The sequence below is a fragment of the Microchirus variegatus genome (genome assembly GCF_963457635.1).
Source record: "Microchirus variegatus genome assembly, chromosome: 4".
NCBI classification, from domain to species: domain Eukaryota; kingdom Metazoa; phylum Chordata; class Actinopteri; order Pleuronectiformes; family Soleidae; genus Microchirus; species Microchirus variegatus.
In genome coordinates this window covers 3,289,279-3,433,457 of record NC_139805.1, presented here as the reverse complement: position 1 = coordinate 3,433,457, position 144,179 = coordinate 3,289,279, and the positions used below count along the sequence as shown (strand labels likewise).

Below are 144,179 nucleotides of genomic sequence, written 5' to 3'. Positions count from 1 at the left end.
CTGCGATAAGTGTCAGGATTAACTTAGGAGGTGGACCCGGAAGCAGACGGAGACGGTAAGTATGTTTCAAAACAAAAAGTAATATTTATTTACAAAAAGGATAACAAAAAGCGACTTCCAAAACTAGTGGAAGTGAGCGAGTGAACAATAGACAGACAGAGAGAAATGAGAGTGCAGCTGCTACAGCAGAATGGCGGCGGCGTTCCAGCACGGAACAAACTCACTGGTTTGGAGTTTACGGAGGAGACTCCCAGGAGCGTAGTGAAACAGGAAAACAACCAGTAGTTTCTCGGAGGTGCAGGAGACGTGGCGACCTGGAGCGAGGAGAGGCGAGTGAGTATCCACAGCAGGTAAGTTCAAGCGACAGAAGAACAGCATTATCTTTACCAACTGAAGGTGAAAAAACGATCTGACGCCGGTGAAGAGCAACGGCTCCGCTTATAAGTCCTCCTGATTGAAGATCAGGAGCAGGTGAGGCGGAGGCGCGCAGGTGTAGGCAATCACCGTCGTCTGAGGGAATGTAGGTCAGCCACGCCCCCTGCAGAGTGAGAAGGAAGGAAGGAAGGAAAGGCAGCAGCAGTACACAAACACAAATAACAATAAAAATATGAGGAAGGTGCAGGTGGGATCGTGACAATAAGCATGTTATTTAAAAAAAAAGATCCATTGAACCAGAAGCACATTTTCATAACTTGAAATAATGTAGCAGCTGAGCATAATAGGCTACAAAATGGGGACTCAATTTACAAATGTGGCATCATGTTTTATAGAAGAGGACTTAAAGGTACAATATGTAGTATTTATGGGTTTATATAACCCAAAATCCACTTTTTTATACATATTATGTGCTCCTGCATTGTCTAGTCGCTGTATAATAGTTTTTGTTTCATTTTCGTAGTGTTTCAAAAAGTCATGTTAAATAACATGACCGCGGACCACGGTTGCATAGCCACTGTTAGCAGCGAGACGCCATGTTTCTACCGGAGCCTGTAAGGACAAACGCGAGAGAACAAATCAAGCGTCTCTTTACTTGTAGCTGAAGTCCCGCCTCCTCTCTCTCCGCTTCGTCTGCTACGGCCGCGGTAGCTCCGCCCTCTCCCTCGCCTCACGAACCTCATCTGCTGACACGGAGAAAGACGACGAGGACGACATTTGACCAGCTGAGGATACCGTAGCGCTCAGGGAAGGGAGGGGGTGAGCAGAGGAGCAGGTCTTTGTTGTAAATTTCAGCCTCTCCTCTAGATGGCACTATAAACTACTTATTTCCCCTTTAAAACAATTTTTTTCTTTAACATATATGGTTGAATCAAAAGCGATCAGACCAAAAAAAAAAAGGTTATACACTCAAATATTTTGTTGGACCACCTTTTAGCTTTGACTGTGACATGCATTTGCTGCATTGACAAGAAGACTTACTGTACATCTGGGTGTGAGAATCGTGTCCTTTCTTGGGTGTAATCTCTGGAAACGTTTGTCTGCTCGTAGCAGTAGCAGCATCAGAGCGGGGGGGGAATTATCTAATGATGAGAAACATTATATCTGTTAACTGTGTGAAAGAGAGAGTTTGTGTGTTTGCTGACCTGCGCTGAAGTTTTCTGTTTTGTTTCCCTTTCCAGGAGATAATTATCCATACCAGCATAATATGTCTTCAAATGTTCAGGATTGCTGACCAATAGCTGCAGCACACTGTTTTAGACCAGTTTGGTGAAGTACTAGTATCTGTGTTATTGGGTGGTGGCAACAGACCGATATAGCAAAACAAAACATCAGAGTCTGTCGCCCTCAGTGAAGCCAGTATTCTAATTTAGTTTCCTTCTCTCCTTCTCTCTAACTCTCAAGACACATCATGACTTAAGCCCAATTTATACTCCTGCGTAAAGTGTTCTGCGTAGGCTACGCAGAGTCCTCTGCGTCGACGCAGAACCTGTCGAAGAGCATCTGCGTCATCTCCGGCTGCACGGAATATTTTTTAAGTGTCCGTCACTCCATCAAGGGACAACAGAGACGGCAAGAGCTGCGATTGGTCCTCAGGACAGGCCGAGCGAAGCTGCTCTGTGCCGGCTCACAGTGAGCAGCGAGCGTCCACCGCCTTCTTCGTCGCTGCCAAACTATAAATACGTCATATCTTAACACACACAGCACATGTTTAGACTCTAAATGGCCAATTTCTCGCCTCAAATTATCTTAAAACTGCGTTCCGGGACACAGAAAAGTGACAAACGGCCACTGTTTCAACAACAACAGTCTTTCTCCCTCGGACGCCATTGCTCACTGTAGCCAAAAGCACAATAACCTTGCGCAGCGACCCCTACTGATCGGGCGGGAAATTGCAGCGCCTATCCGTCACCACGACGCAGAAGTATAAAGGCTCGAGTGGTCTACGTGGTGACGCAGACGTCTTACATATAGCCCCTTTATGTGCATTGTCATAAACAGAAAGGGTGACTGTAGCTCAGTGGTAGAGTGATTCATCTTTCAACTTGTGTGGATTCGACTCCTGGCTCCTCCACTCTACATGCCGATGTGTCTTGGGCAAGACACTTAACCCCATGTTGCTCCTGATGGCTGTGCTGGCAGCGTGTGAACAGGTATGAAATATGTGTGATATGTGTGAAAATGTGCTGGCAGATAGAAGTGCTGTGTGAATGTGTGAATGAATGGGTGTGAATGGCAAATCTGGAGTGTAAAGAAGCTGTTATTGGTCATCAAGACATATTTAAACGCTCAATAAATACAAGCCGTTTAGCATTTGCATATCACAGAACATGAATGTCTTGTTTCCTCTGCATATTCGGCAGCAATAATTGAGAGGATGACCTCATCCTTTATCCTTATCATCATGATCGGCACCATCTCTATGGATGACTCTTGTGCGATCATGCTGGCCAAATCTGCCCTGCAACATCCCTGCTCACATTGAGCTGCTCAATGGAAAGTACCTTCACTCCCCTCTCCTCTGTTTCATTTTACAGACTTTTTACAGAGTTTTTATAGAGTTACAGTCTGGTTTGTGGCTGATTCCACATGACCAAGCTTCCACTAAAAGGTCTTTTGTTAAAAGTAATGAGTTAAAAATAGGTGGAAGAGAGGAGAGAAAAAACATAATGCTTTTTTTTTCTTTGTGAAGATGCACAAGGTTGTCCTTGTTGTTTGAGCACTGATTGATTTAACTTTCCCATTAAATTGTATTTGCCTTTTCGGTCGATGAAATATCCGATTGGATTTCTGATTGGATTTCATTTAGGGTACTCAAAAGGTCCAAGATCAACTTTACTGTGACATCATAATGCACTGAGAAAAAAAATTGAATTATTGAACACCGTTTTGGCAGGGAGTCGAGGTTTCTTCGTAGCAAGGTAAGTGTGCGACTATACCTGAAACTACGAACTGACGCTGGTGAGCAGGCGGCTCCGCCTTAAGAACCCTCCCGATTGATGATCAGAAACAGGTGGGGGTGGAGGCGCGCAGGTGGAGGCCATCACCAGCGTCATCTCGGGAAGTAGGTCAACCACGCCCCCTGCAGAGAGAGAGAGAGAAGACACGGAGCAGCAGGGAAAACACAGAATACTGCAGGATTGTGTAGTGAGAGTGTGGAATCGTGACAGCCATAAGAATAACTTTCACACTTAGTAAGGCAAGGCAAGGCAAGGCAAGTTTATTTGTATCGCACCATTCTTACACAAGGCAATTCATAGTGCTTTACAGGCAGGAAATACATTTGAAATTAAAACACAATCAATTAAAAAATCAAGTAAAGAAATTAAAACCATTTAAAACATCAAACAATTTAAAATCAAGCAGAAATGAGTGTACCATAAAATCATTTGAAATTTAAGCACAATAAATTAAAAAATCAATTATGAAATTAAAACAATTTAAAACATTAAACAATTTAAGATCAACAATTTAAAACATTTAACAACTTAAAATCATGCACAAAAAAATGCAATTTAAAATCATTATTTTAAAATTATTAAAATCATTAAAAAGGAAAGTTAAAGTGGTTAAAATTGGTAATATTAGAAAGCTGCAGTAAACAATAATGTTTTTAACCCTGATTTAAACAAGCTGACAGTTTGTGCACACCTCAGGTGTTCAGGGAGCTTGTTCCACAGGTGAGGACCATAGAAGCTAAATGCAGCTTCGCCCTGCTTGGTTCTGACCCTGGGGAGTAAACCTGTCCCTGATGACCTGAGGGGTCTGGACGCTTCATAATCAATGAGCAGCTCTGACATGTATTTAGGCCCAAGACCATTCAGCGACTTGTAGACTAGTAGCAGGATTTTAAACTCGATCCTTTGACTCACAGGGAGCCAGTGCAATGATTTAAGGACAGATGTGATATGGTCCATTTTCTTACTGTTGGTCAGGACTCTGGCAGCAGCATTCTGGATGAGCTGCAGCTGCTTGATTGATTTTTTACTAAGACCTGTGAAGACACCATTACAATAATCTAACCTACTAAGAATAAATGCATGAACAAGTTTTTCCATGTCTTGTTGAGACAGAAATCCTTTGATTCGTGCAATGTTTTTGAGATGATAATAGGCTGATTTAGTGATGGTCTTTATGTGGCTGTTAAAGTTCAGGTCTGAGTCCATAACTAAACCAAGATTTCTGGCTTTGTCAGTGGTTTTTAGTGTCATTGAGTCAAGTTGGTCGCTGACCTCAAGCCTCGCATTTTTGGGACCAAAAACAATAACTTCTGTCTTTTCTGCATTGAGTAGTAGTGCAATCTCTGTGCTGTGGTGGGTTCTGATCCCAGATCGGAACTTTTCAAATAAATTAATGTTATGCAGGTGATCACACAACTGGGTGGCTACAGCTTTTTCTAAAATCTTTGAAATAAAAGAGAGGTTTGAGATCGTTCTATTAGTCAGAGTGCTAGCGTCGAGGGGGGGGGGGGGGGGGGGGGTCCTTTTTAAGTAATGGTTTAATTACTCCAATTTTAAAGGCCTTTGGGACACAGCCACTCAGTAAAGACATATTTATTTGAGCTAGTAAGATATTGCCAGTTTTGTCTGAGTTTAAAAGTAGAAAGTTACAGTCATCCAGGACTTAATGTCCTTGAGACATTCCTGGAGTTGGACAACCTTATTGATTTAATCCGACTCAACTGATAAATATAAATGTGTGTCATCTGCATAACAATGAAAGTGTATGTTGTGCTTTCTAATAATGTTCCCTAAAGAAAACCTATATAAAGGAAAACGTTATAGGCCCAAGCACGGAGCCCTCTGGAACTCCGCAATTAACTTTTGTTTGTGATGAGTCATTAACGTGAACAAACAAGAACCTATCAGATAAGTATAATTTAAACCAGCAGAGGGCAGCATCTGTGATCCCAAGGGTCTGTTCAGGTCTCATGGTGTCAAATGCAGCACTAAGATCTAACAGGACAAGTAGAGAGACTTGACCGTTATCTAAGGCCAAGAGAAGGTTGTTACTAACTTTAACTAGTGCTGTTTCTGGGCTATGATGTAATGTAAATCTAAAATCTTCCAAAAGGCCATTAATGCGCAAATATTCACATAACTGATTGGCAACTGCCTTTTCTAAGATTTTCGAAACAATGGGAAGATTTGATATAGGTCTGTAATTAGCTAAAGCATAAGGGTCGCTTTTTTAAGGAGGGGTTTAATCACTGCTACTTTAAAAGTTTGGGGGCACATATCCAGTTAATAAGGAAAGATTAATTTGATTTAATATAGAGCTATTAATTAAAGGGAAAATATCTTTAAACAGTTTTGTGGGGATGGGATCTAACTGACAGGTTGATGGTTTAGATGATGAAACTAATGATGTTAACTCAGGGAGATCTATAGGGGAGACACTGTCTTACTGTACATCTGATGCTTCTAAAGCTCTTGTGCTAAAAGTTCACAATGTAGTCACTGCTCAGTGTTGAAGGAATAGATGGTTCAGTAGAGCTGTGGCTCTGTGTCAGCCTGACTACAGTGCTGAAAAGAAACCTGTGATTGTTCTTATTTTTCTTCAATTAAAGAATAATAATAAGCAGCTCCAGCTTTATGTATGCCACAAAACCATCTTTCCAGGCTATATAAAATCCATCTAGGTTACTGGAACACCATTTTCTTTCTAATCTGCGTAAAGTCTATTAAGAGTGCGAGTATCGGAATTAAACCACGGTGCTGGTCTCATCTGATTCACTTGTTTCTTTTTCAGGGGGGCAACAGAATCAAATGTAGTATGCAGTGAGGCCACTGTACTATCAACAAGGTTATCTATGAGGGCGGGAGTAAAATCGCAATAGGTATTTCAGATGTACTGACATATGGCACTGAGTTAGAGGTTGCACTGTCTCTTTGCATGTTTTAATATTAATATCAGACAGGCACCAGCTGTAGCTGTATTTATTTGTTATGTTAAAGGGGAAATAAGTAGTTTATAGTGCCATCTAGAGGAGAGGCTGAAATTTACAACAAAGACCTGCTGCTCTGCTCACCCCCTCCCTTCCCTGAGCGCTACGGTATCCTCAGCCGGTCAAATGTCGTCCTCGTCGTCTTTCTCCGTGTCAGCAGATGAGGTTCGTGAGGCGAGGGAGAGGGCGGAGCTACCGCGGCCGTAGCAGACGAAGCGGAGAGAGAGGAGGCGGGACTTCCTGCTACAAGTAAAGAGACGCTTGATTTGTTCTCTCGCGTTTGTCCTTACAGGCTCCGGTAGAAACATGGCGTCTCGCTGCTAACAGTGGCTCTGCAACCGCGGTCCGCGGTCATGTTATTTAACATGACTTTTTGAAACACTGCGAAAATGAAACAAAAACTATTATACAGCGACTAGACAATGCAGGAGCACATAATATGTATAAAAAAGTGGATTTTGGGTTATATAAACCCATAAATACTACATATTGTACCTTTAATGTAATAATGATGAATGTGTCGGGTTCACACTTTTAAAATCACACTGAAGCATTTGAAGATGTTAAAGTCATTGTAAGATTACATTTAAATTAAATAACACCACATATATACGAGATAAAAAAAAAAAAAAAGAGCAATATTCTCTTACAGCTCATTTTCGTTTTTCATTCAAACCATTTCCATTCATTTACGGCTTTGACCCTCCAGTGGATCATGTTTCAACAAAGTGCTCTCTAATACAGTCAAGGGCCTTCGCCCTCCCTCTGATCTGACTCAAGTGATTAACTAACCAATGAATTCCCGCGTCTGCTCGTGTGACTGACAGGTGTGGTCAGCTCACAGTCACACTGTGATCGCTGGCAGACCTCAGATCTGTGTAATTTGTTGTAATTTATAGTCGAGCAGAGTAGTAGGGGGCAAAGGAAGTGTTTCATTGAAATTATCAGTGAGACCTATTAAACTGTGAACCACATGAAAGGCTGCCAGTGAGCTCTGGAGTGCGTCAGCGGCTGGACAGCAGAGGTGAGAGAGAAAGCAGAGCTGCAAACACACACTCTCTCTCACACACACACACACACACACACTGCAATTTACTTCTTGTGCAGGCTCCTTTTGATAGTACACCTCCGTAACTGTGCAGTCCTGAGATGTCAGCCTTTGATCACTGTGAGCCTCGCTCGTGTACAAACATACGCAAACACACAATTGAGGAGCTTTAGATGCTTCAGAGGCACCGATGCCTAATTCACTGTGAGGTTATTAGCGTGGCCACATTTCCAGTGGAATATATTTGAAACGCTCCCAAAACTGTTTTTCGTGTCATGAGCTCAGCTGATTAGTCATAATTAACTAATGTTGCAGCCTAATTGCAAAGTTGGATGCTGAGTCAGGATGCCAGCTGCTGATAGTCCAATTTGAAGCAGCCTTTTCAGAATACATGTACAGTTGTGCTCATAAGTTTACATACCCTGACACAATTTATGATTTCTTGAATATGAATATATACACTGTAAAAACTATCCGTAGATTTTACAGTTAAAAACTGTCGAACCATGACAGAAAAAGACCGTAAAACTTAAAAAGACTATAATACAGTTTTTGTAACAGTGAATTACCGTAAATATATGTATTTCCCAAAACAGTAATTTTTGCATATTTTTTCCTTATATAACAGTATTATCCTACTGTTAAATAATCTTGCACTGTAGTAATTATGGAAATATCCCGTAATATTTTTAAGAGCCAGAACTGTATCTTTTGCAGGTTTTTTTTTTTGTAAAAAATACATTTTATTAGTGTTAAACTTATTAACCATTGTGTTAATTATGCAAAACCTTTACATATGCAGTACTTTTACGTTAAATATATGGCAAGGCATAGTTATTTATATGGTAGAATATTGAAAAAATCAACAACCTTTACCGTAACATCAGCAGTAGTTCTATCCTTTTACCGTAATGTAAGAAAAGGTTCTACCGTATTTATTGCGGTAGAATTCTGGCAACCACAGCTGCCAGTTTTTTACCGTAAAAACAACCGGGTTTTTTTTACAGTGTATGAATGAAAACACAAAAACTTTTCTTTCACTCATGGTTAGTAGTTGGCTGAAGCCATTTGTTGTCAAACAACTGTGTTTACTCTTTTTAATTCATAATGACACAGAAACAGCCCAAATGACCCTGATCAAAAGTTGATCAGATAAAATTTATCTGGATTTGGTAATCCTTTTTTTTTTTTGCTATCCATGATCACGTAATCCATGTTACTTTTTAGCCGGTTTTTCAAAGCAACATCAGACTGGATCAATCTGATCTGGATAGGAACTTTTCAGGATCACCAAATCTGGATAATCAGAGTTCAAATAGGATAGGAAATCAACAACGTAGAACTATAGCTATGTAAAGAGCAACATGTTGAATAGCAATGCAATTGAGCGTTGAAATGGAGTTCTTAAGAGGTGCTTTGCATGCCTTAACTACCTGAGAGTGGAACCACAGAAAGCATGGAACATAACCATTGCCTGTATTGTCCTGCACAACATCACTACCAAGTGCAATGATGCACCTGAGCCCCTTGTAGACCCTGACCAACCTCCTACATTCTGCCCAGACGAGTATACAGGACATGCAACAAGGGACGCAATAGTTCCAGATCCAATCCGTTATCCAGGTTTATTTTATTAAACTGATCCCATCAGAAGGGTGGATTCAGCGTGGATTTCAGGCCCAAAATGTAATGAAACTTTAAAATTGTATCAAATAATACTATATTTGGATCATGCAGTATAGCCTACAAGATATTTGACTTGTTCATCCCTCAGGCTACAGTGATTAGGTAGGTTATAACATATTCAGCCTTTCAGTATAAGCCTACTCTCTTTGCCTGGCAAAGTCGAAAGAGTTTGCCCTCATAAAATAATCCGACAAACAGCTGTCAGTATTGACCATGAATAATATATTTCATTTTGTCACTAATTAATGTGTGTTCATCACAATCAAAATTATTTAGTGATGCATGCAAAGATGAAAACACAATAACAAAGCAATGGCACTAGCATCACTGGTTTTTTGAAATCCAAAACAAATCCAAATCAGAAATAGTGTCTAACTATTGTTGCATTTGTTGCATTGTCCTGTTTGCTTGGTTGCTCAGGGTCTGCAAGGGGCTCAGGTTCATCATTGTCAGCACAGAGCTCTGGTTATCCAGATTTGGTGATCCTGAAAAGTATCTATCTGAATCAGATTGATCCAATCCCTTTGAAAAACCGTCTCAAAAATAAGATGAATTATGTGATCATGGATAGCAAAAGAAAGGATTTCCAAATCAATCAATCAATTTTCAACCCGGATTAAACCTTTTGAAAAACCGGGTCCTGGTGATTTGGCCTGATAACATGTACACAACTGGACACAAACAGGTGTGAATGGCTATTAAAGGTAACCATCTTCAGGAAAGGGATATAAGGAAATATCAAAGGAATTGAGAAAGCCAATCAGGAGTGTTCAAACTCTCGCTCACAATATGTGGCCCGCCATGGCCCAGTGCAAAACGAGTAAAACATGAAAAAAGTTTTTTTTTTTTTTTCAAAATGAGGGATTTTTTTTTTTTTTTCAAAAGTGTTCAAGTTGAAGTCTCAAAAAAGCCACTACATGCTTTTGTTGTTTTTTCAGCCAATCAGCTGCTCCACACAGAGAAAGCACAGGCAAGGCTGCTGCAGTGTGTGTGTGTGTGTGTGTGTGTTTGTGTTCAGCGTTGAATGAAGATGGACAAGGAAAAACCGCATAAACTGAGGCTGTACTTCTCATTCATTTGGGTAGTTTGTGTTGTGATTATGATTTAAAAAGAGTAAACAGTTGTTTGACAATAAATGGATTCAGCCAACCACTAACCATGTGTGAAAGAAAAGCTTTTGTGTTATCATTCATATCCTCTGAAAAAGGGTTTAGAAATCGTAAATTCTGCCATGGAAACTATTTGCAACGGTGACTGCGGCACGTCTGTCCAGTGGAAATCCGGGGTTAGTCCGACTAAAATTTACTTGAATTGAATTCAATTGAATTGTCATAGTTCAAGGGGCTTTCCTCTTGAAACTCACATTTGTAACTCAGAAATGCAACCTGCGTACCCTGACTTAGGATTCCAATAGGGTGGCCACCATACACTATATTCATAGCACTTCTATCTTATTTGTTTCATAGTATATCAATTTTACACATTGATCTGTGGCCATGTTGGTTGTGGGCACAAAAAAGTGTTGAACATGAACTGGATTTGCTAACAATCACTAGTCCGGGACAAGTTTGCATCCATGTTTTTTTTTCAGTTGGAACATGGTGAACTCCATTGTAGTCAATGGTAATGGTAATGGTAAGAATGAATATTTACAACTAGCCCCCGACTAATTGATTGATTGATTGAATTTTATTTGAAAGGGACCATGTGCAATTAAAACATAAATGTCGCCATTTGATGCATTGCACCAAGTTAGTTAGCCTTAGGCTAATTTACATCTGCAATCCCGACCTTAAAATAAATACAAATACAACACAGCAATGTTGTTACTTGTATTGTAAGTATAGTTTTTAGTGGCTGCGTGTGTATGATTATTTGTGCTTCCACACTTGCACTTGCCAATATCACCAACAGAGGCCGCCAGAGGCTTGTTGTGTGAATGGGGTGAAGTCTGCCATCTCTGATTGCCTTGTTTTGGTCTATGACGTAATAAGTCTACCAGAAAAATGCTTAATACTAACAAGCAGAAAGGAGGTATATAGCCACATAGTGTAGAGGGGACAGGTACACTGTATGCAATATTTTCCACTAATGCTTGTATATTGGGACATTACATTACATATCATTTAATAGACACTTTTATCCATAGGAACTTACATGAGAATTGAGTATAAGCAGGGGTGGAGTTGAACTTGTGACCATGATGTCTCTATGTCTTTGCACACAGGGTACCAGTTTTAACCACTGAGCTACCCCAAGGCCTAGGACAGTAGACCAACTAAATGGTTTGACTGTTCATGGAGACTGACTGCCACATTCCAGTCAGGAAGGCAATAGAGGGTAGAGGTGTCTGTGTGATGATGGTCAATAGGCCTGTTTGAGTCCAGGGCCTTGGGTGGTTGTCAGAGTCCATGGGCCTCTGCTTTGCATCGAAATGATTAATCTCTCAGGCCAGGGCGTCTCAGGTCTCAAAGGCCACCTTTATCACTCCCCCTTCAGCCCCCATGGTGAAAAGAAAAACAGCCTTGTGTAGCAGCAGCTGATGCAGCATGGCCTGCCGTGAAGAGTATGGAGACAACTCACAGCCATGCACTCATGTACATTGGACCATAAATACAGACCGTTTTTTATTATGGTTGATTTGTCATATTAATGTTATTGAAGGTTCTACTGTGTTGAATAATAAAACAATATTTATATACAACTGAATTAACGTATAATAAGACTTGTATGTATGTAATGTGGTAGGTTTAGTGTCTGTCTGTCTTGTTACTTGTTTAAAATATTATATGTCTTGTGAGACGTGTAACGCTGACCACTTGAATTTCCCCCAGGGGATAATAAAGTTTACCTTGACCTTGACTTGAGCAGCCAGTGTGTCTCGAACATCATTTCCTGGTCTTTCATTGAGTCCCATTTGTTCTTGAGGGGGGTGAGGGTCAAGGTCATCCCTGGCGATGTCCTCATCAGTATCCAGTGTGTCCCCATTATCCAAACAAACATTATGCAAGAATGCACAGGAAGCAATGACCTGGGGGGGCAAAGGTAGGCTTCACTTCAAGGGACCCGGAAAAGGGTTTAGCTCCACCTCGTCTTCATCATGCCAAAGGCTCGCTCTATAACACTGCGTGCCCTGAACTGGTGGTAATTGAAGCTCTGCTGCACCCGCCCAATCACCGGCTCTTTATATTGAGTTAACAGACAAATCGGGGTCTGGAGGCAGGGGTACCCACCATCACCTAGAACGGCGGATACCTGGCAGTCACATAAAACTATAAAAAGGTACTGTTCTTCATTACCCATGTGTCATGCACAGACCCTGGATAGCCCACATAAATGTCTAAAAATGTCCCGTTCGAATCACATATAGCCTGCATGTTGATTGAATAAAAGTTCTGGTAATTTAGGTAATCTAGGCTATGTAGTTGCGGTGGTTTAATACGGATATGGCTGCCATCTTTTGCCCCGACGACATTAGCAAAAGTAGGGGTCCCTGCTAGATCTGCAAACCCTTGATCTACTGCTTGCAGCTCCTCATTGGCATGTGGGAGATCACCCTGCTTATGTTGTTCCAGATGCTCTGTGCCACCCGGTGTATGCTTCTGTGCACAGTTGCCTTGGGCACACCGAATACACTTGATACCACCCGATATGACAGTCCGTGGGCGAGCCAATATGTGTAGATCAGGACTTCTATGTCATTCCCCCCAACCATGATCTTGCCCCCGGTCCAGGAGCCTCTGCAGGCTGTTCATGGCACGTCTGGACAGGCGAAAGTCACAGTTCAGCCTCCTCATCGCACCATATGCGCAGGATGGGCACAGTCGCATCCACCCTGCAGTACATGGGTGGACGATCCGCCTGGAAACACAAAGACAAACATTCAGACCACTTGGATAACAATTCTAAACTTACCTATACATGTGCAAATATCATATATGTGTCCAGCCATGGCAAAACCGGTCACAAGTCTACTTAGGGACATTTGGAGTTATTTACATATTCTGGAAGTGTGATTTCTAAGCTTTCCAACAATGTCCAACACATGCAGATTGGATAATATTTGAAGAAGATATGGCCATTTGAATGTAGGCACTCCTCAAACTGCTTTAGAGATAATTTTAGCCTTAAAGATTTACACATTCTGAGAGCAAAGAGACAGAATCATCAGTTATCACCTTACTAGTACTACTAGTGGACACTTTGGCCCTTACTAATACTACTAGTAAGTGCCAAATTGTCTACTAGTATCACTAGTAAGAACCGGAGCAACCACTAGTTGGGATATTTTGGACCATACTAGGACCCTGGTCGAAGGTCTAAGGACAGAGGATGTTACTAACCCTGTGAAGTCCCGTGAGACAAACTATGTTTTGTAAACTGTGGGCTATACAAATAAAGATTGATTGATTGATTGATGTGATGGCTGAAGTGGATCAATAAACAATTAAATTCAACTTTGATATAAAAGAAAACACTGTGTCACTTCCTGTTTTCCACTGGTGTTAAGCTGTGTGTTTCTTATGTTCTCTCTGACTCTCTTGTTACGATTATCTATCTACTGTTACAATCGATTAACTGAACAAGCACTCTTTGGTCAAATTGGTTAAAACTTTCACCCTCTACTTTTGCTTAAACTCTACCTTTCACGTAGATTCACATACAGTGGTTTTGTTAGCGCAACAAGTTAGCTTAGTAGCTATGGTATCGCAGCTAATCATTTGTTTACAGTTATGTATAGGGTTACCCCGGATTTCGACTGGACGCGGAACGGCAGCGGGGCAGTTCTGCTTCGTCCTCTGCCCAGCGTCAATCCCCACCGGGCGCGTTACGGCAGCGGCGCAGAGCCTTGGGAGCCGGCGGTATTCACGGAAGATCGCGCGATAATCTCGAACGGACGCGAGTTGGCGAGATCCAGCGATAGACTGTGTGTATAAAGTAAACAACAACAACGCAGCTTCTTTTCATTCAATCAGTCTCTCGTCGTACATTATGACTCTCTGAGACGCTCTGATTAATTGACTGTTGACCTGGCAGCACCGGCCATGACGTAATGTTGATGTGAAGTTGTGACAGGCTATATGACCTGCGTATTGTGTTTTATTTTGAAGGGGGGGCGGAAATGTTTTACTTTGATTCTGTGTCGCTTTTCCTGTCTGGTGCGATCTGCTTCGTTGAAATTTACGAGGTTCAGCAGCGGCAACGGAAAAAATAGAACTGATTCCTATCGATAGCGCTGCGGCGCGGCGAGCCGCTTCTGGGACGCTGCTGAGACGCGCCGCAGCGCGGCCGGTGGGAATGCTCTCATTGATTAGAATGGAAGCGATTTGCAACGGCGACCGCGCCACTGCCGTTCCGCGGCCGTTCCGTGTCCAGTGGAAATCCAGGGTTACATGAATTTGGTTTATGTCCATGGCTCATTGAAATGCACACAAAGAAATGCTGGTTGTTAGGCATTTTGTGCTGCAGTACCTGCAAATTAAGCAGGGGGCTACTTTTTGTGCAACTGACAAAACACAAAACACGTACCTGATTGATTATTTTAGGAAGTTAATTAATAAATAAGAAGCCTGAGATGGCATGACATGTTTTTCTGACAGGTGAGGGTCTACTTAAACCAAGTAAGTCCTTAAATACAATCAAAATAATTATTATTTTCAGAATGCAAAATGTCCACGTTTTCATAGAATGACCCGACTAAAACTCTGAGTTTCTGAGTGGGAAATCTGACTTCAGGGGACTTTGGAAATTAAAAGTTCCGACTAAAAAGAGCATTCACCACAAATAAAGTGATCTGGGAGACTGACTGACAGACAGACGTTGTGTGAGTGAAGGATTGTGAACCTGCAGTGCACCAACATGAGAATCAATGAGTGCTTTGAGAGGCTGTCAGGAAGTGACAGCTCGCCAGAAAGTGAAGCAGAGCTAAAGTAAAGGAGAAGAAAGTTACAAAACGGTCACAATCAGGTGAGACGTGGAGATACTCACAGAAGGAGGCGCTGCAGAGGTGAGACCAGGTTCTTTGGCGGGGGGGCCAGAGCGTTGCATAGCTGTAACCTGAGTAGTGACAGCAGGCGGAGATCAAAGCAGGGCTTGGGCGAGGCCCTGGAAGATGCAGGCGCAGGGGGATGAAGGGTCACCCCGAAAGAGGAAAAAGTCCTGATTCCGTTTCCTGTTCCCTGCCGAGGAATGTTCTCTGCGGTATGGGACGCAGCTCCTTTGGGACTAAACTGGCATTTGTAGGAACACTGGGCCCCTTTGTCTTAATGACCCCCTGTCTCCCCCCCACCTGAGTACCTCCTCATTTATTCAGTGTGTCACAACTTACACTGACAAACATGAAATTAATAATTAGCATGTTTCCATAATGAGAAATGTCACGGCTGACAGCTGCCTGTGCTTGACTATCATTTCTGGTCATCAGAGCTGCCGGGCACCAAACAGAATTTAAAACACGTCCTAAAAAAAAGGTTCAAAAGTTACCTGGAAGTCCCTAGAAAACTGAGCAAGAACATGAACGGAAACATAACGACAAGTTTCTTATTCCTTCTCTGGACAAAATGAGACGCATCTACAAACCTTTTCAGAACACAGCAACACCCTAGTTTCTAGGGCCACGGTTCGTAGTGGCCACTGTAACGCCTGAGGTTTGATTGTGGTGCCAGAAGTACCAAAACATATTAATTAAGTGTAGGATTCGATGAGGACGTGATCAAAGAGCAAGTTAATAAGATTATGGTTCTGACCAAATATAGTATGTGATGACAGCTTTCAGTACCAGTAGATTGTTTTTTCAGCGTGGTGAAGAAGATTACGGAGATTGCGAGCCAAAGTGTCTCAGCATTTCCCAGGAATAACTGAAAGAATTTATAACTTGTTCAGTCCATCCACTCTGCTTCTGAGTCTGGATCTGTTTTTGATTTGTTTCAAATCATTGGGTTATATGTTGGCTGTAGTCAAGTGTCATCGATTGTAGTCATTTGAGATCACACCAGTGAAGACCCCAAAAACAACACAGCTTAAAGGTGAAGTAAGTAGTTTATAGTGCCATCTAGAGGAGAGGCTGAAATTTACAACAAAGAACTGCTCCTCTGCTCACCCCCTCCCTTCCCTGAGCGCTACGGTGTCCTCAGCTGGTCAAATGTCGTCCTCGTCGTCTTTCTCCGTGTCAGCAGATGAGGTTCGTGAGGCGAGGGAGAGGGCGGAGCTACCGCTGCCGTAGCAGACGAATCGGAGAGAGAGGAGGCGGGACTTCCGCTACAAGTTAAGAGACGCTTGATTTGTTCTCTCGCGTTTGTCCTTACAGGCTCCCGTAGAAACATGGCGTCTCGCTGCTAACAGTGGCTATGCAACCGCGGCCCGCGACCATGTTATTTTACATGACTTTTTGAAACACTACGAAAATGAAACAAAAACTATTATACAGCAACTAGACAATGCAGGAGCACATAATATGTATAAAAAAGTGGATTTTGGGTTATATAAACCCATAAATACTACACATTGTCCCTTTAAGAAATCATTTTCATAATAAAGTAGTCTGTTGATTATTCTCAAATAATTTTTTAGTCTAAAAAATGTCAGAAAATGCTAAGAAATGTTGATCAGTGTTCCCCAAAATACAAATGATGATGAAGTTCCTAAATGGCTTGCTTTGCTGACAGAGCAAAATAATTTTAGTTTTTAAGGTTTTTTCGTTAAATGAACAAAATGTGTTCATGTCGAGTAAGCAGTAGAGCAATACAAGTAGAGTATTTAATAATCTACTTGTCATGAAAACAAATACTCAATATACATGGAGGTTGAGACATGCTAACCGTGACAAAAGCTCTCCCAATGAAATCAATTTATGTCTATAATATCTTAAAAATGTGTTCACGGCTTTATCTCACTGTTACACTGTCCAAAATTAAACTGAAGTGTGTGTTGCTTTGTAAAACTTAAAGCTTCAGTTTTCTGTTATAAAAGCTGTCTAACCCTGACATAAAGTTGCCAATATAAGATAACATTATAGACTTATACTAGCATGGATTTTCTTTCGTAAACCCATTGTTCAAATCTGCTTTTCCTTGTTTACCCTCTAACTGCCATGTATCCACCGAGTGACTGTGCCGGTCCTGTCTTAATAAAAATCTTTTTACCATTATTATTTTAAACTTGCATTTTAAACCTGCACCATGCTTATATATATCACAGATTTCCTCCAGATCAACACTGGGGTGTAACCAGCGGGCCACAGGAATAGGCAGACGGATGGTGTGACTCAGAGTTCCACTGTTCCTCCGGCCTCCTTTAGCCCGGCTCTCAAATCGCCTCTGACAGGCATAGCGTGCGGAGAGGGAAAAGACATTTCTTTCTGGCCCAGAGAGGAGAGTGAGCAGATAGTGAGGGAGGGGGGCTGCAAAAGGCAAAACGGGAGAGGGAGGAGATGGAGGTGAGGGAGTTGGACGGGGTTGGAGGGGGGGTTGGGGATATGGTACAAAATGTGTAACTGATCGCTGGAAGTGATTTAGCTAAAAACAACACGTCATTATAGGCGCTTGCAGGGGTAAAGCAAACAGCTCGTATTTTAGAAGGCCCGCGCAGAGACCGACGGGTCAGACGGCAGAGTGCTCCCACTGCCGGTCAGAGAGGAAAAAGACAGGGATATGTGTGAAGATGGTGGATAACACCAATCAGAGCCCAGGTTATCCATCAGCTACTTCGGTGTAAACGAGGTGGCAGAGGCCTGTCGCCGTGACCTCAAAAACCAGACACAGACCGGCAGAACCTGGTCAGAGGATGGAGCGTGAAATCAGACCCCACTGGCCGCGTCCACATGCCCATAGTAACTGATTTACATGCTGTAGCTTCAGGCCACTTTTATCGTCCTCCCTTCAACAGGCCTAGCATGTGGAGCTGAGGGGCAGCCAGGTCCTCCAGGTCTGGCCGTCTGCCTGAGATCTCGTCACTTGGCCGTGTTTAGACATGTCTCTGGTTTTTATGGCTTGGCTGCTCTGCTGTTTACCCCTGCAGCCATGAGCAGCCTGTAACTCACACTCACTGATGATGTCAAACACCTGCATCAGTGCACATGAATATTACATGAACTTGTTAGGAGACTGTTCTCTCTTTTTTTGACCAGTAACATGACTGAGCGATTGGTCTGACTTTCAGGACTGAGGGGGGTTTCCCTGAGACATGTCTGGTGTCAGAGCTCCACCTAGTGGTGTGTTGTCATATAGCTGAGGACTGAACAGCTTACCCTGTGAATAAACTAAATTGATGAAAGTGACATTTTGACACAGCCGCCACTCTTCTAGTTTCAAACCTTCACACTCAGTGATGACAATGTGTTCCTGTGAATAATTGAATTTCAGTGATTGTAAGGATTTTCAGAAAAGTACTTCAGCAACTCCTGTGTGCTGTGATGTAAAATCGCTGATTTCCTCTTTAGACATTGGTGCAGGGTGGGAGTGGTTTACAAAGCAAAACAATGTCTTAATTTTTGCTATAGAGTCTGTTTAACAGTAAGATTAAAAAAAATGTATATCCATATGCCTGTTGTAGACTTACAACATATATATACATATATTTTAATTCAATAATTTGTTTGTAGTGTGGCTAAAATCAGTTCTTCCTGCTGGCAGTCATGTTTTCAGTGAAAGCGAGGTGTCAGTAACTTACACCACTCTTTCTCTATGGGGACTTGCTTTTTAAAGATGCCAAATGATATAAATCATGACAAGCGTAAACCAGTATTTGGTTATCACTGCCTTATCCAACCACATTTCAAACTAACCTCCACTATTATCCTTAATCCAGAGGGCATGGAGTTGCACTAATACTGGTTGTAATGTGATGAGGACCAACTGACAGTGGCTGCGTTTCCCAGATTCGATATTTCTCAAGGAATTAAGAAGGCTCTTAAGAAGGAATTGCTCAGAAGGAGCGCTAAGATACGGGTGTTTCCCAGATGCGTTCTTAACTGCCTTCTTCGAGGAACCGTAAGATCAAGCCAAAGAAGCTTCTTAAGAAGCTCTTGACGAGAGCTGTTCACCACGGTGGTGCTGAAACTGAATCAATCGATGCCAGGCAAATCGATCACCCACCGCTTTATCAGCGCATGAGTCACACACAGCGCCCCCTGGTCCCCCCACACAGGTGCAATTAGGCTCAGCGGCGCCTGCAGGAATTAATGCTATGGTACGCACGCCCATCAACGCTACACAGCCCTATAAAGGCTAAGTTACCTTTAGATTTGTTCTAGCGTGCCGTTAACGTATGGCGTTTTGACAAGCACACCAGTTGTCTACCTTGTTATTGTCCATCTGGAATAACTCCTCTAGCTTTACTGCGTCCATCCTCCATCCTTTCTGTTGTCGTTGTTTATAAGAACTTGCGATATCCATGATGAGTACTGAGTTAGTGGATTAGCTTCACATTATGTGCTGATAACCATATATATAGAAAAGAAAAAGAAAAGAAAATGAAAAGAAAAGAAAAAATAACAAAAAAGAAAACAACAAGTAGCCTAGTTGCGCATCTACGCGCGTCTCTCCCGCACAAACAAAGTGTTTGCACGTGGATATAGCAGTAAGTTCATTTTGATAACGTGTGTGTGTGCCATCAGGTGTATCCAAGTAGTAATCAAGCCCATTAGCGCATATATACCCCCGTGAATATTGGCACACACATGTGAGAATGGAAGAAATCGGCAGCAAAAAAAACCAAGCGGGCACTGTCGTTTACCCCGGAGGAGATGGGCGTGTTGTTGGTGGACGAGGTGTGGCAGCACCGTGAAGTTTTATTTGGTGGAACTAAAGGAAAGAAAAACATCACGGTGAAGAGCCGTGTATGGCAGGCTATAGCGGAGAAGATGTCCCCCGCCAGCCCATGTGGCCTGCGTGACTGGGGTGCTGTGCGAAAGAAGTGGCAGGAATTCGTTGGCGAGCGTTTGGTGTTCAGGCCTGCACCTATTGGGCCCGGCCGGGCACAGCCCGAAGAAGCAACATGGGTACCCCTTCTCATGAGCTCACCACCTATGGGAGGGGCCGTGGAGGTCGGGTGCAATGTGAGTTGGGTGGTAGCCGAAGGCAAGGACCATGGCGGTCCAACCCTCAGCTGCAGAAGCTGGCTCTAGGGACTAGGTTCCGACTAGATAAAGTCGGGCTCACCTTGTCACCTTGACACACGGCTTGGGCTCTGGAACCAGTCTCATCGAGAGGGGTTGGAATCTCTTCCACTCTGGAGTTGCCCCTGGTGAGAGGTGCCGAGCGGGTGTGGGCATACTCATTGTCCCCCCCGCTTGGGGCCTGTACATTGGGGTTCACTCCCTCTCTGGAGTCCCTAAAGGAGGTGCTAGAAAGTGCCTCTGCTGGGGACTCCCTTATTCTGCTGGGGGACTTCAATGCTCATATGGGCAATGACAGTGAGACCTGGAGGGGTGTTATTGGGAGGAACCCCCCCCCCCGATGTGAACCCGAGGGGTGCTTTGTTATTGGACTTCTGTGCTTTTCATGGATTGTCCATAACGAACACCATGTTCAAACATAAGGGTGTCCATATGTGCACTTGGCACAAGATACCCTTGGCCGTAGGTCTATGATCGACTTTGTATTCGTTTCATCAGACCTGCAGACAATCGGTTGAAGAGAGAGTCGGAGCTGTCAACTGATCACCACCTAGTGGTGGGTTGGCTCCGGTGGCAAGGGAAGATGCCGGTCAGGCCTGGCAGAAATAAACGTGTAGTGAGAGTCTGTTGGGAACGTCTGGCGGAGTCCCCTGTCAGAGAGAGTTTCAACTCGCACCTCCGGCAGTACTTCAACCACATCCCAAGGGAGGCGGGAGACATTGAGTCTGAATGGGCCATGTTTCGCGCCTCCATTGTTCAGACGGCTGACTGGAGCTGCCACACTTACGGCCACCGTAAGGTGGTTGGTGCCTGTCATGGCGGCAACCCCCGAACCCTTTGGTGGACTCTGGCGGTAAGGGATGCCGTCAAGCTGAAGAAGGAGTCCTATCGGGCCTTTTTGGCTTATGGGATTCCAGAGGCAGCTGATGGGTACTGGCAGGCCAAGCGCAACACAGCTTCAGTGGTCACTAAGGCAAAAACTCAGGCGTGGGAGTTTGGTGAGGCCATGGAGAACGATTTCCGGACGGCTTGAAGGAGATTCTGGTCGGCGGCGACTCAGGAGGGGGAGGCTGTGCACAAATCAACACTGTGTACAGTGCAGATGGGATGCTGCTGACCTCGACTCAGGACGTTGTGGGTCAGTGGCGGGATTACTTTGAAGACCTCCTCAATCCCACTAACACGCCTTCCAACGAGGAAGCAGAGTCTGGGGACTTGGGCGTGGGCTGTCCTATCTCTGGGGCTGAGGTTGCCGAGGTGGTTAAAAAGCTCCTCGGTGGCAGGGCCCCGGGTGTGGATGAGATCTGCCCAGAGTTCCTTAAAAAATCTGTTTTCCCTGTTACAATTTTGCCCATGCCTTGAACCGACGTGCCCTACTGTGAGCGAATTTGACGCGTTTCACGTCACAGTAGGGCACATCGGCTCAAGGCATGAAACTTCAACACTAGTTCTGCACTTTTTAGACTCACCCATAGGGGGACGAGACTTCCCAGAATGTACGAGACCTCATTCCCAGAATGTAAACACGGTGTCGGCCATCTTTTCTAACAGTTATGACCGGCTCTGGCTCCCTTTAATTTGGCCTTGTAAACTGAGAAGACAATGTAGTTTTCAAACTGATATGGCTATGGATATGGCCGTGCAACATTCCTTCTTAACAACACAACATCTACATTTACATTTAGAATTTATATTTAGCATTTAGATTTAACATTTAGATTTAGCGTTTAGATTGATCATTTGCTATTTAGATTGAACTATTTAATACATTTCATTTAACAAAGTTAAAAGTAAGAAATTTTAACAAGTTTAACAAATATTGTTGTAAAAGTGCTAAAAAAGTGACTTTCAAAAATTCACACGCCACTTTTTCACACATCGTTTGAAACTAAATGTGACAAAATGTTGCAGTTATTTTCAGCATGTGCCGCTTTCCAAACGAGTGTAGATCATCAGTCTCACAGCTGCTCTGTTCAGGAGACTTATTAGAAACCGATTAGAAAAAGTGACAGTTGTTTTCTTGTTTAATCTTTGCTCACACACTGAAAACACAGCAGAACATTGTGCATGAACTCCACCCTCTGGATCAGTCATTTATCTGTATTTATGTGAAGATAATTGAAGTTGAAATATTTAAAGAGCCTTTAATTGCATTATCATGAAAAATGCCTTCTAAGCATAAACAAATGTGGAAGAATCTTTTGTTATTTATTCTTTATCTTGTCCCTGAGCGCCGCGGTCCTACCAGAATATGAAACGCGTCACTGTGGTGCAATATATCAAACGAATGGAAGAAATACTGTAGCGTGTTTAATGTGTCACAGATGCGTGATCACTTGCAGCATTTTAATATCCCTCTGTGTCGTGCGACTGTGACTGATTAAAAACGATTGTGGATCGTAAATAAATAATCAAATCGTCCTGGTCTGTTTGTTTTATTGGCAAATAAAACCGTAACTTTTTTTTGTTCTGCTTTCTCAAACTTCAGATTTGAGACTTCACACACACACACAAGAAGACTTTGAAAATTTCCAGATTTATATTTTATTAATAATATCTCCATAATGTTTCCATTAACTAACATTCGTCCAGTGGACAGTTTGTGGTCATAATGCTGCTCAGCCTGTGTGTAGACGCTGCTCTGTGTAAAGGTGTAAGGCATGGGTGTCAAACTCTGGCCCGCGGGCCACGTGTAATTTCATTTGGCCCTTGAGGCAATATCAAATTAACATTAGAGCTGGCCCGCCGGTATTATACACCGCATTCACCGCTAATACTACAAATCCCATAATGCTCTAATATAAGTGTTGCTTGTTCCATATTCAGTGTTAAAGCAAATCAGTGTAGCAAACTGAGCAATAATTAACGTTTTATTCATGCACTTTCTCTTGCTACTTCAAGGCTTGAATGTTTGATTCATTCATTATTGTTATTTTATTTTCAAATTTATTATTAGCCTGTGGAAAAAGTTTATTTTGATATTTACCTCAGAAGGCTGCAAATAGAAAAGAGGCATTACATTTTTATCCATCCATTATCTACCGCTTATCCTGTATTTAGGGTGCATTCAATTTTTATTTAAATTTTATTTGATATGCCATTGATATTTTTTAATTATTATTATTATTATTAATTGAAACTCGATTTTGCATGTCACTATAAAGTTATATAAGCCTTGCTTGTTCAATATTCAATGCAAAACTTGTTTGGGTCCCTATTAAAAGGTTAATTTGTTCAACCTTGGCCCGCGGCTTTGTTCAGTTTTAAATTTTGGCCCACTCTGTATTTGAGTTTGACACCCCTGGTGTAAGGCACAAGTAGAGCAGCGCAGCGACAGAGGCCGGGTTCCTTCATGACATCTAAGTCACAGACATGGAGGTACTGAAAAGGCACTTTGATACGCTTCTTTTTTTTTGTTAGAATAGTTTTGCAGCTACTCAAGAAAAAAACCAAATATCATTTTAAAGGGATAGTTCAGACAGTCTGGATTTTAGTCACTGAACAAAAACCTTTACTACAACAGGTTAAATCTATGGCTCTATCTCATTGTAAGCCTTTCCAAAAAGAAACTGAGGTTATTAAAACTGCTCAATCTCTTGTGCCAATGTCCATGGAGAAAACCTGTGTTTTTAGCTCATAGGGTCGACGGCAGAAGAAGAAAAGGTAGCAGTAGCTCTTGTTTGGCAAGTCTGCGTCGCGTAAGTCAATTCAGTCAAATGATGATACAAAAACTACATTTGAACAACCTGTGTCCTGTGTGATGTGATATCCTGTAAAATTGCTGATTTTCTCTATGGCATTTGGTGAGGGAGAGCCAACAATTAAAAAAAGTGACACAAGCTTCCGTTTCCAGTCCGAAAAGCCTAACAAAAATACAATGTACTTAAGATCATCGATTGTCACTAGGAGAGCCTGTTGTTAAATTGTTGTTAAAACTGTATTTCATAGCTAGCATCCATGTCTCCAGCTGCTTCTCAGTTCACAGGACGCACATATTTAAATTTCTAAATATAACTCCAGCTCAAACACAAAGAGAACATCAATGCTCACACTTTCCAAAGCACCCGACTATTCATTTAAAATAGATCTGTATTTGACCACAGTGCAATTAAAGTAACACAAATTCATTTACAATCTTCTATCATAAACTAGTTCAACATTTACAACAGTCATGTGATTGTGTTTTAACCGAATTTGTATAAATAATTTGATGCAATTCCATGCATGTGTGTGGTGGAAGTATTTATGAGGGAAAAGGTGTCTAGATTTAAAGCAGATGGGAGATTGTGCTACCATATGTTCTTCTGACAACTCGGTTCTCTTGCTAGAACATCCTGAATGATTTTGTCCTACATTCTGCTGAAAAGACCACTTGAGCCACATACACTCAAACACAGCTGTGATTGTTCATAATGCTTTATTCTTCCTTTGGAATGCCGCTGGGGTATCGCTGCACCGGCTCCTCCACCTCGGTCACCTCCACCACCAGGTCGCGGATGTCCTTGACGCAGTCTGGCGGCTGCGCTCCAGGGCTGGACACAGCCTCGGGGGACACGGTGGTGGTCAAAGCTGCTGCCTCTACATTTGCACTCACTGCCGCTTCGATGTCCTCCTGCACATGGACATCGCTGGCGACCTCTGCGTGGGTCTGAGAAGGCAGCCCGTCGCTCTGATTTGTGTCTTCAGCCGTTTGGTCTGAACTCACAGGCGATTTACCGATGCCGGTGTCGTCCTCCGGGACGTCGGATGTCATGGAGACTTCATCCTCGCTGCTACGCGTGGTTTCGATGTTCTCTGTCGACTCGATGTCCGAGGGCGGGAATTCACTCCCCGCTGACACATTCAGAGAACTTGGGTCTGAGGCTTCATCCGGGCCCACGTCTCCTGGTGTGACTACTGGTGCTTCACCACCAGAGGGCGCCTCTACCTTGATTCCCGAGTCTCCTTCACTGCCGTCTTCTGTCTGAGCACCAGCTTCCACAGCTGATGTGGGCTCTGTCTCGATGGCAGAATCAGGACTCACTGCAGGAGCTTCTGTGTTTGCATCCGTCTGTAAAATGTCTACATTGGTGGGGATTTCTGTCACTTCTTCTAGAACATCTGTGCTCTGTGGTCTCACAGGTTCATCAGGTAGCGTCTCAAACTTCTCCGTCTCAACAGAAATGGCCGCATCTTGGCTCACATTCTCCGCTGCAACGCTGACTTCTTGCGTCTCATTTAAAGAGGCCGCGTTTGCTAAAGCTGCCAACTCGGCATCTGCAGCCGTCTCCTGACTGACAGCGACGGTCTGCGCCAGCTCTTTTTGTTCAACTTCACCCAGAGGCGTCTCAATCACACTCATATCTGTGGAAGCTCTAACCTCCGCAGATTTAAGACCGCTGCTCTCCTTCTCCTTCTGCTCCTCCTTCTGTGGGGAGGAGGCTATATCACAGACCTGGGGCTCAACGGAGGTTTGAGAGGGAGAGGAAAGCGCCATGGCGGGGCTTCCTGGAATAGAGGCAGACGGCGACGAGAGACTGGAGCGGCTGGACTGACTGACCAGGTCCCTGCTGTCTGTGAACAAGTTGTATTTCTTCAAGCTCGCTGCTTCCTTCACCACTACAGAAGCAAAAGAAGACAAAGTTAAGTTAAGGAGAAGTGTTGTTTTTTCCACGTCTGTTGTCACTAATGTGTCAGAATGTACCTTTAGTAACCTCCTTGTCCAGAGTTAGGAAGAGGATGCTCTCAAAAACATTGTCAACATGGATGAAGTTGGAGTAGTCAGCATCGATGAACTGTTCCAGACCCTGAAGCTCCTGCATGGAGAGACAGATACATATGAGTCAAGATGCAGAGTCAAGATGCATGAAACTGAGACTAAGAGATTAAATGACTGTATCGTGTATAAAAAGGTATAACATTTTTATACCTTTTAAAGGGGAAATAAGTAGTTTATAGTGCCATCTAGAGGAGAGGCTGAAATTTACAACAAAGACCTGCTCCTCTGCTCACCCCCTCCCTTCCCTGAGCGCTACGGTATCCGCAGCCGGTCAAATGTCGTCCTCGTCGTCTTTCTCCGTGTCAGCTGATGAGGTTCGTGAGGTGAGGGAGAGGGCGGAGCTACAGCGGCCGTAGCAGACGAAGCGGAGAGAGAGGAGGCGGGACTTCCGCTACAAGTAAAGAGACGCTTGATTTGTTCTCTCGCGTTTGTCCTTACAGGCTCCCGTAGAAACATGGCGTCTCGCTGCTAACAGTGGCTATGCAACCGCGGCCCGCGACCATGTTATTTTACACGACTTTTTGAAACACTACGAAAATGAAACAACAACTATTATACAGCGACTAGACAATGCAGGAGCACATAATATGTATAAAAAAGTGGATTTTGGGTTATATAAACCCATAAATACTAAACAGTGTCCCTTTAAACTACAAAACTGTTAACACTTTTGTGTCATTTTAAGCTATTTAAATACATAATCTTCCAGCAGTGTAACAAATGTTCTTTGATCATGAAGAAGAGATAAACAGCACACAACATGAATCAGCTAAAATGCTGTGGTTGATCTACATGTGCACAATGTACGACAATGTACGACACTCAGAGGGATAGAAGAAGAATTTTTAGTATGAACATGGAGCAACTACGTATACTGTAAAAAATAGCATCATTTCTGGGAAAATGTCCCTATTTGAATTGATTTAATTATTTTAATTTAACATTTTGGCCAGTCTCATCATCAGTTGTTTTTTTATATAGTAACAGTCAAAAGTTTGGGCACACTGCAGAGTCAAGGCTAAAGGGCCAGGGTCAAGTGCTCAGAATCTCTGGGAACTCCTTCAAGACTGTTGAGAAACCTGTCAGGTGATGACCTCATGAAGCTCATCGAGACAATGCCAAGAGTGTGTGAACGGCAATCAAAGCAAAGGGTGGCTACTTTGAGGAATCTAACGTATGAAACATATTGAGATTTATTTCACACTTTTTTTGTTTAATACATAATTCCATATGTGTGCATTCATAGTTGTGATGCTTTCAGTGAGAATCTACAATGTAAATAGTCATGACAATGAAGAAAAAACATTCAAATCATTATTAATATATATATATATATATATATATATATTATATTAATATAATAAGGAAATTTAAATAAATGTAAGAATACTTTGCTTGTTCTTTATGCGGCTGTTTTTGCAGCAGTATGTATGTAGTATGTAAATATGTAGCTGTTTTACACTACAGTTGTGTGTGTGTGTGTGTGTGTGTGTGTGTGTGTGTGTGTGTGTGTGTGTGTGTGTGTGTGTGTGTGTGTGTGTGTGTGTGTGTGTGTGTGTGTGTGTGTGTGTGTCTTACAGTTTTGTAGGTAGGGGCCAGTTTCTTCTTGATGAAAGGCAGTGTGATAGAAACAAGAGCATCCTGGAAAATCCTCTTTCTCACTGTGCTGCTGTCATAGTCATATTGCTGCAGACACACACAGAATATAAGAAGTTACTACACTTCTGTCTTTCTTGCTTTTCTCGCTGAATAAACAATTATCTGATATCTCTCCGATCTCTGAAAACATCTGCCGATGCGTTTAAATTTGCGTAATGCGTAATTTTTTAAAGGTCCCATATTATACCCTATTACCCCAAGTTAAACTAGGTCCCGGTGCCCTAATGAACATGTCTGTCTCATGCTTTAGTCAAAATATCATAAGGATGAAGCACAATAGCAGTTCAATAACTCTGCCAAAACAGCCTTTTTCAAAACGCTCGGTTTTGTTCCTGGTCATTTACATGTGAATGAGACCCAGGTAAACACACACCCACTGCTTCCAGGGGAGTGTCGATCTGACTTACTATCCACAGCCATACTGTCGCACTTATCACCTATTGTCATTGTAAATTCCTATGCTAGAAAAAGACCTTGAATGCACCAGTGTTACTGCGGCTCCAACGGACGTGTGTGGATCAACAACACGAGGAGAGAACGTGGAAACACGACAGAAAGGAAGCCTTTGGTTGAGAGGAAATGTAGGACAACATCTACATCTTTCTGCAGTGCTTTCAAACGCGTGCTCCTCATATCACCGATCCACACACGCCACTCGCTAACCGCAGGTTAGCAAGGTGTCCCTCCAGCATAGGAATTAACACACACGATCAACAACAAAGGGCTTGTGAAACTTGTGAACATTTTTTTCATAAATAAAATATATCCACTGGACACACAAGTCCTCTGAGGCTAGAAGTTTGTGTAAAACACTGTGCTCCGCTGTGCAGCCACTCTTCCTCCCTCGCCTGCAGTCTCGTATTTCACAGGGACAAGGAGGAGCTAAGGTGGAGCTGTGAAGTACTCTGCCTGGCGGGGTGCCAACATTCAAGGTGAAATGTCCGCACTGTCGTCACTTGGTCGGCAGGTGTAAACATTGCATGTTTTATCGCCTATACTTACACAAAGTGGAACCACTAAAACATGACTGAGTCTTGTTTTTTTCACATTTTGGGGACTGGTATGGCCCACTGAGTCCCAAATATAAGTACTAAAAGATTAAAAAGTTGATTTTGCACAATAGGGGACCTTTAATACGTGAGCCGTAAATGTACAGGCAAGTCCACGTCCTCCCCACAGGGGGGACCTGGTTGTACCTGCTGCCACAGTCTAATTTACAACAATAACAGAGCCGCTGAGATCCGCTCCCATGAACGCATACGTTGCTAATGAAGATGCGCTTCCTGGTTTTTAAATGATGCGTTCACGGCCGCAGGTTTTTACACCTTCACACGATACGACGTGCTATAACACACCACGCAAACACGACAAGGGTGAAAAAACACAAATGCTTGATCAAGGTCCGAGGATAGTTGCGGGAAATATCGGCCTGGGGCGGGCTCGGGCAGAGAATCTAATCTCTAGTAGGAACCCTGTGTTAGTTTATCTGAAGCTTCACTCTGTGTTTTAGCTGTTGTAACTTGTTGGCCGTTCATTTATAAACAGACTAAAGAGCAGGGAACCAAGGATCGAACATTGGAGAAATCCATTCTGCTTTTTAGTTTTCTTCATTAACTTCCACACACTGCTCTCTGTTCTGGAGATATGATTGAAACCAAGTGTCATGAATGACAAACTGACCTTGAGCACTCGGTGTTTGGCCTTTTCCAGAGCAGAGCTGGGGTTGTCTGGATTGTTCTGGAGGGCCTTGTGCAGCAGCTGCTCAAATGTGTATGCAGCGTTCTGCATCAGCTGAAACATAGGCACACAAATTCAAAGATGAGAAATTCACAGTACTTCGTTGGGAAAACCCAGCTCCTCCAGCTGCTCAACATGTTTTCCCAACACTGAGTCACTGTTTTGATTCAGCTCTGAGAGGTCAAGTTGGTTTAATAAAGGAAAATTAGAGATAGTGAAGTGTGTTGTACTGTTGACTGATAAATAAATGAGTCAGAAAATACTTCCACCCACTCAGTCTGAGCAGAGACCCGGGAGCTGAGTTGTGTGAGAAGCAAAGCGTGTGTGCGTGTGTGTGTGTGTGTGTGTGTGTGTGTGTGTGTGTGTGTGTGAGTGTTCTTGTACTTGCAGCATACTGAGGACCAGTGAGGGTTTTAAACCAACAAAGTGAGGTAATTTTTACGGAGTGAGGACATTTTGGTCGGTCCTCACTATGTTTTGCATTGAAATCACTTCCTTAGGTTGCTATAACATGCTATACTCAATTTGTCAAAAATTTGAATTTTGGACGACTTTTTCTCAAATTTTGGACCATAATAGTTTTTTCAAATTTTGGACCAAATGTTTTTTTCAAATTTTGGACCAATTTTTTTTTTCAAATTTTGGACCAAATTTTTTTTTCAAATTTTGGACCAAATTTTTTTTCTTCAAATTTTGGACCAAATTTTTTTTGCAACTTTTGGACCAAATTTTTTGGGTACATTTTTTTTTTAATTTTGGACGACATAGTATAGAATGACGTTTTTGTCAAATTTTGGACCAAACATTTTGGGTCAATTTTTTTTTTCAAATTGTGGGTCAAATTTTTTTCTAATTTTGGGTCAAATTTTTTATTAAATTTTGAGTAAATTTTTTTTTCAAATTTTGGGTCAAATTTTTTTTTTTAATCTTGGGTCAAATTTTTTTTTCAAATTTTGGAAGACATAGTATAGTATGACGTTTTTGTAAAATGTTGGACCAAAAATGTAAAAGATAAATTAAAATCGAAAAAGTTTTCCACCCCTTTTTGCTCTGGGGCTCCACCTGCAGACATTTTATGGTACTGCAACCAGTAGTTCTTTGTAGATGTCATTCATGAAGTAGATATTTGTAATTGTGTTGATTTATAAAGTGGAAATGCTGGTCCTCAGTATGCAGCAAGTACAAGAATGTGTGTGTGTGTGTGTGTTATTAAATACCAGCTGCAGGTCTATCTGAGCGCTGTGGATGACCGCTGTGATATTGGAGAAACCAAATCTGTCTCGCAGGTGCTGCAGCTTCTCCTGCAGTGAGCCGATCTTCTGGTAGCAGCTCAGCAGATTCGGTCTCATCATGTCAGCGAGAGCCTGCGAGAGTAAGTAAGTAAATAAGTAAGTAAATCTGTCCATGTCAGGTCTCCAGTGAGAGGTGAACTCTGAGGAGGATGAATAACAAAGAAACGTAGAACCTTTTTCAGTTGCTCTTTGTCTCCTCCCACCACGACGTCCTGACACTTGTCCATCGTGCTCTCGCTCAGATGTTGTCCCTCTTGAAAACCAGAGCTGATCGGCTCCATCAGCTCCTCCAGAACAGGAGCCAGGTACGGCTGCACTGACTCTGAGCACAGCTTCAGAGCCGACTCTGATAATTTAGCTGCAGAGGAACGAAACAAGGCAGTGCTGGTTAAGGAAAGGATGACATACAATTTCATTTGTGAATGGAGAAAAGTGAAAATGTGTAGTTCACCAAAATATGGTCCTATTTTTTTTCTGAATTGAACAGCCAAAAATTATATTTGGGGAAAAAGAGATTTCTTTTTTTTTTTAATGTTTTCAGCAGAAGCTCACTACGCTGACTACACAATAAGTAAAGGGAGGGGGTGAGTGGAGTGGAGTCACTAATTCTTACCCAATAGACAATATGCATAAATGGTCACTGACAACTGCCATTGAAATATAAGCTAGCACCTTAACCTCTTCTTCCTTGACTCTTTTTTGAGTCCATGCTTGGAAATGACATGCCCAAACTAAATAGAGTAACTATCTGCAGTCTTTTCAACATATGAAAAGACTGCTTCAAAATGTACTGTGAAACAAGGACTGATGATTGTCCTACTCTTACTTTTGTCCTGAGCTGCAAAGTATCCAGACTCCCGCTGAATTCAAATTAAATGTCTGGTCTCAAAGTTGTTCATCTTAAGCAAATTGAATTTTTGGCATTGAAGGTGGAAAGAGCCAAGTCCCTCTCTCTGGGGACTTGGCTCCCTGTTGTCGGGTGTTGTAAGCATCCATCTGCCACCAAGGAGACGTTATCATCCTTGAAACATCTCCTGTCCAAACTAAATTATAATGAACTTTTTATGGCCGGAGATCTGAATTTTATGACGCTCTTCAAAAGCGTCATAAAACCATGTCTAACTTTAACAAACACAGACGTGCTGCATACCCACAGAAAGGTCAGAAACTCAGCTAAAATCTCATATAAACCATTCTTACGTTCACGAAACACAGTTAAAACACCGATGGATCAAACAGTAGGGGGCGAAAAAAAACGTTACAGCGCACACATTGAAAAGCGGCACCGGAGCGTCAGCGTGATTGTGTAAACAAATAAAAACTGTGAATAAAATGTGCCGACTGGACAGCGGAGGATCCATAGATTCCAGCGGTACCATTTTAACACTCTACGGCCAAGATTCCCGGATCCAGACCCAAAGTAAGAGCAAAACAACAACTGACTTTCAAGAAATACATGCAGAAATGTTGTCTTACCTTTGCAGTTAAAGCATAGGCTTCTTTGCTTTGGGTTTGTCAGATCATGTAGTTGTATTTGACACTCATGTAGAGTGTCAGGACTCTGTGTATTCAAACTGTCCAGGGTGTGACCCCGCCTATAGCCCCGCCAATGTCAGCTGAGATAGGCACAGCACCCTTCCGGTGGAGGATAAAGCGGTAGATAATGGATGGATGGACTCCGTGTATTAAATATGATGGTCTGTGTTCTGAATTTGTGAGTGTCCACCAGGGGGTGCCACAGAGTTCGATACTAGGACCCCTCCTGTTCATTATGTATATTAATGATTTGGGGAAAAACTGTGTTAGATGCGAACATGCTTTTTTTTTGCCGATGACACAATTATTTACTGTTTTGAAAAAACTCCTGCTAAAGCTGTTGAATCTCTGCAGAAAGCGTTTGATGTGCTCCAGCACAACCTCCAGCAGCTAAAACTAGTCCTCAACGCTGACAAGACTTAGCCCAATTTATACTCCTGCGTAAGTGCTCTGCGTAGGCTACGCAGAACCTGTCGAAGAGCCTCTGCGTCGTCTCCGGGTGCACGGAATATTTTTTAAGTGTCCGTCACTCCGTCAAGGGACAACGGAGACGGCAAGAGCTGCGATTGGTCCTCAGGACAGGCCGAGCGAAGCTGCTCTGTGCCGGCTCACAGTGAGCACCGAGCGTCCACAGAGGGCGGAGCTGATCCCCGCCGACTTCGTCGCTCCCGAACTATAAATACGTCATATCTTAACACACACAGCACCAGTTTAGACTCTAAATGGCCAATTTCTCGCCTCAAATTATCTTAAAACTGCGTTCCGGGACACAGAAAAGTGACAAACGGCCACTGTTTCAACAACAACAGTCTTTCTCCCTCGGACGCCATTGCTCACTGTAGCCAAAAGCACAACAACCTTGCGCAGCGACCCCTACTGATCGGGCGGGAAATTGCAGCGCCTATCCGTCACCACGACGCAGAAGTATAAAGGCTCGAGTGGTCTACGTGGTGACGCAGACGGATAACGCATGACGCAGTCGGAGAAGTATAATGTGGCCTAAGCTGATGTTGTTTTCCAACACTAAGAAAGTACATCAAACTGTCCCCACAGTGTCCACTCTTGAGGGAAATGTCATAGAGGTTGTTCATACATCGTACCTCGGTGTCTTGCTTGATGACTCCCTCACCTTCAAACCCCATATTGACAATCTTGTGAAGAAACTCAAACTTAAATTGGGTTTCTTCTACCAAAAGTAATGTTGTTTTCTTTTAAGGCGAAAAAGCGGCTCGTCACTGCAACTTTCATCATGCTTCTCTGAGGTTTATAGCTAACTCAATCGGCTTATGAGCCAATTATCATCGTTTGCAAGTAAATCCTCGCGTTCCCTAAATACTCGCTCATGTCGGATTGCACCATTTGCAACGTGTTAATTGTTCATAAGTGTGTCTCTGATGTGCACATCACTCTGATGACTGCTTGTTTTCACATTATTAGTTTCACATTAACAGTTTCCCAGCATCACCACTAAGTGTCGCCAAAGGTACAATAGCTGGAGAAACGTGCGTACGCCAGCCATGAAGTTGGCACTGCACATTTCCACGCTCATTTCACGTTTCATACATCTGAACGTGAGCGTGGAAAAGGACGTACGCCACGTTTTTGTGCGTACGCAACCTTTGTACATGAGGCCTCAGGTCTCCAAATGCGTGTGAATCACTTCCTTAGCGAGTCAAAAGGACATAAATGCGTATGCCTTCTCTAATCAGAACGATCTAATGTCGCTCTGTAATATCATTCAGACCGGGATTTGTCCCCAAAGCATGCTGGGAAGTGTAGTTCTTCATTAGAAGCTGTTTTTGTTCCGGTGGAAATAACTTGTTTTGATAAACAGCAAAGATAAGACAACATTTCTGCTTGTATTTCTTGAAAGTCAGTTGTTGTTTTGCTCTTATTTTGGGGCTGGATCCGTGAATCTTGGTCACAGAGTGATAATGGTAGCGTTGGAATCTGTGGATTCTCCCCAGTCCAACCTAAATATTTCTTTTTTGTTTACATAATCACGCTGATGCTCCGATGTCTTTTAACTGTGTTTCGTGAACAGAAGATGTTTATATGTGCTTTTGACCGAGTTTCTGACCGTTCTGTGGGTATGCAGTACGTAATAAAGTTAGATAAAGTTAGATATGGTTATATGACCTTTTTGCCCCCGGTTACCAGGTTAAACAGGGAATAGTCAGGCGGGTTTATTCAAAAACGAGGAAGTGACGTATGCATATAGTCAATTGACCTTAATAATAAAAATCCCACAATGCTTCTCCACTTCCATGTGTCGGCCACTGTTGGACGTTCAGCTACAGTTCACCTCCAGTCACTCAGAGATGGTTTCTTTCACACGTCTCACAGAGCAACTCAGCTCATCCTGAGTCTGACCGTGTTTGCACGGAAACAAACGGCACATTACCTTGCACTTTTTCCTCCAACTCCGTTCTGCAGTTGAGGATCTGGTCAATTTCAGAGTGGATCAACACCTCTTGGTTCCGCACTGACACGCGACACTCTTCTTTCAGCGCCAACATTCCGTCCAGCAGATGCTCCTGAACCAGGATGTACGCCGCCTCCACCGTCTAAATGACATGATAATGTTTACACATGCCATTGATTATGTTTTAATGCCAGGTTGAAAGTCTAGTATTTAATTTGCATCCAAAAGATAACTGCAGTATCATGTGTTACAAAGTCACAGAGTAGATTTAGGAAACTCCGGCTCATTACTGCAGCAGGTGAAGGCATCAGATGACTGTTCTACTCACAGCAAACCAAACTCTCTTCCTCTCCGTCTTCTTAGCCTTGAGACGAGGCAGCATGTCTTTCTCCAGGGTGGGAAGCAGCTGTTCCATCACCATGTTGGCCATCACCTACAGCACAAACACACAAATGTACGTGTACTTCCTTAATAATCAGATGCTTTTATCAAACTAAATAAATGGAAGACAACTCTGAATGTTCCAAGAGCACGAAAGTCCCTGAATTATTATTAAGATTTTTTCTGTAAGTCCTGTGTGCATTTAATGGAGATAATTTAATAAACACATTAACACATCTTACAGCATATTACAGGCATTACATATGTGAGATTGGGGATAAGTTTATAACCTCATAAATGGTGTTAATTGCTTTATTTATTTATTTGTTATAATTAAATTGTGTAACAGAAGGATACACTATCTACTTTACTATAGCATGTGCTGTTATGCCATGTTACATTTAAATGGAACACACTGGGAGTGATGTCATCCCAGAGTTCATCACTTTCCACGAGAGAAATCAGAAAAAAACATGGTCGAAAACATATCTCTTGCCTACCAATTATTAGCCATTGTGATCAATACCATTACTTTTATCGTTAATAGTACTTTTGTCACATAGATCACATAGTGAATGTGTCTAAATACCATGTAGGTGTTTCTAAGAATGACATATCGTTTTCAACACTTTTTGCTTTGTAATTCTGTGAAATATTATCGTGAATATCTTTATCGCGATATCACGGTGGAGTATTGTGTGACAATCTTAAAGGCGACATAGACCGGAAGCTCCAATTAATGCTGCTTTTGGGTGCGTATCTGCGTCATTTCCTCGTTTATGAAGCCCTATAGCAGTTCGGCCACTGCTGAGAAACGCAGGGTTTTATTGTTTTTTCTGAGCTATCGGAAGCGGATCTGAAAAGTGCTTGCTAGTGACGTAACCAGCAGGCCTCACCACTCCTCTGAACAGCAGCTGCGTCAACTGCTCGTTCAAGAGCGTCTTTGAGGAGAGATTTAGAGACTTTTGACCATAAAAAAAAGTTGCAGTGTTTGGAATTAGACCTCCATAGCTCACATACTGTATATGTGAGACAAGACCATTCTATGTCACCTTTAAAGCGGAACTAGACCGGAAGTTCCTATTATCGCTGTTTTTTTTGGTGTGTATCTGCGTCATTACCTTGTTTATGAAGCCCTGACGGTTCTAAACAAACAGTTCAGCCATTGCTGAGAACGTTGTGTTTTATTGTAATCTCGGGGCTCAACGAGATCACTGAAAATCCCGTAATAGTTACGTAAGCAGCGGTTTTCCTGAACAACCGATTGTCCTGCTCCGGGCGGTAGTCCGGGCACATCCGGTTGCGTACATTGAACCACAGAAGAAGAATAACGTCCGTTGTGGAGGTGTTTCACGAGCAACAGTGTCTTCTGACTCTGGGTCTGACTCCGGTTTAAAGTCATAAAAGGGACTGTGGTGGGGAGTCGTGAAGAAGCTATTTTTAAACACTGTTAAAACAATGTTTTGATAATGAGGAGCAGTGCATCCACCGTTCCAGAGGGGGGCGCTGCGCTTCTGACAACGGATGTGCTGGATAGTACTGGCCAATCACAAGACTCTGTCTCCTGGGGGTGAAAGTTCAAATCCAAAAGAGGATTTCTATCGGCTAGTTTACAGCAACTAGGAGGTTTTTGACCATAAAAACAAATAAATATATGTAAGTAGACCTCCATAACTAACATTTATGTGCAACAGGACCACTCTATGTGACCTTTAAGATTTTATTGCCCACCCACTACTGAACAGTAGTTGTTCTTTTCCATCTTTTTTCTTGTGACTCTCTTGACCAGGCTGGACACTCATTGGCCCCTAGGTCATTTGAGTTTTCGAAAAAACCTCAGGAAATGTCTTTCAAATGAACTTCACAAACCCAAACTTCCTTCCACCTCAAGCTTTACTCTGAGCAAACAATTGCACCAATAGGACGAAGCGTCGCTGCTGCTGTTGTGTGGGAGTGTTCCCCCCGTTCTGCTTTAAACCCAGTGATTCAGAAACAGGGACGGAGAACGGAAAAAAATGGGAGAAAAGAAGAGAGGGAAGATGACGGTGTGTGAGGGAGGAAGAGTTCTTCCTCTCTTTCATCATGCTCCACTTTCCTCTGCAAACGGAGATGTGAGCCGACAGCGCGAGAGGAAGCAAATGAGCTGTGGGTCTGATTCCCACACACAGCACTCATTATTCCTAATGCAAATACACTGCAGTGTGTAAACAGGAGAGAGTTGTGTTTCTGAACAGCTGCATATATATATATATATATATATATATATATATATATATATATATATATATATATACATATATATATATATATGTATATATATACATATATATACATATACATATATATACATATACATATACATATATATATATATATATATACATATATATACATATATATACATATATATATATATATATATGTATATATATATATATATATATATATATGTATATATATATACACTACTCACAAACAGTTAGGGATGTTTGGTTTTTGGATTCAATTTCAGAATGCTTCTAAAATACACTATAACCTTTACAGGTGAACTTAAGTTAAACTTGCGTACGTACTTTTCAAATTTTGTGAAAACGCGGTATCTTTCGGTATGAAAGCTGCGCACTCTTTTATACATGAGGCCCCTGGTCTGCATTTTCTGCACCTCTGGTGTAGTTAAAGGTGAAGTAAGTAGTTTATAGTGCCATCTAGAGGAGAGGCTGAAATTTACAACAAAGAACTGCTGCTCTGCTCACCCCCTCCCTTCCCTGAGCGCTACGGTATCCGCAGCCGGTCAAATGTCGTCCTCGTCGTCTTTCTCCGTGTCAGCAGATGAGGTACGTGAGGTGAGGGAGAGGGCGGAGCTACCGCGGCCGGAGCAGACGAAGCGGAGAGAGTGGAGGCGGGACTTCTGCTACAAGTAAAGCGACGCTTGATTTGTTCTCTCGCGTTTGTCCTTACAGGCTCCGGTAGAAACATGGCGTCTCTCTGCTAACAGTGGCTATGCAACCGCGGCCCGCGACCATGTTATTTTACATGACTTTTTGAAACACTACGAAAATGAAACAAAAACTATTATACAGCGACTAGACAATGCAGGAGCACATAATATGTATAAAAAAGTGGATTTTGGGTAATATAAACCCATAAATACTACATATTGTCCCTTTAAGCTTCAAACATAAGATAATCATTTTAGTTTAGACAGAAATGTGACTTTGTAAAGAACATTTTCCAAAATATTGAAATTATTCATTCTTATAATTACAATGTGAATGTTAACAATCATAGCTGTAATAAAGTAAATGATCCAGAAGAAGATATACGTACTCTGACATCACTTCCAATCAGCATGTCCCAGACCTCATATTTGCCCTTGTCCTGTCTGTAAAGCTGGACGGCTTTGACGAAAGCTTGGACTTCACAAGTCTTCTTTTTCAAGAAGTCTGACACAGAGGGATGAGACAGAGCAAAGCGTCATCAGTGAAATTGGTTTAAGTTATACTGCACAACTGGCATTTTTTTTGTGAGGAATCAAACATAAGGCTTCAAATCTGAGATTTTAGTAACCAACAGAGAGCTACAGAAGCCCAGAACAGCCATGGTCGCTACGATATTTATCTCGAGGTCACGGATTGATACATTTTTTATTTTGTGATGAGATAAAATAACACTGTTTCACAGCTGTGTTTTTCAGTTATCATTATCATTTTGATTTTCCCAGCTCACCGTGGGAAATGATAAATGATCTCGTTATCACAAGAAAACAAGTTTCCTTATCTGGTAAAAAACTCATGATAATAAATTATCATAGCCAGTCAATAACGGAACAAAAAAATAAAAATACAGCAGCGAGCATGGCCGTTCTCGGTTTCCATAGCGATATATATTATCTGTTACAACTGAAAATCAACCAGAAATCAACCACTCAATAAGATTTTTGTTTAAGTGAAACGTATTTGATACAAACCTTGGTTCTGGTGTCTGATGCAGTCAGACAGGATGGAGAGGAAGGCGTCCTGTTTGGTCTGCTGTTTGAAACAGAAGTAGGAGTCTCTCCTGTAGGGCAGACGCAAGTAGACTGGAAACTGACCTGGCATCCCAGACAGAGGCGGAGCAAAGTCTTCCTTCATTTCTGAAAAAAGGAAGACATCATGAATCGTGACACAGCAGGTCACATCTTGGTCTCGGCGACCTTGAGTGTTTCGGGCGACCTTGAGTGTCTTGAAAGGTGCCTTCGGTAACACTTTATAATAACTATTCGTTATAACTAGTTAATAAATCATTAATCTGTTGAGTAATGAGTTGCTAATGACTTGTTAAGTGTCTGTTAACAGGTTTGTTAAGGATTTATAACGATGCCTTATAGATAGCCAATAGATATCTTACAAGCTGTTAGTTAAGTGAGTTATAAATTACTTGTTAACTGTATGTTAATGATTTATAACTATACCTTATAAAGTAGTAATAGATCATGAACAAGCTATTAGTAAACTATTTACTAATGACTTGTTCAGTACCAGTTATTAGTTTGTATATGTTATTGGGACGTTATTCTAAAGTTGCAACTATTCCTCATTTATTAACCTTTAGTAAATAAGGAATAGTTGCAACTTTAGAATAACGTTCCAATAACATACATAAGCTAATAACTAATACTTAACTAATATATTTACTCACACATTACAGTTCAGTTGTTAATAGTTTGTTAACCATCTACTAATACCAGTGTAGAACAGCAAATGGGTGGAACAATTCAATCTACAGAAATGTGATATATGCTGCATTACAACATCGGAATTTGGGACTGATGTTACCACAAGTTTAGCCATGTTCCCGTTGAGATGTGAGAAACACAAGCGTACGTCAGGCTCCCCATTGATAGCCATTGTTAATGATAATAACAGTTAATAAAAACACTATACATATACGTATTTTATCAAGCAACACTTATATAGTATAATATAGTATAAAAATATAGTTCAAAGTATTTTACTCACTGGTGTCATCTGGGAAACACTTGTCCACCATGGCCATGTACTTCTCATCTGTGGTCAGAACAGTGCCCCCTGTGGGCAGAAGTTTGTGGTGTGGAGGAACTCCTTTAACGAAACTCTGAGGAGAGCATAAAAATGAAGAGGAGGAAATTGATGATGAACGGTATATATGTTGTTCCTTTATGGCTGTTTAGATAAACATATTCTGTGTATTCTATGTTTTGTGCCGCAGTTGCACCGTCACACTTACATCCAGACCATCGTGACACTCCAGGCAGTAGTTGGCCCTCACCACCACGTACCGCTCTTTCCACTTCCTGGTGTCGTCGAAGTAAAGGACGGCCTCCTCGTACAGAACCTCACCGTCCTGAGACGCCTCCTTCTGGTCACACGGACACACGCATAAAAAACACACAAACACACACACAAATTAACAATGTGCGCAAACAAAACGCAACACACACAAAGTAGAAGTGGGAACAACTAGAGAGTTTATGAGGGAACCTGTTTTAAAAGATGTCAATGTATTTAATAGTGCGAGCAAATTTGCGCACAATTTGACTTTTCTGCATATTTTTTTTTACAGTTTTTTTTTTGTAGGGATGCATGATAATGATTAAAAAATATATATTATATATTTTCTAATAGATACACCAGCTATTAACATACAATATGTTTGATAAAAGAATCACAACTTAATTTTATGCCTAATTGTAAAATATAACCCAAATAAATAAATGCAAATAATCTAAAGGTCCTGACCCAATCTCTGTGAAGCTGTTATTATCCATTCAAAATGGATTGTAATAATAATAATAATAGTAAAATCTAAAGCAAAGTCTGATACATTTCAATTTATATTTGATTCAGGGGCCTTTGATGGATATGTGGAGGGGTTTCAAAAGCATTCAGGGCCCCTGTAAAAGGTACAGTTATCTCGAGAGTTAAATTCATGTTGGCCTCACAAATAGAGAACTAGCAGAGAGGTAAATAGTGATGAATGCATTTCCATCAAAATCAGCTGGAGAAGGCATGGTGGAACCTTTAATTATATGTATATATATATATATTCTATGATTTTGTTTTTCCAGATGTTTTTAAGCACAGTGGTAAATTTGGAGGCATCAGCATGAATGAGGACGAGGACAGAAAAAGACAAAGGTTTTGATTATTTATCAATTCATAAACAACAAGAACTGGAGAGAATTACACCTTTCACGACTAGTGCAGGTTGTGGAAACTAGTCACGTACCTTCTGTTTGAGGAGCTGTGTGATGTTCTCCTTTCGTTGCTCCAGATCATCTTCGACCTGAGAGAACCTCGCCACAGAGAACTGCTTTCTGTAGTATGGACTGAATGCTGTCAGCTCAGCCTCGGCCTGGCCTGCACAGACAGAGACACACACAGTGCATCGTATCAACAGGTGTTTTCCTTTACGAAATGAGTCTAACACATAAAGGAGAGTTGTTGAATCCTGAGTGTCAGTGAATAGAGGTCGGGTTTCAGAGGAGCTGTGAGGAGGAGGCGTGCTGGTGTGGGCATGCTGTCGCAAAGATAAAAACACAAGCTTTTCAAAACACAGAGTCCACATTTATGCGACTCACTTGAGACCAGGTTGTGCAAGTCAGAAAGGAAATGAGAAAACACTAAAAGAGTGTAAGACCTCCGCCAAAGACTTTGTCACCTGCGTTTTACATCACTCAGCAGCACCGGAAACTTTCACATTTGAATCCACTGTAACCTTCTGGATCTGTAAATAGTTTGACCCGTTTATAGCTATTACCATCTGACACAAACATGACAAAATTTAACCCGGATCTGTATCCATCACAGACTTGTAGACGAACAAACATCCACTCTCACAACCCACATCTATGATCAATTTAGTGTCCTATTTACTTCATCTCCAAATCAGTATTGTTAATATCCTACAGGTGAAACTCAATAATCAACTGGTTTTTTTTTCAGTGAGAAAAGCAAGAAAGACAGAAAGAAGTGGAGTAACTTCTTGTGTTCTGTATGTCTGCACTGCAGCCATTTCTTTTACAGTTTTTCCCATTAAAAGCAATAGGGATTTCTTTTTCACAATCATTGGGTAGATTCTTAAAGGTCACATAGAGTGGTCCTGTTGCACATAAATGTTAGTTATGGAGGTCTACTTACATATATTAACTTGTTTTTATGGTCAAAAACCTCCTAGTTGCTGTGAACTAGCCGATAGAAATCCTCTTTTCTGACAGTGTTTTTCTGCTGCGAGATTTCAGAGTGAACTTTCACCCCCAGAAGACAGAGTCTTGTGATTGGCCAGTACTATCCAGCACATCCGTTCTCAGAAGCACAGCGCCCCCCTCTGGAACGGCTGATGCACTGCTCCTCATTATCAAAACATTGTTTTAACAGTGTTTAAAAATAGCTTCTTCACGACTCCCCGCCGCAGTCCCTTTTATGACTTTAAACCGGAGTCAGACCCAGAGTCAGAAGACACTGTTGCTCGTGAAACACCTCCACAACGGACGTTATTCTTCTTCTGCGGTTCAATGTACACAACCGGATGTGCCCGGACTACCGCCCGGAGGAGGACGATCGGTTGTTCAGGAGAAAACGCTGCTTACGTAACTATTACGGGATTTTCAGTGATCTCGTTGAGCCCCGAGATTACAATAAAACACAACGTTCTCAGCAATGGCTGAACTGTTTGTTTAGAACCGTCAGGGCTTCATAAACAAGGTAATGACGCAGATACACACCAAATAAAACAGCGATAATAGGAACTTCCGGTCTAGTTCCGCTTTAACATAATTTAATGGCAACACGTGTTATCATATTGCAAAGAAACTCAGATTGATTTGTCAAAAACAGTTGACAGGACGTTGCTAACAGAAGGACAAGCAGATAAACTCGTGCCTTAAACTGCTTGGTTTAATTCGGCAGCTGTTGAGATCGATTGATTTCATATTTTTACGTGGATAATTCCGAACATGGCTAGAGAATAAATCTGTAAAGCAAAGTACGATCTGCAAAACAAAGAAAGAAAACAAAGTAATGAATGAAGATGCATAATATGTCTCCACCTCCTGTCACTGCACAAACATTAAGCCACAATATCCTGAATACAGCTGCTGCTTGTGCTGGTGATGTGATCTATTGTCAAGACTGATGGGAGGAGCCACATCGTTGTTACACTCACACAACCAAACATGACTCATGAGCAGGTTAAGGCCACATTATACTTCTCCGACTGTGTATGCGTTATCCGTCTGCGTCACCACGTAGACCACTCGAGCCTTTATACTTCTGCGTCGTGGTGACGGATAGGCGCTGCAATTTCCCGCCCGATCAGTAGGGGTCGCTGCGCAAGGTTGTTCTGCTTCAGGCTACAGTGAGCAATGGCGACGAGAGAGAAAGAGAGAGAAAGACTGTTGTTGTTGAAACAGTGGCCGTTTCTCACTTTTCTGTGTCACGGAACGCAGTTTTAAGATAATTTGAGGCGAGAAATTGGCCATTTAGAGTCTAAACATGTGCTGTGTGTGTTAAGATATGACGTATTTATAGTTTGGCAGCGACGTTATCGGCGGGGATCAGCTCCGCCCTCTGTGGACGCTCTGTGCTCACTGTGAGCCGGCACAGAGCAGCTTCGCTCGGCCTGTCCTGAGGACCAATTGCAGCTCTTGCCGTCTCCGTTGTCCCTTGACGGAGTGACGGACACTTAAAAAATATTTCGTGCAGTCGGAGACGACGCAGAGGCTCTGCGCAGAGTCTCCATGGTCGTGTTTGTGACACTTCGACTTTTTTTTTTACTATAAATGTTTTTGTCGGGGTGCGCACGTGTCGATTGTCGATCGATTTGTCGAAAGTCCCATCCCTAGTCCACGGCGACCGCGAGTGTTTCGTGTGGCTGACGGCTGTCAGATGTAGGCTAGAGCAGCCTCAGGAGAGGATGTCACAAAAACAATCACCAGAGCGCTTCCTAAGGCCCGCCCACTCTAAGCCTTGTTTTCTTGACGATCGATTCGCTCGGCGTGCACAAGTCACAAATCCTTTTGCACCACTTAAACCACCTAGCGAGGTGAAAAAGTATCTGTCCGCAAAAAAACAACAGCTGAAACTCGTAGAAGCAGATTCGAGCACTTGTGTCAATTGACCTGTCGTCGTACAAGAAAATGCTCAATGATCATAGCGAGCTATAGAATTTTATTAATGAGAAAATATTTCACAGATGCACCACTTCTGATGCATTAGTTCACATTTGGGTTTGCAAATGCACGAATGTTGTGCATGTTCTCAGATTATGAAACACGGATGTTCCAATGTGTTTTGCACCAACTGCACCGCAACGATTAGAACGGGCCCAACGGGGCAGATGAGCCGCTCAACCCGACTTGTCAAAGGGAGCTGCAGCAATCGTTCTCTTTTTCTTTGGTAGGAATATGTCCAGCTGTGAATAGGACGCTGCTTGTTTCTGGAGCAATCAGACTCCCTGTCTCTGCTCAGGTCTCCTGGGTGGCTCTCACTCGCTGCATAGCATCAGCCAGATTCTGTTCACTTCCTGCTCTCCTCAGACCTCCTCCTGTGGATCATCAGCCTACAACTGCTGGCACTACATCTACAACATTACAGAGCAAAAAAAAAACTTCCTTCCAAACAAGGCCAAAGACTCTCAGATGTGGAGGGAATCAGTTCAGAACTATAGGAAAATACTAAACAAGGCTTAGCAAACAGACACAAAAACACTAAAGCTTGGTTGAAGAATATTTCTTAATATTTCCCTTTTTTTTTCTTGCTCTCTGCACCTTTGATATCGCAGCACAGGAGTGAAAACTAATCCACTAAATTAATATTTATCGACTGTAAATCACAGGTAACTCCCTGTGGTTTCCTTAAATGGATAAACATGCCTAAGCATGAGGCTCCAGTCTAATGTCTCGCTCTCTGACTGTAGTCAGTGTTGATTGCTAAGGTTCAGAGCTGTGTCACTGTCTCTCTCTAGGGTGTTTTATAGACGATGATGATGATGATGATGATGACACATGGCCATGAACACCAGCCTCAGTCATGTCACTATGGAAACAGATCCTGCGGTATCACATCCTCAGCATGATGAAGATGCGTTTGGAAAACTAAAGTCGAAAAAAAACAGCTGCTGGATTTTATGGTTTATTAAGCATAGTCAGTTTTCACTCTCATAAAGTGAGACGCTTTTCTATGCAAGATGTGATAAAAAAGAACTCATCATTTGACTATACAATACTAAGTCATAATGGAATCAGTAGCAATCCATTGTAAAGTGATATTTGTGGATATGTTTTTTTTTTTTTTTTTTTTTAATTTAACCTTCATTTAACCAGATAAAAGACCCATTGAGATCAAGATCTCTTTCACAAGGGTGACCTGGCCAAGAAAGGCAGCAGCACACATCAAACGTTAAATAAGAAGCAGGGAATGCAACATTTACAAAACAAAACATTAAGATATATAAAATTGCAACTAGATAAACATAAAGTGCAGGAGTTGTGATCGCAGTAACAATTTAAGAACCACAAAAGAAACACTTTGTGCATCCTCCTTTTGCAGAAATAACAGCCTCTAAACGCTTCCTATAGCTTCCAATTAGAGTCTGGATTCTGGCTGAAGGTATTTTGGACCATTCTTCTTTACAAAACATCTCCAGTTCAGTCAGGTTTGATGGTTTCCGAGCATGGACAGCCCGCTTTAAATCACACCACAAATGTTCAGTAATATTCAGGTCTGGGGACTGAGATGGTCTTTCCAGAACGTTGCATTTGTTCCTCTGCATGAATGCCTTAGTATATTTTGAGCAGTGTTTAGGGTCATTGTCTTGTTGAAAGATCCAGCCCCGACACAACTTCAACTTTGTCACTGATTCCTGGACATTGTTCTCCAGAATCTGCTGATATTGAGTGGAATCCATGCGACCCCAACATTAACAAGATCCTCAGTCCCTGCACTGGTCCCACAGCCCCACAGCATGATGGAACCACCACCAAATTTGGATTAAATCTGATGAAACACCAAGTGTTTTTCTTGGAATGCTGTGTTCTTTTTCCGCCATGCATAACGCCCCTTGTTTTGCCCAAATAACTCTATTTTAGTTTCATCAGTCCACAGCACCTTGTTCCTAAATGAAGCTGGCTTGTCCAAATGTGCTTTAGCATACCTCAAGCCACTCTGTTTGTGGCGGGTGCAGAGAAAAGGCTTTTTCTGCATTACTCTTCCATACAGCATCTCCTTGTGTAAAGTGCGCTGAATAATTGAACGATGCACAGTGACACCATCTGCAGCATTGTGGTGTCACATCGTGCATCGTTTTTCTTGGTCTGTCACTTCAGGCCTTAACTAGAACTGTGCCTGTGGTCTTCCAATTCCTCACAATGTTCCTCACAGTTGAAACTGAGAGCTTAAATCTCTGAGATAGCTTTCTGTATCCTTCCCCTAAACCATGATGTTGAACAATCATTGTTTTCAGGTCATTAGAGAGTTGTTTTGAGGCTCCCATGTTGTCACTCTTCAGAGAAGATGCAAAGAGGAGAAACATTTACAATTGACCTCCTTAAATACCATTTCTCATGATTGGATTCACCTGTGTGTGGAGGTCAAGGGTCACTGAGGTTACCAAACCAATTTTGAGTTCCAATAATTAGTGCTAAAGGTATTGAAATCAATAAAATAAAAAAGGTGCCTACATTTATGCACTTGCCTAATTTTGTTTAAATAATTCTTGCACACTTTCTGTAAATCATATAAACTTTATTTCACTTCTCAAATATCACTGTGTTTGTCTCATATAATCTGTGATAGACTGGTGACCTGACCGATGGATTATGGACATTTTTCTCAAATTTTTCTCACGTTACATTATCAGTAAATACATGTATAGTTTCATAAAGTGTAGTCATCTTAAGGGTTTGAATATAATATGAAACAACTTTGGATTTGTACAATATTAGATTAGATTAGTTTAGTATAAAAAAAAAATCAGAAGATGCAAATGTATTCTCGGTTCAGTTCATGGTGACCTGAGCTGATTTGAATGGCTCTGTCTCAGGCCCCGCCTCTCATCACCATGCTGCTGTTTATGCAAAACATACCTGCAGCTTTATTTTCTCTTTTCAGGTTCAATGGTTTTTGCAATGACCAAGACACACCCCTCTGATGACCTTTTTAAAGTTAAGATACCAGTTAAATTGGAGTTTTGTGAGGTGAAATATGCAAATAAGTGTGCATTTAATTACAGATTACACAAAAAAATTAATCAGCAGTAAGTGGTAACACTAGGGCCAATTTCTTTCCAAAGCAATTGAATATCTAACGAACACATTGCATATTCTGATTTTTTTATACTAAACTTTTCTTCCCTCTTATTTAAACTATCTATACAAAGATTATGAATTTAGCAAATGTATACTTTAAAATAGTAAATGCCACAGATTGCTGCTAGTGTCTTTAAAGGACAAGAAACCCACATCAGTGAGCTGCCTTAAAATACAAATAGTCGCCTGGTGAGAATGTGGACGTTGTCTTTAATCACTCAACATGTGACTAAGGGTGCTGCTTTCACACATACAGCATTTGGTGCGCACCAAACATGTTTGGTATCTTGATTCAGTTCGTTAGCGTAGGTGTGAATGTAATCTCGGTACTTTGGTGCGCACCAAATGAACCGTTTTATCCGCTCTACTTTGGTACGGTTCCTCTGGTGTGAAAGCAACCAAACCAAACGGGACGAAACGGTCCAGTTTGATGCATTACGGCTATGAGATGAGATACGGGATTACCCCGAATAGACCCTTTTCACAGCGATGTCAGACAACTTCCGTTTTGGAGCGAAGCAGGGTATCGCTACATCCTGTTATTGATTCAGCCCTTTCAATTGAAGATGCGTAACACAGGACAATCGCTCAACAAAATCCAATGTATTTTCTAAAGGTAAGATTGAGTCTAACATATTTCACTTGTCGTAGTATATGTCATCTTCATTTTCCTTGGTATCGTTAGCGATCGTTGCAGTCATGTAGCTGCCTTGACGTGCGAAGTAACGTCAAGACGTTATTCACACTTATTAATGCATGTAAATACCATCCGTATAATATAGTCTCAATCTCAGTTTTGTTGAGTGCTGTCCTGTCTTCCTGCATCTTCTACAGTATCTTCCTCAGCCTTTGTTGTCCTCATCTAACCCAATGCCTTAACAGTTATGTGTGCAGCTGTTTTATTGATTGCGGCTCCTAAAATACTGACATGAGACCGAGAAACACACGACACCCCAACAGCGGAACTTCGTGGGATACTGCAAAGCCTGCAACCGCAGTGCAACACAACAAAAGAGAAAAACGGAACCCTAAAATCCTATTTAAAACACCTGGAGATAATGAGGCTCCTCGTTCATTGACATTTGACAGTGTGCTCTCACTGTGACCGAGTGGTCAACAGCGTTTGACACTGTTCCAAAAAACAATGTTAACGATAGATGAGAGAGGGCTCGGCATTACAACTGAAGGCTAAACGATACTAAACTATATTCGAGGCACGACTCGGTAACAGCTGTGAAATAGAATAGTGGATAAAGCAACCGTTTAATATTTATAAAGCTACCATAGCAACTTAATTGAGGAACAGACAACTAATGGATTATCAAAACACCTGTAGCCTACGTTAAGTTATCATTATCCTAGCATCTACGGCAACGTCAGAGCTTAGAAGACATCTTCTTATCCTTATCCTCTTACCTTCATAATCAAACAGTTACTTTTTCGATAAAGAACTTGAAAACCTTGCCGGGTTTAAAGGCTGGAGACTTTGACAGTTTTTCTGCCAGCCTGTGTACGTCTCCCGGAGTGAACGTGTGAAAATCCATTTAGTAAACACCGCTCAGTGAGATTGCGGAAGTCAGGATACCCTGCTTTGCTCCAAAACGGAAGTTATGTGTCTTTATGTGAAAAGTGTCTATTTCCACTAAGCGCATCAGCTGCCCTACCCTACACGGCGAGTATAAAGGTTACGCAGAGACTCTGCGTCGACGCAGAGCCTGTCGAAGAGCCTCTGCGTTGTCTCCGACTGCACAAAATATTTTTTAAGTGTCCGTCACTCCGTCAAGGGACAACGGAGACGGCAAGAGCTGCGATTGGTCCTCAGGACAGGCCGAGCTAAGCTGCTCTGTGCCGGCTCACAGTGAGCACCAAGCGTCCACAGACACAGAGCTCATCCCCGCCGATAACGTCGCTGCCAAACTATAAATACGTCATATCTTAACACACACAGCACATGTTTAGACTCTAAATGGCCAATTTCTCGCCTCAAATTATCTTAAAACTGTGTTTCGTGACACAGAAAATTGAGAAACGGCCACTGTTTCAACAACAACAGTCTTTCTCTCTCTTTCTTTCTCGGACGCCATTGCTCACTGTAGCCAGAAGCACAACAACCTTGCGCAGCGACCCCTACTGATCGGGCGGGAAATTGCAGCGCCTATCCGTCACCACGACGCAGAAGTGTAAAGGCTTGAGTGGTCTACGTGGTGACGCAGACGGATAACGAATTACGCAGTCGGAGAAGTAACATTAACATTCTCTGACTGGTGCAGACCAAAACAATCAAACTATAGGTGTGAAAGCGCCCAAAGACTCTTTCAAGACAACTGTTAAGTGTTAAGTTGTGAAGTGTAACAGGTAGTTGCTGCTCGGATAAATTCTGCCACAATGAATATTTTTCTAATATTAAATATATGAGGAGAGACGGAAACAGTGCAACATGTCATGACTTAAATAAATATAAACATGTGACTCAATAACAGCCCTGGAGTATTTCATATGAGTACAACTGTGTGCAGTTAACAACTGACACCATTATATTACATATATATTTACAGTATGAGCAGAAAGGAATGGGTGGCTCTAAATTGATGGTAGGTGTGAATCTATATACTGGTATTGACGTGTCCAGCATGTCTGCTGACTATCAGCAAGTGTCAGCTCCCTTCACCACCTTTAAAGGTTAAGCAGTAAAGATAATGGATGGATCTATTAAAAGCTTGAACATCACATGCATGTGCAGGTAAATGTCACAGGATCAGTAAAAAACATGAGGATTCTAAATCAATCTCTGTAATCAGGAGGACCAATTTTTATTAAAAGAAGAGATGTATATCGATATGAACTCACAGATTAGAAAAGTGATGTAGTTGTATGGTTCTCTCAAAGATGCCAATGTGGAAGAAAAGAATACACTGAACAACCACCAGGGGCCTCAATAGAAGAATATGGAGAAATGAGCCTCTGATTCTTACTTCATTTAAAATATAAACATTGTCCTGTGTTGTGAGTTAGTGTCACTAGTTTCAGCTCTTCTTCTTCAGAAGAAGAACATTACAGTGGAGGAAATAAGTATTTGATCCCTCCCTGACTTTGTAAAATCATCCACTAACAAAGAAATGAACGGTCTATAATTTTAATGGTAGGTTTATTTTAACAGGGAGAGACAGCATATCAAAAAGAAAATCCAGAAAATCACATAAAACAAAAGATTTTAAATTATTTTGCAATTCATTGAGTGAAATAAGTAACAGGGAGAAAGAGAGGGGAATAAAAAAGACCTAGCTAAAGGGAACCAGTTCAGTAATGTGAGCTACGCAGCACCCTTTTTAGACATTATTTCACTATGTGACCTCTTCTTTCTACCTATTTCCACTTGGACAACTGCTCATCATCTCAAGCTCAACCTTAGTAAAACTAAACTTCTCTTCATCCCGGGAAAAAACTGCCCTCACATGGACCTGTTGGTCACTGTTGAAGACGTCACTGTATCGCCATCATCAACTGCAAATGATCTGGGTGTAATCCTCGACGACGGGCTTTCCTGCCACCCCCAACATCATCGCGGTAGCCCGATCCTGCAGATTTGCCCTCTACAACATCCGAAGGATCCGGGCCCCTCCTCACAAAGGAAGCAACGCAACTCCTGGTTCAATCCCTGGTCCTCTCCCGCCTCGACTACTGCAACTCGCTATTGGCTGGACTCCCTGCCTCTGTCGACTAAACCGTTGCAACGTATCCAGAACGCTGCAGTGCGCCTCGTTTTCAAAAGTTGCATTTAACTTCCTGTTTCGTGGGCCGTTCCACTTCCTGTAGTGAGGTCACCTTCTGCAGACATGTTCAGGACGGGTCTCTGATCTCACAGATCGAGTTTCAGGTGTCTACGTTAAAGGGACAATATGTAGTATTTATGGGTTTATATAACCCAAAATCCACTTTTTTATACATATTATGTGCTCCTGCATTGTCTAGTCGCTGTATAATAGTTTTTGTTTCATTTTCGTGGTGTTTCAAAAAGTCATGTAAAATAACATGACCACGGACCGCGGTTGCATAGCCACTGTTAGCAGCGAGACGCCATGTTTCTACCGGAGCCTGTAAGGACAAACGCGAGAGAACAAATCAAGCGTCTCTTTACTTGTAGCGGAAGTCCCGCCTCCTCTCTCTCCGCTTCGTCTGCTACAGCCGCGGTAGCTCGCCCTCTCCCTCGCCTCACGAACCTCATCTGCTGACACGGAGAAAGACGACGAGGACGACATTTGACCAGCTGAGGATACCGTAGCGCTCAGGGAAGGGAGGGGGTGAGCAGAGGAGCAGGTCTTTGTTGTAAATTTCAGATCTGGGTGTAATCCTCGACGACGGACTTTCCTGCCACCCCCAACATCATCGCGGTAGCCCGATCCTGCAGATTTGCCCTCTACAACATCCGAAGGATCCGGGCCCCTCCTCACAAAGGAAGCAACGCAACTCCTGGTTCAATCCCTGGTCATCTCCCGCCTCGACTACTGCAACTCGCTATTGGCTGGACTCCCTGCCTCTGTCGACTAAACCGTTGCAACGTATCCAGAACGCTGCAGTGCGCCTCGTTTTCAATCTACCCAAATTCTCCCATGTGACCCCCCCCCCTCCTCCGTGACCTCCACTGGCTTCCTGTTGCGGCCCGCATTAGATTTAAGACCATGGTGCTGGCCTTCAAAGCCATCAACCGAAACTGCACCAGTCTACCTCCAAACACTGATCAGACCACACACCCCAGCTCGATCACGTCTGGTACCGCCATCCCTGAGAGCAAACAAAGGCCGCTCAACGAAGTCCCGACTCTTTTCTGCTCTGGCACCTCAGTGGTGGAAACGAACTTCCGACCAACGTCAGGACGGCAGATTCGCTCGCCATCTTTCGCAAAAGACTCAAGACTCGCTTGTTCAGACTTCACCTCGACCCTACATAGCACTAACCTAAAGTACTAATAGGTTCCTACCTTCAGCACTTGTATCATAGCACTTATGGAAAGTTCCTTTCTTGTGACAAATGCACTTATTGTAAGTCGCTTTGGACAAAAGCGTCTGCCAAATGCCTGTCTCGGTGGTGGCAGACAGAAACACGGGTGACCCTGCAGAACAATGTGGGCGTGACGGTGTTGAGTTACACCTGTTACACCTGTTTCGCGTGAACATAAGGAGCCACACCTGAGTCCATTGCTGTGGGTGGAAGAAAACAGGAATGAACCAACAGTGTGTTTAAAGGATTTCTGCTTCAGCTGAGATACACACTGCTATGGGAATTATTTTTGATTATTATTATTATATTTTAGGAGAAACAACCACAGCCACAGAGAACAATAACAACACCAATATCCTTTGACTAGAGAGAAGTATCTGGCGCTTTAAGAAATAGGTAACACTTTACAATAAGGGTACATTAATTAACATCACTTATAAAAATTATTGTTATAAGCATTTACTAACAGCTGATCAATATTTTAACTAACTATGTATTAACATTAGACAGGTTAGTGTTAAGTTATTCATCTATATCATTCAAGGGCCTATGAAGCTACTGTTTTTTTCAGTAATGACTGTTAACTGACAGTAAAAATGGCTTTAAAGTAACTTTAAAACCCTTTATTTAAAAAAAAGAATGGGTGCTCCAGCAAGAGAGGCACAGTTGAGTGTGTGTGTGTGTGTGTGTGTGTGTGTGTGTGTGTGTGTGTGTGTGTGTGTGTGTGTGTGTGTGTGTGTGTGTGTGTGTGTGTGTTGGTTAACGTAACTGCATGGAGTCTTCAGCTGTGTTTCAAGCCAGTCGCCCTGACGGCTGCATGCTGATGTATGGATGTATGGAAAGCTAGTCCGCTACATGAAGGTTAAAGCACTAAAGCAGATTAAAGGTTCAGAGAGTCACAAAGGAACAGCAGGGAAATGGGTCGGTCATTAATTGAAGGTCATCAGCAGAATAGCTTTATGAATAAATTAATTATAGATATGGTTTGGGTGTATCGGTGTGCAAAAGTAACGGTACATTTTCGAAAAAGGACGAAGTTCAAATGACTAAACAGACTCAACCCAAGTGATTAATTGCCTTATTCTACTTAACCTTATTCTACCTCTATTACAACATGAATTATGATTTTTTCCAAAATGAGGGGTTAATGTGTGCTTAATATTTACTAATAAAGGGCTAGTATGCTTCTTATGTGCACGTTAGTAAGCGTCTAGTTAATGGTGAATATGTGTTCCTTCCTTAATATAAAATGTTACCCAAAATTATTCTCAATATTGCTGCACCTACTACGAACCAAACTGCCTTTCTGTTTAAGAAAGAAAAAAAAAACACAGTGGTCACTGAAATAACTTGAAACTGACAAAAGTAATACATTAAAAAAAGTAGGTGAAATCTAGTAATTGTAATAATAAAACATCCCGCGGTCAAAATTTCGATGGTGCCTGCTGCTTCTGGCATGTGTCGTCGTTTGCAGGACCTTTGCTGGTAAAATTGTACAGCAAAGATAGTGGGCACTTTTTTCTTTAAAATGGCCGACTTCCTCTTGGGTGAAGGGCGTGTCCCTAAAAATGTCCAGGGAAGGTCCCTCGTCTCACATATCGTGTTTCGTGCGGATCGACCAATGTATGGTAAAGTTGCATTTAACTTCCTGTTTCGTGGGCCGTTCCACTTCCTGTAGTGAGGTCACCTTCTGCAGACATGTTCAGGACGGGTCTCTGATCTCACAGATCGAGTTTCAGGTGTCTACGTTAAAGGGACACTATGTAGTATTTATGGGTTTATATAACTCAAAATCCACTTTTTTATACATATTATGTGCTCCTGCATTGTCTAGTCGCTGTATAATAGTTTTTGTTTCATTTTCGTAGTGTTTCAAAAAGTCATGTAAAATAACATGGTCGCAGGCCGCGGTTGCATAGCCACTGTTAGCAGCGAGACGCCATGTTTCTACCGGAGCCTGTAAGGACAAACGCGAGAGAACAAATCAAGCGTCTCTTTACTTGTAGCAGAAGTCCCGCCTCCTCTCTCTCAGCTTCGTCTTCTACGGCCGCGGTAGCTCCGCCCTCTCCCTCGCCTCACGAACCTCATCTGCTGACACGGAGAAAGACGACGAGGACGACATTTGACCGGCTGAGGATACCGTAGCGCTCAGGGAAGGGAGGGGGTGAGCAGAGGAGCAGTTCTTTGTTGTAAATTTCAGCCTCTCCTCTAGATGGCACTATAAACTACTTATTTCCCCTTTAAAGTACGACAACACTGCGAGGCTCCGAAGTGGGCTTGTTTTTTCTCAGACTTTCGACCGTTTCCCCATGTATGTGTATGTGGAAAACGATTGCGCAGTTTTGTGGGATTTCAAAAACCACACGTTTTGATATATGATGTGTGGGGGGTTTTCTCAAAACTGTGGGAAGAGTTATGCGAATCGGCAAACTTTTGGCCGGAAGAGGAATAACGCGGATGATTATAAGCGATGCTTGCTCCGCAATGGAGTCTAGCGAGAACTCACGTTTCAAATCACGCTCGACATACAAACCAGCGGCAGTGACATCACGTTGTGTGTTCACTGCTACTCTACTTCACTGGGAAACCACAGTGTTCCTCAAATCCTTTGAAATGTCCCTGCAATCATCCTGTAGCCCTTATATTATGAATCGCAATTTTTCTTTATAACACGGTGAGACGTCCTCTGTCCTCACAGACGTAAGCAGAAAGGAATGGATGGCTCTAAATTGATGGTAGGTGTGAATCTATATACCTTTTTTTGAGGGCACTGAATATGAAACACTGACATGTCAGCTCACGTCCTGTGTGTCTAATTAACAGGGAAAACACTCCGAGGGAACACGTCACCGTATTGTTTTTCATTGTTAAAACAAAGACAAGTCAGAGCGCATTTTTCAAAATATCACACGTGCTTCATAAAGAAACCCAAAAAATTCATCATAGTCACAATAAAAAAAAAAAAAGAAATAATGTGATTGTGTGCATATGTGGAGAGTGATGATGATGATGCCTTCAGGAGCTCAGGTCTGTCAGGAAAAAACCCCTGACGACACAGAACAAGTCACTGCAGAGCAGCAACATGTGGAGAATGTGGAGACGGCAGAGAACAGCGTCACCCTGATGATGTCAGCCTTTTGTTGAGTGACAGTAAAGTTGGTTTGCCCCGGCATGTTGACTATACTGTATGTCAGTGCCTCATAATATTTAAAGCGGAACTAGACCGGAAGTTCCTATTATCGCTGTTTTTTTTGGTGTGTATCTGCGTCATTACCTTGTTTATGAAGCCCTGACGGTTCGAAACAAACAGTTCAGCCATTGCTGAGAACGTTGTGTTTTATTGTAATCTCGGGGCTCAACGAGATCACTGAAAATCCCGTAATAGTTACGTAAGCAGCGGTTCTCCTCCGGGCGGTAGTCCGGGCACATCCGGTTGCGTACATTGAACCACAGAAGAAGAATAACGTCTGTTGTGGAGGTGTTTCACGAGCAACAGTGTCTTCTGACTCTAGGTCTGACTCCGGTTTAAAGTCATAAAAGGGACTGCGGCGGGGAGTCGTGACGAAGCTATTTTTAAACACTGTTAAAACAATGTTTTGATAGTGAGGAGCAGTGCATCCGCTGTTCCAGAGGGGGGCGCTGCGCTTCTGAGAACGGATGTGCTGGATAGTACTGGCCAATCACAAGACTCTGTCTTCTGGGGGTGAAAGTTCACTCTGAAATCTCGCAGCAGAAAAACACTGTCAGAAAAGAGGATTTCTATCGGCTCGTTCACAGAAACTAGGAGGTTTTTGACCATAAAAACAAGTTAATATATGTAAGTAGACCTCCATAACTAACATATATGTGCAACAGGACCACTCTATGTGACCTTTAAATAATAAAAAAAAAAAAATCAATAACTCATCCTCATTAAGACATTTGTCACTTTAGACACGATATCCTCAATTAGATTTTTTAATGTATGTAAAGTATAATATATATAATTGAATACTGTACATTACTTCATCTTTTATACCAGGGATTTTTCTAACCCAGGTAACAGGGGGCACTGTGCCATCTTCCTGTTCTCATGCGTCCTCTTTACACTACATGCAGTCTTACTTAAAACAATCGTTTAAAGATCACATAGAGTGGTCCTGTTGCACATATACAGTATGTTAGTTATGGAGGTCTACTTACATATATTAACTTGTTTTTATGGTCAAAAACCTCCTAGTTGCTGTAAACGAGCCGATAGAAATCCTCTTTTCTGACGGTGTTTTTCTGCTGCGAGATTTCAGAGTGAACTTTCACCCCCAGAAGACAGAGTCTTGTGATTGGCCAGTACTATCCAGCACATCCGTTCTCAGAAGCGCAGCGCCCCCCTCTGGAACGGTGGATGCACTGCTCCTCATTATCAAAACATTGTTTTAACAGTGTTTAAAAATAGCTTCGTCACGACTCCCCGCCGCAGTTCCTTTATGACTTTAAACCGGAGTCAGACCCAGAGTCAGAAGACACTGTTGCTCGTGAAACACCTCCACAACGGACGTTATTCTTCTTCTGCGGTTCAATGTACGTAACCGGATGTGCCCGGACTAGTGCCCGGAGCAGGACGATCGGTTGTTCAGGAGAACCGCTGCTTACGTAACTATTACGGGATTTTCAGTGATCTCGTTGAGCCCCGAGATTACAATAAAAAACGTTCTCAGCAATGGCTGAACTGTTTGTTTTGAACCGTCAGGGCTTCATAAACAAGGATTATCACGCAGATACACACCAAAAAAACAGCGTTAATAGGAACTTCTGGTCTAGTTCCGCTTTAATATCACGTCATTTCTTGAAAAGGCATGACAAAATTGTGGTAAATAGACAGACAGCTTAAACAGCTTTGAATTCACATAAACTCTGCTGCGCCTGTGTTGTTTATCTGTCGTTTTTCTTTTGCAATCTATATTTTTGCCAGATTTCATATCTTTGAAATGATTTTTATATCATTAATTAATTAATTAACTAATTAATAATAATGGTAGACAGCTCAAAATCAATAGGGATCATCTACAGGTGGTATGTGACCCATAAAAAAAATAAGAAAATGTAATCTCAAACGCTTTTCCAGTTATCGCGTCAACGGCTAAAATCTGCGGACGCGTGAGACCGATTCCATAATATCCGCGCGCGTATCTCGCGGATATAATTAAATTCATTTCCAGTGACATCAAAGCTGGATTTTAGCATCTGGTTATTTATTTACAGTGGACATTGAAGGTAAAGATAACCCCACTGAACTGAATGTTTTAATGTGTTGTAAAAAACATGACAAGGAATGTATTATGCACTTACATTTAAGTTTGCATTAACATGAATGTTTTATTGTCCTGTTATGATCTTATGAATTTTCACGACCTGCAGAGTCTGTCAACACACACATACCATCATGCCTCTGTGAGGGAGAGCAAGTGTGGAAAAGGTCTCTGGCATTTCCGTCATGTTTACACTGAACACACAGATATAGACTTTCTACTGGAGAGAAAACAACATGTCTATCACCTCTGAGCCATGACCTGACAACACAGCATATTTACATGATGCTAGAAACAAAAATTGCTGATCGTCTTAGTCCATATGAGACTGGACTTTTAAGAAATTAACTTGAAGGGACAATATGTAGTATTTATGGGTTTATATAACCCAAAATCCACTTTTTTATTCATATTATGTGCTCCTGCATTGTCTAGTCGCTGTATAATAGTTTTTGTTTCATTTTCATAGTGTTTCAAAAAGTCATGTTAAATAACATGACCGCGGACCGCGGTTGCATAGCCACTGTTAGCAGAGAGACGCCATGTTTCTACCGGAGCCTGTAAGGACAAACGCGAGAGAACAAATCAAGCGTCTCTTTACTTGTAGCTGAAGTCCCGCCTCCTCTCTCTCCGCTTCGTCTGCTACGGCCGCGGTAGCTCCGCCCTCTCCCTCGCCTCACGAACCTCATCTGCTGACACGGAGAAAGACGACGAGGACGACATTTGACCAGCTGAGGATACCGTAGCGCTCAGGGAAGGGAGGGGGTGAGCAGAGCAGCAGGTCTTTGTTGTAAATTTCACTATAAACTACTTATTTCCCCTTTAAGTGTGAATAATAGGCCCCAATTACACCTGGCACTTACATGTGTCTCTGGTGCTCACATCAAGATCCGATTTGAATTGCCATTTGAACACGTTATTAGAAAATGTTCCATCAGCAGTCTATGATTTCACACCCTCTGTGCCACCATATCAACAACAGCAACAGTGTTAGCCGCAGATTAAGTCGTGCAATTGTACGGACTCTTCTTTGCTTTTTCGGCAGGAAAGAAGTCGTTAACGGTTCGTCTGAAGACGTGCAATTGATGACCCACTGACCCCCACGTAAAGTGCAGTTCAGTAATCCAGCCGAGAGGCGACAAAGGCGTGGATTACTGTTTCAAAGTGCTGGTCCGAAAGAATTGGCTTTATTTTAGCCAGCTGCGTCAAATGAAAAAAGCTTGATTTGACAACCCTGATCTGACAGTCAAACTTAAAGCTCACATAGAGTGGTCCTGTTGCACATATATGTTAGTTATGGAGGTCTACTTACATATATTAACTTGTTTTTATGGTCAAAAACCTCCTAGTTGCTGTAAACGAGCCGATAGAAATCTTTCTCTTCTGACGCTGTGCTGAGCCGAGATATTTCAGAGTGAACTCTCACACCCAGAAGACAGAGTGTGTTGTGATTGGCCGGCCAGCTTAGAGCCTTCCCAACTGTCTTGTGATTGGCCAATACCCGGAAGTGACATATTTAGCACACCAGCTCTCAGAAGCGCATCTCCCCCCTCTGGAACGGTGGATGCACTGCTACTCATTATCAAAACATTGTTTTAACAATGTCAGAAGACACTGTTGCTCGTGAAACACCTCCACAACGGACGTTATTCTTCTTCTGCAGTTCAATGTACGCAACCGGATGTGCCCGGACTAGTGCCCTGAGCGGGATGATCTGCTGTTCAGGAGAACCGCTGTTTACGTAACCGGACTGGGTTTTTTCAGAGATCTCGCTGAGCCCGAGATTACAATAAAACACAGCGTACTCAGCAAATGCTGAACTGTTTGTTTCGAAAGCTATTTTTAAACATTGTTAAAACAATGTTTTGATAACGATATTTTCTGATATGGAAGTAATAAGCGAATTTTAAGATCATGCGATACAGATCATAAGCAGTAGATATTTTTATTTTTGAGTGTATTTACAGTGTACCGACAGAAACAACCAGCTTTATATCCCCATATATCATCTATATCGAGATATAGGCTAAAAATATGCAGATATTATTTATAAACCATATCGCCCAGTGTTACAGAAATATTGATTTGATTTATATCATGATACAAACAGTATATCTATCTATATATATATATATCGAATTACATTAAAAAGTATACTGTGAAATACCATGAAATCGTTTGTTTTTCCAGTATTTTCATGAACCTTTATTGAGAGAACTGTGTTACCAGTCGTATAATATGGCAACAATATTGTGCCTGTCTTTCATATTGACTTAAACAGAAACACTGTATTTACTTGACTCCTCATGACTAAAAGGTGAAACACTGGTTTTGCCGTATTTGCATTCTGGCTCGTCGTCGGCCGAACTGAGTAAACAACAGGTGGGTTTTTGCAGCAGAGATTTGACAGAGCAGCAGCTTTCTCTCTCTGTGAAGAGCTGTGGAGTTGGATATTGAGAAAAAAAAAAAGAAAAGAAAAGAAAAAAGAGGAGGAGAACTTGCAGTTTCTCAGCTCCTCCGAATATCTGTGGGATTGTGTAATGACAGCTGGAGGCTGAGCGTTACAGCAGTGAGAACAAAGAATCCTACACCCAACATGCGGCCTTTTTTGCCTTGTTGGGGCAGCCCATGTCCAAGAGGGAAGGAATTAGGTAACCCCGGAGGGTCGCTGGTTCAAATCCCAGGATGGGTCAAGGGCTGAGGTGGTCCTGAGCAAGGCACCCAATGACCCGGCACAGATAAGTGCTGTCCACTACTCCTAGTACGGCTTGTGTGTCTTCACGATCACTAATTCTAATTTTAATTGTTAGTAACATTTAATCCATTAGTCAATTGCAAATAAATTGCCTTGCATTAATGTACATAAGGTTGCTTTTAGTGTTCAAACAGATGATGGAATGAAAGTTTGTAAACTGGCAAACTTGATGTGTTGGTTCTTTAACTGTATTGGACTGTACTTAACTCCATTAAAGGTCCCATATTATACCCTATTTGTCCCAGTTAAACTAGTTCCTGGTGTCCTAATGAACATGTCTGTGTCACGCTTTGGTCAAAATACCATAAGGATGAATCACCACAGCAGTTCAATAACTCTGCCAAAACAGCCCATGTTCAGAACGCTCAGTTTTGTGTCTGGTCATTTACATGCAAATGAGACACAGGTAAACACACACACACACACACCCACTGCTTGTTACGTGGATGCTTGTTGAATGAAAACGTAACAATATCAAGGAAGTTATAACACAGGCTAACAGAGCCGCCCACTTACAAAGACATACACAATGGACAAATGATGTCATTCAGAAAAACTGCCTCACAGACACCACCAAAACTGGACTGTTGTCAGTTTATGAGTCATTCAACCAATGGCATCCAACCCAACCCAGGGAACTAACTACCACCAAATATTCCAGCAAATTCTCCCATACATACACCCACCCCACCCCCTGCCCTGTACACACACACACACCACAGAGGGAGAGAGAGAGAGAGAGCACAAAGTTACAAAGTTACAGGAATGTCTCTTTTCACCATAACAAACAAGTGTGTGTTGTCACTGCAATGCTCTGGCAATACCACAAGAGTTATCCCTCAAAAAGGCAAAGCAGCCAGGAAAAACTGAAAAGGGCAAAAAATGGAAAGCACAGACTTGTTCTTCGGTCTACAGAGTGAGGCTGAATCAAAAATAATCCCAACATTTACATCCCAAGTCCTCCTGTAACCACTAAGGTCAAGGAGAGATATGAAGGACTTAGGAAAAGACAAGTGTGTTGAAACCAACTGCACTTACACTCGACTATGTAAATACGCCACGGTGAAAATCTGCTGTGATGAAACTACAACTACAAAAAGCTTAGTTAGCTCAGTCTTACTGAACCACACTTATTTAAGTTGGGATTCACTCAGCTTGTACTGATAATAACCACAAAATTTGCTCTGATCACTGCCGACTTTATTGCTCATGAGTGAGAGAAACTCATCCGCAGCCTGACATGCGGCGTGTGTGTGTGTGTGTATGTGTGTGTGTGTGTGTCCGGGCAGTCGGAGGCGAGAAGATAATCCAGTCTTCTCTTCAAGCGTTCAATTAGCACCACCTGTGACAAGTGCTGTATAAAATGAAACCAACAAACAGACTCATAAGAGAGTATTTTCATTTGTCACAAAGGAAGGAATGTTCGCTGCGCATTTAATTGCACTAATGAATAAAAGAAGATGCAATTTGTAGTAGTTATAATAATAACAATATGATAATATATCGTAGGGATGCACCGAAAATTTGGCGGCCGAAACGTATGGGCCAAAACTCATCTGATGTCTCAGTTATTCCCTTAATTGCAGCTCAAAAGCGTCTTCTACACAAAGGTTGAGACGGAGCACGGAGTCAAAACCAATGAAGTGTGTTCTTCTTCTACTCAGAACCCCTGCACTTCATCGTGACTGTACTTGATCCTCATCGTAAAGAATATAATTTGGACGTAAATATAAAAAAGCTGCATGTAGAGAAATGATTCAGGCTGTGTTGGATATGGAGAGCCCGCTTGGAGATGGAGGAGCGCACAGTGCAGGAGCGCCACAGCGGCTGTATCATTTCCAGCAACAGTACCGCAGTCTATACGTTTTTCAAAGACCAGCGAGGACATTTTGGTGCATGCACAGAAGTCAAGTCTGACTCCAGTCCGACGAAAGCGTTTACATTCGGGAGTAATCGGAACTATGAATCGCATTATCCAGGTTTGTTAGTCCAATTAAGACTAGTTTTAGTTGGATTAACATGTTGACATGACATTGAACTGTGTGTCAGGTTCCTTCCAAATAGTAAAATTCCTTTGGGACGGTTATTGACCGAGTGGGGAAATGCAGGTAAGATTGTTCTTCTGAACTGTGGAAGGTTTGGGTTAAGATATTTCTGAAACCATTATCTTTTTTGCATGAACTCTCGTCTGTGACTGCACCTGTGTGTACAGGGATACTAACCCTGTGTGATTTTAAGACCTAGGAGATGCACCTTTTGTCCTCTCTACACACACACTGACCCAACTATGGACACACCCAGCAGCAGAGGAGATAAAAGACTGGAAGGGAAAACCCTGCGTGTCCCTTCTCTCTTTCCATTAGCCTTCCCTGCAGGACAGGACAGGCTCGAGCAACCTGTTCAGCCTCTGTCACACTCACTATTCATCTGAGGACTATTCATTGACTTCCATTCATTTTCAACAGCCTAATAGAGCCTATTCCCCAACCTTAACCAGGTTAACTCTAAAGGCCACATTATACTTCTCCGACTGCGTATGCGTTATCCGTCTGCGTCACCACGGAGACGCCTCGAGCATTTATACTTCTGCGTCGTGGTGACGGACACTCGTTGCAATTTCCCGCCCGATCAGTAGGGGTCGCTGCGCAAGGTTGTTGTGCTTCTGGCTACAGTGAGCAATGGCGTCCGAGAAAGAAAGAGAGAGAAAGACTGTTGTTGTTGAAAAAGTGGCCGTTTCTCACTTTTCTGTGTCACGGAACGCAGTTTTAAGATAATTTGAGGCGAGAAATTGGCCATTTAGAGTCTAAACATGTGCTGTGTGTGTTAAGATATGACGTATTTATAGTTCGGCAGCGGCGTTATCGGCGGGGATCAGCTCCGCCTCTGTCAGGACGCCCGGAGCGCACTGAGAGCCGGCACAGAGCAGCTTAGCTCGGCCTGTCCTGAGGACCAATCGCAGCTCTTGCCGTCTCCGTAGTCCCTTGACGGAGTGACGGACACTTAAAAAATATTTCGTGCAGACGGAGACGACGCAGAGGCTCTTCGACAGTCTCTGCGTCGACGCAGAGTCTCTACGTAGCCTACGCAGAGCACTTTACGCAGAAGTATAAATTGGGCTTCACCTTAAACCTAACCACAATTCAAATCTTAGCCCTGAACTTAACCAGTTCCTCCAGAAATTAGGTTCTGCCTCATAAGGACAAGGTTTTGGTCTCTGACAAAATCAGTGTTAATGACAGAAAAGGTCCTAAAGAGGTAATGCATACAAGTACGCGCACACACAGATTTAGGAAACTGCACTTTGATTCATATTTTTTTTACAACTAAATCATTTAATAAATAACAGTATTTTGGGAATCTGTCAACAAAGAGAAGTAGATCTAAACATATTTTAGAGATGTGTGTGATTCTTGTGCGACATACTGAATTGTCTTCCATTCATCAGGACAGTCAAACATCATTTGTATTTATTTTTTCACAGAATAAAAAGGTGAACTGAATTCTGCACGACGTTGTCATATTTGAGAAGAAAAGAAAAGAAAACTCCACACAGACAAGATCCTCAAACCACAGTCCAAACCTGTGGCCTTCGATTCACAAGAACCTAATTCAACTCAGACATGTAAAAAAAAAGTGTGATAGAAAGAGAAGACCAGACAAAATACACACACACACACACACACACAGAAACAGAGAGAGGGGGAGGGGGAGAGAGAGAGAGAGAGAGAGAGAGTCAGTCCATGTGCATGGATTGATTTAAGTATCGTGGAACAGGAATGTTTTTCTTCTTCTTCTTCTTTTTTTTTCCTGTGGAAAGATGGAAGAAAACCTGCCTCACAGGTTTGTGACCAGAGACTCTCTGTGTGGAGGAAACTGGTTCACCGGGCTGTTTCCACACAGAGAGAAACTCTCAGCTGAGTGAACACACACACACACACACACACACACACACACACACACACACACACACACAGAGAGACATAACTGTCATGAGACACCTGAGTTTCTGGCGCTGCTGAATTCACTGATCCCTGTGACGCGCGAAGAGGAAAACACTCGGTTACGCGATCGACACAGATCTCACTTCTAATGAACAGTCATGATGACATGAAGCTGTGGAACAGCACAGAGTTTTTCCTGTTATTAGGAGGGAAAGAAGGCGCACAGACAGACAGACAGACAGACAGACAGCAGCAGCGGCTGTTTCCCTGCTAACTAAACGGAGCGCGGTGCGTCCTCGCCGCGGTGCGTCCTCGCCGCGCGGTGCGTCCTCGCCGCACAAAACAAAACAAGAGTTCCCACTTTACCTTTGATGTAGTTGGATTTGTTGTCGTCCAGCAGACTGGACGCGGAGATCCCCATGCTGCTGCTGCTGCTGCTGCTGCCGCTGCCGCTGAGAGACGATGCACACAGGTAGAGCTCGGTCGTCAGGTACAAACACCGTCACCACACCGATGAGACGCGGCTACACCCGAGGGAAGAGGAGGAGGAGGAGGAGGAGGAGACAGGAGGAGGAGACACGAGACACGCCCTCCTCCCCCCATCGAGAGGCGTTCTGTCCTGTTGTCATATCTGTGATGTGTACATCTTCTTCTTCTGTGTTTAAAAAGAGCATCTGTGTGGTGGATGTGTATGTAAAAACGCATAGACTTTCCCTTAAGTTTGGGACAAGTGTGTACATTTATTTGCCAAAACAAAATCTTTTGTGAAAGATCCCAACCAAATCTTTGGGATTCACTGAGGAAAAGATTATTCTCACACCTACGGTTAATTCAGAGTTTCCAATTGACCTAATCACCATATCGCATGTCTTTGGACTGTGGGAGGAAAAACCCATGCAATCTCCATGCAGAAAAGACCCTTGTTCCAACCAGGTCGCAAAACCCAGGTCTCAAAGGCAGGAGTGCAAACCCATAATTATTGGACTCAATGAGCCAAATGAACGCACGCATTTGAAGTGTTTTCTTTCCTTAATCATATCAATAACGTTATATATCGAAATACTCACGTTTTCAGTTCAGGAATTAAACAACACTTTGTGAGTGTTTTCATGACTGCATGAAATACCAAATATCTATTAATCACAACGCCTTGTCTGGAAATCTACATGAAGTAAAGACACTTAACAGGATTCCTTGGGGATGTTAAATAATTTTCTCAACCGCAATGTGCAGAACAACAAACAAAACGGCAAATTCAGTCTTTGCACAAAACATCTTTATTGTTTTTAAGGCATAAGAAACAAAAAATAATAAAACTGCTATAAAAAAGATTTGTACCACATGTATTTTTTTAAGAAATCTGAAATAAATAGACATGGTTCAGTTTGTAATTCGGCCTGAATAGAAAATGAAAGAAATTCTGATGACGGCACGCTAACCCCGGATTTCCACTGGACGCGTTACGGCCTGATGCTTCGTCCTCTGCCCGGCCGCAATCCCCACCATGGATATGACCTGCGTATTGTGTTTTATTTTGAAGGGGGGGGGGGGCGGAAATGTTTTACTTTGAGTCTGTGTTGCACTTCCTGTCTGGTGCGATCTGCTCTGTTGAAATGTACGCAGTTCAGCAGCAGCAACGGCAAAAATAGAACCGCTACCTATCGATAGCGCTGCGGCGCGGCGAGCAGCTTCTGGGACGCTGGTGGAAATGCTCTCCAATAGCTTCCATCGATTAGAATGGAAGCTATTTGCAACGGCGACCGCGGGACACGTAACGCGTCCAGTGGAAATCAAGGGTTAGAACTTTGTGTTTTTGCAGACACGTATAAGCTGGAACTGAGAACAGAATCATTCCCGGTGTTGAGCGTGAGCCTCTGAGCCTGCTGGTGTTTTTTCTCATGCCATTTTGTCTGTGCTCAGATTTATCTGAGCGCTGGTGGTGTTGGTGTTCGGGGCCACGCTGTACTTGGTGAGAATAGCTTTAAACTGCTCCAACTTTGCGTCCGTTCGTACCCCTGTGGGGTCGAAGTGAGTGCGACCCACCCTGAAGCCGGCCTCTGTCAGGTACTGGAGGAACTTATTCAGCCTGTCCAGAAAAAAAAAAAAAATGAAAATCATTTGTTGCTAAGGTTTAGTATGTGCATGTTGACACATTTACACAGTCTTCACTCCAGAACCATAATTTTTCAAACTGTGGTATGGACATGAGGGAATATCCGAGATTTACTGAGAAATAGTTGCCAAATAGGGAAGGGAAGGCTTGATATGACTTTTGTGTCGAATACCTATACAAATATCAACCTCCATTTTCTCCCGCTACCGCTTTTATTTTACAGTATTTTACTGTATACAGATTTCCTTCCGATATCCAAGCCAGTGATTTTGACTAGTCCTGCGTCAGCTCATCTCTGCTACACTGTGTGCATAATTAGGCAAGTGAGCATTTTGAGCTTAGTCATTCTTATGCACATATTTTATGCATATCCAACATCAAGCTATATGAACTTGAATGCTAATTGGATTAAAATATTATCAGGAGATGTGTATTTGTGTAAAAAAAAGGAGGTTGTGGCCTAAAATGAACAACACCCTATATCAGGGGTCTGCAACCTGCTCCTCAAGCCTTCTGTTGTGGCTCCTTTGTAGTAACTTTGAATTAAAAAATCATATTCGTTCTCTTCTTTCAAAGTGAACACCTATTATTTAGAAATCAAGGTGATAAAATGTGCATTTTGTGCGTCACATACAATGTCCTGTCCATCTTTGGACCCACATATTTACTCCATCTGTACTGTACTCCACATATTGCATTATCTATCTCAAAGTGAGTTACTTTTAATCAAAATTTTAATTTACACGAACGGAATGGAATTCTGCGTATTATTCCAAAGTATTTATGTGATATAAGTTTAATTTTATGGGTCAAATGGGTTTTTGCGGCTCCAGATTAATTTTATTTGGGTGCAGAGGGAACAAAAATGGCTCTTTTCATAGTCAAGGTTGCAGACCCCTGCCCTATATCATGGTGTGCATAAATATTTGGCAACCTCTTTACCTCAGACAAAATGGGCTAAAAAGGGACGTACTCTTTTAAGTAGCTAAGGCAGTGATGCGTGATCACCGCAGTCAAACATTGTGTTGTTTTTGGAACTACAAGGAACACATTAACCTCCGGTGAGGTCATATTTCAGCAGTGCAACCAAGCTGAAGTGTCCAGAGGTACCGGGTGTACAACGCTCAGAGACATGGCCAAGGGAAGGAACCTGAAACATGACCACCACTGAACAAGGCTCATACGACTGGGCCAAGAAATATCTGAAGGTAGATTTTTCAAAGCTTTTATGGACATATGAAATGAGACATGTGACACTTGATGGACCAGGTGGGTGAGCCTGTGGCCGGATCACTAATGGACACAGAGCTCCACAGTCATATGTCAGCAAGCTGGAGATGGGGTACTGCTATGGGCTCCTATTATTAAGGGGGAGTTATTTGGACCTTTCCGTGTTGAAGACGGACTTCAAACCAATCCCCAACTTCTGCCAGTTTTTAGAAGATACTTTCTTTAAGTATTTATTCACATCATCACAGTCTAACTGAGCATGACACTAGAAAATGGCGGACGTCCTGTACTCTTCACTTAGAGGCCAGAGTAGACTTACTTTGGCATGTTCCTGCCCCGGATGCTGTGGCGATGAATGCTGTAATAGAAAGGTGGGTGTTCCAGAGACACATCGGACTTGTGTTTCTTCACCACATTCCCAGAATCCTCTCCAGTCTTCCTCTTACCTGCAGAGAATTTCATGGAGTTTTATCAAAATCTGGAGACCTTTATTTCAAGTTCCTACAGTTTAAAGAATACAGTGATGCAGGAGAAGCAGACGGAACACATCAGGCCCTTGACATGTCCTGGGATTCAAACCGGCCAGGGAATGGTGTTAGAAGCCCAATTTCCTTCATCATAGCCAAAGGTGCTACATTCGGTCTAACGGTGAAATATCGCAGCAAACTTATTCTTAAGATGGCTGAAATTTAAGTATTATTAAGTCATCCTAAAATTTGATTTTCCCTGTGCCCCCGAACTGGCAGACGTGTTTTAAGTAAAAGGTTAGTTTCTGCATCTCAATGTTTCTTAAGAATTTCTTAAGACTATTTGCCCGATTTTATCCACAATTCACAGTTTGGCAGAGTCTGCTCCAGTCAGCACTATTGTAGTAGCATTCTAGTAGCATCTATTGGCATCTCTGACACACCCCTGGAGTGGTTTAAATCTTATCTCTCTGGCCGCACTCAGTTCATCCAGTTGAAAACCTTCACATCCCAACCATCTCCCCTCTCCTCTGGTGTTCCCCAAGGCTCTGTACTTGGCCCCATCCTGTTCATTATCTATCTCCTCCCCCTTGGTCAGATTTTCCACAAATTCAATATCCACTTCAACTGTTATGCGGACGACACCCATCTCTACCTTTCTTCCAAACCCACCTCCACCTTCCCGCCCTCCTCCCTCTGTAACTGTCTACAAAAAAATCAAAACCTGGTTCTCTTCCAATTTCCTGAAACTCAACAGTGACAAAACCGAGGTTCTCCACATTTCTTTCTACTTTATGCTGGTATTTATGAGTGGACAGCAAAGTAAGAATTTCATTGTACAGGGAAACGTGTTTCTTTACTGTGCATATGACAATAAACACTTTGAATCTTTGAATCTTTAGGTTCCAAATCCACTCTCACCAACACTCCAAGTTTCACCATCCCAATCGATAACTCCTCTGTTTGCCCCTCCCTACAGGTTAAGAGTCTGGGTGTCGTCCTTGACGGCACTCTCTCATTCCAAACCCACATCAATAACACCACTCGGTCAGCCTATTACCATCTACGCAACATCAACCGTCTCCGCCCATCCCTTACTCCCAACTCCACTGCTATCCTGGTCCGCTCCCTGGTCACATCCCGCCTTGACTATTGTAACATCCTTCTTATTGGTCTTCCCCACAAGTCCATCTATAAACTCCAATTGGTTCAGAACTCTGCCGCCCGCATCATCACCAGGATCCCATCTATCAATCACATCACACCAGTTCTGCAACAGCTTCACTGGCCTCCGGTTAAATTCCACATGGATTTAAAAATTCTGCTTCTCACCTTCAAGGCCATCCATAACCTCTCTCCCCCATACCGCTCTGACCTCCTTCTCATCAACATCCCTTCCCAGACACTCAGATCTGGCTCATCTATCAGTCTCATCGCATCTCCTGCCCGTCTGACCACCATGGGGGCCAGAGCCTACAGCCGCTCTGCCCCCGGCCTCTGGAACTCCCTCCCCCCCCCCCCGGCATCAGGAACATTGTCTCATTCCCCATCTTCAAATCCTATCTGAAAACCCACATTTTTAAACAGGCCTACTCCCTCTAACTCTCTAACTCTCTACTCGTTGCTGTTATTTTTTGTTATTATTATTATTTTGTTGTTGTTGTACGGCGACCTTGAGTGTCTTGAAAGGCGCCTTCAAATATAATGCACTATTATTATTATTATTACTAGTTGGGGACAGTTAGCATGACTAGTTGGCACAGAAATCTGTTTGGCAAGTGTGTGAGGGTAAAAGACCCGCACACAAACATGTTTGTTTGAGCTGACTCAATGGGGTAGTGTGTGCCGACTACTCGACCCAATTGAAAACACATGCTGCCAACGGCCAATGAAAAACAGAAGATGGGCCACAGGACATAGCATCAGAAGACGACAGGAAGTAGCAGAAATATCTAGACAGCGATGTCAACATCAATTATCTTCTTTGATTTCTCAGAGCAGATAGCTGTGCAAACAGCAGCAACAGCAAACCATTTGTGGTCCATGTTTGTTTACTCTTCACACTGTTGCTCTTGCAGTGGGTTTGACTAGTCGGACTAGAGACTAGTCAAACTAGTCGCAATATCTATATTTTTACTGGTACCCTGCTAAAATCACTTCATACTGTGTAAATATTTCTATTTCTATTTTTATATACTGCAAAATTACATTTCATTCTGTGATATTTATATTCTATATGCTGCTAAAATCACATCTCACACTGTGATATTTATATTTCTATATTTCATATACTGTAAAAAAAAAAATTACATTTCATACTGTGGAAATGGTCTTATTTATAATTTTGTATACCCTGCTATGGGTCACGTCTCATAGAAATGCACTTTTTTATATTTAAACCCTGCTATAGACCTGCCATTTCATACTGTGCAATAAAAATTTGATGGCTGTTTATCCTTTTAATGTAGTACGCTGCAACTGAAAACCCACCTTACGTTAACTAGGGTCACTTTTTTTTATTTCCTTTTTGACCCATACTCTGGTTGTTGTTGTTGTTGTTATTGTTCTTTGTTTTTAGCTGTATGCACTTTCAAGGTGAAGTCAAGTAAATCTCGTTGTACAACTTGTATAATGACAATAAAGGCATTCTATTCTATTCTAGTTGTCTGTGATCCCTCGTCAGGTGCAGTCTTTAAATGTGTGATCCCCAGTCTTTCAATCGTCATAAAACAAATCTGTTGAAACCAGTCGGGTTAGTGCGTGCTCCAAGTCTTTTCAAAATTGGTAGACTGTGAAACTTGTGTAGTGTGTCCCCAGCTTAACCAGAGTCGTTTACAGCTCACTCTGTGCCGACCATGTGTCACGACTTCATACATACACACTTCACAAAAAATCTGTAACTATCACTTCAAGGCTTTTTGTCCATCTGTATAAATCCAGAAACAATTACAGGGATTTAAAAAAATCTCTGCAGGCAACTGACTCACTCACCTGACTGATCAGGAGCCGACTCCTCTCCACTCTGTAAGGTCTTAATGACAACTCCACACTCCACTGCAGAGGAAACACAATATCCTGTAAAGATGTGTTTCAGCACAAATTATACGCCGACACACATACACACACACACCGAGTGTCTTACCCTGGTTGGTGAGAGCAGCTGGCCCGTGGACTAAAGCCTTGAGGGTGGTGCACTCGGACTCACAGATTAGAGTTTTGATGAGTGGCTGGATGTCGTCCATACTGTGCTGCACTGCTGCCAACAGCATCCTCCTCAGGAAGCCGGTGTTAAACAGAGAACCTGACCTGAACATTGCACAAAAACACAACTGTATCTGTATTGAAACTGTACCTAACATAACATAACATAACATAACATAACATAACATAACATAACATAACATAACATAACATAACATAACATAACATAACATAAACGGCTCTTTTCCACTTAAATGTATTACTCATTCTAACAGAATTTACACCATTTAATATCGATATATTTATCACTATATAGATCGAATCAATATTGTATATCTGTCAAGCTTAAAGGTAAGACTGGGCAATATTGTCTATCAATAATATATGGATATATATATTATTTTAAGGTTACATCTCATAGAAATATATTGGGATATAAAGCTGAACACAGTTCTCTCTGGTGATGTTTGTCATTCTACTTTTTAAAATATCTGTTTATGATCTGTGTTACTGCGTTAGATTATCTTCAATTTCAGATAGTATCTGGTTAATTTCTTTGGCTTTTTAGTGTTAGATGAAGGATATTTAACTTGTTAGAAACAATCACATTGACTATAAACATGGTCAAATGATGCTATAACAAATAATTAGACTTAAAATTAAGTGTTATGTGATTTTTTAAAACTATAATTGTGTCGACTCCATGTATTTTTAATCAATATAAATATTTAAATTATAATATTGTGTATTTCACTAAATGCATCCAATATAATAAATATGACCAATGCACCAGCTTTTAAAACCAGGTAAAGTCATCACAGATACCATATCAAAATATGACGATATCTTGTATCACGTCACAACATAGATGAAATATCGATTTATTGCCCATCCCTACTGAACCGTAATACAAGCTCCACCCGACTCCTCCACTTTTGCATTCACACGATTGTTTATTGGTGTCGTGTTTAGTGACACTGGTGCAGTTTACCACATTGGTCCCAGCTCCACTGCTGTCTTCCCAGGCAGACTTCCATGACAGTTACAGGGGAGTGTGTCTGGAAGAAACACAATTAAAACATCATTTATGAATAAATGAATTGATTAATTGGTATTCCTGTTTGTTAAATAGAGGCTTACATTTCTCAAAAGCAATGACCGAAGAAGAAATAGGCTGAAGATCAAGGCTCATTTTGGCCTAACCCAGGGGTCTGCAACCTGCGGCTCTAGAGCCATATGTGGCTCTTCAACCCTTCTGCTGTGGCTCCTTTGTCGAAACTTTGAATTAAAAAAAAAAGTCTATTTTTAAAGGGAACACCTTTTATTTAGAAATCAAGGTGATAAAATTGTTATATGTTGTGCATCACACCACATGTTGCATTATCTATTTCTAAGTGAGTTACTTTTAATTTCATTCCTTTCCACAAACAATGGAATTCTGTGTTTTATTCCAAAGTAGTAGTTTTTTTTCTCCACTTCATAAAAGTGTTGGCTATAAACAGCAATGAAATGTCAGCAGTTTCATTTTTGTAGTTCTTAATGCAACAAACCCATTATTTTGTTTATAGTATATCTGTATAAAAAATGTATATATGATATAATCTTAATTTCATGGGTCAAATGGGTTTTGCGGCTCCAGATTCATTTTATTTAGGTAGAGAGGGGACAAAAATGGCTCTTTTCATAGTAAAGGTTGCAGACCCCTGGCCTAACCTGTACATTAATAAAATCACCCGCGAGTATGATCAACAATACAAACCAACAAATGAAATTGGGCACACGTCTATTAAGATAGGATCTACACAAAAGTCCCTTGGTTGGTGATAAAGTTGTAATTAACATACCAAACATCACTTGGAAAAGATGTGTTACCAATTCAAAATAATATTAGGTGTTACAGATATGGCTGTAAATTAGTCAATTACTTAACTTTGGAAAACACTGGTCTAAGCCATTCTGATTAGGTCAGTTGTAGAGCGAGTCAACATGCCGATGTGTCATTGGTCAAGTAACTTAATCCCATGTTGCTCCTGGCAGCTGTGCACGCAGTGTGTGAACAAGTATGAAAGATGTGTTATAGAAAAAGTGTTGCACATACTGTAGATGCAATGTACCAATGAATGAATGAATGAATGAAGGAATGAATGAATGGCGAATAGTGTAAAACAGCTTCGAGTGGTCATCATCAGAGAAGTTTCTGTGAAGTTCAAACTTGAACTTGGATCTGGATGTGACAGCAGATGTAAATTAGCCTTGTGGCTATAATCTGGCCCAATTATATATTGTGCATTGTCCCTGTCAAAATAAACGTACATGTGATTGGATTACTCAGGACCAATGTTAATACTAATAAGTTTGAACACGAAACTAACGAAGCTTGGTTAAGGACTCACCATCCACCATGATGCTGTGTTTCAGAAAGACCCTCTCCTCACACCACTGACAGTGGACCAGTTTTTGTAACTTTTTGGTGGACTCATCCGCCTGTGTGGGACCCCTGAGGACTCTCACCACCACCAGCACAAAGTGCTCCAGTGCAACTGCCAGCAGCACCTCGATGCCTTTATTTGTGCGAGCTGCTGCTCTGCACCACACACAGAAATCAGGATTAAGTTTTTTTTCATCACTCAGGGCTCCAGACTAACCTTTTGTGCACCTAACTAACTGGTGCACCTAACTTTTGCACCAGCAGAAAATGTATGTGCACCCACATTTTTCATTGGGTCGCATTTAACGCCAAACGGTCACCTTTTTATAGCTTTCCATAACTTTCATATAATGTGATTAATCAGATTAATCTTGATTAATTACCATCGTAAATATGCCAGAAAATTCTAATTTTCTCTTTATATTGTTGTGGGAACGGAAAGATAAATAAAATATAAATGTAAATAACAATAAAATACTGTCAACAACTTACCTATATAAACTTAGTAAAGAAACATACATTACATTGTAAAGAACCCACATTATAAGACAATTAAATAGAACAATAAAATACAATAAATAAGTTAAATAGTTTTCTTGGGGGTACTAAACCCACAGCAGGCAATTCCTCATCAGCACATTTTAAGCACTGTGTTAACCCTTCCTGTCCGGCTCTCAGACCGTTGTTGGGAAGCACAGAGGAGTTTCCTCCAGGGCCAAAGTTGATTCTAACTTCGGGGCTAACCCCCTTCACGTTTATTTTCAACTCAAACAGCACTGTGACTAAACTCCTGCTGACCAGTTTCTTGCTTTTCGCTCCATTCAAGTTTTCATGCCATTTGCTGATGACATCTATTTTTTTAAGGAATAGGCTCATGGTGGATAGAGCCCTTAATACTATTTCTGTATTCTCCAAAGCATCAGGATTATTCCTTAATATTAAGAAATATGAATTGCTCCCTATTCATACATGTGACGATTCATCAATTGCTTCTATTAGAGTTGAATCTGAAGTAAAGTATATCGGAATAATGATATCCAAAAATGTCATTAGAAGGGAAGACCTCAATTTTACTAAGCGAATAGCAGATATGAAGAAATATCTCAGTCGTTGGCTAACTAGAGATCTCACTATTTTTGGTTAGGGATGGGGCCGATCCGATCAGGGTATCGGTATCGGGTTCCAATACAGGCACATCAATTAATGTCTGCTGAAATGTCTCCACAAGTGATTCCTCTGACTGCTCTGATAGCTGGCTGCAAAACGTGGAACGGATTTCCTGAACTGAGGCGAGTCTCAATGAGAAGCAAAGTAATGATTCGTGACTCCATTCAGGAAATCCATTCCGCAGTTTACGGCCAGCTAGCAGGCGAGCATGGTTATAACAAAAACGATTTCCTTCGAGATAATAAAAGTATTCTGATTCAGATTCTGATTAATGTTAAAAAAATTAACCCATTCATTCCACAAATTACTCATTCTGCATTAACACTTTCATTTTGACAGCCCTAGTCTTCACCCAAGCAGCGTCAGGTGCACCAGTGTGACCCACCATTTTTTTTTTAGTCGCACTATTAAATATTTTGGTTGCATTCTGGAGCCCTGTCACTATCACAACACTCAGGTGTGAAATAAAAAATGCTTACCTAGCCACAGCAGTGACCACCATGCGTGCAGCCAGCTCTCTGTAGTACTCGGTACGCACAATGTTACAGCCGTAGTGGCGCAGGGTGACGTTGGGATACTTGGCGTACAGAGAGCTGGTGTCTGTGGACGTCACAGAGACAATGCCCAGATTGCGGACATTTCTGAAGGTGGCGTCCAGGTAGTTCACAGTCGTCCCAAATGGATCCAAGTGACTGAAAGATTCAACACATACAGTGACTTAGTAAAAATTGCAGAGGTTTCTCAAATGTAGCAAAAAAAGGAAAAGCCTTGAAAACACCTGTAATAGACAAAGTAATACACATTTTTAAATTAAAACAAGCAACAGAATTTAAATGGTAACAAAGAGAAACATGTCAATCACTGGATGAATACTCTTTTAAGAACAACATTAAAATAGAGATTCGGTGTCTCGCATACGTTTATCATGATATTGACATTCAACCAGCATGACTACATTAAACTGACACCTCTCACTGTAGTTTTGTGCCTAGGTTGAATGTGAATACATACATACTGTGATTTATATGTTTCTATTCTTTATAAATTTGACGTTTTTGTAATGTGCTGAACCTGTTTTTATACATGTTACACCTGCTGCACACCTTTGTCCATCCTTCCTGAGTTTTCTTCCATTTTTTCCTCTGGAAAAGGGATTTTTGGTGGAGTTTTTCCTCACTCAATATGAGGGTCTGAGGATAGAGGTTGTCACTTGCTGTACAAACTGTAAAGCCCTTTGAGGCAAACTGTTTGGGATGGGGTATATAAACAAAAATTACTGGACCCCTGTGGCACAAACTTACCAAAGGAGGCAGCAGTAGACCAGCACATTAGATCGTTCTGATTAGAGAAGGGCAAATGTCTGCAAAAATGTGTCATACGCATTTCTGTCCATTAGACTAATGGACAGTGACTAATGACTAATGAAGTGATTCACACGCATTTGGACCAGGGCCCGATTCTACCGGTTTAGAGGTTTAAAACGAGCTGTCAATCACCCAAATTGACCAAGGTAAGCCAGAGCTATGGCGCTGCTTAACTGAACATGCTGCAAAGTCCCAAGTCAGAGTTGTTATTATGCTCCGCACATGGAGCAACGATTTACAGCGAGGTTTTGTACTTTTTTTTCAAAATAAGTTCTTTCTAGACCAATAGTGACATGTAAATAAAATGAAATTGGTTTTAATAATTTGGTACCTAAGAAATCTCAAATGGCACAGATGGTGCCAAACGAGAAAACGCCTAGACATCGCTTTACTAAAACCTCCGTCATTTCACTCTGCTTCACTTCAGCAGCATCAGACTTTGCACAGCTCATATCCACGTTGTTACATGACCTCCGTGTGTTTCTAAGCTCCTGCTGCATATTTTAAAGGTGATTTTTACTTTAAATGCAAAAAAAATTTCATGTGCATTTACTCTGACACAGTGGCATCTACAGTGAAACTTACACCTCTGGTGGAATCTCACAAGTGCTATCTTAATTTACCAAGATAATCCACCATAATCCATAGACCTTGTAACTGCAGAGATTTACTGTATATAGTTTAGGCATGTCATTTTCGAGCAGGGACTCCAAAAAGAGTGTCATGGAAGAAGAGTTTAAGTTGGCATAGATTTTTTGGGCAAAAAGCTATTTTCCATGCGTTCCTGCTCACCTCGGCCTTGGTCCAGGCATAGACCAAGTTATGGTTCTACCTGGAACGTGACCAATATCTGATAAATGAATGAGAAAATGTTATGATCTTCATGGAGTATTGTTCCTTTTTATCCCGCCAGTCGCGGTTACCGTCAGGCACAGCTTAACCAGTTAATATGCCAATCGTTTACCATAATCATAGCGTCACTCAAATGCCAATCAAATCGATTCGAAGAGAGACTTGGGAATGAGAAGACATGGCTGCACGAAAGCAGGGAAAGTTGGAATCAGGGAGAGTTGAAAAGTTGACCCCAAATTTTCCCCGAAGGATTACCAGGACCATTACCTATTGAAGACCGCTGATTGGTGGAATACATTTTGCAGCTATTTCCATGTTGCCAACTTAACAACTTTGTAAAGACTATTCAGACCCCTCTAAAAAACTCACACACCCAACAACATGCACAATAATCAAGCTTATTTAAAAGATTTAGTATGGTTTTCTTCTATGTGAACTGTAGCTTCAAATTGGTACAGACAACCATTTGTTTTCCATAAAGTATCCTACTTGAAAATGAATAGTGTTAAAATGATAAGGAAATTTTAATTTAATTTAATTTAATTTAATTTAATTTAATTTAATTTAATTTAATTTAATTTAATTTAATTTAATTTAATAGAGATAATGGTAGGCTGTTGGATGCAATTAAGACATTCTGATATCCGGACCTCTGAAATTTCCATAACTTTAGCACTTTTAATTTTCATCCAATACCCCCGAGCCTCTCATAAAATCTCCTTAAAAACAACTGAACAAATCTTACTCACATGTAGTCAAAAGGCCGTAGGTGCATGATGACATTAGCGTCCATCTTGGCAACCTCGACCGTAGCGACGGGCGTCCCGTCAACATCACTTAAGCCCCCGTCGGGCCCCCGCAGGCCCCGCGAGCCTCCGTCCACTCGGATGCGATTGAGCTCGCAGTTCTCTTTGATCATTTTGACGCACGTCTCATTGATGTCCGTTATGGTTACCTTGACGGCGTTACGGAGGTGTTTCGCCCACTGGAGCCCTGTAATCCCTGCAAGATGATGGAAACATCGCAGTGTGGGAAGCAAGGAGTAAAACGTGTACATTTACTCTTTTCTTCTTCACATCAGATGTAGAGAAACAAATAATACAATGAAATACTATATGTCCTCAGTGTAGATTTGTCGAGACATTTGTATAAAAATACACATTTCAGGCCGACTGATTTCTAATCATTAACAAGAGCCCACATTATGATTTTCAGTTTTCTTCCATTCCCTATTATATCACAGATTTTTGTGCATGAAGTCTGGACAAGTTCTCGATTATAAAGAACCGTAGAAATGTAGAACCTGAGAAACACATCGTTTGCATTCCGACTTTTTTCCCAAAACACACTGAGGCCATTGCATAACGTGCATCATGCCACCTACTGGTGAGATTGGGTCCAGTTGGTATGTCAGAATGGACACTGATTATTGTAGCCAAAGCTACATTGCATATAGCTGATAACGAGCCAAGCCCACTGATTAAGGGTGTAAACCAAACCCCCCCCCCCTTTAATATTTGACATAATAACTTGAAAAATTAAGAGCCACAAGGGGGAGCCTGAATCTTTCCAGTCATTCCAGGATCTAAGGATCTCATTAGAGATTGTAATTTTTCTAATTAAATTGTTCAAAAAAAAAAAAAAAAAATAGATGTTCCATGTGAAATGTATGGATGGATTTATTTATATTTACACACAAACTACCTTTCAGAAGAAATGTTTTGTTGGGGTACAATTCTGTTTTTGTGGGAAAAGAACATCACAACTGTCTCACCTGTGCCTCCAAAAGCATCCAGACACTCAAGTGGGTTCCTCTCTTCAGCCAGAACAGCCAGTGAGCAAAACACCAGTTGCCTGAGAGAGACACACACACACAAACAAACACACAAACATGGTAAGATACAGTAAAATTGTGTGTGCCGATCCACAAATAAATGCCTTTGGATTGAAGACAACGACTGCGACTCTGTCTCTTTTTTGGAGTGAGACACTGATTTTTTCCTGAAGCTGATTTAAGAAAAAGGTCGTTCCACGACAGCTCCCACCTTTAGTCAGTACTATATCTAATAATGATAGTGTAATTAGCGATTTAAATAGATTGTTTTTTATTTCATGAGGATTAGATAATTGATTATCAGTATTTAGATATATTTGTGGTCATTAAATTGATAGTATTGTTTTAATAGTTTTGCAAATATTTGTTATTCAGTATGAGTGGTTTGGGCATAGAGAGGGCATCACACATTATTTGGGTCAGATGAGTGATATTGTAAGGGTCCAGAATGCTCCTCAGTGGGTCTATGGATTTATACTGGAGTTACTGAGGCCACACAAACCCACTAAAAAAATGACAATAACCTATATTGGAGATTATGTTTCTTTCGCCCGAGTAAGATTCATATCAACAGTTAAAGGTGAAGTAAGTAGTTTATAGTGCCATCTAGAGGAGAGGCTGAAATTTACAACAAAGAACTGCTCCTCTGCTCACCCCCTCCCTTCCCTGAGCGCTACGGTGTCCGCAGCCGGTCAAATGTCGTCCTCGTCGTCTTTCTCCGTGTCAGCAGATGAGGTTCGTGAGGCGAGGGAGAGGGCGGAGCTACCGCGGCCGTAGCAGACGAAGCGGAGAGAGAGAGGAGGCGGGACTTCAGCTACAAGTAAAGAGACGCTTGATTTGCTCTCTCGCGTTTGTCCTTACAGGCTCCGGTAGAAACATGGCGTCTCTCTGCTAACAGTGGCTATGCAACCGCGGCCCGCGACCATGTTATTTTACATGACTTTTTGAAACACTACGAAAATGAAACAAAGAATATTATACAGCGACTAGACAATGCAGGAGCACATAATATGTATAAAAAAGTGGATTTTGGGTTATATAAACCCATAAATACTACACAGTGTCCCTTTAAACGGCAATAGCAATTTTAAAAAATTTGCAATTAATTAGTTATGATCTGTAATTAATCTCATTTTTAATCTCACCTAAAATTGCTGAGAAAAGCCCTCAACTTGAGGTATTTTCATTTAAATTCATTATGACATTATTGTGGCAGATCAAAGATTGATATATAACAAAAAAAAGTGGCTTCATAAAGTAATTTGTTGTTTTGACAAAGCCATTTACATTGTGCTGTGTTGTTGTCTCTATAAACTCTATATAATTAGAAAATACAAATACAAATCAGGTCCATATAATGTGCTGTAAGTAAAAACAGTAAGCAGTAAGAATGTCTGAGCAATACAACACTAAACTTCTCTGCTTCAGATAATAAAAAATAAATAAATCAGACCCATCAATCACATTGCTGTAAGTTGGCACGTATGACGCATTTGTGCGGACATTCGCCCTTCTCTAATCAGAACGATCTAATGTCGCTTTGTAATGATCAATCAGACCAGGATTTGTCCCCAAAGCATGCTGGGAAGTGTAGTTCTTCATGAGAAGTGGTTTTGTTCCAGTGGAAATAACTTGTTTTGATTAACAGCAAAGGTAAGACAACATTTCTGCTTGTATTTCTTGAAAGTCAGTTGTTGTTTTGCTCTTATTTTGGGGCTGGATCAGTGAATCTTGGTCGAAGAGTGATAAAAAATGGTACCGCTGGAATCTGTGGATTCTCAGCTGTGCAGTCGACACATGTTTTTTTTGTTTAAAATCACACTGACGCTCCGGTGCTGCATTTCAATGTGTGCACTGTAAGTTTTTTTTTCGCTCCTGCTGGTTTGATCCATCTGTGTTTTAACTGTGTTTTGTGAACATAAGAATGGTGAATATGAACTTTTAGCCGAGTTTCTGAGCTTTCTTTGGGTATGCAGCATGTTTTTGTTTATTAAAGTTAAATATGGTTTTATGGCGTTTTTGTCGTTGCCCCCGGTACTGGGGACATCAGTAAAGAAGAGATTAACGCGATTAAAAAACATAACGCGTTAATGATGACTGTAAATAATTAACGCGATAATTTGACACCCATAAATAATACACAAAATACAGTATTGTATTGTAAATGGTCACAGTTAAAGTGAATTATTACATTTACACTGAAAGCCAGCAACTGACCTGTTTGACTTCATCTTGCGGTTGAAGTAGGTGTCACTCTTCTGGAAGCCAGTTTGGTTTGGAAGGAGCTGGACGTTAGTATCAAGTTCTTTCATGATTTCAAAGGCCTGACCAGAAGGAGCTGCAGACACAAAAAGACACAAATATCTACTTCGTGAATGACATCTACAAAGAACTACTGGTTGCAGTACCATAACATGTCTGCAGGTGGAGCCCCAGAGCAAAAAGGGCTGGAAAACTTTTTCGATTTTTTTTTTTCTTTGACAAAACATTTTTTGTCCAAAATTTGACAAGAATGTCATACTATACTATGTCGAACAAAATTTGAAAAAATCTTTGACAAAAATTTTTTTGTTCAAAATTTGACAAAAACGTCGTACTATACTATGTCGTCCAAAATTTGAAAAAATCTATGCCAAAAAATTTTTGGTCCAAAATTTGACAAAAACGTCATACTACTATGTCGTCCAAAATGTGGAAAAATCTATGCCAAAAAAGGTTTGTCCAAAATTTGACAAAAATGTCATACTATACTGTCGTCCAAAATTTGAAAAAAAAATTGACCCAAAATTTGACAAAAATTTGGGTCAAATGTTCTATATGTCTCTCAGCCGCGAAGCTGCGCTGAGCTGTTCAGTCTCACTCTGTATTCAACACTTATTGTGCTGATATTACTAGTTATTTTCGGATATCACGGGCTATGATATTGCGCAGATGAACGTAATGCAAAACGCTGTCAGAGCCGTCAGACTCTGTTGAACTCCAGCCGTGGCTGTGGGTATTTTCAAATTAAAATAATTTTAATTTGAAAATAGTCTTAGTCGATTTTTGGTCGAAATTTCAGGGCTTAAGTCGACCAAGAGTTTCTTTCGTTGATTGCAGCCCGAAACAATATATTAGGTTTTTATAACAACATGTAAACATACCGAGTCAGTGAGAAAACTTACTTGGCTCTTCAAATGGTATTTCAGAGCTGCTGGAGTAACTGGCCTCGGTCTCTCCTTTGTTGACATGGCGTTTGAGGTGGCTGACCATGTCCGTCTTACGGGCGATGGTGACAGAGCACACCACACAGTGGTAGTGGGCCACGTGTCTTCCTGAGGTCTACAAGTGGATTATACAAAACATCACAGTGTGACGTGAACACAATAAGTGTTAGAATGTTTCTTTTCTTTTTATAATTAGCTGTGTTTCCAAACATGGTAAATGTATGTGGTTTGTATTTATATAGCACTTTACTAGTATTGATCCCGACTCAAACCGGAGTCTGTTTTGCCATTTATCATTCACTTACACCAGGGGTGTCAAACTCAAATACAGAGTGGGCCAAAATTTAAAACTGAACAAAGCCGCGGGCCAAGGTTGAACAAATTAACCTTTTAATAGGGACCCAAACAAGTTTTGCATTGAATATTGAACAAGCAAGGCTTATATAACTTTATAGTGACATGCAAAATCAAGTTTCAAATAATAATAATAATAATAATTAAAAAATATCAATGGCATATCAAATAAAATTTTAATAAAAAATTGAATGCCACTTTTCCATTTGCAGCCTTCTGAGGTAAATATCAACATTAACTTTTTCCACAAGCTAATAAATTTGAAAATTTAAGCTATACTGACCATCAAAGTCGCCAAATCGCCGGCTAAACTCAGCGCGATTGCCGCTGTATAATACCGGCGGGCCAGCTCTAATGTTAATTTGATATTGCCTCAAGGGCCAAATGAAATTACACGGCGGGCCAAATTTGGCCCGCGGGCCAGAGTTTGACACCCATGACTTACACTTTTCATTAAGCACATTTATGAGCAGTCCTTTTTCTATCTGATCTTTTATACCCATTCACAATTTCCATCTTGAAGTGAAAGTGGTCGTCAAAGAAACACTGCTTGAGATGTCTTTTCAGTGTTTGATGAAATCTACTGTTTAGATTTAGAAAAAATCTGTCAATTATTTTCTCAATTAATCGAATATTTTTTTTGTCCGTAAAATATAGTTATCAAACCTGGAACCTAGTTTTAATGATGTTTTTGTCAAATGGAGCAAAAAAACCAGACCCTACTCACATTTAAGAAGCTAAAAAAACCACAAAGCTTGTATTTATTGTTAAAAAAAACCCTCTCTGAAATCGATGAATTCATCGAAAATAAAAGAAATTATTAAAATCATTTCCACTCCTCGTCCTGTTAACCCATCCCCAGTCGGAGCGGCTTGGCATTTGTGCCTGTTCCCACACATATCCAGCCTCATGTTTGTGTTTTCTCAACTGTTATGATGGCTTCTGCCATGTCTGCAGCAAATTCATAGGCAGAGGCCGAGGTTTTATCCTTTTTCCACCTTTTACTTAGCACTTTGATGTATGGGATACAACTAAGTTCATGCCTTAGCCCTACACTTAGTCCGATCGTTCATCCAGTGCCATTTAAATCCTGTGCGATCTGTACACCGTTCAGTTAACTAAACCCCCATTAACCTTGGCTCGGCTCTCCCGCGCTGGCACAACCTGTCAATTCAGGTGCGGCTGTCTAACTTTTCAGGGGTAGATTAGGCAGCATTTGGGATACTAACTTTGCAATTAGCTGACATTGAACCCCGCTCTGAGTTAAACAGCAGTTAACTACCAGTGTACTCTGGTAGTGCAGATATTCACCCTTATCTAATGTGTCTATGATAAAAAAAATCAACACAACTATTTTTCTTCTCTTGACATGGTCTTCTGTAGTATCTACCTGGACATGAGGAGGATTTCAACAAATAAAACAATAACATTTTCAGACATTTTTGACTCAAGGTAAAGAGAGGAAAGTTGAGCAAGAAATTGTAATGTGACCAGCAGACGGTTTGGTTTTAATTACTCACCTGATCTCCACTGAGGCCAGGCTTCAAGTTTCTGCAGGGCAGGTGGCAGATACACATCCTCTGACCTGTTAAACACCAACAATTCTGCTGTTTGAATACATATTTGATTGAGTGACTCTCACTTACAGTAGATCTCACTTTCATACAAAATGTATACTATGTATATTAAAATGTGTTTTTTTTGCTCATCTGCTCTAGCAATATATATATATTTTTTTTTTACAGAGCTGTGTGGGACCTCTTTACAATCTGGCCGAAATTATCCCCAAACAATTTAAGAATTTGTATTCGTAAAAATACCCAACCTTTTAGTTAAAGGTCACATAGAGTGGTCCTGTTGCACATAAATGTTAGTTATGGAGGTCAACTTACATATATTAACTTGTTTTTATGGTCAAAAACCTCCTAGTTGCTGTAAACTAGCCGATAGAAATCCTCTTTTCTGACAGTGTTTTTCTGCTGCGAGATTTCAGAGTGAACTTTCACCCCCAGAAGACAGAGTCTTGTGATTGTCCAGTACTATCCAGTACATCCGTTCTCAGAAGCGCAGCGCCCCCCTCTGGAACGGCGGATGCACTGCTCCTCATTATCAAAACATTGTTTTAACAGTGTTTAAAAATAGCTTCTTCACGACTCTCCGCCGCAGTCCCTTTTATGACTTTAAACCGGAGTCAGACCCAGAGTCAGAAGACACTCTTGCTCGTGAAACACCTCCACAACAGACGTTATTCTTCTTCTGCGGTTCAATGTACGTAACCGGATGTGCCCGGACTAGTGCCCGGAGCAGGACGATCGGTTGTTCAGGAGAACCGCTGCTTACGTAACTATTACGGGATTTCAGAGATCTCGTTGAGCCCCGAGATTACAATAAAACACAGCGTTCTCAGCAGTGGCTGAACTGTTTGTTTCGAACCGTCAGGGCTTCATAAACAAGGTAATGACGCAGATACACACTAAAAAAACAGCGTTAATTGGAACTTCCGGTCTAGTTCCGCTTTAAGATTTGTGTGTTTTAAATAGCATGTGTAAAACAAAGTTGTAAGTAATATACAAAACATCTCTTGAAAATAATTCCAATATTGAGTCAAAATTACATTAAAGATTAAGAAGTGGGTTAAAGATATGGCTGTAAATTAGTCGCAACAAGATCTTTAAAAAATTGGGTCAGAAAACACTGTTGTAGAGAGTGTAGTGACAATTGTCTTCAGACGCTATTTTATAAAGCCTGTCTGATCAGAATTAACTAACGATGGCATGGTGGCTGAGGCAGCAAGCAGGGTTCTTATATTTATTCAACAGCAAAAAGATGAGAGCCCTGATAATGTCCCTTTATCATGATAAAGGGACATTATCATGATATATTTCTCCATATTTCTATGGAGAAAACAATCATATACAGAAGAAATGGGCCCAACTGCACCCAAATAGTAATGTAGAATTCATGGGGGAGGATTGTGACACCCCTGATATTTAGTGTAATTCACCAATGTGTTAAAAAATAATAAATATTATTATCAATGCAATCACCTTTAAAACCAGGAAAGGTCATCATGTATACCATACCATATGACGATATCCAAAACTAAGACTATATGTTGTCTCATGTCTCAATATGATATAGATAGGTTTTATTATTAATCAAGTCTATCCACAAAAAAACATTCCAGATATCACAACTATTAAATACTTTTTTTTTCTAAAATTATGAAACACAATGCTCTGATGATGACATCTGTGATGTGTGGGAGTGTGTGTGTGTTGTGTGCTTCACCTTCAAACTCTACATAGACCTTCCAATGGAGGTTCTGCAGGTGTCGACGGAGTTTGTGGCTATAACAGGCTTTAAACTTCTCCTCTGGACACAGAGGACATGCCTTTCGTCCTGCTGAGGAAGCATAACACAAAATCATTTTTAGATATATTATAACTCCTAATTTTGCTATGGATTATTGTGCTGTGGTTTTAAAAAAAATATATATTTGAGAAGCCATTTAGGAAATTGCAGTTCACCATTTGCAGTTATATTTCAAGGGTTTTAGAGGCCCCTGGTAGAATGGGACAGGGGCCCCTACATAAGACCAGACCAGTATTATTATCATCATCACCCAAAATGAAATGCCATCGCTTAGGATTTTTGCAGTATGTGCAATAACAATTTTGTATGTAGCAGTAGGAATTAATGAGAATTTACTGAAATTGTTTGATCATTTAAAGAAACTGTGTCATACATAAATATGAACATTTGCATGCATGCAAAATGATACAATTAAATAACATAATGCAGATTTATTTGTGTATATATGCAGAATTATTTGTGTCCCTGCCGAAAGGTATCCCTTTGCCCCCAATAGACTTTGTAGAAGACAAAGTTCTGCAACATGAAAATATGTAAATTCAGAAATCAGACTTGCGCGATTGTGGCTCGATGGGCTAAAACCAGATTGTTATGGGTGAAACAATGTGAAATGCATGCTGGTGACTTTTGAGAGCGCACTAGTCATGAACCCGTTTGGAAGAAGCAGCTAGACAGTGAAAACATTTTCTTTTTTGGAATCAAGTCGCAAGCCAGATTCAGAAATACACCGTGCATGTAAGGGGTGTGGCCTAAATAGCCCTGTAGTAAGTAGTGTGCTTTGCGCCTGTGATAGAGGAATAGCATTGATAATTAACTGTACGTGGATCAAATCTGATTGTTTTAGCCAAGATTATGCAATAAGATATTATTTACCAACTACCAACCAATTTCCAACATAAATTTTGAAAGTTTTCCATCCAAACATGTCTTTATGGTGGTTAATGATTACAAATTCTCATGAACTTGTATTTAACTCGCTATACTCCAGTACATTGACAATAACAAAGTACTTTTCATACTCAAGTCAAACCACTCAATATGTGAATTCAACTACTGATTTCTATACTCCACTGCAAAGTCGTCAATGGTGTGGATTCACATACTCAAGAGCCCACTCTCAGACCCTGATGTAGTAGGACTATGTACTATAGTAGGACTATGTACTACAGTAGGACTATGAACTTTAGTAAGTGCTGAGGAATTGGTCAGTCTAATTCACGGTTTTCTCCTCGAAGACAAAATATTTACTGACAAGCTAGGACCTTTTGTTCTGTGCTCAAAGGAAAGAGAATACTGTTTAATATTTACCAAAGAATCACACTTACCTCCGTTGAGGTCAACCAGACTCTCCAATCCTTCCAGTTTGCTTTGAATGGAGATGTGTCTGTCTGTAAGGACAAGACATAAACATAAAGTTTGTCTCTCAATTATAGAAACCATGTGTATAGTTGCAGTCTGCTCTTTTAAAAGGTCTTAAATGATATTCTTCTGGCCCCTGACTCTGGTGATGTTGTCATGTTAGTGCTCTTAGATCTGAATGTTGCTTTCGACACAGTGGATCAAAGTAGCCTCCTCTCTCGTCTGGAGCATTGAATGGGTATTAACCCATTAAAGGGGAAATAAGTAGTTTATAGTGCCATCTAGAGGAGAGGCTGAAATTTACAACAAAGAACTGCTGCTCTGCTCACCCCCTCCCTTCCCTGAGCGCTACGGTATCCTCAGCTGGTCAAATGTCGTCTTTCTCCGTGTCAGCAGATGAGGTTCGTGAGGTGAGGGAGAGGGCGGAGCTACCGCGGCCGTAGCAGACGAAGCGGAGAGAGAGGAGGCGGGACTTCTGCTACAAGTAAAGAGACGCTTGATTTGTTCTCTCGCGTTTGTCCTTACAGGCTCCGGTAGAAACATGGCGTCTTGCTGCTAACAGTGGCTATGCAACCGCGGTCCGCGGTCATGTTATTTTACATGACTTTTTGAAACACTACGAAAATGAAACAAAAACTATTATACAGCGACTAGACAATGCAGGAGCACATAATATGTATAAAAAAAGTGGATTTTGGGTTATATAAACCCATAAATACTACACATTGTACCTTTAAGGCCTGAAGCGCCTGGAAAAAAAATTATCTAAAACCTGAGCTTCAATGGCTACTAAATGACTGATTTCTCAGCCTCTGTAGCAGATATAGGAACACAATTCAAAAAGCATTTGAGCGCTTACACCTGTGGCTTTCCTGTGAAATTTAGTTTATTTAGATACAAAAATGTAAAAGTAAAGTTAATAACTATTTTCAATTAAAAAAACAGTAAGAAAATAAAGTAATATCAACTTGTGTCAGTGCCTTGATTTAGTTCTGATGGAGTGTGAAGAACAAGAACAGCATGTATTGACTGTAACAGTCTGCTTCACATGTGACGGTGATGATGCTTACAGCGCTGCGGCATCTGCAGGTAAATCCACTGTCACCTCTGCTGCGCGGTTGTAAACACTGTAAACACTGTCGATTACGGTGGTATTTATCGCCGACCTCGTCATCTTCAAACATAAATATGTCTTAACCATAAATCCCGGTCGATTTGTTCAGCGCGTTCGAAGTTATCAGCGATGACGTCATCGAAGACGAAACTCCTCAAAATCACTGCCTTCGGAAATCTCTCCGCTGTCAAAGTCCTCCATGTTTGTGAGAAGGAATTTCAAAACAATGTCGCGACGAACCCTTATACCCCCCCCCCCCCCGAAAATTGACGTATCCGCTTTCCCGGCGTCTATGAGAGAATAAAACGCGCAGCCGCTCTCCCTTGGCGTCAATGGTAGAAGCGCAGCAATGCTTTCCCTGGCGTCAATGGATTAAAGTGGCTGCCTTGGAATGGTTTCGTTGTTATTTGTCGGATGGAACCTTGTGTGTGCTCAAATTGGTGAACGAGTTCTCCTCCGAATCCTGTCCTCCAACGGTCCAACCTCTGCCACCCCCCCCGTCGATCTTGGTCCTTTGGCCCTTTGCAGCAATCCCATAGCTAACAGTTCCATTGCCTGCCTTCAACTTGTTCAGAATACTGCTGCACGCCTTTATACAAGAATTCATACACATGTTTATAACTCTCCAATTTTTGGCTTCGCTCCATTGGCTCCCAGTACAACACAGGATAAACATAAATATTATTAATTATTATTATTGTACACCTTAATGGACTTGCTCCACCTTACCTTGCTGACCTACTTCAGCTTTACACTCCTCCCCAAAACAAGGCTGAAGCTCAGGGGCCATCGGGCCTTCACTGTAGCAGTTACTGAATTATGGAATGTTGTTTTTTTTTAATGTTTGCTTCATTGCTGTACAGTACTTTGGTCAGCAATGTTTTTAAATCCATCCATCTTCTACAGCTTTATCCTCCACAGGAGGGTCGCGGGGGGTGCTGTGCCAATCTCAGCTGACAGGGCGATAGGCGGGGTACACCCTGGACAATTTGTTGTTTTTAAATGTGCTTTGTAAATGAATTGGATCATGCACACGTAAACAGAACTTTACCAATACACTTTTCTTTTTTGAAAGGTTTCCCGTAAATACATCATTGTTTCAGGAAACCCATGTGCTCCCAAAATAACCTGTTCCGTGTGGATAAAAGGCTGATACAAGAATACCTTTGCAGATTCAGCTTGCCACCTAAGGCATGCCCACAACGCTGGGTCTGGTTGCAGTCCACTATTCTGTTAGTAAATACAAATAAGGACACAAGATGAACAGCTTCCATTCGATTACCTGCAGTTGTGGTGGAGGGTTTGGCATCGTTATCTGCAGCAGCTTCATTCTCCGCTGTTTTGTCTGCAGCTTGATCATCAGCTGAAGTCACAGCTCCATCATCACATCCTTCAGAGACACAGAGGTAGAACACATAAATTCCAAATTCTTTAACCCGCATAGTCCAACCCATATTAGCATGTATAACAAAAAATAGTTTCAGGACAAAGGACCAAAAGTCATGGGCATGTATAAATTGTGCACTACAATTTGGTAAGTTTAGCATCTTTTGGGTAGTTCAGACTTTTGGCATTTACAAGCGGTTGTGTGGACTCATCAACTATCAAACAACATAAGAAGTTGTGACAAAAAGTAAACTAAAATGAATATGTGGGTCAAGACAAATTATTAGTTCAATGCATTCCAGTACACAGGTGGACACTGGTGCAAACATATGTGGCCATGGCATGGGAAACTCTGAATCCTGATTACAAATAGAACACAAATACTTCAGGGTTTTCAAGTGTGATTGTATGAGGGACCACACTATGCATTCCCTTTCCCCATCTGTCACTGGGGACACAAAAATGGATTGTATTCTCTTTACATAATTAAATCTGTGCCTCAATGATCTAGGATCAACAATAGCATAGCATGTTTCTGCTGCTTCCTCTCGCCATTCGATTATTAATTTCAACTGGAAAACCTAAGTTAGTGTTGCTTTGTGAACTACCACAACAAAGTCCATTGACGAAATTATCGACTTTACATCACAGCACACAGGAGTGGTTGATCCACTGCTGCCCAAACCAGTGACTTCAAATGTTTTAGCTTGTATTTTATACGAAATGTTTCATAATTTGTTAGTGTTGAGGCAGCAGTAGACCAGCAGTCCGCTTGTCCTGTTCTCTGTGGACTATGGTGCAAGAGAGTTTACAAACTTTAGTTTCCAGTTAAAAGCCGCTGTCTAGCAGAGAGATAAAGCAGCGTGCATAAGTTAGCAGGACGTTTGATATTTGCTGGATATTCGTTTTCGAAACACATTTTCTCAATCAACAAATTACGGTGGCCGACAGAGGCAAACGCACTGCAAACCCCAAAACACCAGCAAATGAGAAAACACCGGCTAACAAGAAAACACTGGCAAGTAACAAAACGCCAGCAAGTCACAAAACGGCAGCAAATAGAAAACACCAGCAAATAAGAAAACGCCAGCAAGTAACAAAACGCCAGCGTTTTTTTGTTTGCCGGTGTTTTCTTATTGGCTGGTGTTTTGGGGTTTGCAGTGCGTTTGCCCCTGTCGGCCACCGTAACAAATACACATTTTCCCATTCTGATTGCTGTAGTAGTTGTCAAGTTGCCAGCTACTTACTACAGGTGACGTTTTGTTGATATCTGCCATTATTGTGAAATAGTATGACATTAAATATTAAAAAAATATATATATTTTAAAAATTCATCAAAAATATATTTTCTCATTCTAATTGCTGTAGTAGTTGCCAATGGTAGACAGCTACTTACTACAGGTGACGTTTTGTTGATATGTGCCATTGTTGTGAAACAGTATGCAATTACATATTTAACAACAGCACGTCACCTGAAGTAAGTAGCTGTCTATCATTGACAACTACTACAGCAATCAGAATGAGAAAATATCTATTTGTTGATGGAGAAAATGTGTTGCGAAAACGAATATCCAGCGAATATCAAACGTCCTGCTAACTTATGATAAGATAAGATAAGATAGTCCTTTATTCGTCCCGCAGTGGGGAAATTTCCAGTGTTACAGCAGCAAGACAATAAAGATAAGGATAATAAATAATAAACATGCATCACCAAAAAGAAATAGAATATATAAAGCACAATATATAAGATATATATCTTGACTGACTATAAAAATAGGTTTAAAAATAGAATGTTGAATGTACATTACAACCGGTCTGCAGAATATACACAGTATGCACATGGTATTTACAGTGTAAGGAAACAAGGCTGAGCTATTAAATAAGGATATTAAATAAGGATATGGATATTGCACTGATGAGAAAACTACAGTATAAAACATTTGACAGTATGAAAAATGACAATATATTGCACTTAAAAAATTGTACATTATGAAAAAATATATACAGTACGTTATATGCACGCTAGATAAAGCAATGACCGAATGTTTGATCACAGAGCAAAACCATGTATGTGGCTGTTTATATCGAGCAATATCTCCATGTTGAAATAGTTTAACACCCCCAGTAAAATAATATTTGAATCGCACTTGAAGTCACACGTTTGTATACGTTCCAGAATTATTGCTTATTCGTCTTTTTTCTACGACTTTCATAATGTAGACAAGCTTTTTCTTAAAGCTTCTACGTGTTTCGTGTGTCAGTGGAGCAGCTCTGTGGTCCTGCGGCGCAGCTCCGTGATGAGACCGCGTCTTCCTAAAGTGTGGAACGACGCAGATGTAAGGGCCCCAGACAAAGCTCATACTGAAGAGACTCGTTGAAGGCGAGAGAACATTGAAAACAGTCCGCCAATGTTCGTCTCTGCCCTTTTGTTTCACTCTATTTTGGTCCTACGGCGGAGCTCCGCGGTGAGGCCCTCGTTTAGTTTAGCAGTTATAAACTCACATTATCCGTGAATGTGCCGTGTGGTGCTGCTGGCGACTGAACCGTAGCAAATGCTGCGTATTAAAGTCACGGAATTAACGTTACTATAAGAAGCTAGAGCTATTTACTTACGTTTCTTATCCACGTCCTCCTGGTGTAGCTGGGTAGTGTCAACCTCCTCGAGCTCCGCCATTTTTAACTACGCTACGGCAACAAACGAGGGTTTCGATCATATTCTCGATAGTTTCCGCCAGAGCTGGATGAAGCCCCGCCCCTTCCCTGGTTCTCATTGGAGAAGATGAGTGATTGGAGTGGAAAGTTACGGAAGCGTATTTCATTCACTTGAAGAAAAAAAAAAACTCCTGTTTTTCTCAGTAATTAATTTTCGGTTTGATTTTTTGACAATTTTTTCTCTGTTTTTCTGACTAATTTTTTTTCCCTGTTTTTCTGTCAAATTTTTTTTCTGTTTTTCGGAGTAATTTTTTTTCTGTTTTTCGTGCAAATCCCCCCCCCCCCCCCCCCCTGTTTTTCGGAGTATTTTTTTTCTTCTGTTTTTCGGAGCCATTTTTTTTATAACAACCTGGACGGCTTGTTTAGTTTAATCAAGTTTTACTTTGATCTGGGTTTAAGACACTGGGAGATAGTCCTGTCTTTAGATGGTATTATCATTAGTTTGTCGACTTAACGCAGGCACCTGAGTACGGAAGCGTATTGCATTCACTTGAAAAAAAAAAAAAATCCTGTTTTTCTCACTAATTAATTTTCGGTTTGATTTTTTGAATAATCTTTTTTCTGTTTTTCTGACTAATATTTTTTTCCCCTGTTTTTCTGTCTAATTATTTTCCTGTTTTTCGGAGTAATTTTTTTTTCTGTTTTTCGTGCAAATTTTTTCCCCCTGTTTTACGGAGTAATTTTTTTCTGAGTTTAGAGAGCATTTGAAATAATAAACACATTCACTCCTTTATTGAGAGTTCGATTTATAACAACATGGATGGCTTAGTTTAATCAAGTTTTACTTTGATCTGGGTTTAAGACACTGGGAGATAGTCCTGTCTTTAAGTCACATAGATGGTATTATCATTAGTTTGTCGACTTTACGCAGGCACCTGAGGACTTTGCGGTTGTTTTTATTGACCCGCTACGGTAGATCATTTATGAGGCATGTATGTGCGGGATATGTGTATGCATGGATGTATATCCATAGGTGTATGGGAGTCACTTGCAGGTTGGAGGTTCTCGCGAGAGTTCTCGATAATTCAGAAAAAAAAATTACTCTGAAAAACAGGGAAAAAAGATTTGCACGAAAAACAGAAAAAAAAATTACTCCGAAAAACAGAAAAAAAATTACTCCGAAAAACAGGAAAATAATTAGACAGAAAAACAGGGGAAAAAAATATTAGTCAGAAAAACAGAAAAAAGATTATTCAAAATATCAAACCGAAAATTAATTAGTGAGAAAAACAGGATTTTTTTTTTTTTTCAAGTGAATGCAATACGCTTCCGTACCTGAGGACTTTGCGGTTGTTCAGAAGGAAAGCCCATTCAGATCTGCTAGACATAGCAATCTTTCTCCAGGATCAGTTGGACAGATATGTCATGCTCCATGGATACAAGATGATGCATTTGAAATGCATTCAGGTTGGCTACGTGGTGACTCTAGAGACGATCAGGAGACTGCTGAAAATATTGGATGCACACGGTGTGCAGCTGAGGCGCCGGAATCGCCTTCGGTGGCGTGTGTACCATAGCAAGAGTTCTCGATAATTCTGAAAAAAATTACTCTGAAAAACAGGGGAAAAAAATATTTGCACGAAAAACTGAAAAAAATTTACTCTGAAAAAAAGAAAAATAATTACTCAGAAAAACAGAAAAAAATATTAGTCAGAAAAACAGAAAAAATATTAGTCAGAAAATCTGAAAAAAAATTATTCAAAAAATCAAACCGAAAATTAATTACTGAGAAAAACAGGAGTGAATGCAATACGCTTCCGTAGTGAGCCATCGCAGTCACAAAAAATTAAAACAGAAATGAATAAATGTTTTTTTTGCAGGGGATTTTTTTATTTTCTAATGACACTTTTATGACAATTTCCAATCCTTGTATGCAAATGAGGGGGCGTGGTTAATCCGAATTTAGAGGGGGACAATTACCATGAGATTGAGTGTGGTTTGAAAAGTGGTGGGTACAAGTATTAATCTGTTTGACGGTTCATTGCGATATGCACTGCATTAAAGTGTATTAAAGCAGCGTTTTTCAACCTTTTTTGAGCCAAGGTACATTTTTTTCATTGAAAAAATCACGAGGCACACACCACCAAACAAAAATGTTTAAACAATTATTCTCTGTAGCCTATATTAACAATTTAGTCATTCTTATCAACGTGTCTTGAATATTTATATCCATATTATTTGCAGATAATTAATTATTTGTTTTCAAAAAATGTTTTTAGACCAATTAAGTGAAATTGGATAATTTCCCACGGCACCGTTCAAACAATAAAAAATATAGTTTTTTTTATGATTTTTTTAATTTTAAGATTTAGTTTAGTTAGTTTTACAAATAAACTTACAACAGTAAGTGAGTAGTAGGAGAGGGAAGAAACATTGATATCTGAAAAGGTTTATTAGTCAATTGTTTGAAAAATGTGTAAAAAGGTGAAAAAAGTACAACAGCGGAGCTCCAGGGGGGGTGTGTGTGGTGCTTGTTGTATCCGCTCTGGGGCTCCAGGGAGGCGGGTAGGTGGTGGTCGTTGTCCCTGCTGTGGAGCTCCAGGGTGTGGAGCAGGGAAATTTGCGAAAATTAAGAAAATAGGAAAGTTAAACTAATGTTACTCAGTTAATATTAATCTAAATAGTGTGTTCAATGTGGAAAAAGTTGAAAAAAGTATAAACATGGAGCTCCGTGGGGAGATGCTTGTGGTATTTATACTCAATATATTGAGCACATGGACAGGCTAACGTACTTTTATAATCTTCCTTCGTTCTTGTTTAAGATAAAAATCACTTCCGTCAAATCACTCCCGTCGTTTCGATGTGTAAATACAGTTTTTAGGAAAAAAATCCTTCCGTTAAATAACTAACTTTCCTGTCACCGGCGTGATCACCTCCCTTGATTGCCCCAATTGTTTTCACCTGTTGCCCCACCCTCATGTATTTAGTTTCTCCCTTTACTCAGTGTCTCGTTCATGTCTGCACCTCAGCCAGTCCTCATAGTTTTGTCTGTACATTTTCATAGTTCTGCTTTGAAATTCCTTTTACCCCATAGCCCTCGTTAACCTCCAGTGGAGTGTTTTTTGTTTATGTGTTATTTTATCTTCCTCAACTTGATTAAGGTTTCCCTCCCTTTTACAGTGAACTTGCTGTGTTTTCGGCTGCCGAATTATCGGTGCATCCCTAAATATAACATCTTCATTGACAAGAACAATGTAACCGTAATAATGATGACGTATTTGATGGTGTGACTTGAGTTTCAATCAGCACATGGACAAGGGAGTGCTCGCCGATTACATGGGGGCGCAGCAGCCTTGATCCCTGGTTTAGAAAAAGCTGTGGTGTATAAAAATGTTTTATTTAAAATAGACAGTTCTTCTTACTCGTCCCTTGACAGCTCGCTAATATATAAGAGCAGTTTTACGTCGCATCACTTCATTCCAAATTCACATGATCACAGAATTTGACAGACACAGCTGGCCTGGCACTTTTGCACAGTACTGTACATTAAATACCCGCATAATATGTTCATTCAACAAATCAAGATAAACCAAATAACATTTACTAATTAGTGATTTGTATGACTTTATTGGGCAACTGAAATGGCACAGGACAGAGTAGCATCGACAACAGCATCCCACTGCTCACTGACAACTTTGAAAAACGTGCATGGAGCCTTTATCATTAGCATAACAATCCCCACTGTCCTTCATGATAACAATGAAATCAACTCGTTTTACTATCTTGAATATTAGATGACATGCATTTGGATCAAATCTTAGTGAAGCAGAAATTTAAAGTCACACTGAAAAAACAGGGTTTACGAAAACAAAAGAGATACATTTTCAATATTTGAATTCTAATAGAAAAGATACAAAGACATTGCGGTGTAGATGCAGAGTCAGATGGGACTGAGTTTATCTCTTTATAGGCTGGACAGAAGAGGGTTGGAAGCAGGTAAGCTGAAGCTGCATACTGCTCTTGAACGTATTCAACAGCTGCTCCAGTAACCTGGCAGAAGAGATGTAAGAATAAGCCTGAAGGAAATATGTCACTAGGCAAAAGGCAAATAAAAACATGTTGGTCCTCAATTATGTTCGCCGAATCAAAGGGTTTTTTGATAAATAAAATGTAATTATTTGTTTGTGTCGCTCATGTATGAGGAATCCCTGCTATTTGCAATTCCAAACCATAACTCTAATAACTCAATGTGTGTCTTGAATATTTTGAGGAAATTTAGATATTTGTTCTTGTAAATGTATTTCTGCCAAATAGGACTGATGAATATATTTGGAACTGCATATGTGTGTGTTGCATACACATAACACTCACAGCCGCTCCTATTTAAAGGACAAAAAAATGAAATCGATTCATATCTAGAGCTAGTATTTTTTTTGTAATATGGACCAGTGAGAGACTTACTTCTTATCGGTTCCACTGTGTAACTGAGGAAGGGCATCCAGAGCTTGTTTAAAGCTGCTACTATGGGAAAGAGTTTTTAAGAAAAAGAGCACTTAGTGACAACAAAAAACAGAAATACAGTCCAAAGTGTGGGTGTATGTCTTGATACACCCATTGTTCTGTGTCTTGTGTTGTACTTACTTGCTTTCAGCATTCAGGTATGTGGATATGGCATCTCTTAGAGCACAGAGTTCAAGACGAGCCTGACGATGAAGCAGGAAAGGGTGGGTACAGAATGGGAGGTATTTAAAGTAAACAAAAAAAAAAACAATATGATGAACTAAATAATAAACTGAAATATAGCATTATCAAAAATGACAGTCCTCAAATCCCCAATTTGTGTAAGGGGTTTGAATTACAGTATGAGTCAGGCTCTTGCTATGACCGTGTGTGTGTGTGTACCTGCAGGGCCCCATTTTTGCTGAAGAAGGACACACATTGCATAAGACGACACATCTCCTCCGAAACCGACTCAACAATCTGAGACAAGACCTGAGACACCAGATCCTTAGAGACTGCAAATACCTGCGATGAAGAGAAAAACACATGTCGATGAAGGAACAGGCAGACACCATGTGAAGCTGAACCACCGTTTGGTGAAAGTGGAAGAGGTTGCGTTGTACCTCGGCGTGCACTGTGATTATGTTGACGAGAGCTTCTTTCAGGTAGTTCCTGACACCTGAGAGAAAAATTCAATTCAACATTATGAAACAAAACATCAAAAATCCAGGTCAAGGGAATGGGATGATGAATGAGGTGCCGACTGGGAAAAAGTAATCTCAAAAGTAAACGGCAGAAATACTTTATTAAAAGTTGGCGAGTTATGCACCATTTATGCAGAATTAGGTGATGTACGATAACATTTGTACTATAAAATCTATTTTCTCATTTAAGTAGGGAGTTGGGAGCTACCTGATGACATCTCCTTTGGGTCAAGGCTACATCCATGCTAATGGTTGCATCTTATCATCAAAATAATAGATAAATAAACTTTTTCGGAGAACCAGTAACCTCTGGGAAAAATTCTGGATGGAAACTGTGGAAGACTAGTAACACTAGAGAGATGACTAACCCCCATTAAAACCTGGCAATGGCGTTGGGAGCCAGCAACGAGCAGCAGCAAAGAGTGAACTGGTCACTGAACGCAATAGACCGGATTTTTTCTACGCGAAAAGCGGGCTCTGATGAACCTGAATGTCCTGGAGGGACATTCCCGGCTGGTTACACTAGAGATGCATGGGGGGTAATGGCAAGTCTCATGCCTGGCTGCACTAGACATAGAGGATGTCGAAGATGTGTACATATTCACATTCATGATAATTGGAATGTTATCCTTGGCATGTGGAATGTACATCCAAATTCGGAAGCAGAGAAAGGCCTCCATGGAGCAGCTAGAGACGAGGGTGGACATCGCCACGATTAAGAGTGCCGTGATGGGGTTGCGCACCGACAACTCCGCAATTCGAGACTGCGTGGTGCAGATGGGAGTGGATGCAGCCAAACGAGATGAGCTGGTGAAACTAAGCGTGGTGAGAGCTATGCGAGAGAGGGAGGAATAAATCGGCGGAACCGAGGCAACAACTTGAGACTGTGATCGCTCGTGATGGTTCGACAGGGACACATGTACGGCCGTGCATGTAGTCTGTTGACTGCCTTGAGATGAACTGCAGCCTTATGCTATTGTTGCTGCGACGTCCAAAATGTCGAAAGTTAACGTGAAAAAAAAAAAAAGAAAAAAAAAAAAAAAAAAGAAGTAATAAAATTGTATGGGTAATGGGGGCGGGACTAGATAAGCTTTGCTTCTCCCGCTGTCCCTTTCGGTCATGTGTATGAATGTAAATGCTGATGTATGCAGATGTTGATTACTTGTCATGCCCGAAATAAACGATTCATTAATTCATTAATTCATTAATTCATTCATTCAACCACGGAGAGCAGCAGACACTCGCCACAAGGATACTGGATACTACCAGTATCCTTGTACCACTACTAGCTAAATGCTCTTTTTTAGCTTATCCACAGCTACCTTCTCTCTCTGACTCAGGTGCTAACAGCCTAGCCTAGCATGCCTACTAGCAATGGCTTCTCTCTCTCTCTCCACTCTCCTGCTCAGGGGAGCTCGATGTTAAGTTATTCCTCAGCCTCATTTAGCAATAATGCTATGTGTATTAAATGTAGTGTGTTTTTGGACAAATACATTTTAACAAAGTTTATTAGAACCAAAACTTGAGAACAAGCAGTCGGGACCAGGAAACAGAGCAGTATAATACGCTTCTCTGTGCTTTTTCTAGTTCAGTCGCCCCCGTAAAGACAATGCTATATATGAAGACAATGCTATATATAATAACAAAGCTATATATGAACGTAGAACGTAGGGGGTACCTGTGGGTCACCCCCTGACCCACAGGTACTTATAAATCATTTGAGCACCTTACTCTAAGTCTGTTAGACCCAAACATTAAACAAAGTAACAGACTCCAGTTTATTATTGTGTACCGACCACCCAACCCCTACTCTGAATTCCTAAGTGAATTTGCAGATTTTTTTTATCAGATTTAGTTCTCTGTTCAGACAAAATCATCATAGTAGGTGATTTTTATATTCACGTAGATGTAGCCAATGATAGTCTTGGCTCATCTTTTAAAGTTCTGCTTGACTCAATTGGCTTCAAGCAGCAGGTTAACAAACCAACACATCGTCATAAACACACACTTGACCTTATCTTGACATATTGTATTGACATACATAACTTGGTAGTATTTAATGAGAATCCTTTGATATCGGACCACTGTCTGATCTCATTTGAAGTTGTAATTACTAACACTACTGATCCTAAACCGCAGCATTATTACAGTCGCTGTTTATCTGACAGTTCAGTTGAAAAATTCAATGAACAGCTCTCGTCTGCCCTCCAGCCATGTTTTATCACAGAGGAAGACTATAGAAACATCTCTCCCACAAAAGTTAACAACATAGTGGACAACACAAACTTAACACTACAAACGGTTCTAAACACTGTTGCTCATCTGAAGAAAACGGTTATCACCCGAGATAAGTCTGCCCCGTGGTACAGTGCCCAAACTCGAGTGTTAAAGCTCAAAAAAAAAAAAAATCAATACACAGAGGTTAGAAGAACATAGACTTTATTCTTTTTCTGTTTTACCTTTCTTTAATCCCTTGCTTGTTTTTGTGTTGTCTACTTTTGCTATCTGCACATGTCTGTCTTAAAGGTGACATAGAGTGGTCCTGTTGCATATATGTTAGTTATGGAGGTCTACTTACATATATTAACTTGTTTTTATGGTCAAAAACCTCCTAGTTGCTGTAAACTAGCCGATAGAAATCCTCTTTTCTGACAGTGATTTTCAGCTGCGATGTTTCAGAGTGAACTTTCACCCCCAGAAGACAGAGTCTTGTGATTGGCCAGTACTATCCAGCACATCCGTTCTCAGAAGCGCAGCGCCCCCCTCTGGAACGGCGGATGCACTGCTCCTCATTATCAAAACATTGTTTTAACAGTGTTTAAAAATAGCTTCGTCACGACTCCCCGCCGCAGTCCCTTTTATGACTTTAAACCGGAGTCAGACCCAGAGTCAGAAGACACTGTTGCTCGTGAAACACCTCCGCAACGGACGTTATTCTTCTTCTGCGGTTCAATGTACGTAACCGGATGTGCCCGGACTAGTGCCCGGAGCAGGACAATCGGTTGTTCAGGAGAACCACTGCTTACGTAACTATTACGGGATTTTCAGTGATCTCGTTGAGCCCCGAGATTACAATAAAACACAACGTTCTCAGCAATGGCTGAACTGTTTGTTTAGAACCGTCAGGCTTCATAAACAAGGTAATGACGCAGATACACACCAAAAAAAACAGCGATAATAGGAACTTCCGGTCTAGTTCCGATTTAACTGTTTTTTGCTGTTGTAACAAGTGAATTTCCTCTTTGTGGGATAAATGAAGTTTATCTTATCTTAACAGTAAGCAAAACATACTTTTAACGTGACACAACAACCCAAAAACAATCCAGACATGTTGAGCTACAGGACTCAAGTTACATGTGTCAGTTTACTGGCAGCCACGGGTGATTTTCCTATGTTATCTTGGCCTGACATCCCAGCTTTTAGCATAGTGAAAACTGATAACTATCAAAAATGGTGCCTCCTGTGAGGCTTGCACTGCAAGTTTGTACCTGTGGGCATTTGACAGTCTCTCCAGTCAAAGTATCCAGCATAAATGCCAGGCTCCAGAGACCCCGCGATTGGGTCTGCACGTCTTTCGATGTAGGCATCAAACAGTTTTCGGTCCAGTTCCCGAACGGCATCCACACTCTCCTGACGGGTAAACGGAAAAAAACCACATCCGTTTGTCCACACATGATATAGGCTTTAACAATTGTTTACTGATCCCCCTCACTGTCCACTTTTAAAACGCATCTTAAAACACATTTTTATTGATCACTGTGGAGTCCGAGTCATTCAGAGCTCTCCTTGATATAATACCAATGCGATATAATACCAATATTTTTATTTCTATGCCAGTTGAAATCTATACAAATGAGTTTAAATAAATACCAAATGTTCTAAAATACTGTATATAGTGTTTTCATTCTTCATTCAGTTATTATTAACATTTTTGACTATATAGGATGTTATAGACAGCGTTGTAGAACATTAAAAAATAACACCAGTTACTTTGATGAGAAACTAATTACTTTTACAATGTGGTAACTGAGTTACTAACTCAATTACTTTTTGGGAGAAGTAATTTGTAACTATAACTAATTACTTTGTTCAAGTAAGATGCCCAACACTGTTTATAAATAAAGTTGAATGTGATTCTTCTGTCTAGTCTTTTTTAAAATGTCATTTTAGAAAATAAGATATTCATCAAGACACTGAATAATACATTTGCATGCAATTTATTTTTAGAAATGTATGATCAAATGATACTAATAATAATAGTGTAACCGTTTTGCTTTATGGCCTCTAATCTTTTGTTTTAGTAGTATAATAATAACCATATTTGATTTTAAAATATCTATTCCATTAGGGATTGTAGTTTCTGTTTAATTTCAACGTTTAGTTTAACTGCTGCTTTGCAAGGCACTTTTTTTTTTCTTGCATTTGGCCATTTTCCAATGTGTATTTGCACATAAGCACTTTGGTTGCGGCTCAGCCGCTTGTAAATGTGCGTTATAAATAAATTTGACTTGACTTGACTTATTTTATCACCTTTGCAGTGTGATAAAACAGCTACACCTTATAGTGTTATAATAATTCCCCCTCTCGCTACATGGAGTGAATTGTTATATACTGTTAATATTTGTGGATAAATATCTCAACAAACAGACCAACATCTTGTTTGTATCAGTGTAAATTGATTTTATAAGAAAATTATCTTCACCTGTTTTGACTGGAAAACTAACTGTACAATTATTTGCTGTATGATTCAGCCATTAGTCATTGTGTGTAATTGTGTGTGTATATATGAAGACAAAACAGGAGCCTCTAAACACTTCCTATAGCTTCCAATTAGACCAGGGGTGTCAAAACGTTTTTGAGGGCCAGATTTGGTAAGGTGAAAATGTGTGGGGGCCGACCATTCAGCCTGACATTCTTTGAACCAATAACATTAAAGCGGAACTAGACCGGAAGTTCCTATTATCGCTGTTTTTTTTGGTGTGTATCTGCGTCATTACCTTGTTTATGAAGCCCTGACGGTTCGAAACAAACAGTTCAGCCATTGCTGAGAACGTTGTGTTTTATTGTAATCTCGGGGCTCAACGAGATCACTGAAAATCCCGTTATAGTTACGTAAGCAGTGGTTCTCCTGAACAACCGATCGTCCTGCTCCGGGCACTAGTCCGGGCACATCCAGTTGCGTACATTGAACCGCAGAAGAAGAATAACGTCCGTTGTGGAGGTGTTTCACGAGCAACAGTGTCTTCTGACTCTGGGTCTGACTCCGGTTTAAAGTCATAAAGGGACTGCGGCGGGGAGTCGTGACGAAGCTATTTTTAAACACTGTTAAAACAATGTTTTGATAATGAGGAGCAGTGCATCCACCACTCCAGAGAGGGAGCTGCGCTTCTGAGAGCTGACGTGATAGATTACGTCACTTCCAGATACCTGGCCAATCACAACACAGGTGGGAAGGCTCTACGCTGGCTGGCCAATCACAACACACTCTGTCTTCTCGGGCGAGATTTATGGCTGAAATAGCGCGACTGACAAGCGCTTCGAAAAGGACAGATTTCAATCGGCTCGGAGGAGGATTTTGACCATAAAAACAACTTAATATATGTAAGTAGACCTCCATAACTCACATATATGTGCAACAGGACCACTCTATGTGACCTTTAAATACAAATGATCTATTTTATGACATTTTTATCGCAAATGATATCCTTCATTTTTTATCAAAATCACTCTGCCTTTCGTATTTGAAGACCACATGAAAATGAAGAAAAAGTCTGTCTGGAAAGAAACATTAAACATATCTAAATATTACATATTATTCACTATTAAATGCTCACTACAAACTTCTAAATTCAAAACTATGGTTTTGATCATCATGAAAAATCAATTAACTAAGATTTTTAGAATTTATTCACCTCAGAGGACTAAACAAATCATGTCTGCACTAATGCGAAGTGTGATATTTTATGCTTAAAGCTGTTATTGCATCATAAACATCGACATTTAAAAAATCCACTGTTAGACAAAGTCTTGTAAAACCTGTAGTGTAACACTGACCCGTGCGATTTTCTCTGTGCCTGTGAAGCCATGTTTCTCAAAGTGTTCAGCCAGGTTCAGAAAGGTGCGTCTCTCCAAGTACTGGCAGTTACTAAGGATGATCAGCAGACGCTGCTCCTACACACACATATATAGTACACGTTATATGAGAGAGAGAGAGAGAAGAGAGAGAGAACCTGATAACATTCTGTGGTATGAATGAGTAAAGCATGCTCTGGAGATGCTGGCAAACAAGTTGAAAGGGAATAATAATAATCATCATCATCATCAGCATAATAATAATAAGGGGAAATCATACTTACAAATGTTGGACTAAAGCCCTCTTGAACACTGCTAAATTGATCTGGAGAGGACAAGTCCACTGCGATGTTGCTATGTACACAGGAGAGATTTGGACATGCATTTAACCTCTTCTTCACGGTTGCCCCTAGTACCGGGGGGCAGCGTCACACGCAGCGACAAAAGTGTCATAAAATAATATCTAACATTAATAACACAGACATGCTGCTGCATACCCACAGAAATGTCAGAAACTCAGGTAAAAGCTCATATAAACCGTTCTTATGTTCACGAAACACAGTTAAAACACAGATGGATAAAACCAACAGGAGCGAATAAAAACCTTACAGCGCACACAGTGAAAAGTGGCACCGGAGCGTCAGCGTGATTATGTAAACAAAAAAACCCGTAACAGGTGGACAGCGGAGAATCCACAGATTCCAGGGGTACCATTTTTATCACTCTACGACCAAGATTCACGGATCCAGCCCCAAAATCAGAGCAAAACAACAACCGACCTCAAGAAATACAAGCAGAAATTGTGTCTTACCTTTGCTGAACACAACCACTTTTAATGAAGAACTACACTTTCCAGCACGTTTTGGGACTATTCCCGATCTGATTGATCATTACAGAGCGACATTAGATCGTTCTGATTAGAGAAGGGCAAATGTCCGCACAAAATGCGCCATCTGCATTTATGTCATTTTGACTCGCTAATGAAGTGATTCCCACGCATTCGGAGACCAGGATCTGATTCTACCGGTTTAGAGGTTTCAAACGAGCTGTCAATCACCCAAATTGACCAAGAAGACAGAGCTATGGGGCTGCTGTAACTGAAGACGCTGCAGTCACGGAGTTGTTATTACGCACCGCACAGGGAGCATCAATTTACAGCGAGTTATCATACTTTTTTTTTTCAAAACAACATGCTTTTAAGACCACTAGTAACATAAAATAAATAAAATTAAATGGGTTTTAATAATTTGGTACCTAAGAAATCTCAAATGGCACAGATGGTGCCAAACTGTGTCAAAAGAGAGAACGCCAAGACATCTCTACTAAAACCTCTGACATTTTACTCTGCTTCACTTCAACAGCATCAGACTTTGCACAGCTCATGTCCACATGACCTTTATGTGTTTTGAGCTCCTACTGCATATTTTAAAGGTGATATTTGCTTTAAAATGCAATATTTTTTTAGGCGAGAGAAAAAAAATCCTTCATTTATGCTGGGTTCCATGTGCATTTACTCTGACACAGTGGCATCTACAGTGAAACTTAGACCTCTGGTAGAATTTCACAAGTGTTATCTTTATTTTGATACCAGGATAATCCACATAGAGTTTGGAACTGCAGAGATTTACTCTATTTAGTTTGGGCATGTCATTATCGAGCAGGGATTCCAAAAAGAGGGTCAGGGAAGAAGAGGCTAAACATCAGACACACTTCAAAGATATATGTACAAATACACACACAACAAAACAAAAATATACACACAGAAACTTTCAGAAACTTACTGAGCTGCATCTTTGTCTCCATCTGTCTTGGTGCTTAGCTGCTCCAAGCAGTTGATAAAAACCTTGAACGTTGAACAAATGGACATGGTTATGAGGTAACACAATAACAGCGCTACAATCAAATCTTACACTAACAGGGAAAGGCATGTTATTAAATAAATACAACATGCACATTGATAGTCAATTTACACATGCATTGTAATGATAATCGTGTTTAAAAACGTGAATAAAGCACAAAATCCTTGCAATAGTTTGTATTTCCATGCACTGGGAACACTGCACATTATATTCTAAAATCATAACATGAAGAAAAATGTATAAATATTTTAACTACTTAAAAATTATGAAAAATAATATTGGGAGCAAAATAAAATAGCAGTGTTTGCATTTTTCCTTACAAACTCAAATATTTACTATATAAACTGAGCAATCGTTAGGATTTAGCATCCCTGTGAAACAACTAAACTAATATTTATTTATTTGTTGTCTTGAAACACCCATTTCAATGGCATTTCCTCTTCAGCATAAGGCAACATGACCTCTTCAAGTATTTTGATATGTGCAAACTGATCCATGATCCCTGGTATGAGATAAATAGACCCCTTGGCAGCCTATGTCACGCGCGTGTCACCTTCTCTCTACTGCGCATGTCGGTTGCAGAAAGCGCTATTGTGAGCAACACGACATGTCTTATTGTGCTGCATGTCTTAAAGCCTGAAGTTTTAACGGATACCGAATTGCAGCCCTTTCAAGGCTAACCGGAGACGTCTTTGGTTACGAGACATCAGGAGGAGCGACTGGAACGAGCAAATGATAAAAGAAGCAAGAATTTGCCGTGCTCACTCCATATCAGTTAATGTTACGTTCATTTTTGGCATCAGGTAACAAGCTAACATGAATGAAGTAATTATTACTATGCATAATGTTAAAAAACAATGTTTGAGAGCAACAGCGTAATTAATCTCAGGTTTAAGTCAAACTACCGTAGCTTAGAAGCTAATGTACTCCGGTTGTTTTGCTAGTTGCGCATTCTAAGTCATCCACCTCATTAGCGAGCCTTCTTTTCAATTGATCTCATTGAATGACAGGTGAGGTCCAATTACGGATGAATTACTCTACAGCACTAGTCTACAGAGCATGACTCTCCAGCCGCAAGAGGTGCAAAAGAGGGTACCCCCTTTTGACACCCCAGACAACCCAACACTTCCCATAGGCTGGTAATTAAAAGATAGGTCATAGTAGCAGTCAGATTAGGCTGTATAGGCTGAGCAGTCTTACCTTCATGATGGTCACAGTGAGCACAGTGATCTGATCCTGGACCTGGTCTAACAGCAACACCTGAGAAAACAGCAGTAAAACACAGCTTGCATTTATTTTCTTGTTATTTAAAGTGGAAGGGGTGTGAAAGTGTTTTTACTGCCACAATATTTTGTGATTGACCTCCACCAGGAGGTATATGTTTTCACCAGAGTTTGTTTGTTTGTTTTGTATGTCTGTCTGTGAGCAACATAACTCAAAATGTCACGGATGGATTTGCATGAAACCAGGAACAAGTGATTCAATTTGTAATCTGTACATGTTGCGCACTGTCAGGGTGTATTTTGCAGGCACTGAGCTGCCTTGGCAGGGTCTGCGCTCTACGAGTGCTTTTCTAGTTTAAAATTGGTTTTAATTAGGCTTTGAGGAAGAATAAATTCTACTAATTTATATGAAACATAATCATTGATCAAGTACTTTGGAGAATTGTCAGAATTTTCTTTTTTTTTCTGATTTTAAGGCATTTTTGACACTTTAGGGCACAATGCAGACATCGGTATCGGCGAGTCCTACAGTCCAGGTACTGATCCGATACCAAGTAACTTATTAAAAATAGCAATCTGTTTACTGGTTATCTCCGTTAGCTCTGACACAGTTCTTCTTCGTCGCTCTTAAAACAGTTGCGCTCTGCTGCCATCGGCAGGTGCTGTTTAAGAGGCACGAAGAAGAATCGATTTTTAAAAGGGTTTAACCTGAGCCAGGCCTCACCACAATGATAATCATATTACAGTCATGCAGGTTTAGTATGATTTTTTTTTTTAAAGAAAAGAATGAAAATTATAACACATTGGTATCGGCCGATACCCACAGCACAAGTATCGGAATCGGTATTGGGAGGGAAAAATGGTATCGGAACATCTCTAGTTGTTTTGCAGAGAAAATTTTCTTAACTCATTCCCAAAATATTTGGGAAGCAAAGCAGCCATGTCTATTTAGTTTGACTTATTAATCTTGTTGGTTTTGATTAATTTGGAGACTTTTCATGTTCCGTCCTAAACAGATGTAGCGCTTGAAGTGCATTAGGACCGTGGTTTTCCAAGTGCAGCACCCGGAACCTTAGGGGTCCGCAATCCATAGATTGGGGGTCAATTAAATATTTTGCATTCAATTATTAAATAAATAAATAAATAAAAACCAACCCAAAAACAAAACGTATCTGGTAGGATAACAAGTAACATAACAACTACACTTCCGGATCCTTTCATGACTGCACTGAGACTGAGCTGCAAAAAATGTCAAATGGTGTGATGGGCTGAAAGAGTGATTCTGCAAGAAATACTGCATGGATAAAGTCAGTCAAACCAAAGATTATCTGCCACAAACTATATACTACACCAACAGGCACTGTGACATGGGATCAGATGTTTACTCTGTTTTGATTAGAGCTGTGAAGTTGTGAAGTCAATGATAACTTTGCAGGGAGATTGATGCTGGACATCATGCACTGCTGTATCTGTATCTAACTCTGAAGTGTGATGGCTCTCTTGCAGTTAAGTCAAGAAAAGCTTGAGGACATTTCTGATCAATAAGGATGTTTGAGACATCTTTCTTTTTTGTTGTGTGTTTCTTGTTTCTTTCAGTCTTTTTCCAATAGAATGTGCAAATAAACTAAACTTAAGTAGGTTTTGCAGTGGGCGTTAAAGCTACCCAGTCAGTGAAAGAAGAAAAATCCATCATAGAGTTTGTACAGAATTAAATGGCAGACGCCATTTTGCTTCATCTGGGAAGGTTCTGTCCTTTTTCTGTGGCCCCAAAAGGTTTCATAAACCCTGGCCTAGGATATGTTTTAGAAAGAGTTGCAGATAAGTTAACTGAGATCACCACAAGTGGCAGTTTCACTTTCATTTTTTCAGTGAATCTTCTAACTGAATTAAAACAGTAGTGATCATAGGTGACTCTTACATTAGTCTCTCCCATTTTGATCTCCAGAGGCTCTTCAAGTGACTGCAGCATCTGGACAATGCACTTTTCAAACTGAGAAGGCTACAAAAAAAAAGACAACATCAAAAATCAGACTATATCCACAAGTACACACGTGGACTGCAGTATGAATATTCTACACACGTCAGAATAGAAGTATTTTCATTTGTTCATATTGTTTTCAGCCTATAATATGTTAAAAACAACCCAAAACTCAACTGACTTGTTACAAAAACCAAAATAAACAGTTGTGCAAATGCAAATTCCGAGTTTCCAGTTGACAGTGAACCCATCACACGTCTTATCTTATGTTGTCAGTGCGTCTTCCCGCCACAAGGAAAAAAAAAAACCTTAAAAGATTTACCGGCTATATTTTCATTCAGAATGGGCCATTGTTAGAAACTACACCCCACCGTACTGAGCTGGCGCCGGGACTGCCGTGTCGATTCAGAATCATATGTGCCATCAGTTAAGTCGCATTTATCGCTATCAAGGGGGGGGGGGGGTCCTTGTTCATTGGCAATAAAATCAATTTCATTTAGCAGAGATAGGAAAAGAAAGCCAAGAAACCCATCCCCCCTTGAAATCACGACCTGTATGTAAATATACACTACTCACAAAAAGTTAGGGATATTTGACAAGAATATCCCTATGAAAAGTTCATGCTACAGTGATATTCTACCATGAAAGTAGGGCATTTAAGTAGATGCCCTACTCTGTGTTGTTTGAGATAAAATGTCTTTATCTCAAACAACAGCTAACAACAGTGGTGGAAATACCACAACAAAAAATCTCAATGTCTCAATAATTTTAGAGAGAAAGTTTAGAGAAGGTTAACTTAAGTTCACCTGTAAAGGTTACAGTACATTTTAGCTGCATTCTGAAATTGAATCCAAAATCCAAACACCCCAAACTTTTTTTGAATAATGAAGTGCTGGGCGCGGTAACGCGATAACGACGAGAAACGTTAGCGCGCGGTAACGCATGAGGCGTTTCCGTGACGACTGACCAGAAAAAGTGATGTGACGTCATGCTTACGTGACCCGGATTGTTAAAATGAGTCTCTAAAGTAACATAAAAACAAAAACAGAGGGACACATATGCAGTACTCGGGTAAGCTGGTTATTTGTAGCGCTGCTCTTTTTCGTTTCATAAACAGACCACTCCAGTTCAACTGTAGGCATGCTAACCCGCGCTAAAGGAGCTAACGCGGCTAACGGAGCTAACTGGTAAACGGTGCCTGGTTTCCGGTGTCGCGGCACGTAAACATGACGTCACACGCGTCTTTTTCTGGCCAGTCGTCACGGAAACGCCTCATGCGTTAAATATATATATAAATTATAAATCAAGATTAAATAAAAGCAGACAAATTAGACTTCCAGGGGACAACCTAAAATTGTTCATTACAAATTGCAAATCAATATTGAGAGTGTGGGACTGTAATTTGTCAATATGAAATTAAAGTAATTCTTGAAGCAATTGCATCCTTACCAAGTTGGTGATTCCCTTGTTGTTTACAACCCAGTCAACCTTCTCAGTGAGTCTCTTTACATCTGAGTGTCAACAAAAAAATACAAATCTTAATTAAAAGTATAATTACATGAAACCTCTCCAGTCAATTGAAATTTAGAGCAAAAAAAAAAAAAATCACAGTTTAAATAAAATATTGAATTTAAGACAAAAAAAATACAATGGATTTCAAAGGGCTCTAATATTAATCTACAATGTAGAACACACGCACACAAGCAAGTCTTTTTCACCCATTATTGACTCACCTTCTGTTGTGTGCAACAGAGTCACCATGAGGCAGTGGACTCTCAACTCTAGCAGCAGATCCTGGATCACCTGCAGCAAATCATTTGGAATTTCCATAGCAGATAGAGCGTCATGACAACTCCTGAGCAATATGCAACGGTGAAGAAGATAACAAGAGAGCGAGAGAGGGAAAGGAAGGTCATGAGCTCATGGAGACTCTAACTATGTCTGAATAGCACACAATCTGACATGAAAACAAATGCAACAATTAGTGTCAGGACCTGACGGTGTGTATGATTTGTGTGAGCCAGGCTCCAGTGAGCTCTGCTTTATTCTCCCAGCCTCCGTAATTGTTCAGCTCCTCAGCTGGCAGGGTGGTGGGGAGGAGAGCCCCCCGGATGAGCTTCACCAGTCGATTGGTAATCTCCTCGATCATTTTCTATAAAAAAAAAATGCAGCATGCACACAAAAAGCAGGGTTAAGCTGCATTCATTAAGAGGAAAATAACATCTTGTTCAGGGTTTTCCTCTTTCACTTTATCCGGGATTCTTTTCAGCAGCCCGACGTGTTTTCCAGTTAAATTTGGCGATCCGTCCATAGGTCACCTTGACAAGTTTAATCCAAAGTAGCTTCGTTCTTTCGATGACAGCAGACACCCAGTCATACAAGTCCTCTCCCCGGGTTTGTGATGTCAGGGACTCCACGTCCAAAAACTCCTCCGTTATCTCAAAACTGTCGTTAATCCCCCGGATAAATATAAGGAGCTGAGCAGTGTCTTTTATATCGTTACTTTCATCCAGTGCCAGTGAATATAAATTAAAGGTCTCCGCCTTTTTGTTTAACTTGCTGGCGATGTCTTCATCAATCAGTTGCATGCGGCGAGTCACTGTCTTGCGTGATGAACTGACTTTTTCAAACTCGTCTTTGCTCTCCGGACACAAGAGTCCTGCTGTCTCTATCATGCGTTATTTCAAAAACTCGCCTTCAGAGAAAGACTGCCAGCAAAAAACTTGCCTCGGTACTTGACTTCTGAATCGCAGTTTGGTGTTGAAAAAAGCTTTGCTGAGTCTGCAAATGAGCTCATATCATGTGGCTGACTGGAAGAATAACTGGGAGTTAGAAAGGGCGTGTCGCGATTCTGCCTTCTCACATCGCGACACAAGTTTCGTGGCTCTGAGTATCGTGATTTTGATTACAATACGCATATCGTTACAGCCCTAAACAGCAGTGATATATCACCAGTGTGCCCTGGTAGTGCAGATATTCACTCTTATCTAATCCGTCTATGATCAACAAATCAACACAACTGTATCTTGATGCATTAAAGCAAATTATTTAGGATTATCTAAAACCCAATATATTTCTATGATAAAATGGATCTTTTGAGGATCCAAGGGGGGCGGCCATCTTGAAAATAGACATTTCAAGTGACTGGGAGTGTTTTCTTGTCAACCCTTAGAGCAGAGGTCACTAACAGGCGGACCGCGGTCCGAGTCCGGACCCAGATGCCGTCCTGTACAGACCTGGACCTACAGTGAATAAATTATTTAAGTATTTTAAATGTTAACAAGGTGCTTCTATTTTGACCGGCGCAGCTTCTCTAGACTTTACGGTACTGGTTGAGCGAATCCGGAAATCCACTGACCAATTGCATTCGACTTTAGCCATCCCATGTGACGCCACTAAAAGCCATGGAATTATGACTACACGAGTGTAAGGACGAGACATGATAACAGAATAAACCACCCCCCTTCCTATACATTTGTTTTAAGTTATTTCATTTCAAATCTTAAGAGGTTATTATGTCCAGTTTTTAATGTATTTTTCTGTGTGTTTTGGCAAGACAAAAGTTTTGTCGCCTACAGAGAGTAATGTCAAAATTAAACAAATAATTTACTTCAAATACAAAAATATGTTGCATAACATCAGCGAATTCAATAGTGGTGACCCTGACAAGACTTTTGTCAGGGACTGTATCCGTGCTCATACAGAGAGGTGTGGTTTCACTGACAGCTTAAACCAGGAGGGTCTAATGTTGTTCTATGTAAATGTTATGATTCTGTCTCTTTGCTCCCAGAAGGTGTAAATGTTTGAGGTTAAAATTCTCCCTAAAGCAGTTTTAGGAGTGCCTACATTCAAATGGCCATATCTTCTACAAATATTATCCGATTTACATGTGCTAGACTCTGCTGGAAAGCTTAGAAATCACACTTTCAGAAATTATAAATAACTTAAAAATGTCCCTCGTTAGACTTGTGACCATGGCTGGCCACATATGGCACATGCCTGGTCTAAACATTTAGAGTCTATTCCAAGCCTAAACATCACAGTAAATATTTAGTTTACTAAATTCACAAAGCCACTTACTTTAAAGTCATTTTGTCTCTGTCTGGCATTCTTCTTGGTTTTCTCCATCTGTCCAGATTTCTCTCCAGTCTGCATAAATGAAAAAAATGTCGAGGCACAAAATGCCAGCATTAACATCTGAATTTTACTGCCTTTCCAACATGAAATATTAAGGCCTTTTGTTATGATTTGACATTCAGTTTTAGTGCCTCCATTCCATCAATCAAGTTTAATTTCCAGAACAAGAAAACAACAATGTCCTTGTTTAAGTACCCAAAAGTAATAAATAAACCCTCTAAAAAACAAAACAAAAGGGCTTTCACATGGACTGAAGTGGTATCCATTATCTTCCACTTTTAAACTCCACCAAGGAGAAGAAGGTTATTTGTTTGTACATTAGTGAGAACCATTTTTATCTACAGTATACAGGAACCTCAGGTATTTACCTCACTGAAAAGACTCCCATTAACATAAGAGATCCAAAGTTTCCAGAAATTTGGCAGCTGACCAATAACCACATCTGACAGCTTCTCCACGAACTGCACCTGCTGTGGGGTTTCAAAGTGCCAGGCTGGAACAAAAAGATAACAATAAAGATATTAAATGGCAGTTTTGTACAGCAACTTCCATCAATTGCAACTGTGATTCAGTCTAGCTCAAACGGAAAGCCCGTTCCAAGCAAAAATTGATTTTGAGAAGTGATGTGGTACTCACTGCTAGCCCGTGGTGTTCTCAGGCTGCCCCCTCCCTTCAGTCTGCTGTGGGCCAGTGGATGGGCATCCCCCTCCAGATCAAGACATCTGATAAGCACTGACCGACAGGAGAGTGGAAAGGGAGCAAGAGAGGAGAATAACTTAAACAAGGAACAACTGCAGAATCAAAATATCAAATAAGCCAATTACATAATTCCACAATAAGCTCAGCAGGCTTTCACACCAAACAATCCTCCCTTGTCTGCATTTTTTAAACTTTATTCTGTTCTGGCTGACAGTTGAGAAAAAGACCTGTCGTTTTCAGGGAGAGGAAACGGAGCTGTGGATTTAGGCGAGCTTTACACGACAACGATCTGAACACACAAACAGCAAAAGTGGCGTTGCGTTCCCTCTTTTTAATTCGCGTTTAGACGAGCGTCTTGGGGTGGAAATCTGCATGCACACAGTGACGCTGAAGTATGTGAAATGTGACGTAGTATGCATGCCAGGTGGCTAGGTGGCACTGTGAAGCACTGCCACACAACGATACCAGGAGCGCACGCATGCGTTGGTAAGTTCCTTCTACTTAACTCTAGTAGCGCAAAGTAGCCCAAAGTCGAAAACCAAAACATTAACTTAATTGCTGAAATGACTCCTGCATAGGTATCAGAGCAGCAAAGGCAACTTGAATGTCCGACTGATGGATATAATATGACATGTTTGCTGTTATTTGGCTGTACTGCACATGGATCTGAAATAAAAAACGCATACGGGAGGATAGCCAGCGTGAGCAGCTTAGAGCACACTTTTGCGTTTTCAACCCTATAGATGGGAACGTGACGGTGGATCGTTTTTAAGATTTCCACTCTGGAGGGTTAATGGACCATGCCGTATGAAAATGTTTTTAAAGGAAAAATTCCTACAACTTTGAGAAAACTCTCTCAAGCTGCACTCGATGTGCGATGTAAATGTGAGGATGGGGCATGCAATGATGCTCTCACATAGAGCCCATCAGTGGAGAATACATCATTTCTGGTGCATGTACCCTTGTGCTATGGTGAAATATAAACCAAGCTTTAGGAACGTTTATGTTCCACACTGCATCTGTGTAGGTGATTTTGTGTTGAGTCTGAGTATAGAGGTACATGCATGTGTGTTATGCCTAAGCATGGTTGACGAATTGCTGTTCTCCCCGAGTGCAGGCTTTATAATTCACATTATTTTGCAGCTTAATTGAGGCTAATTGTCCAATTCATCTGTAGCTGCATGCAAGTCGGTGTGTGCAGTGACATGTCAAGCCATGTCACTCACCTTTCTGGCCACAGATGAACTCATCTCTGCAGTTTTGCATCAGGTGCAGGATCCACTTGTGCTGTGCATAGATGCACTGCCAGGCTGGGTCACCTGGAGCATGCAGATCAATCAGGTACCTACACAAACACAAAACAAACAGGTGTGAAAATGTATACAAAGAGACAAATGCTAAAATCAATAGTCAAATTATTGTTATTGTTATTATTATTGTTGCTATTGTTATTAATAATAATAATAACAATACATCATTAATATCTATGGCACGTTTGACACTCAAAGACACTAAAAAATAACAAAAGGTCATGTAAATAAAAAAATAAATACATTAAATAATAACTGTTAAAGCCTGGCAAACTGTCCAGGGTGTACCCCACCTATCGCCCTATGTCAGCTGAGATGGGCACAGCTCCCTCGCGACATTGGAAGATGGATAGATGAACGGATGAATGACTGAAAGCTATGGGAATGCCAGTTTGGGTCTTGATAAGTGATTTGAAGGTCTGTAATGAGTCAGAGTTCCTGATGTGTTGTGTAAGGGCATTCCAGGGAGGATAGCGGCAGCAAAGGCTTAGTAATGGGGGGGGTCAATAGATCGGAAATGGGGTGGAATTGGGATTCAGCCTTAGACATGGTACATAATCATGTAAATTACGTAACATGTAAAGATAAATAGAAAATGTTACAAAATATAGGATTAATTAACTCACTAATGCAAGTAAAAACTAATATCTATATATAGTATGGGATATATGATTTCCAAAAGCTCTAGCAGGGTGCAAAATGTACCTGATGTATCGCTTCTGGTCATGCAATGTTGATGGCGTCTGCAGCAGTTTCTCCAATAAGAGACTCCTCAGCGCTCCGATCCTCGTCTCAACCTCTGCATATACTACACAGAATAGCGTACCAAAGAGTATCATTGTAGGAGGACACTTTATTTCATTCATTTAATTTGCTGAAGTAAAGGTAAAGATGATAGGTTACCTTTTTGGAAAACAGGGACCTCAGTGTTACCAAAAAGAGATTTGGCTTTCTCATAATCATTGATCACCACATCATAATCTCCCTGGAGGGAGAAAGGACAATTGAGTTTACACACTTATATCTAAATGTATCAACCATAACACACGGTTTATTTCAGCTACCCTTAGCTGTACATGTCGAAAAAGGCAGAGAGACAGGAATTAAAATGCACTTAAATGTTACAGTAAAAATCAATCAAAACAAAGAATTGTGCTCAGTGTCCATTATCTTGTTATGGAGTATAGAAAATGCCAAAATTAAATAAATAAATAAATACACCAATAAATACTTAAAGTTTGAAGTTTCACCTGGTGTAGGTGAGGGAAATTTCTCTTGGGAGCAGTTAGGTTTAGCTTGTTGTTGTTTTTTTAACTAACTTTGTGCACAGTAAACATTTTTCTTTTTTGTTGAATTTGTACACAACAATGCCCTGTCATGACGGCTAAACTAATAAATAAATATATTAATATATATGATAAACACAATGATATTACATATTACCAGATCTAAATACTCCATGACCGAGTGCAGAATGTTTTTACAAACACCTTCACTCGGAGAAGTTAGATTTACTCATTTGATGATGGCTCTAATATCTCATTACACACCTCAGACTGAGACTGAAGCTGGTGTGAATTTATTTTATTCAACACAGGCGGCTAATTTACAGTCGACAAGAGTTTTGTGTTAATTGTACCTTTTGAATATTGCGTTCAATGTTGAGTGGCAAGTTGAAGAGAAACTTGAAACGTTGTAGTACATTGAGAGCATTGCGTGTCGAGTCGGCTTTGTCCTTCCGCCCCAAGACCTCCTGGAAAAGAGTATCTGCAGTATTACTCGCTCCTATGAGAAAGACAAAGAGGATGAGCAAGGGTAAGTGAGAATATGGATAGCGTAGGATACTAAAAAATAAACAATAGTATCATATTTTCCTCTTGTTGTCAATCTCTGGTGTCTGGAGTACATGACATCTAGCTATTTGTTGAGATCCCCTAGATCAAGGGTGGCACCATAAAACTGTATGCTTTGTATCAATAATTGGCCATCGAGAATTAATAATACAAATATTGAAGATATTAACACTTAATTAATAACTTTAATTTTATATACAAACATACATACACACATATATATAAATATACAATACATATATACATATTAGTGCTAAACGCCAGTCAGTTGAACGCGTTAACGTGAACCCATTTTTGTATACATATACACATATACATATATGTGACCCACCACAGTGAAAATAGGGGTGTTATGTGTTATGTGTTACATGCGAGATGAAAATGTTTGAGAGGAAAATCCGAAAGCTCAAGATTTATATGGGGTGCACGATAAACACACAAAGTTGGACGCCAAATGTAAAAGTTGCTTACTGTTGAGGATATTTTCAAGTCGTTGGGTCATTGATCCTTCAACTCTCTCTGTTCCATCAGACTCCAGTCTCTGGTGAATTGCTGCAAAACAAGTTACAATTCATTTAGTTTGTAAAAAACAACATGCACTCAAATAAATACTTAAAGTAAATGGAAGCATTAGTTTTTTTTTTCATTATTATTATTATTATTATTATAATTATAATATTTGGATTCCTCCAAGAGGCCTTTTGGCTATGAGAGGGAGGGAATGGATTTTATGATTGTTTGTAGTTGTGTGCATTGTGTATTGTTTATTGGAAAAAGAACAAAATAAAGTTTTGAAAAAAAAATAAACAGATGGACCCTCTTCCCTCTAGATACGAGTAATAGAATAGACATGATTAAAATGAATGTGTTGCCACGGCTTCTTCATCTCTTCCAGTCATTGCCTCTAGAGGTACCCCAAAAACAATTTGATGAGTGGAATGCCTGGATCTCAAGGTTCATTTGGAACAGGAGAAGGGAGAGAGCGATTTACCATCCTTACAGGATTATTATTACGCTGCACAACTGAAACCCTTAGTTTACTGGTGCTCTCCGAAATTATGAATCTAGATGGAAATGCTTGGAAATTACACTCTACGATATCAATTAAACAAAAATGGGAGAGGGAGTCAGAAACACAGATATCAGAAGAGACCTGTTTGGAAATATGCGAGACACAAGTGACCCCTGCTAACTCATGATCACTAAGAGAGTTTGGCTGGAAAAATGTAGTGAGATTTTTCATAACTCCTAAAATAACAGCACTGCAGACAGGCACAGAGAACCGAGGCTTCTGTTGGAGATAATGTGGAACCTCTATGACTAACCACTTTCATGTTTTTTTGGGCCTGTCCAAAAATCCAGCCATTGTGGAGGGGTGTATTAACCGATATAAATAAAATAATGGGGGTGGATTTGGATTTCTCTTTTGTCACTTTATATCTTGGTAAAATCCCAGAAACAGTCCTACACAAGGACAAATACTTATTGAGGATTCTTTTAGGAAGTAGCAGGAAAGCTATAACGAGAAAATGGTTGCAACTAGATCCGCCAACACTGGTCCAATGGCACGGGAGAGACTTAATTTTGTTTTACGACTTCAGTTGGAGAAATGTACTGCATTGTACATGTACCTTAAATAGGGAGACTTTGTATTAGGATGTATGTGTATGTAACTAGGTCTGTATGTGTAAAATAATATCTCTAATTTAAATTCTTCTGTAAATTAATAAAATAAAAATAGTAACAGTATAGCATAATAGTATAGTTAAGTATACTTGGCTTATACCGAAAAGTATAACCACATTAAGTACATTAAAAATACGAATGCAGCTTATACTTGTACTTTAGTATACTTTTTACTTCTTTCTGCCACAAATATCTATCTTGATCGATAGACATTGACTCGTGCTTACATTTAATTTAGCAGAATAAAAATGTTTTTCACTACACACATTTGCTTTGAGGTATTACCCCATTATACATCATATAGTGCTGGAGTTTAGCAAGTAACTGAAAAGAAGTCATGAAGTAACGTTTTTGTTTCTATTGAATTATTTATTTTTGTTTCCAAAATTTGCACTTTTCTTTTACCTTTTTTCACACTTTAGTTCTCAGTTGGAGACACTATTTTGTTTGCATTTTTACAAGCAAATGCACACTTTTCCTTTACCATTTTAGATAGCTACCTAGATATATGCGTGTACTTTCTGCATATGCATTCATTGATATCTCCAACTCCACTGAGTAGTAGGAGGATTGAGTCTTCTTTGATGGTTAGCAGAAGAAGAGTGATGACTTGCAGTTTGTGGAGTAACTGTCCACCATTTGATGTTATTCCAAGACAAAAATGTGTTAATATCTCTCACCTGCAAGAGCGTCCTGGGCCTCAAAGAATGTACTGAGGCCTCCTTTCACATAGGCCAGACTCCCCTCATTCTTCTTAGTAGCTTGCTTCTTAAGGTTACTGGCTGCAAACTTCAACTGCTCAAAACTAAGAAAACAGAAATGGCAGACATTTAAGCGGGGACTTAAAATTAGTTGATTTCTGTGAAGTACACTTTAGCATCCATGTCTTGACTGTGCCTAGCACGTTCAAAGAAACATGATTTCTGGACACATCCGTGTCCCACTGTGGTTGATTGTTTCCGTGTGTCAGTCTTGGGTGAGGTTTCCTGTGCAGGAAGATAAAGCCACCCTGATAAGTCCGAACAGAGACCCCTAATGTTGGATGCTGATGTTTGGGTTACTGGAAGGCTAAGTTGGGGGGGGGGGGGGAACACCGGAGAGTCCAAAATGACTCATCTTCCCTGAAATGACAGTCAAGTGGCCTCAAGGCTTTTTGGTGGGAATGACCAATTAACGGAGCATGTATAGATTCAGTCAAGAAAACAAAGAGGTTGGGACAGACAATGGAGTGGTTAATGAAGACAATGAAAAGTGCGCTCAATTCTGTCAACACAAGTTAACACTAAGATCTACTCGGATCCCCTTAGAGTGACCACCTGTCCCACTTTACGCTGTACTGTACAGCAATTTTAGCCTTTGAGTGCACCTGTGTTAAGTGCAGCTGCAGCAAGCGTGTGACGTGTGTGGATCAATAATATGAGGAGATGTGAAAACATGGCAGAAAGGCAGCCTTTGGTTGAGAAAATATGTAGGACAATATCCAGTTATCTGGACACATTCTGCCCCATATCCCACCACGACATCAGGAGATAACGGAGGCTGTGACATTTATGGTAGCAAAGGACATGTAAGCATCAGTACCGTAAGCAACCCAGGATTCAAGACACTTGTTCAGACTTTGGACAAGCGTTACGTGTCCCACATTGTCCCACTTTACCATGCTACTTGTTCCATATTTGTCTGTCTGGAGGTTGTCACCCTAGATCCCCTGCACTTCATCGCAACTGTACGCAATCCCCAACATATAGATCATTACCTGTGGGATGTAGGAATAAAGCAAAGAAAAAAAAAGGCTCGTCTGTATGCACCCTCATTGTCTGATATGTTTGATTAGATCCTCCTAAATATTTTTCATAGATTCTGAACTGATTTGAAGCATGATTATTAATCTATAAACAGTATCGGTACAATTGCAATGCCTTGGCTTTAGTGAGGTAAGTACACACAGTCCCAGCCATAACAACGAAATAAGATTAAAAAAAAACAGTGGTACAGAATTGGCACAAGGGTTAGGGTTAGGGTTATTTTGGTGTTTCAGTTTCAGTTTTTGTGTTTCCTGATTTTTGGTACATCCCTAATAAATACATAGTAACATTATGAGTATTGTGAATAAATAATAATAATAACTAGCCCTAACCAACAACATTTGTATTGTATGGTTATTATTATTATTATTATTATTATTATTATTATTATTATTAATAATAATAATAATAATAATGTTATTGCAGCATAATATGTGCTCAAACTGGGATCCATGTAACACTAACTTAAATTAGGGTGCAGCTTTATTTTATGGCTATATAGCTAACTAAATGAAAAGCTAACTAAAGATAGACAATAACTAAAGCTTGTTAAAATCTATTGCGTCGGCTGGTTAAACAGCTCACTGTTAAGGCCACATTATACTTCTCTGACTGCGTAACCACGGAGACCACTCGAGCCTTCATACTTCTCCATCAAGGTGACGGATACGCACTGCAATTTCCCGCCCGATCAGTAGGGGTCGCCATGCAAGGTTGTTGTGCTTCTGGCTACAGTGACCAATGGCGTCCAAGAGAGAAAGACTGTTGTTGTTGCAGCTGAATAACATTCTGTGTCATGGAACGCAGTTTTAAGAAAATTTGACGCGAGAAATTAGCAATTTAGAGTCTAAATCTAAATGTGCTGTGTGTATTAAGATACAACGTATTTATAGTTTGGCAGCGACCTTGTCGGAGGTGATCAGCTCCGCCTCTGTGGACGCTCGGTGCTCACTGTGAGCCGGCACAGAGCAGCTTCGCTCGGCCTGTCCTGAGGACCAATCGCAACACTTGCTGTCTCCGTTGTCCCTTGACGGAGTGACGGACACAAATATTTCGTGCAGCCGGAGACGACGCAGAGACTCTCCGAGAGGCTCTCCGTCGACGCAGAGGGCTCTGCGTAACCTACATAGAGCACTTTACGCAGGAGTATAAATTGGGCTTTATGTTTATCTAGTTCTCACAGTAGCCTCTGACCCTACTGTCAGGAGTAGGACAAGGCCAGTCAGTGTGAATCAATTCACTTTAATTCAATATAATTTTAAGATATTTCTATAGCAAGTGCAAAAGGTTGATACAGGAAGTTGTTGTCAAAAGGGAGGCACTGTACAATTATCACTGCAGAGGCGCACAGCCCAGCACATGTGGACTGCTGCTGAGCGAATATGGGAGAAATATTTATCACAGTTCAATCGGGCGTTTACAATACGTATATCATACATGTAGATATATGTGCAGCCATATTCAGTATTCAGGGGCCAAAGAAGATCTAGGTAAAGTATAGAGATGGAAACCTACCTCGATCCTGCATGGTTCTCTATGAGGTACCAGGTGGCAGAGAAGTTCTCACTGGTGAAGTCTCCACTCATGCCTGGAAATGTCAACTCTATGTCACTCTGTGGGATTTTGCATCTGGGAGAGGATAAATAAACAACAAGAAAAGCAAACAGTTGTGACAGAGACAAAGAATAGATGCAATAAATATAATAAACATAAGTGCCATTCTGTGATGGAGTGGAGGCAGCAAGACAGATTTATTATTTAAAGGGGGTGTACAAAATATATATTAATTTGTATTTACCGAGTTTATTCCTCCTAAACACCAGGGGGCATATTGGTAAAGTCCGAGGCTGGGAAGCAAACAGTTTTTGACTCAGAAGACGTGGGGTGTGAAGGGCCGGCCCCCTCCCAGACTGAGGCTCGGATGCAATGCTCAAAACGGTGTGAGCGGTTACCGGCAAAGGTTAGCGTTTAGCAGTCAGTAGCTTCATCGCTGTCCCTCCTTAAATGTTGATTCAGCGTCACAAGAAACGGGGACAAATGAACCTCCTCCACTACCAAGGCCGCAGGAGGACGCTTCACAAAGGTAATAATTATCTCTCTATGCTGTTAGAATCTTGAACTGTGATGAGACACTGGTTTTAACTGCTCCTCTTACCCCAGCCGGACCTCAAAATACATTCAACACTTTCGACCAGGGGTGTCAAACTCATTTTAATTATTGAATTAGCAAATTATCCTCCTCTGCATCACAATTATTCTATTTTGATTCTCTGTGTGCAGTGGTTAGAGACTGTACAAATCTTTTGTTGAGTTGGCACAAAATGCCTGAACATAGGGGAGAGTTTCTGAGACTAGGGTGCATGTTCTCATGTGTGTGTTGTCAGACCATACTTGTCCATGTCGATGCCCAGTGGATTGCTGGGTCGCAGGGAGAGGGGGGAGATGCCTTTGTTGCGGCCGGTCCTCATGTCATAGTAGTTCATCTCATCCACCCACACAGCAGACTGGTCCAAGATACCTGCAGGACAGGCCAGGACATGCGAGACCCACATCACTTAGATGTACAACATGTCCAAGGTGTATACTGACACACACAGTGCCTTGCAATATGCATACATGCAAACATGCTCCTTAAATATAACAGATTCTATATGCGAAAATGCTTGTGGCTCAACATTTAGCATTTATTAATGTTAATGCTATACTATTTAAGGCTTATTATTAATTTATTTTGCAATTACAACACCTAGTGAAGGCACTCTGACAGTGCAGGAACCAAGTCCATTCAAGTGCATTCCCTTATCTCTTAAATTTAACTTATATTAAATCTAGATATTCAAATGCATCCATTACTTTTTGAGTTAAGCTGCTCACAGACAAAGAGACCGATAACCAGGATGACAAACAAATGTAGTTCCTTGGTGGAAGTATGCAGGGTTTCCCCCAGTGCATCATAAGTCTGGATGGCCACCAGGCTTTACTACTGGGAAACAAGGGCGCTGCGCCCCCATGTAATCGGCAAGTGTCCCCTTGTCCAGGTGCCGGTTGAAATCCAAGTCACACTATCAAATATGTCATTATTACAGTTACATTGTTCTTGTCAATAAAGATGTTAATATTTAGGGATGGACTGATAATTCGGTGCCCGAAAGACAGCGAGTACACTGTGGAACAGCATCTATTAGCTCATCTGATGCATCCGTTATTCTGTTAATTGCAGCACTAAAGCGTCTTCTACAAAGATTTGAGACCACGGAGTGAAAATAATGACAAGTGAAGCTCTGCTGTTAAGAGACAACACAAGATCTACTCGGATCACCTTCACTTCATTACGACTGTACTTGATCCTCGTCTTAAAGATCATTCATTTTATGTAGGGATAAAACTGCGTGGAACAAAAAAATGATCCAGCCTGCGTTGGATAAGGAGAAGCCGCGCGGCGTGAGCAGGAGAGGGAGAACAGTACAGCTCAGGGGCGGTGCGAAGAAATTGATTTATTTTACTTTTAAATGTGACCAGCATTGCATGGCTTGTTTTAAGATTCACTGGCCGATTGGAAAAACAATTGAACAATTGAAAAGTCAGCAGATTCAAGAAGAAACTTGCATTTCATGAATGGACATTTTATTCACTGACACAAAAAAATACACTCTATAGTGGTGAAGTAAGTGTAAAAGGTAAAACATTTAAATGGAAAAAACGGAATTTGGAAAAAAATAAAACGGAAGTTGGGAAAAAATAATAACAGGACCCTACATTAAAGGTGGGAAATTGTTGTGGTCTCAGTTTTTTTGCATCACAAAAACCTGGCATTTTAACTGTGTGCACACTTTGTATACCTACTCTATCTGTTCTTACTACACAGCAGCATAACTTATGCATTTATGTTAGGTCATAATAGAGGGATCTACAAGGGTAAAGAAAAATCAACTTGTTCTTTATTTTTGAGGAGGATTAAGCTTCTAGGATTTAACCATGTGCAGGGTTTCCCCTAGAAAACCTGCTAAGCCCAGTGGTAGGGCCTCTCGGGCAGCCCACCATCGGCCCACTGTGTTTTTGTTTATAAACTAAACAAATAAATAAATAAAATGACACACTCTTGAAATAAACCTCTTCTTTACGGTTGCCTACGTTACCGGTGCACATATCAGGCAAATGTTAAATTAACCATGACATCACAATGATGACGTCATTTTGCGACTTTGAGCGACTTTTAGGACAGCCAATATCGACTTTCCTTACTGAGGAGTTGGCAACACTGTTTCGCACTTCTACCTCTTTCCGTTTCGACTCAGTTGGAAAAGGTCTGTGTTTGTGTCACTCTTGCTGCCAGTGTGTGTGTGTGTGTGTGTGTGTGTGACAGACAGGCAGCGTAAGCAAGCCCTTCCTCCTGCACAAAGTTCCAACTTTCGGTATCAATTCCTATTTACCAGATGACAGCTTAAGTAGTGAGGGACATAGTCAAGATGATGTTTGGTGATGGAACAAGGAAGTCCAGGAGAGTATCCAAAGGAAGAGGACGGCAACGAAAACATGGGAGCCAGGGAGATGAAGAAAGTAAGCGGGGGTAGTGGGAGTCTAATTGTGCAACAAAATGAGAGGTGGCAATGGGTGAATGAGAGGTTGGACAGTAAGGAAGGAGAGAAGGACTTTTATCGGCTAAACAGAGAGACAGAGCTGGAAAGGATATGCAGCAGGTTAGAGTGATGGTAATGGACAGACATGGCAATGTGTTCACAAGTGAACAGAGTGTGTTGAGAATTTGGAAGGAGTACTTGAGGAGCTGATGAACAAGGAAAATGAGATAGAGAGTACATATGCAGGGGAGACTTGCATTTACAAGTACTTCTACGGTCTCCAAATTATTTGTCACCTGAGTCTTACCAATTCTCTCTGGTCTGAGCAGTTTAAATGACACCGTGGAGGTGCCAAGACCCCCTGACTTGGTGGTAACAACGATCTCTCCCTTGTCATCTTTGGCAGGACCCACACGGCACACTATCTTACTGGCTGACATCCACTCAGCTGTCAGCAGGCAGTTATGGCCACAGATCGACAGGCCTGAGAAAAGAGAGGGTAAAGGGCTGTTACAGCACAATTAAACACACTGCAGCACAGAGAGACACAATACATAAGAAGACGTGTGCAATGAGTGGAGGACAGAAGAGCTTCTTAAAGAAGAAGTTACAGGTCCGTGAGAGCCAGAGATCTTGCTTGTTTGTAGGTGACCAAATACTTATTTTCCACCATAATTTACAAATTCTTTAAAAAAAGCTTTTATTTATACACGGCAGATTTTTCTAAACCGGGGAACAAGGGCGCTGGGCCCCCATATAATCAGCGAGCATCCCCTTGTCCGGGTGCCGATTGAAACCCAAATCACACTATCCAATACGTAAATGTTACAATTATATTCCATCCATCCGTCCATCCATTATCTACCGCTTCATCCTCTAGTGGAGGGTCTCAGGGGGTGCTGTGCCTATCTCATCTGACATAGGGTACACCCTGGACAGTTCGCCAGTCCATCGCAGGGCCACACATAGGGACAAACAACCATTCACTCACACACCTATGGTCAATTTAGAGTGACCAATTCACCTAATCCCCAGATCTGCGTGTTTTTGGACTGTGGGAGGAAGCAGGAGTACCCGGAGAAAAGCCCTGCACATACAGGGAGAACATTCAAACTCCATGCAGAAAGAAAGGCCCTTGTTCAAACCGGGGCTCGAGCCCGGGTCTTCTTGCTGCAAAGGCAAGTGCACTATCCACTACACCAACCATGTGGCCCGGCCAAAAATTCACCACAAATAAAACGCTTCTAACAAGATACGAGTACACTGTGGAACAGCACCTATTAAATGCTTGAAAGTCTCTTTACGCAAAAGCGAAACTTGGCTGCATACGGCGCAGATTATGAACTCCCCGCGACATTCACTTCACATCAGAGAACATTCTCTCTATTTGAGCAGTTAACTAAAGAGATCAGCTCATTTGATTCATCTGTTATTCCCTTAATTGCAGCGCTAAAGCGTCTTCTACACAAAGCTTGAGACCACGGAGTGAAAACAAGGAAAAGTACGCTCTTTAGAGTCTGTCACCACTAGGGCTGTACGGTCAAAGTCGACTGGTCGACTAATTGGTCAACACGTTCTGGCTCGACTAAAGTTTTGATTGGTCGACTAATTATTATTATTTTTTTTAATATATAATTATACACTTTTTATGGTGAATTTCATTAGGAGGAAAGTACCAAGTGCTAACGGGGGAGTTTTAGAGCACCCCTGTTTCACAGGTAACATCGTGTCTTCAGAGAACACCCCCCTTGTTTTCCACTATTTTTGTTAATACCAGCCCAGTGGGTTGTTCTCGCTCCGTGGCTTACGAGAGACGGATAGATTAGCGTTGCCATTAATTATGTGGATTTTGAGCTTTTCATTTAAGGCTACAGTCAGTCCTCCTGTTGCATCCATGTCAAAGACATCAGCAGCGTGGCAGCATTTTTTCAAAAGTAGATGATGGTAAAAAAGTGGATGCAAACTTTGCAAGCAACAGTAACGTATTACTTTTATAATGTGGTAACTGAGTTACTAACTCAATTACTTTTTGGGAGAAGTCATTTGTAACTATACCTAATTAAAGTAAGATGCCCAACACTGGTGACACAGTGTCCTGTCAAGATGTGCTTATATTAATATTATATTGGTAATATTAATTACCAATGAGGTCAACTGGGCCTGTGCCCAGGTTTTCTCCACGGATGGTGACTTTGGTCCAGGCTGCACCCTCTTTCGGTGAAATGCCTGTGACTAGCGGAGGTTGACGGGAACGAGACATGGTGGCCTGAGGCAGAGATGAACCCTGGATCTGGAGAGAGGGGGGAGAGAAAGGCATACATAAGTAGAGGAACAAAGAACTCAACAAACTCCATGTGGTGACAGTTCATCTATTTTTTTGCCAAATGAGGGTCATGGGGGGGAGCGGGAGCGGAATAAGGTTTAGGTAAATGTCTTTGTCTGAAGTAAAAATATCATGTGTAAGGTCACGATTCGATTCTTTTTTTTACTGCAAATGGGTCTGCCATTTTTAGATTTGTCTAGTTTAGTCTAGGATCACTGGTTTTATGTCATAACTCTACATCACTGGTCACCAACGTGGTGCCCGGGAGCACCTGGTAGCCCGCAGGCAGCCAATATGGTGCTTGCAGGCTCACTTCACCTCACTTGTATGTATCCATATGATCACTCGGTACAATATCATTGAGATTGTTTATAAAAACTGATAATCGTTCCATTATTCTTTACCCTTCAGGTAGCTCACGGTCTCAAAAAGGTTGTATATGGTGTCATATTGCGATATTGCGAATGCAAAATTTCAGTGGTACTTAACCTCTTCTTCCCTGACCTTCTTTTTGGGGTTAGGAATTACATATTCAAATTAAATAGAGTGCATCTCTGAAATTAAAAGCTCTATGTGAATTAGTGTGAATAACACTTACACTGAGATTCCACCAGAAGTGTAAGCATCACTGTAGATGCCTCGGAGTCAGAGTAAATGCAGATGGAACCCAGTATAAAAAATATTGCATTTCAAAATATATTACCTATATGCAGTGGGAGCTTAAAAACGCATGGAAGTCATGAGTATACTTTACCGTAACCCTACATATCTTCATGCTAACAGATAACAACGACTGCATAATTTCACGCCATAACATGAAAAACAAGTTGTGATAAAATTGCTGTGTCTAAAACAACTCTACACGCAGAAAAGTAAATTAAAGACTTTAGCGGTTTCTTTCTGAAAAGCTTCGATATTACCAATATATTCTGAAAAGATTTCTGCTTCCTCTCCATGCACTTTTCCTCCTTTAGTGTCAGCATTTCCTGCTCTAGTGTCAGCATGTCCTGCTCGACTCCTCTCGGTTTCTTCATGGCAGCAGCAGCTCCACTACTCCTTCTCCACCAGGTTATTCTCAGGCTTGTAATTGTGTAAATTCTTGCGCAGGTAAAAATATGTGGGAAATATTAGAACACTTTTACAGTCTATAGGCCAGAGTGATGCCGACGCGCTAAAGCACACTATGGTACGTAATGGAGATTCCAAAGCTTGATCAGAACCAAGGAGAGCGATCACGAATAGGTCCGTTCTTCTATGCAACTGAGGTTTTTACAATGCAACAAAATATTTAAAGCGGAACTAGACCGGAAGTTCCTATTATCGCTGTTTTTTTGGTGTGTATCTGCGTCATTACCTTGTTTATGAAGCCCTGACGGTTCGAAACAAACAGTTCAGCCTTTGCTGAGAACGTTGTGTTTTATTGTAATCTCGGGGCTCAACAAGATCACTGAAAATCCCGTAATAGTTACGTAAGCAGCGGTTCTCCTGAACAACAGATTCTCCTGCTCCGGGCACTAGTCCGGGCACATCCGGTTACGTACATTGAACCGCAGAAGAAGAATAACGTCCGTTGTGGCGGGGAGTCGTGACGAAGCTATTTTTAAACACTGTTAAAACAATGTTTTGATAATGAGGAGCAGTGCATCCGCCGTTCCAGAGGGGGGCGCTGCGCTTCTGAGAACGGATGTGCTGGATAGTACTGGCCAATCACAAGACTCTTGTTTTCTGGGGGTGAAAGTTCACTCTGAAATCTCGGAGCAGAAAAACACTGTCAGAAAAGAGGATTTCTATCGGCTAGTTTACAGCAACTAGGAGGTTTTTGACCATAAAAACAAGTTAATATATGTAAGTAGACCTCCATAACTAACATTTATGTGCAACAGGACCACTCTATGTGACCTTTAAATGAGCATCAAGCTATTAGAATATCTATTATACACAGATAATAATATAACAGTATATTCGTCAGTCATTTTTATTAGGTTAAACAGGGATTTAATGACGTTTTAAATTAAGGACCACCCATAATTGGTCTGGCTCATCCACAACTGGAATCACGGCACCGTGGCCTGGTTGGAGGTAGGATTCATGCCCAAATGGTTTGGATGGGCTCTGGAACGCACCATTAAGGCAGACTTAGGGCTTCATAAATGAGGTAATGATGCAGGTACACACCAAAAAGCAGCGTTAATCGGAGCTTCCGGTCCATGGGACCTTTAAACGTGTTGCGAGAGGGCTGCGCTGTCTTTCGAGTGAGTGTCAGCCCGAAGCAGAAGCAGCTTCTGTCCTGGAGGAAAAATATCCCTGCGCTTTCTGACCACGATCTTTAGGCTAAGCAGGAAAGCTAATAGATAAAAGATCAGTATCGGCAACAGTTCTGGTGAGACACACAACCAGACTTTAACTTTCTCCACTCTGACATCACTGTTACATATCAAACGTTATTATGAGCAGGCTGAACAATAGAAGAGCATTACTATAGATGCACCGGCCATATTTAGTCTTCAAAACAAGCTGAAGTGTTGCTGTCAGCAACAAAGAAAATGTAATTTAAAAAATATAGACACACACACACATATATACATATACATATATGTATGTGTATGTGTGTGTGTGTATGTTAGTTGATATGTTGTGATCATGCATCGGTTACCCCGTTCTCTCTCCCTATGTAGTTACATACACTACATGTGTATAACAGCGTGTATAAGTACATTGTCTCTATCGACAACATCTTAAGATTACAAAAAAAAAATATATTTACTTTGTAAAAATAATAATAAAACAAACTGGAATACGCTGCATGTAACTGTGACAGCTAACGTTAGCTTAAGCTAACCTCAGTAACTTGCAGGATAATTCGTCATACCGGAAGGGTTAACAGAAACTGTCATATGACCACTGTAATATTGACAGCTCCATGTGACGTATTATAACTAACCAGACCCGATATATGATTAGTTTGAGGCGCAGAAAACCCAAAAATGATCGTTAGAGAACAGAGACTTACATCTTACAGCAAGACGATCGCGACTATTTCCTGTATCTTCTTTCTCTGTCCTTCTTCTTCTTCTTTTAGCATCCATCTGCAAGCGCATTACCGCCCCCTTCTGCTCTGGAGTGTGGACCAGAGCTCGGCCCATAGTCAGTAATGCCTCCCTTCATCAGCAGGTGGCAGTGTTTTCCAACTAGAGGGATTGTTGCCCTGCACAAGTCTAAGTTCAATGAATTACAGAGGACAAAACAAGGTATTGTTTTATTATATATATTTTTTAAATTGAGACATTAAACTAATTTTTTTTTATTTCATACACAATTTGACATATTTTAACAATCGCTATGACTTGCTATTGTGCTGAGCAAACAACAAGATGAATGTAGTGGCTATTTGTAAAAGAGTTCTTTCAATTTTGTAATTTGCACAAAAGGCCACTGATGCACCAGTTCCATTAGGATGTACTCAAGCAAAAGAACTCCATCGTCCAGGCAGGATTCACGTTTTGGTTAATTTAATTTCCAGTTTAAAGCAAACAAACATTTTATGCAGCCTCTCTGTTGCTCTGGTAAAATAAAACTGTGTACCTTCTGGTGCCTTACCTGTCACTACCTTCATCAATACCCAATACCTGGTCTGGTGCTGAATGCCCTAGTGCAGGGATCTGCAACCTTTAGGATGAAAAGAGCCATTTTTGTCTTCTCTCCACCCAAAAATTCATTTGGAGCCGCAAAAAAACCCACAAGATGAAGATAATAATACATATAAAGGTTTTTATACAGACAAACGATATACAATAGTAATAGTCTCTTTCATTTATGACATTTAAGAACTACAACATGTTCAGTTTATATCCAACCTCTAGACCCCGTAGACCTGGTTCTTCCATTGTTTCATTGTTTGTGGCAAAATAAAGAAATGAAAATGAACCCACTTTGAAATAAATGAAGCAAATATTTGGATTGTATGTTGTTCGTGCACAAGAAAAACGGCATGTGGATCCAAAGATGGACAGGACACATCCAAACATGTACTGAATATTGCAGTTTACGTCGACATTGGATGTTGCACAAGATATTAAAACACTTTTATTTGTCGCCTTGATCTCCAAAGCTATACAAGGAGCCACTGCAGAGTGGCTGAAGAGCCGCAGGTTGCAGACCCCTGACCTAGTGTATACAAAAATAAATACAAAACGAATAATAATATAACAATAATAATAATAATATTTAACAAAAAACTCAGATGATGAATTATCCTTCTGAAATCTCTTTCTCTTTTGGTTGATTGTCAATGTTAAAGGAAAGCTTTTCAGCCTAAATCAAATCAATTATTTTTGGATGGAAATACACTAGCATACAACCTTCAAAAAAAAAAAAAAAAATTATATAGACATAATAACAGACAAATTCTTGGTGTTTTTCATTGTACTTTTGCTTGTTCCCACAGTCGTTTCAGGGATGACACAGAAGTCTTGGGAAGGGTGGAGGAGCTGGTCCTGGCTGCCCAAGAACTGCCAGCAATCACGCAGACAATGCGAGACATGGCGGAGCTGGCCGCAGCAAACAGAAGACTGACAGTGGCCTTGACGGAGGACCAAGCTCACTCCATGAAGGCCACCTTCCGGTGCCCTATCTGCAGAGGTTTCATTTGAAAGCATGGGCGGCTCATCATTATAGGCAGATTAGGCACATCCTCAGTAACGATTCAATTAAAGGTGAAGTAAGTAGTTTATAGTGCCATCTAGAGGAGAGGCTGAAATTTACAACAAAGAACTGCTGCTCTGCTCACCCCCTCCCTTCCCTGAGCGCTACGGTATCCGCAGCTGGTCAAATGTCGTCCTCGTCGTCTTTCTCCGTGTCAGCAGATGAGGTTCGTGAGGCGAGGGAGAGGGCGGAGCTACCGCGGCCGTAGCAGACGAAGCGGAGAGAGAGGAGGCGGGACTTCCGCTACAAGTAAAGAGACGCTTGATTTGTTCTCTCGCGTTTGTCCTTACAGGCTCCGGTAGAAACATGGCGTCTCGCTGCTAACAGTGGCTATGCAACCACGGTCCGCGACCATGTTATTTTACATGACTTTTTGAAACACTACGACAATTAAACAAAAACTATTATACAGCGACTAAACAATGCAGGAGCACATAATATGTATAAAAGAGTGGATTTTGGGTTATATAAACCCATAAATACTACATAGTGTCCCTTTAAGTAAAAGTACACATTTTAAAAATTACTTTAAAACGTACAAGTACCCAAAAAAAACCTACTCAATTACAGTAACGTGAGTAAATGCAATTTGTTCCTTTCCACCTCTGCTAATGACCCATGAAAAAGTGATTTATTCTGGTTTGTTGTTAACATGAATGTACATATATATGAATACTGAATATGTTTTAAATGTGTTTTCTGCTGTGTGTTACTCCACATGATATCTTTGATATAAAGGGCAAAGTAGTATGTCGTATGGATTAATGTATGTACAATGCAGTAAGAAGGAATATAATTGTCATTAGCAATCTTGTCTTTTAAATACTTCAGCCAATATGAACAGGAGGTAACTTTGTCTGGTCTCTGTTTCTATGCTCAGCCATTAGGAGGCTGCATATTGGGTTTGTCAGCCTTACACGGGCAACACGAACACAGTGATGATCTTATGCCGTGCATAAATTCATACACTAATATACCTGAATACAATCACAAAAGGATTTTTTTTTGCACTGACAAACAGTTGCCTTATTTCACTCTCTAACACCTAACTGCACAAAACCCGAAATGACTGCTATACTTTTGCAGTGTATAACAAGCTACATGTCACTCAAAAACCTGCCTATTATTATTGTTAAATGTAATAAAGTCTTGCATATGCAGAGCTGGGGTGTCTGGCAAACCTTATTGTGCATAATTCAGATGCATTCAATAGGGTGAGCCACACCGGAAAACAGGCCCCGCTCCAGAATAGACTATGTTACTGCGACCCTTGTAGCTAATCCTTGCACGTATGCCACAAGGGAATGTTCCACTCCCAAGACACTGACTTTGATGAAAGCTGGGAGTTATCTCTGTGTGCAGCATGTGAACAAATACAGTGCTATTAACATAGAGAGTGGCATGAGCTGCTCCTTCTTTTGTGAAGGGGCAGATGAAGCTGAACCAAAGCTTCTGCATAAACAGAAGTCAGTGGCGAAGGAGCAGCAGCAGAACGGGAAAACAGAAAACATCAGTAACAATGAGTGGAATTTTGTTCTCGAAACCCCAAACCCCGATGTACTGCAAAGTCACATTAAAATGACAAAGCCCGAAAACTTAGGTCTTTGTCGCCGTTAATGTCATGCACCGTCATAAACTATGAAAAACATCTTTTTATATTTACAAACATTCTCCCCAAGGGAATCATTAATCTTACAAAAATTGCTGTTTTCAGTTGTGTACAGTCAGTCTGTACACAAGATATTAGAAGGTTCTGGTTGATTCTATGAGCTGCAGAAGGTCTTTCAGGGTCCATAACATAATGTTTCAAAGCTTATAAAAGAAAGAAGAAAAAAAAAAACTTGGTTTACCAATATTTAAAGAAAGGCTTTTGAGCTCTTCGGTAGGAGAGGGTGACTTGGATTGCCGTGGTTAGGGTTGCAGACATGCAGATTGTGCTTAGGGTTCATTCACTTTGAAATTTAAATGTCTCAAAGCTTATTCATTGCCTTTCACAATCTCGCCAGGTACACACAAACACGACGTCAGAGATGGATAATTGCTGTGCATCTAACGCTACAATAGACAGGGATCACACACTATACATTCATACACCAGGAGGAGCTGCTGTAATATGCGAATGAAGCACAAAACCAGGTTGAATTTAAGTTAGTTTCATATCTACGAGTTGACCACTGAGTTTATTTTTCAATGGTACCGTCACGGTCACTTCTTTTTGATCTTTCTGATGAATTTCTGTTTCCAGCTCAGGTTTCAGCCTGATTTTGTTGAATCCTCCTCCAAACTCCACCAGTTTTCTTTACAAATAACCTCTACCAGGAAATTTGCATTTGGACAACCTGCACGTAAAGAAAGTTGTCCGGTCGTTTATTACAACTACCACAACTTCCCCACTCAGACTTTGAAAAAGTAATCCATGCCTACATGTTCTCCAGATTAGAATATTGTAACTCACTCTCCTCAGCCCCAGCCCCTCGGAAATTACTTCTTAAAACCCACTTTTATAGACTCGGATTCTTGTGAGCGTGTTATTTTATTTATTTATTATATATTTGCCATTATCATTGTACTTTTAATCCTTGTTACTTTTGTTAGTTTATTCGGTTTATTTGGCTTTTATTAATCTGGATTTGTGAAAGCACTTTGTAATATCTGCTTTTAAAAGATACTATATAAATTTATAGATTTTATTGTATTTTTACACTTGGTACTGCCTACTGGTAACCACAAGTTGATTAAGCCCAATTTATACTCCTGCGTAAAGTGCTCTGCGTAGGCTACGCAGAGTCCTCTGCGTCGACGCAGAACCTGTCGAAGAGCCTCTGCGTCGTCTCCGGGTGCACGGAATATTTTTTAAGTGTCCGTCACTCCGTCAAGGGACAACGGAGACGGCAAGAGCTGCGATTGGTCCTCAGGACAGGCCGAGCTAAGCTGCTCTGTGCCGGCTCACAGTGAGCACCGAGCGTCCACAGAGGGCGGAGCTGAACACCGCCGACTTCGTCGCTGCCGAACTATAAATACGTCATATCTTAATACACACAGCACATGTTTAGACTCTAAATGGCCAATTTCTCGCCTCAAATTATCTTAAAACTGCGTTCCAGGACACAGAAAAGTGACAAACGGCCGCTGTTTCAACAACAACAGTCTTTCTCCCTCGGACGCCATTGCTCACTGTAGCCAAAAGCACAACAACCTTGCGCAGCGACCCCTACTGATCGGGCGGGAAATTGCAGCGCATATCCGTCACCACGACGCAGAAGTATAAATGCTCGAGCGGTCTACGTGGTGACGCAGACGGATAACGCATTACGCAGTCGGAGAAGTATAATGTGGCCTTTAGGGGCAATTGGTTCAAACCTGCCAAAACTCAATGGTGAGTGGTTTACGAGGCTGAAAGTCTTTAAATTGAAACTTGTCTTAAATTTGTCATTGTTGTCATTGTGATTGTCGGATGATCTCTACAGGGTGCACTGCACCTCCATGCCTTTCACCAGCTGCCCCATGAAAGCACTTCAATAAGAAAATCACCTGTTCAACTGTTTTTTTTAATAGTCGTTAGATAAGTATGACATTGTTACTTGATTACATATGTGTTTACCATCCCCTTAAACTGCTCAGTGTACTCTCAATTCAGTATTTATAACCTACAGTTTTAGTAAAAACTAAAAAAAAACTACAATTCCCTCGAGGCACGCCATTTCACTCGATACAAATCGGCATCACAGTCGTGATCCTTCCGGTTTCTGAAGTAGGGTTGTGGATAGGGTCATATAGCGATATATATCTACTGAGTATGTGAAATATCTAGTACAGCAGACTACTAGTAATTACTGTTACGCTTCTATTAAGGAGCAGTTTAAATATTGTGTGGACCCGAAAACGCAGAGGAGACAGTGGTGTAATTATAAACAATATTTATTGAACATAACAAAGGATGGTGCAAGGCTATGAGGGGAGTTAGCATATGGGAGTTTGGTGAGGACGCCGATGCAGCTGAGCCAGGAAGAACACCGTTGAGTCAGAAATCCAGAGTAGATTAACTCGATAGACACAGGAGAATCACTGGGATGTTACCACTGAAGCGTGGAAAACGATCTGATGCTGGTGAACGGGCGGCTCAGGCTTAAATGGGAAATAAGTAGTTTATAGTGCCATCTAGAGGAGAGGCTGAAATTTACAACAAAGACCTGCTGCTCTGCTCACCCCCTCCCTTCCCTGAGCGCTACGGTATCCTCAGCTGGTCAAATGTCGTCCTCGTCGTCTTTCTCCGTGTCAGCAGATGAGGTTCGTGAGGCGAGGGAGAGGGCGGAGCTACCGCGGCCGTAGCAGACGAAGCGGAGAGAGAGGAGGCGGGACTTCAGCTACAAGTAAAGAGACACTTGATTTGTTCTCTCGCGTTTGTCCTTACAGGCTCCGGTAGAAACATGGCGTCTCGCTGCTAACAGTGGCTATGCAACCACGGTCCGCGGTCATGTTATTTAACATGACTTTTTGAAACACTACGAAAATGAAACAAAAACTATTATACAGCGACTAGACAATGCAGGAGCACATAATATGTATAAAAAAGTGTTTTTTGGGTTATATAAACCCATAAATACTACATATTGTACCTTTAAGAAGCCTCCTGATTGCTGATCAGGAGCAGGTGGGGAGGAGCCGCCACAGGTGTAGCTGATCACCAGCGTCCTCGGTGGCAGTCGGTCAAAACCACGCCTCCTGCAGAGAGAGAGCAGAACAGAAAAACCACACACGCCAAAATAATAGGGATAGGGAAGGACAAGATTGTGAGTGTGACAAATTACACTGTATCTAGATGAGATGTTAACAAAAAGTGAATATGTTGTTTTATTTCAGATATTTACAGCGAAAGGTGCAGCAGCAGCAGTTTTGAGATAAAAACAAAGCTTCATAAAATAAACGATTATGTTCACGGCGTAATCGTGACTAGTCGACTAATCATGGCAGCCCCAGATTCGATGACAGATTCTTTCACCCATCGCCTCCAACAACCTGTGTCTCAACGAAATCACCATCAGGAACAAATACTCCCTGCCTCGGCACAAATATTCTCTAAGCTGGACCTTACGCACCGCTATCACCTGGTCCTAATTCGCGAAGGTGACGAGTGGAAAACCACCCTTCAATACCCCTATCGGCCACTTCGAGTACAAAGTCATGCCCTTCGGCCTCACCATGCTAAATCCCCTTGTAGCATCGTATCGTTCTCTGTTTAATTAAAAAATTAAATAGATTTAGCGACAAAGTCGCCATGTTGGCAACACCGCTCTGTCAGAGATGCGCCTCGCCGATCGCTGTCACTGCTTACGCGCCAGAAGACAGACAGGTAGCTTGGTGAATTATTTTATTCGGTCCGAATGTTTTAATTGGTCACACTTTTATCATAATAATATGAGAGTTAAATGATGTTTTCGATGGTTTCAAAACCTGGTGAGTTTATATTACGTTTTAGAGTGCCATACGCTTATTAGCAGCAATTGAAGATTACAAAAGAAAAGTGTAAAAATGCAAGAAAGGTAAGTATAGCTTTAAGTGGTTAATAAAAGCAACGAGTTAATTAATCAGGATAGTGTATGAATATGGTTATTGTTTTCCAACTAGATTTAGTTGTAACACATGACACCATCCAGAGTTTGCTATTTATTATGTCAAATTATATGTGTAATTAGCCTGACATTCTTTGAATCAATAACATTAATTACAAATGATCTATTTTATGACATTTTTACTGCATATGACATCCTTTATTTTTTTTTTCATTTTAAAGTTTTTACCAAAATCGCTCTGCCTTTCGTATTTGAAGACCAAATAAATGAAGAAAAAAATCTGTCTTGAAAGAAACACTTTAGCGAATATTAAACATATCTCAGTTCATTTGAAACATTACATATTATTCACTATTAAATGCTCACAGTTAACTTCTACATTGAAAACGGTGGTTTTGATCATCACAAAATTGTTTAAAAAAGAAAGAAAGAAAGACAGAAATTCTGTTTGTTTTCAATCCCGATGTCATTCACATAATGTTGAGGCAAGTTTTGTTCACAGCTTCAAAGAAAGGGGGATTTGTTGATATGCAATGAATCAACGGTAATACCTAATGTGACCAGCAGAGGGAACTACCTAGTTATGTGACCATGATGTCGGTTGGCAAAATCGGAGATAAACAGGAGCAGCTGCAATGGGATAAATGTATTATTTCAAGGTCTTGACATACTTTATACTTTATAGTTGGCTAAAGCAACAAATTACCAGTTCCACTATACCATATGTATTATCCAATGTCGAAGATGGCCAAAATATTACTTTTAAATCTTTTCTCTCCTCCTTTCTCCATCTCTGAAGCTCAACATTTTTCGTTTTGACGTGGTTTTTCATGTGTTTGTATAAATTAGTTGTGTTGCCACTGTATTTTACAGGCGTTTTACAAACTACACACTTTGCAGTTGTTTCATTTGCGACTTCAAACTAAAGCCACGCAGCCTCTCCTCTGTCTCAATATTGATCAATACCAGCGTAATAATATCGATACTTCAGTTCGAATCACTTTGCGCGTGCTAAATTAAGATGTTTACATTTTCTCCTCCCATCACACGCAAAATTGCGTGTAAACGGCCCACATTGCATATGCATTAAGACAAGACCGCTAAATGGGTTGCGAGTGCTATTTTTTCCCCGTCTGAGGGACGCAGTCCTCATTGCGCCCAGTTAGTAGATCAGCATCAACGCAAATTTGCGCGTGACCTTAGCTTTATGGACCAGTCATAAGCTATGACAATATCATCTCATGGACTGTGCTGTCGTGCTATGCTGTCACACACACATCTAGATCAGATTTGTAGCCTCACCTCTGTGACGTCACGCACCTCGCTGAGCGTGCCAGTGCTCTGAACTAACAGAAAATGCCCGCATACCCTGGCACGTTATTGTCGCATTTGCCTGATAATCTGGCTACAGGAGAAACACAGCAGAGATGAAGGCACTGATAATGCAGCGGCCTGCCTCTGGTGTAGCTGCTTTACTGAGTGTGTAGGGGAGGAAAAGGTAGAGGTAGAAATATGATAAGACAGTATGTGTGGTTCACAGCTCTGAGAAACCAAGTTAAGTCCATTTTGATAATTACCCTTTTTCTTCTCCTGAAAAATGTTAACTTGGAAGGCAATGCAAAGCAAGTTTATTTGTATAGCATCATTCTTACACAAGGCAAATCATAGTGCTTTACAGGCAGGAAATACATTTGAAATTAAAACACAATCAATTAAAAAATCAAGTAAAGAAATTAAAACCATTTAAAGGGACAATGTGTAGTATTTATGGGTTTATATAACCCAAAATCCACTTTTTTATACATATTATGTGCTCCTGCATTGTCTAGTCGCTGTATAATAGTTTTTGTTTCATTTTCGTAGTGTTTCAAAAAGGCCATGCAACCGGACCGCGGTTGCATAGCCACTGTTAGCAGCGAGACGCTATGTTTCTACCGGAGCCTGTAAGGACAAACGCGAGAGAACAAATCAAGCGTCTCTTTACTTGTAGCAGAAGTCCCGCCTCCTCTCTCTCCGCTTCGTCTGCTACGACCGCGGTAGCTCCGCCCTCTCCCTCGCCTCACGAACCTCATCTGCTGACACGGAGAAAGACGACGAGGACGACATTTGACCAGCTGAGGACACTGTAGCACTCAGGGAAGGGAGGGGGTGAGCAGAGCAGCAGGTCTTTGTTGTAAATTTCAGCCTCTCCTCTAGATGGCACTATAAACTACTTATTTCCCCTTTAAAACATCAAACAATTTAAAATCAAGCAGAAATGAGTGTAATATAAAATCATTTGAAATTTAAGCACAATAAATTCAAAAATCAATTATGAAATTAAAACAATTAAAAACATTAAACAATTTAAGATCATCAATTTAAAACATTTGACAACTTAAAATCATGCAAAAAAAATGCAATTTCATGCAAAATCATTATTTTAAAATTATTAAAATCATTAAAAAGGAAAGTTAAAGTGGTTAAAATTGGTAATATTAGAAAGCTGCAGTAAACAATAATGTTTTTAACCCTGATTTAAACAAGCTGACAGTTTGTGCACGCCTCAGGTGTTCAGGGAGCTTGTTCCACAGGTGAGGACCATAGAAGCTAAATGCAGCTTCGCCCTGCTTGGTTCTGACCCTGGGGACGCTGAGTCTATCATAAGGCCTATCATACGTGTTTACTAAAGGCTTCCATCTGTACTAGAGTAATGCATACTGAGGATTCTCAACAAATTACAGCATTGCTCCCTTTTAATGAGAAATAAACCAGGTTCATTGAAACATCGTATCTAATGCCCAGTGCTTCACTATTTTCTGCATAGAAACAGTGCTTAGTGTATTAGGGAGGCCATTTCCATAGAACACAAAAAAGGAGGATGCACGACTGTACTACAATACAATTTTGTCCATGATAACGTTGCTTTGATGATACAGTGATTCTGACATAACTTCATTCATTGCAAGACAATTTAATATATGATATAGCATGTTGAACAGAACAGGAAAAAACATATTTTATTGCAGTATGTGTATTTATTGATGAACAAAACATCTGTTTCAAAAGCAACTGAGATCCAATAATAAATAAATAAATAAAGATGCAACAGTTCATAACTGCAATATATTCCTGGCATTCCTTGCCAAGGAACCATGTACAAGCTTTTCGGTTATAGAAGAGGCATCAGCAGTTGATTTTATGTTTATTTGTGTAAACACGTCTCATTGGCACATGCCTCAGTGACAAATAGTGCAAAACCAACAAAAGTCGTCAATGTTGTTTAGCAAATATCGCCCATCTCACATGCTCACATAAGAATATAAACTTATATATTAATATCACCTGCGCAAACTCCTCATGCCATTAAGTTTGGTTGTTTAATTTACTGTCGACATAGCTCAGCAGAGAAAATTTAGAGAGGTGACAATTTATCTTCAGCGCCACACCTTGCATGCCAGCACAACAGTAGCACTATAAATAAACCCATCTTTGTTGTTCAAAGGACAGCACTTGATGTCATCAGCCAAAGTTTCCATAGACGTACAACGGTGTCAAATCAAATATTTCTGACATCACAGGCTGCATTCCTGTTCAAACTCAGACTTACAGCGGTAATGCTGTCATTCACACACACACGCATGCACGCAGCATTAAGGCCACATCATACTTCTCCGACTGCGTAATGCGTTATCCGACTGCGGATACACGCTGCAATTTCCCGCCCGATCAGTAGGGGTCGCTGCGCAAGGTTGTTGTGCTTCTGGCTACAGTGAGCAATGGCGTCCGAGGGAGAAAGACTGTTGTTGTTGAAACAGTGGCCGTTTGTCACTTTTCTGTGTCACGGAACGCAGTTTTAAGATAATTTAAGGCGAGAAATTGGCCATTTAGAGTCTAAACATGTGCCGTGTGTGTTAAGATATGACGTATTTATAGTTTGGCAGCGACGTTCTCGGCGGGGATCAGCTCCGCCTCTGTGGACGCTCGGTGCTCACAGTGAGCCGGCACAGAGCAGCGCTATCTCGGCCTGTCCTGAGGACCAATCGCAGCTCTTGCCGTCTCCGTTGTACCTTGACGGAGTGACGGACACTTAAAAAATATTTCGTGCAGTCGGAGACGACGCAGAGGCTCTGTGTAACCTACGCAGAGCACTTTACGCAGGAGTATAAATAAGTGCTTAAACCAGCACTTAAACCACAGACAAAAACTTTATCCAAACCCATATGAGTAAGGTCAGAACAGGTTAATTAGCCTGTCATTACAGCCAGACCCCTCAAACCAAATCTAAAGCTAAATAAGAACCTGGAAATAGATTGACCGAGGGGGACGATGACTTAAGGCATCGTATAAGAAAAGTTGGACAGGTGTGTGTGGGTTCTCTTGCTGCTACTGCAACCTTTACCAGATACAAACAACAAACATATGACAAGATAGATCAGTCAAGTTATCAGTCAAAATCATTATTTAAATGTGTTGCTAAACGCATCTTAGAATACTTCCTTACATGAAACAGTCTGATTGTTTGATATGCCGTGAGGTTTAACCTGCAGTTAAAGCAATCGAGCTAACGAACGTCGCCTCAAATGACTGCTGTCCGCTGCTACGCGCAAAATAAACAGCTAACACGTATGAAAGCGTGAACTCCAGTACTTCGTGCTGGGAGCGTTTAAACGTGCACAATCCTCTGTGTATTTTTAAAGGTCACATAGAGTGGTCCTGTTGCACATATATGTTAGTTATGGAGGTCTACTTACATATATTATCTTGTTTTTATGGACAAAAACCTCATAGTTGCTGTGAACTAGCCGATAGAAATCCTCTTTTCTGACAGTGTTTTTCTGCTGCGAGATTTCCAAGTGAACTTTCACCCCCAGAAGACAGAGTCTTGTGATTGGCCAGTACTATCCAGCACATCCGTTCTCAGAAGTGCAGCGCCCCCCTCTGGAACGGCGGATGCACTGCTCCTCATTATCAAAACATTGTTTTAACAGTGTTTAAAAATAGCTTCTTCACGACTCCCCGCCGCAGTCCCTTTTGTGACTTTAAACCGGAGTCAGACCCAGAGTCAGAAGACACTGTTGCTCGTGAAATTCTTCTTCTGCGGTTCAATGTACGTAACCGGATGTGCCCGGACTACCGGCCGGAGCAGGACGATCGGTTGTTCAGGAGAACCGCTGCTTACGTAACTATTACGGGATTTTCAGTGATCTCGTTGAGCCCCGAGATTACAATAAAACACAACGTTCTCAGCAATGGCTGAACTGTTTGTTTCGAACCGTCAGGGCTTCATAAACAAGGTAATGACGCAGATACACACCAAAAAAACAGCGATAATAGGAACTTCCGGTCTAGTTCCGCTTTAAAACAGTGAGCTTCGCTTAGAGCGCCGCCACCAGAGAGGCGAACATCGGGAGACGTGAAGAGAAGAGAAGAGAAGACGAGATATTATGCCTGACGCAAGCACACTGATAATAACTACTTTTGCTGCCAGACGGCTGAAAGGAATATTAGTACTAAGGATCTTTGGAATTGCTTAGGAAAAAAAAATGTCTCTTTCTCCTCCTAGTTGGTAGGGCATCGCCCAAATCGTCCCTATACACCGTCCGCCCCTGCATGTACAAATGTCCTTGAAAATTTCATAGAATCAAGAGTTTCGAAGAGAAACGTCACGTAAACTTAAGCCCAATTTATACTCCTGCGTAAAGTGCTCTGCGTAGTTTACGCAGAGTCCTCTGCGTCGACGCAGAACCTGTCGAAGAGCCTCTGCGTCGTCTCCGGGTGCACTGAATATTTTTTAAGTGTCCGTCACTCCGTCAAGGGACAACGGAGACGGCAAGAGCTGCGATTGGTCCTCAGGACAGGCCGAACGAAGCTGCTCTGTGCCGGCTCACAGTGAGCACCGAGCGTCCACAGAGGGCGGAGCTGAACACCGCCGACTTCGTCGCTGCCGAACTATAAATACGTCATATCTTAACACACACAGCACATGTTTAGACTCTAAATGGCCAATTTCTCGCCTCAAATTATCTTAAAACTGCGTTCCGGGACACAGAAAAGTGACAAACGGCCGCTGTTTCAACAACAACAGTCTTTCTCCCTCGGACGCCATTGCTCACTGTAGCCAAAAGCACAACAACCTTGTGCAGCGACCCCTACTGATCGGGCGGGAAATTGCAGCGCCTATCCGTCACCACGACGCAGAAGTATAAAGGCTTGAGTGGTCTACGTGGTGACGCAGACGGATAACGCATTACGCAGTCGGAGAAGAATAATGTGGCCTTAAGTTGTAAAAACAACCCAAAACGAGCAGATGTTCACTGTGTTCCATTTGTTAATCTGTAGAGAGCAGCTCCCGGTGTTATCATGCAACTGCAAAGCACTTCGCTTTGTTGCTGCTGTGAAAAGTGTTTTCAAGCAAAACCAAACACAGTCTACAGTGATACGGTGATATCATCTACCTGAGCACTCTGGGCCCACCTGTGGGGCTCTGACACAGAAGGAAGATGTTTTACCTTGTCTGCACAAAATGGCCCTGAAGCAGTGGGGGAAGGTGGAAAAAAGACACAGATGGGGGGAGGGTGGGAGATGGGCAGGGCAGGATAAAGGGTTTTTATACTAACATGCATGATACTGTTTGGGCAGGTTGAGCTTGCAGACTCACTTTTCATCAGTTTTTTTTTTTTTTTTTTTTTGCTTAATGGCCAGACTATAATTAATCAGATGTCGTTGGATAGGCACGCAAGGGCTGGGTTCAAGACCTTTTGTTTGGATAGAGGCCTAACCAGG

At 41.1% G+C, this 144,179-nt stretch overlaps 3 protein-coding genes across 3 annotated transcripts; all 3 read right to left on the bottom strand.

Moving 5' to 3' along the window:
* Positions 1–24,413: 24,413 nt before the first annotated feature.
* niban1a (niban apoptosis regulator 1a) lies at positions 24,414–64,817 on the bottom strand. The gene is made up of 14 exons (XM_083888496.1): positions 64,682–64,817; positions 41,264–41,394; positions 40,262–40,390; positions 40,015–40,129; positions 38,985–39,149; positions 38,345–38,460; positions 34,965–35,069; positions 34,616–34,778; positions 30,849–31,033; positions 30,601–30,747; positions 29,327–29,437; positions 27,566–27,673; positions 25,913–26,024; positions 24,414–25,827 (listed from the first exon to the last, which is right to left on the bottom strand). Exons 1-14 carry the CDS (start codon positions 64,734–64,736, stop codon positions 24,647–24,649), a joined length of 2,823 nt encoding a protein of 940 aa, XP_083744622.1. The 5' UTR covers positions 64,737–64,817; the 3' UTR covers positions 24,414–24,646.
* A 1,082-nt stretch (positions 64,818–65,899) lies between these two features.
* Positions 65,900–92,439, bottom strand: trmt1l (tRNA methyltransferase 1-like; the record flags this gene model as incomplete). The annotated part of the gene is made up of 16 exons (XM_083887422.1): positions 65,900–66,401; positions 67,978–68,104; positions 71,117–71,179; positions 71,268–71,431; positions 72,318–72,384; positions 73,720–73,910; positions 75,401–75,613; positions 77,887–78,139; positions 78,912–78,991; positions 81,189–81,309; positions 82,136–82,292; positions 84,052–84,116; positions 85,823–85,936; positions 87,232–87,294; positions 89,662–89,769; positions 92,379–92,439. The coding sequence occupies 16 exons, from the start codon at positions 92,437–92,439 to the stop codon at positions 66,212–66,214; spliced, it is 2,037 nt and encodes a 678-aa protein (XP_083743548.1). The 3' UTR covers positions 65,900–66,211.
* Positions 92,440–96,119: 3,680 nt separating this feature from the next.
* Positions 96,120–130,194, bottom strand: exoc2 (exocyst complex component 2). The gene is made up of 28 exons (XM_083887516.1): positions 130,154–130,194; positions 126,963–127,110; positions 125,128–125,304; positions 122,635–122,761; positions 121,759–121,872; positions 119,119–119,243; positions 117,224–117,304; positions 116,539–116,684; positions 115,803–115,884; positions 115,605–115,707; positions 114,816–114,934; positions 113,527–113,622; positions 113,259–113,383; positions 112,834–112,902; positions 110,748–110,905; positions 110,487–110,608; positions 110,203–110,264; positions 108,694–108,774; positions 106,753–106,812; positions 105,475–105,536; positions 103,978–104,047; positions 103,676–103,792; positions 101,110–101,251; positions 97,541–97,596; positions 97,320–97,442; positions 97,059–97,120; positions 96,879–96,938; positions 96,120–96,467 (listed from the first exon to the last, which is right to left on the bottom strand). The coding sequence occupies exons 2-28, from the start codon at positions 127,078–127,080 to the stop codon at positions 96,374–96,376; spliced, it is 2,751 nt and encodes a 916-aa protein (XP_083743642.1). The 5' UTR covers positions 127,081–127,110; positions 130,154–130,194; the 3' UTR covers positions 96,120–96,373.
* Between the last annotated feature and the right edge of the window lie 13,985 nt (positions 130,195–144,179).

Excerpts from the sequence above, each read along its gene's own strand:
- exoc2 (XM_083887516.1), bottom strand. The coding sequence starts at position 127,080 with ATGTCTCGTTCCCGTCAACCTCCGCTAGTCACAGGCATTTCACCGAAA. Across the intron at positions 117,305-119,118 it reads GGCCCAGGACGCTCTTGCAG|CAATTCACCAGAGACTGGAG; the intron begins GTGAGAGATATT and ends CTTGTTTTGCAG. Across the intron at positions 97,121-97,319 it reads GCAAAAATGGGGCCCTGCAG|GCTCGTCTTGAACTCTGTGC; the intron begins GTACACACACAC and ends CTTCATCGTCAG.
- niban1a (XM_083888496.1), bottom strand. The coding sequence starts at position 64,736 with ATGGGGATCTCCGCGTCCAGTCTGCTGGACGACAACAAATCCAACTAC. Across the intron at positions 40,130-40,261 it reads AGTGTCACGATGGTCTGGAT|AGTTTCGTTAAAGGAGTTCC; the intron begins GTAAGTGTGACG and ends TGCTCTCCTCAG. Across the intron at positions 25,828-25,912 it reads GGACAAGGAGGTTACTAAAG|TGGTGAAGGAAGCAGCGAGC; the intron begins GTACATTCTGAC and ends TTGCTTCTGTAG.